This window comes from Ornithodoros turicata, chromosome 1 (genome assembly GCF_037126465.1).
Source record: "Ornithodoros turicata isolate Travis chromosome 1, ASM3712646v1, whole genome shotgun sequence".
NCBI classification, from domain to species: domain Eukaryota; kingdom Metazoa; phylum Arthropoda; class Arachnida; order Ixodida; family Argasidae; genus Ornithodoros; species Ornithodoros turicata.
This window is the reverse complement of record NC_088201.1, coordinates 234,174,994-234,299,870: the sequence shown is the minus strand read 5'-3', so window position 1 is coordinate 234,299,870 and position 124,877 is coordinate 234,174,994. Positions and strand designations below refer to the sequence as shown.

At 45.1% G+C, this 124,877-nt stretch overlaps 2 protein-coding genes across 4 annotated transcripts; one reads left to right on the top strand and one right to left on the bottom strand.

Moving 5' to 3' along the window:
• Nucleotides 1-13,877: 13,877 nt before the first annotated feature.
• LOC135379101 (acidic mammalian chitinase-like) lies at nt 13,878-63,370 on the top strand. 3 transcript variants are annotated; one of them, XM_064612357.1, is made up of 8 exons: nt 13,878-13,941; nt 14,076-14,180; nt 29,922-30,048; nt 33,216-33,328; nt 44,878-45,019; nt 48,633-48,830; nt 51,106-51,228; nt 63,127-63,370. In XM_064612357.1, exons 2-8 carry the CDS (start codon nt 14,083-14,085, stop codon nt 63,313-63,315), a joined length of 990 nt encoding a protein of 329 aa, XP_064468427.1. In that variant the 5' UTR covers nt 13,878-13,941; nt 14,076-14,082; the 3' UTR covers nt 63,316-63,370. The 3 variants fall into 3 exon arrangements, with proteins under 3 accessions (XP_064468427.1, XP_064468426.1, XP_064468425.1); XM_064612355.1 differs by lacking the exons at nt 13,878-13,941; nt 14,076-14,180 and adding exons at nt 16,724-16,855; nt 20,849-21,119; XM_064612356.1 differs by lacking the exon at nt 13,878-13,941 and having other exon boundaries at nt 14,068-14,180.
• A 42,726-nt stretch (nt 63,371-106,096) lies between these two features.
• LOC135396286 (uncharacterized) lies at nt 106,097-106,723 on the bottom strand. The gene has a single exon (XM_064627295.1). The coding sequence runs from the start codon at nt 106,721-106,723 to the stop codon at nt 106,097-106,099; it is 627 nt and encodes a 208-aa protein (XP_064483365.1).
• Nucleotides 106,724-124,877: the final 18,154 nt, after the last annotated feature.

The following is a 124,877-nucleotide window of genomic DNA, read 5'->3' as shown; positions in this document are numbered from 1 at the left end:
TATGTTGTTTTTGTTCTTCCGCACTGTTTGTTCGCGGCATCTACGTGTGTGTACATGCTTGCTGGTTTTTGCTTTATGCCTTGATGACTTTAGTGTCGTATTTCCTTTTTTTTTAGTATATTTGATGTTTCTTTTGTTGTTTGCCAATCACGGTAATTACTTTTTCCGTTTGCTACAGTGTTAGTGTCGCTCAACTTCTACGTTATGCTGTACCCGTTTGGGTCTTTAACCTATTCCAAATAAATAAAAATATGATAAATAAAAACGAAACGAATCGAAACTGAGGACAAGAAGCTTCCGACGACAGGATCTGTGCATAAAATGCATGAGTGCGTAAAATGAGGAGCCTACACTACGCACATCTTAAAGGGACTATGAAACGATTTTTTTCTTCGTTTCGTTCGAAAGAAGAGATTTTTCTGAGTCTAGAACCGAAATTTTACTTTCGTCGCGCGAGCGGATTTCTCGGAAGCGAATTTAAACGGAGCGGCGAAGGGAGGACAGCTGGCGCCGCGCCGTGACGAGCTGCCGAGCGGAGACACAACGAGTAACTTGACGCGACCACGGCCGGCTCAGCAACACGTCATCGTGACGTGTTGCCGAGCCGAGGAATCCCGCCAGGAGCATGCGCCGTAGGATTCCACGTATGCGTTCATCGGGAGTGGAAATCTCCATGACAGCAGCTTTCGCGCGATCGGCAGATTTCGGCAGTGGCGGCAGCCACAGCGCGAGCTCGCGGCATTACTTGTCATTGTGCAACACCGGTGACGTAACGGGGAACCGAAGAGCGGTCCGTACAGTTACACCATCGGCAGGGAAATATGCGCGGGAGAGGAGGAACGCGGAAGAGACATTTCCAGCGCGCGCTCCTCGCAGAGTGGAGCGATTTCGTCCGGAAAAATTTGTGGCATATTAGTTTCTCTGCGGGAAGAACAGTTTCCATCGAAAAAAAGTATGGGGGTTCGGGAAATTTCATAGTCCCTTTAACACAACTTGACACTTGCACCACATTATGATTCTGTACCATAGATCGAGTAGTTACCCGAAAAATAGAACTCGTTACGAGTTAATTTACCGTGGGCAAAATGTATCTAAAGTTCATCTACCTGAAATATAACTCGCAGTTACGGGGTTATTACTCAACAAAACAGAACAAGTTACCTCGAAGTTACTTCGGACACAAAATAGCACTACACAGGAGCAGTGCTGGAGCAGCAGGAGTCACTGAAAAGGTTAGCCAGCTGTAGGACTCGAACCCACATCTTCTGGATTGCCGGTCCAGGGCTCTACCAATTGAGCTAAGCTAACACGCCTTCTCAGCGACTTCGAGGGTGTGTCATCTCAAGGGACAAGCCAGCCACTCTCTCTCACTCATCTTCCTTTCCCTCTTACATTTTTGCTCGCTCACACACACATTCATACGACGGGATCGACGCAGGCGGCAACTGATGAACATGAAAGAACTGATGTTCTGAGGCTGGAACAACATAGAAGGGACAAATACAGCAAAAATGTAAGGGTGAAAGGAGGATGAGTGAGAGAGAGTGGCTGGTTTGTCCATTCAGATGACGCACCCTTAGAAGTCGTTGAGAAGGCGTGTTAGCTTAGCTCAATTGGTAGAGCCCTGGACCGGCAATCCAGAAGATGTGGCTTCGAGTCCTACAGCTGGCTAACCTTTTCAGTGACTTTCATCTTTCATCGCTTGCTTAAGTTACTTTGACAAAGTTACCTGAAAAAAGAAACGAGTTCCTCTCAAAGTTATCACGGCGCAAAAGTACCAAGTTAAGTTACAACTTACCAAAAAATGGAACTTAGTCAGTTACAGTAACGATCGAGTTACCTCTAACTCTGTTCCTACCGATATAGCGTCTTCGCTGTCACACAGTACCATGCTGCAGAGTTTCTGTTACCATGTTGTTACCAAAGGCCACAAAGCAGAGGGAACACACGGAACGTGCAGCATGTAATGCGAATATTGCCCTCGCAGGTCCCCACTGCTGACCGTTTCCGCTAAACGCCGCGTGGTGGCAGTACGATAGGTCCTCCTCGTGAATACTGCTAGAAGGAAACAACAACAACTTTATTTGACTTTGGAGAGTGGGGAGGTTCATCGCCAGAGGCTATACTCTACCCCATTACTGTTGGGGATGTGAGGAATAAAATAAGGAGCCCCTTCACAATAACGAGCGAAGTCCGATGGTGTCCAGAAATGTCAAAAGAGCTTTGAGCGCTGATCGTTGCTGGGCTGGATTGGTCCAGGGACCAAGCAATTTCGATAGGAAGAAGGGGCGAGAGTCCAGCTGACGAAGAGACTCGGAGAGTGCGGTTCGGGAAGGTTGGTAGTGAGGGCAATGAAGAAGGATGTGCTCCAGATCCTCAGGAGCACCACAGAGGCAGCAGGTGGGAGAGTCAACTTGTCTCAAGCGGTAACGCCACCGAGCTCTAAAGGCCACATCGAGGCACATTCGGTGGATTAATGCAGCACCTTGACGAGCGGTGTTTCGTGGCATGTGGAAAGCGAGCGTTGGATCAACTCTGCTCAACATAGAGGGGGGGGGGAGAATGTCGGTTGTTCATTGGCGGGAAGCCAGGTGTGTCACTAGGCGTCGCAGAATGGAACGGCGGTCTCCTCTCAGCAGAACAATACCGGTCCGTTTCCGGCACACTTCTCCTATTTTATCTGCAATAACTACGAAAGTTACGCGTCTTGCGATTTTTCCTGTTGAAGTATTCGACGAGACCTTAGACAAAAAAAAGATATTCATTAAAATTTAATGGTTTGATTTTCCACACACACAAAAAAAAAGATAGCGAAATAGGAGGGAAATTGCGAAACTTCCGGCCAGCACCGGCAGCAGCAACAACTTGCTGTGTAGCAGCATGGTTTCCTCTATATGCAAACGAAAACCGCACATTTCTAGGTGCTTTCTATGAAGCGCAGCTGCCGTTCAAGCCAGGCAGGGTTTTTGCCAGCGCTGCGAGCTTTTACTCGTGCCTAGCGACCGCCGCATTGAGATCTGGAAAGAAACGTTTCATGGTATGTCTTTTTGTGAACTATTACGTACTGCTAAAAAAAATCGTAAAAATACGCGATTGTTTTCAGAGGTCCGAGCAGGGCCGTTGGATCTTTTCGCGTGGTTCGCGTAGTTTGTACATTTGTTTATTCATTTTGTATAGCATTATTTTGTTCTGTATTTTTGTACTGATATCGTATATATGTACACTGTAACCGTTTTCAAACCTGTAAAGGTGTGATAACGACGCCTTTTTTTGTGTGCAATTTTGGTGATCTCATAATGGAGCACGGTTTAGCACTAATTTTTCTTTACACGAATGTTGTGTGTCCTCAAAAAAATTCAGTCTTGCAACGTCTCAACATTGTTGAACAATGTTACCGGTAGCAATGCACATATGCATTAGCACGAATACACTGTAAACTTTTTCACACCTTTAAAGGTGTGCGCCATGCACGTTAAACCTGATTGACTAACATTGTATCTCCAGGATGATATTTTACAAAATTCAGAAATCATTACAAGAGATCAGGCGTCAGTGCAAATATTGCTTTCAAAATGTTGTGGATATCGTAGATACGTGCTAATGCATATACAGGGTGTTCAAAATTAAGCTTTCACTAGCACTTTATAAATAGGCGAGCGAAAGAAAACTGGCTGCTATTTTTCTCTTCCTTGAGTAAGAAGTAGGTGCAGCATAATTAGCAGCACCTGTTTCTTACACAAGTAGCGTAAAGTTATCATCCGGTTTCCTGTCATCGCTGTGTTTGCGTAGCGCTCGTGAAAGCTTAATTTTTGAACACCCTGTATGCATCGCTGGTGTAAAATCGGGCACGTGCAAGCGTCTACAATACTCTTCAACAATGTTGAAACTCTCAAAAGACTTCAATTTTTGAAGGACAGACAAAATGGAGGAGTGAAGAAAACTAGTGCTAAACCGTATACTCCATTATGATATTAGCAGAATTACACGGGAAAGGGCGTGCACCTTGCACATTGCCACACCTTTTAAGGTGGGAAAACTGTTACAGTGATATACACGACATTCAAGGCATAATGAAAGCAAGATTTGCACTGACACTTGATCTTTTCTAATGCTTTCCGAATTTTGTAAACTGTCATCTTGAAGATGCAATGTTACGCAACCAGGTTGAATGTGCATAACGTACACCTTTAAAGGTGTGAAAATGTTTACAGTGATATACCACGTTCACGTGCAGAATATGTATATTGTCACGAAGCGAAATGGGTCGGCGAGTCGTCGAATAAACAGCGAACGGTTTATTAGACTACTTGGTAGTAAAACGCAAGAGTGATAGCTCTCTGAACACAACTGAGTCCAAAGAATGAATGCTCCAGCTTGGAGCGCACAAGCATTTAAGCGTCGCGCCGAAAAGTCTCGAAACAGCACGTGCGTTTGCCAGAGAGCAGGCGATGTGCCTGGAAGCTTCTTGCCTTCTTCTTCAGCCTGCGCCGGGATGAGATGTACCGTTTCGTGCCTGCCCTGGAAGTTTCGCGATGATGATTCGTGGCAATATTTCTAATCACGTACGTGCACCCCTGCTACATACATATGCGTCCCCACTTCGTATTTGCTCTGGACACATGCATATTCACCGGTTTTAGCTTCGGGCTTAAAATGATTAGTTTGTACAGGCGTTGCTCGTCAGGGTCTCATGCTTCGGTGATTTAGTTTTGTACGTTGAAGCTGACTTTCGTCCAGTTCAAAAAAATCCGATGACGCTGCACTCGACGGCTGCACATGAAACTGTTCGATCTCTTATTTCAATGGAACGTCAAAAAAAAAAAAAAACATTGTCTGATATTCTATAAAAACCGCTGCATACCACAACACAATGGAAAGCATTCAATTGCGATGGATGTTTTGATTGTGGAAACAGAGCACTGCACAGACAGACAGAAGAAAGTTGCACAGCAAACGGCAGGTTTACTGCGGAAATGTGTTTGCGCGCTGTCTCATATCGATCACGGTCCCGGAATCCCGGGATTGATAATTTGTTAATGTGATTTGTTGCGGCATGATTCAAAAATGCTGTCCACGTAATGTACCTTGGCGCGTTTGTGTCTGATTTTATCCTCACAAATACATATTCTGTTTTCCATGTCTCTTTACCTTTATACGACGTACGGAAGACCCTTTGTCTTCCCTGTGGGTTCTCCACCTTGTATGATTTCAGTCAACTACTGTCTGGGACACGGTTAGCTAAAATCGCCTGTCGGTACCTCGCCGCCTCATTACCTGGGTCGTGCTTGAAAGTGTTGTGCCAATATTGTATTTGAAGGTGGATTACGCGCAGCACGTGTTTATTACTTGAAAGAAATAGTCTTGCAACACCTGGAGATTTGAGATGAGATAAAACCACGGAGTGCTGATTTTAGACAATTTTAGACAGTACTTAATATTGTATATTTTCAATAAAATTCAATTCAATCCTCTCCCGAAATCTCCAGTTGACAAAAGAAAGAAAAAAAACACCCTGTGATCCCCAACAATGTATTTACAAGAAGATACGAAAGCAGAAAAATAGGCGATGTCAAGTTGCCGGTGGTGAGTAAATCAAAGAGTGATATTAAACGGTAGGAGCAACATATTTATTTGCACATGGTAACGGAGACTTTCGTGCACGAGACTGCACTTCTTCAGGTTACCAGGTTCAGGTAACCTGAAGAAGTGCAATCTCGTTCACGAAAGTCTCCGTTACCATGTGTAAATATAAATAAGTTGCTCCTACCGTTTTATATCACTCTTTAATGTATTTACAACCTCAAGAAGCGTAATAATAATAATAATAATAATAATAATAATAATAATAATATTAATAATAATAATAATAATAATTTATTTATAATGGCGCCTACAAACAGCGTGCGCCTGCACAGCAGTGCACCTTCATACATTATACCAAGCTGAGGTTATGGAGCACCTCCTGTCTATAAAGTGGCTAAAACTGGGATGAAATAAATAAATCAATCAATCTATGCAATATGAGACACGTCTCATACTTTAGTTACTGCGGCAACCTGATCTCAAACACGTGCTGTTTGCACACAAATAATGGGAGCAAAATGAAACAATGTTGTCTAGACGTGGTCTGCGGCGCGACGTTGTCTCGTCTGTCATTCCTTTGTCCATTACGGTGAAAACACGTCTAGAAGTTCGGATTGCGAGACCAAGCTCGCCTGGCATCAAATTACTTCATCAACTTCGGTTTGCGCACATGGTGTCGAGCGCGATTACCATCAAAACTATTGGACACTTAATTGGAGAGGATACGATGATGGAGACTCAGACAAGCTGGTAGTCCAACTTTTTACACCTAAAACTTTTTCTTATTAAACTTTTTTACACCTATGTTAGTGTCAGAGGGGGGTATTTTGCAATATACACCCAGATCACACTCATATTACACTCCTTCGATGCTGATCCTCTCGTAGATAGCTGTGAATTGGGTGCACATCTACGTTGGCGTGTTAAGGCTGTACCAAGGGTGTAATAAGGGTGCAATGGCTTAAGTGTGTTTTGCCTTATTGTAAAATGATTAACATCGTCATGGAATATGAATGGCGTGTACACCGAGTCTTAATTTTCCCCCGTTCCAAAACAAGTAAGAAACACAAACGTTATTTTGATGGTGAATTGATGCACCGAACAATTCCTCATCCACTGTTTTCTTGTGTGCATAGTCAAATTTATCTGCACTCTTAAAAATGAACTTCACCACATAGCACGCTCCTAGCCAACCATCATCCCGAATGACAACGTTCTCACCCCTGATTTGTTGAAAACCGGAGGCGGAGCCTATTTTGTGGCGATTATGCACGGCACAGAATAGGCTCCGCCTCCCGTTTTCAACAAATCAGGGGCGAGAACGTTGTCATTCGGGATGATGATTGGCTAGGAGCGTGCTATGTGGCGAAGTTCATTTTTAAGAGTGTGCGTGGGGCAGCAGCGTGTCTGTTTTTTTTTTTTTTTCAAAATTGCACGCGCACCATAACAACTCAAGGAATGCCCCCCAACTTCAGCTCCGGTGCGGCAATATGTTTTCCAATGTCACGTGGCCAAACGTGACGTCACTGCAGGAGCCTCGTTGGACGTGGAAATAAACTCAACTAAATCGCACGGGGGCCCAAAACCGAGTCGTGTCCCAAGAAAAGGGTAAGCTAAGAGTGATGTGCAAGGGACTGTGCTAAACAGGTCAAGCGGAGTTTAATTCGTTAGTTGCCTTTTTTTTTTTTTATCGGAGCGGCTCTCTATCGACCTTGCTCTCGCTGCTATGCTGTAATTATGTATTACTTAAAAGCGTAGTGTCAAACTGTTAGGAGTAAATATGGGCTTATTAGAAACGGGACTTTCCTGCGGTCTCGTTTCTACACTCTTAAAAATGAACTTCACCCCATAGTACGCTCCTAGCCAACCATCATCCCGAATGACAACGTTCTCGCCCTTGATTTGTTGAAAACGGGAGGAGGAGCCTATTTTGTGCCATTATACACGGCACAAAATAGGCTCCTCCTCCCGTTTTCAACAAATCAGGGGCGATAACGTTGTCATTCGGGATGATGGTTGGCTAGGAGCGTGCTATGTGGTGAGGTTCATGTTTAAGAGTGTACACTGATAAAACAGAACTTCACCGCAAAGGACGCTTCTAGCCAACCACCCTACCGAATCATATCATTCTGTATCATGATTCGTTCAAATCAGGGGGAGGAGCCTATCTGGGACAAGCGTAATATGTCTCAGATAGGCGCCTCCTCCCATTTTCAGCAAATAAGGACACAGAATGATATCATTCGGAATGAAGGTTGGCTAGGAGTATGCCATGTGGTGAAGTGATGTTTTAAGAGTGTAACAAACATTAGTTGCTCCTCACTATATTTCGTTTCCAGTTCCCTCATCGTGGGCTTTTCTATAGTGCTTTTTTTTTCGCTTTCCGACGTATTATTGCTTACTTAGTTGATTAGGTTGTTAATTGTTAGGCAGACAATGAGTCAATCATGGAACGCGAATGCACTGCGGCAACTGCTACTCAACCGACCTCGGTGGCTCAGTTGGTAGCGTGTTCCCCTTCTGATCCCGAGATCGCGGGTTCGAACCCGGCTGAGGACGCCAGCAACTTGGTGGCAGGGTACAAGTTGCTTAGACACGCCGTCTTCCGCGAGGGACGTTAAATACGGGGTGCCGTGTGATGATGAGCTTTCATCGCACGTTAAAGAATCCTCAGGTGGGCAAAAGCAATCCACAGACCAACCGCTGTGGCGTCGCTCATGAACTCAGTTGTCTCGCGACGTAAACACCCAATTAACAAAAAATAAAAATAAAAATTAAAAAAAAATCTAGCTACTCACTAGACCTCGTACCCGAGAAAAGTCATCGTGAAGAACCTGGTGAAGAGACATGGTGTAGAACGCCACCGTTTCTCTAAGCTGTATTCCATTCCGGACATCACGTGACGCTTCATGCCACTAAAGGTGTTGCGACGTGTAATCTCATGTTGTCGGAGATAAACGTAAGAAACAGCGCTTCGCCCCGATGTGAACCTGCATTGAAGGTTTCACAGCGAAGGGGGCAATTCAAAAACGCAACACGCAATATAGAAACGGAGAAAAGGCTGGTTCACACTGTCACGTTTACGCTTACGGGCTACGGGTTGCGCTTACGTAGTACCCGTCTCGTTGCCGGCTACGTTTCTCCATCGTTCACATTACTGCGTTTCGGCGCTCCGTTCCTCCAATGAGGAGCGGCCTCCTAGAGCGCCATCCTTCCGAAGAAAAGCGAAATAGAGCCAGAGAGCAACATGGCGTCCAGCGCCTCGGTTCCGGCCGCTTTGGATGCTAGACGATGCTCTTAACTGCGTTGCTGTTTACATGTCATGTGACCGTGAACTGGGCGCTAGTTGCTCAAGTCATCTCACCATTCCTTTTGATACACCACGAGCACAGAGGACGAAGAGCATGGTTACGAAGGCTTCTTCGTAGCCGCGAAACCTACGGGGAATACCATCATCTTGTGCGAGAGATGCGGCTCTACGATGGCGCGACGCACTTTAATGTATTTCAGGATGACAAAGGAAAGGTTAGGCTCAGTATGCTCTTCACTAGATTTGTAGGCCGCAGTACGCACTGTGCGTGCCTTACAATTTATGTACTATACGCGCCTCGTAGGTTTCACTTCCTGACTATCACTGGTGGAGCCACGTATCAAGCGGATGGACACCTCATTCCGAAAGGCCACCCCGCAGCGGAGAGGCTAGCAATCACATTGAGGTACATTGAGTCTATTACTGACTGCCTCTGGCACCCTACTGCAACATGCTACTGCATTTCTTTAGGTACCTTGCTCACGGCTCCTCTCAGCAGATATGCTAAGCGAGTTACAGAATCGGGAAATCCACAGCCTGTGGAGTCATCCGTGGAACCTGCGAGGCTATCTGGCATGTTCTTGAGCCTATATACCTCCCGGTGTGTATTTTGTAGTGTGATATTTTGTAAATGTTCTTGAGAACCCTGTGCTAGCAGCATAGCGCCATTCTGTGAGTAGCATAAGTGTTCGAAGCTGTCACATGTTATTTTATTTTATTTTATGATGATTATTATTACTATTTTCTATTTCAGTGCCCTACTTTGTCTACGTGGGAAAGAGTAGCGGAAGACTTCGAGGTGCTCTGGTACATTGGAGCGCTTGATGGCAAGTATGTGGCCATTCAGAGGCTGCCAAATGGAGGTTCAGAGTTCTTCAATTACAAAGGTTACTACAGCATCGTCCTTCTTGCCCGTTGTGATGCAATATATCGATTCCTTAACGTTCTCATTGAGGAACAAGGCCGAGGAAGTGATAACGGCATTTTTAGGAAATTTTTCGGAATTTGGATTCCAGCTGGCAAACGGAAGCCTTGATGTCCCTCGACCAAAAAATCTTCCAGGTTGTTCAGTGGCACTTCCACATGTAGTCGTCGCAGATGAGGCTTCCCATTGCTGCCAAATCTCATGCAGCCCTACCCTGGGAAACAGCTACCCTTGAAGAAGGCCGCCTTCAACTACAGGCTCTCACGAGCAAGGAGGATTATTGAGAACAGTTTTGGAATCCTAGCAAGCAGATGGCGCATCTACTGTCAGCCCATAACGGCAAGCCTCCCTACACTGAGGGCCATAGTGATGAGCACCGTATGCCTCTATATTTACCTCCGCACCGAGGACGAAACAGAGTCTACACAGGAGCGACAGTATTGCCCTGCTGGGTATACTGACATAGAAAACTCGGCTGGCAAAGTTGTGCCTTGCAACTGGCGGACATGTGTTTCATCCAGTGATGCAATCAGGGACGCATCGTCTCTCAGCAGTAATATGTACTCTGCAAATGCTTGTAATGTGAGGAATGCGTACGCAAACTACTTCTGCTCAGTTGGGGAGGAAGAGGGACAGCACGACATCCTACGACGTGGATGCCTGCCAGAAAAATGAACTGTAGGAAGACACTGAGGGTCCGAAGTTGGGGAAGTCGGTACATGACAAGTTCACACCGCCGCAGCCACGAACACAGACAAAAAGGCACACACAAAACAGGACGAACTGCAACTCACGACTACTTTACTGTTGAATACACATACACTCTTAAATACCAGAGTAGGTACCCGTTTTCCTATGTATCCGACCTATTTTTTGATATAGTACAATTCCTCCTGTATGAGGGCGATAGAGGGAGCGCTGACACATTTTTCCCCTTTTGGCAGGTGTATCAATACTAGGTTACGTGAGCACGCGACGTTGTTGAAAGGGAAGCCACCGTCGGGGCACTTGGCATTCCATTGTGATAGATGTGGATGCTCGCCTGCCTTTGATAAAACTTCAATAGAAATTAATCTCCGATCACAGCAGGATCGGGAGATATATGAAGCATTTTTGATTGAGGAAAAAGGGGAAAAATGTGTCAGCGCTCCCTCTATTGCCCTCATACAGGAGGAATTGTACTATCTCAAAAAATAGGTCGGATACATAGGGAAACGGGTACCTACTCTGGTATTTAAGAGTGTATGTGTATTCAACAGTAAAGTAGTCGTGAGTTGCAGTGCGTCCTGTTTTGTGTGTGCCTTTTTGTCTGTGTCCGTGGCTGCGGCGGTGTGAACTTGTAGGAAGACATACACACTGTGTTCCAAATTTGTGTGTCAGTAATGAGAGGTGTGTACAGAACTCGGAACATCACTACTTGGCTTCACACCAGTATTGTTACTAATGGTATCATTTCTGTCAGACTACAGTAAACAGTGCACGTACATGTGTAAATGAAGGCATCATTTTTCAACAAATTATGGAAGAGAAGAACATCATTTAGTCTGTGTCTTCACCATACATGACATCAAACAGCACTTGCTGAATACGCATTTGAGCTTCGTGCTGCTTCTTCTCCGACAAGCTCACCAGTTTTTCCATAAGTAAAAAAAGAGTGTTACTGTCGGAGAAGTCGATGTGGGGCTGCTGGCATGCACTAGATTCTGCCATTCTTTTTTTTTTTTTTTTTTTTTTGTGGCTGACACGAGTACATCCTGAAGGGCCGCAACGGTCTGTTCAGGTCTCCTTCTCTTTGGAGGCCTCGCAGAACCCACCGTTGGAGTTTCTCCCCGGGATTCCTGTTCTTGTAGAACCTCGAAGGTAGCCGAGGGTGTGAACGGTGACCCCAAACTTTCCTGGAAGTGAATGTTTTAATCAAAAAGCTGACAACAAATACAAGGCATAGAACATAGTGAATGAGGATAGAGTTCACCGAGGTATGTAACTAGAACAAAAAAACGAAATAAAGAAACTCAGAAAATCATGAGTTAAACAACTTTGCCTTTTTATTTTTATTTTTACTGATATGAGGAAGAGGAAAATTAAAATTTTCATCTATTGCAGAATGCTCTATGAATCCAGCATGCAACTTGGCCATTCCAATTCGAAAAAGATGACATTTGCAAACACATCCTAAAATGCTTCATATGGGAGAATGTGATAAGGGTACCCTCAAAATGTGAAAGATAACTACTATCATACTCTGGGAAACAACTTAGCAATGTTCTGGCACCCTGACCTATACAAACAATATTTCCAAATTTTCAAAGCATAAAAAATATAATATATCCAGCAAAGCCAGAGATGTGACATCTCCAGATCTCCAATGTACACATTCAAAATGATGCAATGATGGGCTTACAGAACTAGATTGTGCCACTGGTGAGGGTGACGACAATTCTGTTCCCGGCACACTTGCAGGGGTTCCTGTGCCATCACGCACAAGGCTGAGCAGCAAGGCTGAATATATGGAATCGTTAAGTATTGCGCCCTGCTCCAAACACTGATGCTTACCTTGTGGATCTGTTTGTACTAACGTGTCATTTATACTGTGCTCCTCAATTATGTCACTGCGTATGTCAGGCAGTACTCTTGGAGGGGCTGGCAGGGAGCTGGCGCAGTTCGTTGGAGGCTGATGGGGAATGGTGCCCTGCGTTTTTCTTGACAGCACTGTCCTGCTCAATGAACCAATAAGCAAAGTGTGTCACCACCGGACCAGACTTTCATAAGTGAAATAAGAAATACCGTGTCCTAATGAAGGGTGACAAAAAGCTCAAAGGTTTCATGAACGGCCATTCTGGCCTGTTAGATCGGTCGGACCCGCTGGGTTGCTTGGTGGCCCGTAGCTCCCGGGCATAGCGGTCTCTGAGGTTCTGCCACGCCCGTTGACATTCTTCAACTGGAGGGAAGTAAATAAGTACAATGTAAGCAAGTAAATGTAATAAGCACTTGTTCCATTGATTCCTACTACGCATCGTCGACAGTGCAACATACAACTCGCCACGCCGGACAGATTCATTGTGAAAATCTCACCTGACAGACCCACTGCTATGCTGATTGTCATCCATGAGTTTTCTTTTTTTGTGGCATCCCTGTAGTCGCTTCTTTTGCTATTGTATAGCCAGGGAAACTTCTCAACTTGGAGAATAAGCGCTTCTAAAACATCCACACTTTGCGCCATCTTTGCAAGGAGACGCGCGAAACAAAACGCATGCGCGGCATCCGAAGTTTTCTGCCATCCTATTGGCCAGTGCGCTTACGGTTACGGTGCTCGCGGGAGAAAAGATGAAGTTGCCTCAACTCCTTGCGGAAACGATCTTACGGGCGCCGTCTCTTCGTCGTCATGGCAACCCCCACCGTAAGCGCCCGTAACCCGTAGCCGCAAGCGTAAACGTGACAGTGTGAACCAGCCTGAAATGGGCACCGCGGCTACCGAAGCTCACGCGTCTCTGACGTCACAGACCTCACGTGCACGACAAATCACGTGCTTACCGCTGCCAATGGGAATGGACGCAATCTTGAGGTCTATGACGTGTACACTTTGCCCGTAACTGGGATCGCGGGATAGTATCTCGCGAAGTACTCACGAAAGAACGAAGTCACTGAAGAGGTTAGCGAGCTGTAGGACCCGAACCCACATCTCCTGGACTACCGGTCCACAAAATTAGTTTACAAATTGACCTAAGCTAAGCTAAGCAAGGTGGATTGACAGTTGTGAGACCACCATGTCCCAAAGACGTCTCTTGCGGGGACGACGCACTGCGGTACCGCGCCTAGTTGCCTGTACCTGGCTCCTCGCAAACTATGGAGCCCGCAAATTTAACCACTTGTACAGTACGCTGCTAAAAGCTGTGCCTAAGAAGTTTCCTGATGAAGGGTTTCCAGCATGTGTGTGTGTGTGTGCGTGCAAACCGGGACTGGAATTACCAGGTGATGGCGTATGAGACAGTAGTCATTGTCCTCGTTCTGCGAATCATAGTAAAGCAGTCCGTAATGAAGACATGTGGCCTGGCTTTTTCAGAACACCTTGCTCTTCGTACATCGCAGTGCATTAATTTGCAAAATGCGGGAGCGCTATAGGCAGGTAATATATAATTGCTTCATTTATTATTTTTGTATGATTGCATCACGTGGTTGCAACATAAGCATCGAGGTTACTGCAGACGCGCCGCCTCCTTCAAGACAAACTCGATTACCTCCTATGTTTTTTGTTTTCAGTGACGTCATGATCGAAATTATATGTTCTCATGTACTGGAGTATGCAGCGTACACGTCGCTACACCAGAGCTGGGCAGTCATTTCGCCATTACAGAGAGTGCATAGGTAAGTACATACTATGTCTTGTGACCTTTGTTCTCGATGCGCCATTAAAACATCCAGAACGTCCGTCGCGATATGGACGATCTTGTAAACTTTTCACTAACACTGTTCATAAGTTCCAATCAGTAGTTCAAAGGCAAACTACGGGGCAATCCGTAGCTACTATAATGACTGTGTAAATAAGCTCCATGCATTCTTCTGGAGTGATAAATAAAGTTGGTTTGGCGGTCGGTGACTCGGTAGTTGACAAAAGAGCTGCGAAGCTCAAAACGAAACCGAAACTTCTGAACGTTTCCTCCCTTACCTCCTGTACCCTGCGTGACGTCACCGGTAGTCTCGTGCGGGCCACCGGCTATTTTCCGGGCACGCGCTATGTAACTTCATCGTGCCACATGGATGACCAGTCATCCGCTTCCTCGATGACGTTCTAAAATATTCGCGACCGGTAAAAGCAAAGCATACAGAAAGCCGTACACGAGGAATACCTGTGAGGTGAAACCCAGTGTTGCTGGACAGCTTTTCCATGGAGGAGCGTCTAATCACTCGAAGGAAAATACTCAAGAGATAAACTGATGTTCTGAGGGTGGAACAACATAGAAGGGACAGATACAAACAAAGTCTCAAATTGCCTAAGAAATCAACGATGAAAGATGAAAGTCACTGAAAAGGTTAGCCAGCTGTAGGGATCGAACCCACATCTTCTGGATTGCCGGCCCAGGGCTCTACCAATTGAGCTAAACTAGCACGCCCCTTCATCGTTGATTTCTTAGGCAATTTGAGGCTTTGTTTGTATCTGTCCCTTCTATGTTGTTCCAGCCTCAGAACATCAGTTTATCTCTTGTTCAACAGGTGCCGCTTGCGTCGATTTCCGTCGTATGAATGTGTGTATGAGTGAGCAAAAACGTAAGAGAGAAAGGAGGGTGAGTGAGAGTGAGTGGCTGGTTTGTCGTCCCTTCAGATGACGCACCCCGAAAGTCGCAGGAGAGGCGTGTTAGCTTAGCTCAATTGGTAGAACCCTGGACCGGCAATCCAGAAGATGTGCGTTCGATCCCTACAGCTGGCTAACCTTTTCAGTACACTTTCATCATTCATCGTGGGAAAATACTCATTTTCTAATTGTCTGCGCCACATGGGGACGAGAAATTGTATTCACTGAACTGGTACGGATTGATGTTGCACTTTTACCTAAACACGTTTTGAGTGCGGAGTCTCCCTATAAAAGACTGCCTGTCGTCCACTAAAACATCCGTATCGAATGACATGAACTCAGCTGGCTGGATGACGACCGAACACCAGAAAGCAAAAATATTCCAGAAGCCAGGAGAAGTCATGATCAGAAAACAACGAAAGTGCACACCGGCTTGACGCAACAAATAACAATTTTAATGCAGACGTTTCGTCTTCCATGCGGGGGACATCATCAGTGAAAGCAAAATGAGAGGCGACCGCAACCAGCAGATTACTTAACCAGGTCGGCGAACACTTCGGGGAGGGGGCCGCGATTGGTATTACACACTGAAGGTTCGCTTTCACTGATGATGTCCCCCGAAACGTCTGCATTAAAATTGTTATTTGTTGCGTCAAGCCGGTGTGCAATTTCGTTGTTTTCTGAACACCAGAAAGGAAAGAAAACGACCTGCTAAGTGAAAGTTTTTTTTCGTACTTTTTCATTGCATTATTTCACAGTTGAGTGGCACTTGTAAGAAAATGCCAAGCAACATTTTAGCAGAGAGCGATGGATGACCGCAGCCTGAAACAACGTGAAACCTGCAGTAACCATATGTTAAGAGAGGTCAGAACAGGAACACAGCACCACAGCAAGTTGGCTGAAAAGTCGCATTACAACAACGATTCGGGCTGTTCAAGGGAAACTAAGGCTGCGTTCCAATACCCCGGTTAGTCGACTGCCTAGCGGTCTAACCGGAAGTGCCGCCATGTTGAGTCTCGTTCGAAATCTCGCCAAGTCCGCTATTCAGTCGGCTACCGCCTAGTGCGCATCGATACAGTCTAGTTATACGCCTGACCATCTGACAGCCGGGATGGCTGACAGCGGGAAACGCTAGTACCTGCTGCGCTTGCGCCGTACGCATTTCTTGCGTGAGCAACGAGATGGCGCCACAGGCGCCTCGGCTAGGCAAGCCTGTTCCAATAGTGACAAGCAAAGGGGTCTACTCAGCTGCCTAGTCAGGCGGCTTCGCGGCCGCGAGGTATTGGAACGCAGCCTAAGTTTGCTGATGTCAACGAATTGTCAACCTTCCTCGATAATCTCGGTGATGTATTTCCGCAGCGAGAACGTACAGCGCGAACAAAAGTGCAAGAGAAACGTGTTTTTTTTTCTCTCTTTACCGGGGTAGTTACACGAATAATTGTGCCAGGACGCCACAGGACATGGATCCTTATTGTGAAGGGGCTCATTATGTCGTTCCCCGCGTCACCACCAGCAATGGGGTAGAGTATCGCCCCCCTGGCGATGAAACTCCCGTGTCATCATCCCGTAATAAAGTTGTTGTTGTTGTTTGTTGCGCGTGTGTTTTACACGCATAAAAGTTTAGTCCGACACGGTACAGGATACTTCGTCGTATACTTCAGCACCGACAGGATGGAGATGAGCAAGGACGTCCGACACCTGCCAATTATGACCACTTTGTTTGTTCTCTTTTTGGGAACTATGGGAACTGGTGAGTATTACGTACTATTTAGCACTATTTCGCGCATATTTGCAAGGAACCAGCGTGTTATCTTCTGCAGGACGCTTTTGCTCATGTTTATCTTGGAGGCAGCTACCAAAATAGTATGACTTTATCCAGTAACCTGAAGTCATATTTCTCTTTACTGTTAATTAAAGTCGACAAGCAGGGTTTTCTGCCATTTCTTACCTACCTTGCATTGAAAGCAATCCCCCATTGCTGGCACCCTAAAAACACATACATACACAACAAGAGAGCGTCACTTTTTGTGTTTGCTGCGCCGTACTTTCTCATAACCTTTTGGTGGACCACAAACTGATCCTAGAGCTACACTCTAACTTACATTATTCGTGGGAACACAATAAGTCCAGGAAATGAAGCACTCTTTGAAATAAAACTTTAATACACACGAGCTTCCTTGCAGAACCTGCACTTCATCAGGTGAAGATGCAAATAAACGTACAGCTGCACGTTTATTTGTATATTCACCTGAGAGATTGCCGTTCTCGGACAATATTGTAGTGTCCAGGAAGTTGATTAAGCGACTTGAGAGCTGCGGCTACGAGTGCGGCTCTTGGGCGCTCGTTCCTGCGTAGAGCGGTGCCGCCGTTGTAACCGGCAGAGCGAACGAGGAGCCAAGCGACGGATCGCATTATCCACAAAGGGCCGCCATCCAGTGTATTGCATCATAGACGAAAGCGTGTCTGGCGGACGGAATGCATTCTGGACAGGGAAGGGTAACGGTAATGGTAACGGAAACAGAAACGGTATATTACCGAAATCGGAGATCGTAACGATAACGGAAACGGAAACGCATACCGCGGTCCTCCCTTACCGGAAACGGAAACGAATTTATCGTCCGGTATTGAATTCGGATAATGGCTATTCCTGTTGTGCGATGACATTTGAGTGAATTTTCATTTTTTGTTTTTGTTTTGATGTTTCCATTCCCTGTAATGCTCTAATACTACACGAGAGCATGGAAAGAAAGCTCAATATTGGACCTCGAGGGTGCATACGTCGCTTAGCTCGTCCCAGTCCTCATAACTCCATGACACCAACACATGACTATGCTCCATCATAGCACGAGGTTGACAGCCTACGATTTTTAGTTACTTGTTTCGTACTTTTTTTTTTCATTTCACCGTGGCCATGGCAGTATTATTTACTACTGAGAGCGTCCGCTTATGAATGCGACATTGGATGATGTTTACGCCCATTGTTGAGTTACTGGACTCCGAGTGACTGAAGACATGTTCCTCCATTTTTTTTTTTATCTTGCAAGATGTGTGCATCCCAACGACGTAAAATTACTTGTGTAGTGTGTACTAGAGTCACTAAATAAGCTACGCTTCAGAGTATCGACACTGAGCCGCCATGTTGTTTCGGATGACCTCCAGCGCCATCCATTTAGCGCTCTTCGAAGTATTGTCTTCTTCCACTGCAGAACTTCACCTTCTTCTATTTCTACTGCCAAAATAGAGGTGGGGCTGGAGGTCATCCGAAACAACATGGCGGCTCAGTGTCGATACTCTGAAGCGTAGCTTATTTAGTGACTCTAGTGTGTACGCGTGACACCGAAGCAGCACTTGGGCAAAACAGGGTGCTGATCGAGCCGGACGGGCTGTCCTCCCGCAGCTCTGTAACAACCGTTCCATTACCGGAAACAGTAACGGAAACGTAACTGAAACGAAATTGAAAGGCCGGTATCAGAAACGGATAACGGAAACGAAAATGGAAACGGTAACCAAAATACGTCCGTTATCCTTCCCTGATTCTGGACGGGTCATGGTCACACGTCACAGCCAATGTCACCATACACGTGACCTAAAGATGGCCGCGCCCGTGATCGGCGGCCAAACCGTTTGTAAACAAAGGGTTCGCTCCTTCTGTGCGCCGTTTTAGACGTTTTTTTTTTTGCTCCCGGTAAATATTTTTATCCGATAATCCCGCAGTAAAACGCTTAATTTTGTTCACGAGGGCTCGTAGTGTTGATTTCTTCCAAACATTCGATAACAACCACGTGTTAGGACACACTAACCCTGTGTACAGGGTGGGCGCCATAAAAGGTCAGTCACATTTTCGCGGGTGACACCATATCTACTTGAGACACAGGCTTGTTATACCACACAGTAGATAATTTGTGCCAGAGTAATGTACGCAAAAATCGTGGTTGCTATGCACTTCGTAAGAAAAATGAATACGACCACGCAAACTTTCGTCTCCGTTCATTTCCTATGCGCTATACCGATGGATTGTGACGAAAGTTTTCGTGGTCGTATTTATTTCGTTACACAGTGCTTGGTAACCACAATTTTTTTTTCGTAGGTTTGTCTGACAAACTATTTACTCTGAGGCTTCGGAAGTCTGTGAGTCAACGAGGTATCGGTCACGGAAGTATCGCGTCATGCACCAAAATGTGACTGACCTTTTTTAGCTCCCACCGTGTACATCAACTAAGGAGAAGTGGGACACCATATAGTTTACGCTCGTTAAAAATACGTTAACGTCTTGATTGTATGCTAACGGCACTATTGGCAATCGCTAAAACGACATGCAAAGTCGCATGACCTCAAAATGACGTAGCGTAGGACGTGTGACCACGACAAATGGGTTGCGAAGTGTCGTTTTGCGAGAAGCACCCGCATGAGGGTAGTTACAACGATGGCGAGTTTGTGTCACCCGTGTGACATTACTGGAGACTGTGAGGGGAAAGGAGAGGGAAACGTACTGCGAGAGTGAAGATAGTGCGAGGGGGAAAACGAAGAAGGAGGGTAGCTGCAATGCATCTGGTTGCAGTTCGGTGAGCTTGGCTCCAATCTTGTGACATGGCGGCCGCCGAAAAAAAAAAGGAAAGGTCGTGTACTTCTATGCCAACAGTCATTCGCAGAAGTTAGAATACGTGACGCAGAGTGTCGCTAGAGACATATCCGGCCCAGAGCCGTATATTAAAAGGGAGTCTGGCCATTGGGAGGAGTCACAAAAAGAGGCTCGACCTGTCAATCACAGTTTCGGTCCTCTGATTGGTTTCCTTTTTATCGAGAGGGTCGCCATGACACCTTACTGCCACCCAAAATGGCGACGAAAACAAACGCAGAGAAGCGGGGATTTCGTGACAAAAAAATTTCACAGACTACTCTGATTTCACGCCGCAAATGTACATCCTCATATACGTTTCTCGGAAATCAGTTTCAACTTACGCTCATCCGCCGATATCTAACTGAAAATAATACGTTTTGTCGCCGGTGTTAGGCCTAGTGAACACTGCGATCATAATGAAATCATAACAAAAACGGCAGTGTGCTGTACAATCTTATATTTAATAGCTGGATTTCATGGATATAAACATTCTTGCCTCTTATATTCCAACTATTCATGTAGATTTGTTTAAAAATCATACCGACAGCAGAATGTGTCCCAGCAGGTGGTTCTGCCGGCAGCGGTACAACGACGGAAGCAGACGACAATTCCCAACGTGCCTTACGCTGCCTAGGTGGCGCTCATCAAATTTGCACCAACATTCCACTACTTTTGCAGATTGCGAGAGGTATCCATTTCAATCCCATCCAATCCACTTGCCACCCAAAATGGCGCTGCCCATGTTGGATATGGGGACAAATAGTGAGGATAGGTTGATTGATAGCGCCCCATATTTCAAGACTTCATTGGTCGGGAAGCTGAAAAAGTGGGTGGAGCTTCAGGTATAGGCATGACCCATTAATGGCCAGACTCCCTTTTAATGTACGGCTCTGATCCGGCCTGTACATCACCAACGTGGACAGCGACTTCACGAACTGGGATAGGAGCGTTACCCAAAGAAAGTAATATATGTGGAATATAAATAAAAACACTGGCGTTGAACTGAACGTCGACAGGTGCGCTCGAATTTCATGTTATCGACTATCATTATGCCCCAGTGATTTTTTTTAGCGATACCGAAAGAGACGTTACTGGCGCATTTTAAAACTTTGTTTTCCCACACAGGGTTCAAGCGTGTGTGCTACTATGCCCCTAAGCACCATATCACTGTGGACCTGAAAGCATTGGATCTTACCCTTTGCACCCATATCATATACGGATTCGCACATGTCTCGATAAATTACACACTGGTCCCGAAGAATAGAACCATAGATCCAGAGAGGTACACGAACTTCACTACTTATCTTGAGGAACAGGCCCCGAACGTTACAAGACTGCTCTGTGTGAGTGAAGGCAACTTCAGTGTAATGACAGGAAACAGCACTCATAGACACACGTAAGTCTTCATTTGCAAACAACTACTCGTTTCGTATTAATTAATTGCACCATCGTTTAAACATTTCATGGTTCGGTATCCCGAGACAAAATGAATACTGTTTCGTTTAGAAATTAGCCTTTGGAATCCCGCAGTTTATGGTAGAATACTTTCGTCTTGTTTCCATCAATAAATTACGTGCCGTATGACTATAGGTCATCGGTCTTAACATTCTCTCAAGAACGAGCAGCCATACGATGAGGACGGGAGGAAGTGTACACCACGACTGCTAACTTACAACTGATAGATTTATTATGTGACAAGAGAGGTTTCAGTATGGCAACGCAACGGAAAGAAAACATCGCATCAGATGAATGTAGTGGTCGAAAAAGTGTGGTATTCAGTTCGTCCTAGGCTTTCAAGTACCTAATGTGTCCCTCCGTCAATCTGCACGAAGGAATGCTTACGCATGACTCAATGACTCGTGTATGTCCCTAACGGCAGACTTGTACGTATTTGCAGTATTGTATTTAAAATACTGTATTTTAAATACAATTTGTGGTATTTTGGTACTTTACTCAATACTTTTTGTTTTATGCATTTCTACTCCATTTAAGATACATCTTGTGGTATTTTCTACTCAATACTTTAATTACATATATTCGATCTCCCTCTCAAACTTTCTGTGTCTCGATCAGTGGAAATTTCATGAGCTCCTCGGACCTGACCTGGGCATTGGCCCGTCTTGGAAGTCTCCATTTAGAGGTCTTGCCCGGTGTGTACTAATCCATGGCGAGTGAGGGTTCTATTATGTGTGCCATGACGCGGTGACTCCGAATTCTGGCCTCGCAGAGCAGGAACCTGCTAGAAGTTTGCTCTGTTCTGGGTCACATATACCTACTGGAGTTATGTGGTATCTCTTTGTCATTTTTTTGGGACTTGTGTTTAGATGACTCCTATCACACAGGGACGGCTTGTTTAGTGCGCGTTGTTTAGATGATTCATGTCACATAGCGGCGACCATTTTGAAATGGAATTGCTCCTGCGCGCAAATAAAGTGTACGCTTTGAACGCGAGACTGCCTTCATTGTATTTCAAATACTTTTTGAAATGTTTCGTACTCGATCTAAATTACTTGAATTTTCATGCATTTATACTCTATCTTAATTACATTCTAACGTTGGTATTTATGATCTTATCTTAAATACATTTTTGAGTATCTTGTGCATGTCTGCCCGGGCTAACGTAAGTCTTTCTTCCCAAGCCGTGTCACTAAGTGCTACCTGACTACATAATATCGCGTATAGATACAGGCAAACCTATCTAAGACCTTCATAGTGTAGAAGCCCGAACGTGAGCAAACAATTGACGCCTTGTCGCACCCATGGGCGAAGATGTGACGGCGACAGGTGTAGCGTTCACGCGGAAAGCATGGTTCACACTAGTGCGTTTTCATGCGTGCGTACGGCTGCGTGCTGTGGTTACCGTGGCAACAGGCGCGAACGAGACCTTACGCAGTCGAACGCAAGGAGTTCGTCTGAGCTCAACTTTTTCCAACGCACGCTTCAACCCGCAAGGAGTGAACCAATCACGAAGCCGCGTTCTGGACATGCGCGCTTCTATCCCGCTGATGTTCTCTGTTTCAACATGGCTGCCGTAAACATGGATGTCTGTGTGGAGCGAGTGGAGAATCCACAAAAAGATACGCATGGCTTGCGCGACACAACATTTCGGACACACGAGCTCATCTGCATCGAGGTGGAGAAGCGCCCGTGGCTCTATGACAACTCTCGGAGTGATCATAAAGATACAATCAAGCGCGATAACTCTTGGGAGTCCATCGGTCGTGCGTTGTCAATGCCAGGTAAGTAGGCTTCTGCTTTGTTTTGTGTGTGCGTGTGTGTTTATACAATACAATTTTGCTTGTTATTCCTTGCAGCGTGCGACTGTCAGAAATTATGGAGAGGGATCCGTGACCGGTACGCCCGGGAACTGAGAGCCTCGGAAGCCAAGCGAAGCGGCATGGGCGCAGGGTAGGTTTACCAATCGAGTTGGCCACTGTTTAGGAGCCTCGAATTTTTAAAAGAAGTTATCAGACCGCGCAGGTAAGGAATCAATCAATGCATTGTGCAGCTGGGCAATGTTGTATATGTACGGTATGTATCGTGTATATCACATGCGTTGCGGAAGGGCATATACGTTGCGAAAAGAATTCGAAAGCAGAAGTGGACAACATATTTGTTGCTGTGGTTAAAACTGCAAACGGGCAAAGTGATCTTATACAGCTACCGTTATCCTTTCCTTTCTGTTGAGTTATTGGCTTGCTGTATTACGGAGACAAGAATTGCTCAATCCATGCTGTGTAAAGTATTTTCATTTACCTTACTGCTCATGCGTTATTATGCAACTGCCATAATAAAACGTGGACATTGCCATGGCATTACACATCAGAAACAAGTGAGCACAACGAAATTAAAGATTAATCTCATATCATCTGAATTCAAAACCCTCAATTCTGCTCCCCAAATGCACTAGCATGATATTACTATGCTCACAGGTAATTAATCCACCTTATTCTGCTTTCAGGACCAAGAAGCTCCCTGCTCCTTGTTCCTCCACATCAGCTGTGTCCAGGCAGCAACCACCGCCTGCTCCTCACCCAAATGGGGAAGTTGTGCATACACCGTCAAGAGACAATGAAGTGTCTAGTGAGTATACGTAATGCATAGGAAAGTTATGATGGCCATGCCATGCCAGTCAGCAGCAAAGGCTAATGCTGTTACTGTCGACAACAGTGTAATTTGTCACCTGTCTTTCATCTACATTAATTTCATTTGGTTTTGAATAGGAATAATAAGCTGCCGTGTTGGTGGTAACCTTTCCCTCCCCCTTCTTTATGCCATTAAATATATCCGCCCCAATACTTTCAAATTCATTTGTTTTGAAAATGATCATAGCACTTGGAAATAAATGAAGATATATTTCGGTCTGATGCTATGTGGGCAGGAAGGTCATTCCAGTTTGATACCATCAGCTGCTGTGGTGAGTAGAGGAATTTTTTGGTTCGCGTAGGTAGAGCAAGTACTTTGTACTGGTGATCAAGTCGTGGAAATAACTTGTGAGGGGGTTGGCAGTAACTGGGGTGGGGAAGGGGGTGACGATAATATAACTTATGAAAGAACGCCAGGCCTGATACCTTTCGTCTGGTAATGAAATCGTCGTCTGCATACAACCTGATTGTTGATTGAACAGAGTCAGGTAAATCGTTGACGTACATCAAAAACAGGATAGGACCCAATACAGAGCCTTGAGGGACTCCGGACTTCTTACTTCTCTACTTATTTCATAAGTAACAAAAATAGTGCATTCACATCATCTGAATTATTGTGTGTCCCTTTTTCTCAAAGGAAAGCTTATGCATATGCCATGAAAGCTGTGCTTGTCATAGCAAGCACATAATGCGCTGTAATTGCAGGGCTGTTGCTCTCTTGTGTGGAGAGCCACACGGACAGCAACATTGAAGAGGAGGGCAGCACGCCTGAGGCTTGTTCAAGCCAGGTATGTAGACCGCTATTGTAGTATTACAGTGTTGTAAGGTGCGTCAAGTTATTTCAGACACCTTTTGTGTAGCTTAAAGCCCCAGGACAGATTTTGTCTTCCGAACGTACAAAATATTTGGGAAAGGCGAACCAGTGACAAAACCAAAAGAACAAGAAAATGAGCTGTCTGGACCAGCCAGCTTTGCGTACATTTAATCGTAGCAGTCAAATGTAATTAACCTGTGGAAAGCATGAGCAAACATTCTGCCTTTCATTTGGTATTTTTACCACATGGTAGCTAGTCACTCGGTGAGAGTTCACTTATGATGGCAGTTGTACCAGTTGACCACAAGGAGAACTGCTCAATCTATCAGTAATAAGCAAGGGAAAAGCCTGGAGTTGGGATTCATGGATACCTTGAACAAAACACAATTATAAGCTCAATGTCAAATAATATGCCTTGTCTTTCAGTATGTTGAATAAATACTGCAGTCTTTAGACACGCAACGACATGCCTACGATAATGTGTTGCCTAGAGAGGGGTATGGTAGCGATGGCATAGTATTTACGTTTCTTTTATTTGGTAGGGGTATTGCGTTACTTCTTCAAGTTTGTAATGACGCTAGTGTTGCCCTACTTTTTGTGGAGTAGCGGCTAGCGGTATCGCGTTACTATGTTTTGGTAGTACCACACTGCAGCAAATTAATACTGTATTCTCAGATCCTAACTACAGCAGCAACAATACAATGAGGGATGGTGGAATGAAGTGTGAAGTGTGGTGAACTAAAGCCTACATTACATAGCTAAGTAGCTTTGTATTTAACGTCTTCACACTTATTGGTCACAGGACAGTATGGATGGCCCCTTTCTGCCATCTGAGACGTTTTCTCAGCTATGCAGCCAAGAGCTGCAAAGCTTGGAGATGACACCCCCAGCCGCAAGACCAGCACCGAAGAAAAGGAAAGCATCTGAGGAAAGCCTCGCTTCGATATTGACACAGGCAACGGAAAATATGCAACTTGGGGGACGGTGCACCAGACCTCATTTGGACATGGATGACGAAGAAACTTTATTTTTATTAAGTCTTCGGAACAGACTACGGTCCTTGGAAGTGAAAAAAAAAAGCGTCTAGCATACATGCAAATGCAGAATGTCTTGTTCAATCTTGAATTTGATGAATGAGCGAATTAAATCATTTATGTTGCTTCACTTGTTCATAGCCAGTTGCAGTCTCAGTCAACACGTGAGCCCCTCAGCTCCACTCTATACTGCCATGACAGTTCACCAGATGCAGAGCAGAAAGTGTGTCATATACTGTGTCATATACTGTGTGTCATATACAGTCAGATACTGTGCAAGTGTGTCACGGACCTCTTTTGCAGATCTCGAATGCATATTGGACCCGACTCTCTGCATGTCCCTCAATGCATCACCACTAGTCACACACTGTCGCCATTGTCCCATGTGCACGCTGCCAGACACATCTTCATAGTCTGAATACCCTGGAGGGCAGTACACATGCCTTCCTTCTGTTTCATCACAGGTCCTTAGATAGTTGTGCAGACAGACAGTGGCATACACCATAGCATTCACTGTCTCGAGGGAGGCATTGATGGGCTGTCGGTAAATTCTCCAGCGGCTCGAGAGAATCCCGAAAGCATTTTCAATAGTCCTTCTTGCTCTGGAAAGTCTGTAATTGAACACTTTGCAAGTGAGTGGTAAGTGTCTCCCAGGGTAATGGCCGCATTAGGTTCTTCATTAGCGGGAATGCCTCATCGCCTAGTAGGACACAAGGCATGCTTACAGATGTTCCCGAAAGGCACTGTGGGTCAGGCAGTTTCTCACAGTCGTTCAACAGATCACATATATAGCTGTTGCGGAAGATGCCTCCATCACTTCTCGACCCACACTCTCCCACATCAACCATAGTGAATTTGTATGTTGCGTCACAGGTTGCAAGAAGAACAATGCTGTGTGTGCCTTTGTAGTTATAGTACACAGAGCCACATTTTGCAGGGGCTTCGATTACTACATGTTTGCCATCCATTGCGCCAAAACAATTTCGAAAGTTCCACAAAGCCCAGAAATATTCTGTTATCTTTGTGAGAACGTCCTTGGATGGTGTCTGTAATTGAAGGTGCTTGATGTAATGCTACTGATAAATGGGGTACAATTTTAAATAATAGTAGCGTAATTGTAACATACTGGCAGGTAGATAGGTTGCAGGGCAGTCATGATAGCTTCACGGGTCTCCCGGATGACAATGCTGGCTGTGGACCTCCCGATACGGTAGTTCGTTGCGCATAACCTTTGCGACGATCCGTGTGCCAGGTATCTTTAACAATCATTGTACAATATAACATTAGGCTGAATGAAATGTGCAGTGATGGCCACTAACTACTTCTACAGTAGTTTAACTATAACTACTAACTACTTTGTGATTGAGTAGTTTAACTAGTAGTTCAACTACTTTTCAGGGGAGTAGTTAAAACTAGTTTTTTAACTACTGCAATGTAGTTTAACTACATCTATAACTACTTAACGTTGTCCACGAACACCAATCCCTTGTAGTGTTCTTGGAGAGCTAAATATGAATCACAAGCAATAATAAACTTTGGCTCAAGCCATTGCTACGATCGTCAAATACAAAGCTTGCGGCGGGATTCTTTCTGTGCCTACGCGATAAACTAAGTTGCAGAATTATTTCACAGCAAATGAGGCTTCACTAGACAAGCATTAAAAGTGAAGATTTAGTACACATGCACGACACAATTGCTCTGCACCTCCGTTCTCATCAAACAAGTAGCTCAAGGTAAAAGTCGGAAGCACAATCGTGCCGTAAAGCTTGCGGCAAAATCGGAAGTAGTTGGCGCCTTCAGTAACCTAACTACTGTAGTTAACTACTTAAAATAGTAGTTTAACTAGTAGTTGCCACTACATTTCTGCAAGTAGTTGATAACTACTTTTTAACTACAATCAGGTAGTTTAACTAGTAGTTTAACTACATGTAGTTAACTACTGGCCATCACTGGAAATGTGTACAAGACAAAATACGTATGAATACACATACTGATGCACGTAGAATAATATGAACAACTCATGCTCACCTCAGTGTTAAACAGAGTCTTTCAGCCGGCGATATTGATTGCCGGAACGATGTATTCTGTCTCTCGATCACAGGACCAACGAGTGACAGCAAGTGGTCGAACCGCGAACGAAAACCAGCCTATAAGTATCGTATCCAACGAAACGCGAGTCCGAAAAGAAATGTGTGCGCGCTAATAACCATACCTCTCTTTGGACATCCGGAAATAGTCAAAGAAGTCTTGACCGTCACCTTGGCGCATGTCTCGCACGAGGTGGTGAAATTCACCAAACTGATGCCGCGGCACCAGCAGATCTCTGACCCAGACCCGTTTTCGTCCGCGCTGCTCCAAAAGCAATGCTGCCGAGGCAAACTGTGCAACGAGTGCCCAGTCAACTACATCGGCATGTTCTAAATATGCCGTGACACATTCAAGAGCCTTGTTTGATAGGCTTTCATTGGAGTCCTCGCTTTCTGTCACACCGCACTGGAGGAGGAGGAGGAGGGAGGAGGAGTGTCGTTGGGAGGAAACCAGAGAGGTCTGCCTGCCTGATTAGGCGGCATGTTTCTCGGGAAGGGAAAGGTGGTGGAGAGGAGGAGAGGAAAGGGTGAAGTGGAAGACCAAGCGGAATCCGCTCGGGGGGAGGATAGCTGCGTCCATGGGCCGACTTCAGGGGAACTGTGCCAGCATACGCCTATTACACATCTGAGGGAAACCCAGGAAAAACCCCAGACGGCACAGCCGGCCCGCGGATTCGAACCACGGACCTCCCAGTCTCCAAGCGCACGCGTTACCGCTGCGCCACCGGAGCTGGTGTCACATCGCACTGAGACGCGGCTCCCAAGCATTCCGCCATTTTTGCTTGTCACAAACGGATGTGACGCAAGGCGCTCATTGGCCAACGCTTTCTGTGCCCCCGCATGTATGTGAACAGTCTAGCGGAATGGTCTGTACGTACGTGTACTCACGCAGCCGTACGTACGCATTGAAACGCAATAGTGTGAACCCTGCTGAACAGTTCGCGGTGTTGCGCGCGTGCGGGCCCTACGTCGATCCGAAACGACAGCCTGCCGCAAACGTCACAAACATGTCCAAAGTCGTTATTCATGAAAAGTATCTTGAAACTCCGCGTTGGCCCCTGCAAACTCCGACGGACGCTCCTTCGTCTCAGGTACACACGCCTGTGTTCGTTTATAGTCACTTGACCACGGGTTCGTGTTCGCGTACTTGTTCGTCCTCCCGCCTTCGTCTCTTGGCCTCGGCTTCGCGTTCCCTAACTTGTCGGATCTTCTCGGCGGCGTCGCATCGCAACCGCTGAGGTTTCCTCACTGTTGGGCCACGCTGTCCTCGTGCAGCCAAAGCGCGTTGGGCAGCTTGTTGGATCGATGTGCGACGCCTGCGACGCCTGGAGTGCCGAACCCTGAAGTGAACACCCTGTCTGTGGACGACGTACGCACTCTCCGTGACCGCAACATAGCGTGTGAATGACACACTGGCGGCGCTCGCACACCGCTCTATCTTTTTTATTTGCTCTCCGATTTGCTGCTGCGACAGCGAATGGCGCTTCGAATAAAATGTTACGGACCACGAGGCCGTGGCCTTGGCAAACGCCCCGTCCGTCATACAGCTATCGATGTGAAAGAGACAACACGAAAACGACAACTCAACAGGTTTTGTTTGTTAGTGATTTGCATGTGAGTGGGGGGGGGGGGATATATATTTATCTGCATGTGTCTTTGCCCACGCTTACGTTTTTTTCACTATGGACCAGCTGAATGTTTCTTCCTTAGGTGATCGCGAGATTACTGAAAACAACATCATTTTAGTACGAGTATTGTTGTAGACACCAAGCACCCCACACTCTAAAAACAGAGCTTCCCCGCATAGCACGCTGTGCGCCAACCGCTGTCAGGAATGATAGGGTTATCGCTTCCAATTCGAGAAGAGAAGGGGGCGTACGCCTTTTTGTGGCAATTTGGGTATATGGTAATTGCCACAAAAAGGCGTACGCCTCCCTCTCACCCCGAATCAGAAGCAATAACCCTATCGTTCGCGACAATGATTGGCGTACTACGTGTTGTGTGGTGAAGTTCTGTTTTTAGAGTGCCGTTACCTCGTCGATGAAAAATTATCTACCCGTTTTTCTCATTCTAAAGTGCATATTTTTGTAAGCGTGTTCTACCTTGTCTTATCTGCAGCTTCATCAAATCGGCTTTGGAGCAGTTGGAAAAGTGGAAATTCCATGGTCTCGACGTTGACTGGGAGTTTCCCAACAAATATAACAAGCACAAAGAGGACAAACCTCATTTCCAGACCTTTCTGCAGGTAAGAGATTTTCCTATGTTGACGAGAGATAAAAGAAAACACGGAATCGCAGAACCGCAGACCACGTCAATGCAGCTACCCAGACACAACGTCAACGTGGAACTCTTTTCTGCAACTCTTTTGTGAGATGCCGCAAGGTTCCGTCGAAGCAGCAGCGAGAAAACGTGGCGTCCCGAGCATTGTCACCTGTAATCCCGGTTGAAAATACGAGATAGGTCACTGATGAGCTGCCCAAACCAGTTGAAAATGTCCTTGCGTTGAAGCTAGTTACTTTCAGTTCCATACTGCATGAAAGCTGTAGTTGGCGTGCTTTCTGTGTTGTGGCTCGACGACTGCTGAGCTAGGTTTCCAATTTCAATTTGATTTCAGTTTCAATTTCTGTAGGTACAGAAATTTGGTTCGTGTACAAAAGGCAAAGCATGACACGGTACAGGAAAATCTACAAGATGTAAATCTACACACAATCATTATAAAAGGTTATTTACTTTTGAGTTACGAATGCACATTATATCACACGCACAAACTCGTTTCACCGTTCCCATTTCATTTCATTTATTCAACCCTTAAAGGCCCGAGGGCATTACATAAGGGGGGGGGGGGGTGCATAGGCAAAGCAAAACACAGTACTGCTAATTACAATGTTCATGCTCAAACATTGCACATGATTGCCTACATGCGTGTAGCAAGAGGCTTAGCTACTGCGTAGACCTTCACAATGCTTGGAAGATAATACAGCCGTTCCCAATGCGTTTCTACCCTCCTAAACCAAGCAGCACGTCAATATTGGTCCAATATTGAACCCATATGAGCTGCAAAGATTGCCAATATTGGTCCAATATGGGCTCCCCATATTGGCAAGCCCATTTGGCGCCAGCATTGCCAATATTTCTGTGATAATGTCGAGGGGGAGTCCGTGTAATAATAAAGCATTATCCGGTTTAATATCCACCACTGATATTACTTCTCTCTTCTTTTTGCTTCTTCATTTCTGCAGATCTCATCGATCCACGTTGGATACATTTACAAAAAAATAAAAAAAAACTGCATCACCCCAAAACCCGTGCTACGCCCGTCCAAGCAGTCCCACGGAACCGCCAATTAGAGCCCTGCGCGGAAGAGATTTTTGGTATCCGCGTCCGACCCGCATCCGCGCACACGTTGTCCGCAACCGATCCGCACCGCAGCATACACAACAGTTTACAACCGCAACCGATCCGCTCAGCAAAAGTCACCATCCGCATCCGATCCGCAAAATCCGCACCTTTCGAAGGACGCGTAAAGACCGCCGGAAGCATATGTTGGTATAATTTCGGATGCATCCATGCTATCACGAAAGGACTCACAAAGACAAGCAAAGGTAAACCTTTCAACAAACGCGATATGGAGAGACTTCTGGAACGCGTGGAACGCTACCTCGTCGGTGCTCGCATGGTTCGAGACGCCAGAATGCCTCCTCTCCCGTCTTGGCCGTGCACGGTCAAAGGTGAACCCGAGCATGCGCTCGCTGTCGGCGCGCAATACAAATAAATTGCTCGAGGAAAAATCACAGCGCGAGGTATAACCGCATCCGACCCGCTACCGATCCGACGCCTTCGTAACCTCGTCCGAGCCGCATCCGACCTCGCCCCATCCGCATCCGATCCGCACACCGCAGAAAGTTCTAAATTTACATCCGAATCCGCAAGTATCTTGCGGATATCCTGGGATATCCGCTTCCATCCGCGGACAGTGCAAGGCTCTACTGCTAATACGAAACGTCTCTCAGAAGCCCATAGACAAGGGTTCTTAGTTTTCGGGTTTTATGATTTTTCAAATTCGGGAGGGGAAAATCGGGTACTATTTACACACGAGAATTCGGGAAGAAATCGTGCACTATGATTTCTGTTTGACATGTTACTGGGGAGTTTTCGGGTGTTCATTGGGATCGCAATACACTATAAACCAAAATTTTCCAACTCGCTCTGAGAGTACCAAGGAGCGAAGCACTTTCGTGACAGTGACAGACATACGCCAGAGCAACTCACACTGCTTGTACACTCTAAGAAAAAAAGGAGTACTTTTACTCCGTTTAGGAAGTAATTGCATTGCCACAAAAAATAGTCCCTTTCGGGAGTAACTGCACGGGAGTGAATGAATGTCACGGAGTGAAGACCGCATTTCACGCGCTGTTGTAAGAGTCCCAGGTACATAATTGGTGCGCATGCATGGAAATACTTCGAAGCAAACCATCCACCGTGATATATCGAGTGATATAAAATCTTGCGCCATACTAGGGCACAATTTGCGAAGAAAGATGCGCTAACTGTTTCTTACTCCGTGTGGCTGGAAAATTTCTACGTTTTCTGAGTTATACAGCCTTATGTCGTTCAAATTAACCAAGGGCACATATTTACGTACACTGTTGCATTCAGGAGACCATTCGCGAAGTTTAGTGACAATTTGCAGTCCTGGGGAATAAATGTCGGGACTAAATGTTGGGTTAGGGGAGTAAAATGGGGAGTAATTGCAGACTAGGGGTGTAGAAGCTGTAATTACTCTCCATTTTACTCCTTTTTTTCTTAGAGTGTAGTAACTTGGAAGCACCCAGCTTTACAAAAGAGCCATTCGTCTCTATCAAACATTGCGTTTTTCAAACTTCACCAAAGGAATGCAATTATCGCCAAGCCATTCCAGAAGTGGGAACTGACCATACCTTTTCATTACGGAAAATTGAAAGGAATGGAATTATAGCAAATCTCAATTCCTCGGAATGGAATGGAATGGGTGATCCCATTCCCTAAATCCTGGTCGCTACCGTACACTTGTTGTAGGCACTTCAATGACTGAGTTTCGTTTCTGACACCTTCACACTATTCACCGAACAAGAAAGGGAAGTGTTCAGAAATTGGATGGTGTCGCTGAATCAGCGAATGGAAAGAGTGGCACCAACGAGCTCATGCCATACTGAAGATTCTGAATGAACGCAGCGATTTTGCCGTTATCGCTGCAACTGACGTTACATTCGTTGTATGTGGTTTCCAAAAAAGTTCCTGACACTTTTTTTTTCTTCCGACTGTGGTCATGATGGCGAACCTCCTTGCTTTACTAAATAACAAACTACCGACGATGTAAAAATTCTAACAGGCATCTCTACACGTCACTCAGCCTTATACGCATTTTCTTTGCAGGAACTGTATGACCAGTTGCACCCCAAAAATATGACGCTGACCATCGCTATACCAGGGTGGTCCTCCTATATAGAAAACGGCTTTGACGCAAGAATGGTGGCCAATATATCGAAGTAAGTATACAATAAAGCTGACGACAAAGGATGCACCTTAGTCACAGATTTTGATGAGAAATTTCTTCCCGGTATAACACTTGGGTTATGTCATTGAACACTAACCTGTGCAAACGCATGTCGCACTAATCATCAGTGATGGCCAGTAGTTAACTACATGTAGTTAAACTATAAACTAGCTGATTGTAGTTAAAAAGTAGTTATCAAGTACTTGCAGAAATGTAGTGTAACTACTAGTTAAACTACTATTTCGAGTAGTTAACTGCAGTAGTTAGGTTACTGAAAGCGCCAACTACTTCCGATTTTGCCGCAAGCTTTACGGCACGATTGTGCTTCCGACTTTTACCTTGAGCTAGTTGTTTGATGAGAACTGAGGCGCAGAGCAATTGTGTCGTGCATGTGTACTAAATCTTCACTTTTAATGCTTGTCTAGTAAAAGTCTCATTTGCTGTGAAATAATTCTGCAACTTAGTTTATCGCGTAGGCACACAAAGAATCTCTCCGCAAGCTTTGTATTTGACGATCGTAGCAGTGGCTTGAGCGAAAGTTCATCATTGCTAGTGATTCATATTTAGGTGTCCAAGAACACTACAAGGGATTGGTGTTGATGGACAGCGTTACGTAGTTATAGATGTAGATAAACTACGTTGCAGTAGTTAAAGAAGTAGTTTAACTACTCCCCTGAAAAGTAGTTGAACTACTAGTTAAACTACTGTAGAAGTAGTTAGTGGCCATCACTGCAGATTTCTGACGACAAATTTCTTCCCGGTATAACACTTGGCTAATGTCGTTGAACCCTAACCTGTGTAAACACATGTCGCACTAATCATACGCTAAACACTTATTCTCTATATAATATCATACCTGATACTGTAAATTCATATACATATTAGGGCGTTCGTATAACTAACAACCTCCCCTGGGACCTTCACATTAGTCGTGTATACTCGAAAGCTAACCAGATGCTACACTATACGTCAAAAAGGGGGAACACACACACAAAAAAAGAAACACTGTCAAGGAGCCCGCGAAGAGGGAATCACACACGTAACATGAAAAGCGGTTAGGAGCAACTAAGATTTATTTGAACAAGAACATTCGTGCAAGAGACTGCACTTCTTCAGGTTACAAAACTAAGTGCGACACAAGTATATATACAACCCAAGAGAACAGATACAATAAAACAGGTTTCCAGAACCAAGTAAACAGAAAACAACTAATACAATGCATCACGTGAGCAACGGTCACATAAGAATCAGGAAAGAGAAAGTGTACGGGTAAATGAGACATTCGGAGAATTGGGGTTCAAAAGATTTGGTGGTGAAAAAACGGGGGCACAGGTGGATGTCTAGCCGCGTACGTGGAGAACACAGCTTTTGTTGAACTGCGTGGGAAGGTCCGAGTGACCTTATGGGCTGAAGGGAAAATGGAGCTAAGAATGCTAAGAACAGAAGGTGAATGAAGTAGCTTAGATGGGTTGACCTCCCCACGCAGTTCAACAAAAGCTGTGTTCTCCACGTACGTGGCTAGACATCCACCTGTGCCCCCGTTTCGTCACCACCAAATCTTTTGAACCCCAATTCTCAGAATGTCTCATTTACCCGTACACTTTCTCTTTCCCGATTCTTATGTGACCGTTGCTCACGTGATGCATTGTATTACTGTCTGGCTGTTTTCTGTTTACTTGGTTCTGGAAACCTGTTTTATTGTATCTGTTCTCTTGGGTTGTATATATACTTGTGTCGCACTTAGTTTTGTAACCTGAAGAAGTGCAGTCTCTTGCACGAAAGTTCTTGTTCAAATAAACCTTAGTTGCTCCTAACCGTTTTTCATGTTACGTGTCAGATGCTACACTCTAAGAAAAAAAGGTAGAATTTCCTACCCCAAGTTGCAGCAAAACAGTACTTCTACCATTTCGTGCCAATCAACACGCGACTTCTCTCCGGCGGGTATAAGCGACGGCATCCCTTTCCCTTTTTTCTCTCTCTCACGTTTGCTCTAAGAGAAAATGGTAGAATTTCCTACCAAAGCTGGTAGAACGACAGAGTCTACTCTGTAGTTTGTTTCTACTCTGCAGTTATACCCAAAAGGTAAAACTGGTTGGAGTAGAAACGTGGTTGCAATGCAGCTCTACCGAAATGGGTAGAAAATCATACTTTTTTTTTCAGAGTATAGGATTTAACAAACGTAACTAAAAGCACCTCTCGAACTAAAGCTTCACCTGTACAGCACACTGTAGTTCACTGTAAAATTGAATATGCGGCGTCGGGTACGGACCCTTATCTTCAGTCGGAAGTTTGAATCGGTACAGAACAGGGTTGCTCGCTTAATTTTTTCAGACACTTCACGTCATTCCAGCGTCAGCGATCTGAAATCTCTCGCGCCTCTCTACTAGCTCTTTATCTACGCGGTAAAATCTCTCGTCTGTTACAAATTCATAAAATCGATTATAATGACACTCGTCCCAGGTATAGACCACGTGACTGTTTGCAAACAAGATATGCCATCTGCGCATGCCCTGGGTTGATGTGGGCAAAACACACTGAACGCAGCCGTGCAAATGCTTTCGGCAAGTGCGACATCGGCTGTGTTGCACTCCTTCACCGCTCTCGACTGTCTCTTTCCATAATACCCGAAATGATTTCGAGCTCTCAAGGAATGAGACAAGTCTTCCTCCAAGACGAAGTTGTTTACGAACGGTATACCACATGACGATCGCCTTTGCGCTGCACAGCTAAGCCACAAAACATGCCGACGATCACAATCGCACTGTAGTTTATCGAATAGTTTCGCCGAGCCAGTTCACTGCTCATATACAGTGCGTGCGCACAAGTCACTGGAAGCACACAATTACTTCACCTTAGGCGAGCTGTTTGATCGGGGCGTTTCTGAAAACAGCGCTCATTTGCTACCGTGCACCCAATCATGTTAAGCATGGTTCACACTAGTGCGTTCTGCTGCGTGCGGATGTGGGCGGGCGCTGGTCACCGTGGCAACAGGTACGTGCGCGACGTCCCGCAGCAGAACGCAAGAAGTTCGCCCGAGCCCAACTTTTTTCCGGCGCATGCAGCAGCCCGCAAGCGGAGAACGAATCGCGAGGCCGCCTTCAGAGCGTGCGCAGTAGGTTTCTCTCTGTGGGACTGTTTTCAAAATGGCGGCCACCGGAGTGGAAATCCAGCTCGGCGCTCATTGGCTTACGGTTTGGTGACGCACGCATTCGGACGCAGGTATGTGAACAGCGGAACGGATTGCTTACAACGCACGCATGCGCTCGCGGGCGCCCGCACGCAGCAGAACGCCCTAGTGTGAACCATGCTCAAGACTATCGTGAGGAAATCTCACGAAGGCGATGTTTAGGGAATCTTTCCGTTTAACTGACCAAAACGATTCCAACACGCAAAAACGATCCACAATCAAACGACTGCTTCGTTCCGCGTTGCGCGGAAAAGCCACCACCCGAAGCAACCACCCTTTCCCCATCACCCTTTCCCCATCGAGTTGTGTGGTCGAAGGATACACGGCTTCGCGGCATGCCCACTTTACATGAAGACGATCACTCCAGTCACTCGAACTGATTGCTGTTTTTTGTTCGCACAAAGCAGGCGACCTGCTGCCTGCAGCGCCGCCACAAGCCGTGACGTCACGCGCGGAAATAGGTCTGTTCTCTTTGCCCCACCCTCCCCTCCCCATATATCTACAGGGTTAGTCCAGCAAACGTTACACATTTCGATCGCGTCGTAAAAATAGAAGACGAGGCTTATCCAACGCCAAACTTTGCAGACTGGTTGCCATATGTCTGAAGTTTTGTTGGTATTTTTTGTGAGCATTATGGACCTGTAGAAGAAAAATTAAAAATCAAGGAAAATTTCACTCTATGCATTATCTATGGTCTATCTCACTCAAAAGCCGCCATTTTCTGCTGTGTGCGCTTGATTTTCATCTCACCACACACAGGCGGCACCAGCATACATAACGAGACTGGAACAAGAGGATCGGTGCATAACGTCAGAATCAGCATGTCACATCGTTGTAGGCAGCGCCACCTGTGTGAAGTGATGTGAACGTGAAGCCGACACAAGAAATAATGGCGGTGTTTGCGTGGGATATAGGCCATTGAAAATGCATGGGGCGAGATTTTGCTTTATTTTTAATTTTCTTTCAACATGATCGTAGCACTTACAAAAAAAATCGAATGAAACTTGAGATAAATGTCTATCAGTCTTGCAAAGTTTGGGATGGGGCCAAACCTAGTCTTCTATTTTTACAGTGCGATCGAAACGTGTAACGTTTGCTAGAATAACCCTGTGGGTACTTTGACCACCCTGAGAAAGTCCTGATTCGTTTTATCCGAACTAATCACTTCCAGAAGCCATATCGTTCCCCAAAAGAGCTAGCTACTGGAATCACTTACGCCGGACCATCGCACTGGTCCGGGTCTCAACGACGTTTCGTCGTTTACTGCGGGACGCGTTTGATGTGTAACTTTTTATTTGCTTCATTGTTATTCCCACTCGCCTCTGTAATTCCATGTGACTCGAGAGTAAATAAAGTAAGAAACGAAGAAAGAAAGCTATATCAGTAATACGGGGAGCGTACCTGGGTAAATTATTTCTAAAATATAATTAAATTACATCACTCATTACTCCATCTAGAATTTAATTAAATTACGTTACTCATTACTGCAACTGAAATGTAATGAAATTACATAACAATTACTACGAGAAAGTAAAGACATTACAAGGTCATTACTGCGAGTTTCATCGTAACGATATTGAGGACGTAGAAATTCGTTGTCAGACAACACTGCGTTGTAAAAACGAGACATATTTTATTCTGTGCCGATTGAGTGCGTCACCGTTCATAGATGGCGTTGGAATTCTTTTAACTCGTCAGTCGGCAGCTCTCTTTCTGCAAAGTGCCAACACAAAACACAGAGTCGATTCTTTTGTAAAAAATAACGAGTAATGCCATTAAAATTACTGCCAAAATGTAACTAAATTGCATTACATATTACATGATATAAAAAGTAATGCATTACATTACAAATTACCAGAAAGAGTAATTTATTACTGTAATTTCATCACAGTAACGACATTACTACCCAGGTATGACGGCGAAACAGCGCAACTGATTGCGAACGATAGTTGTGCATTCAGTCTCAACAGTTCATTCAGATTCCACGCAGTTTGGAAGCTTCGAACCAGCTTCATGGCCGAGCGGATTAAGGCGTCCCGCTGATTGGTGGTAGCCAAGGTCATGCTGAAGAGTAAGAGGTGGTGGGTTCGAATCCTACCACCGTTGTCTATGGTGCTCCCTGAGTTTTGCAAATACGTACTTTCCAGATGCACATCGGCACGGTTCCCCACGAAGTCGGTCCAGGATGCACACTTACATCCCTGACCCGCACTGCTTCCTGCCGTCCGCTCTCCAGCTGTAAACTGTCTGTACGCCGCTCATAGACACAGTTGCTTCGCGGCGCTAACACACACTAGAAACGTACGCACCGCATACGTTTAAACCCTTCTCCACGCATCGGGGGGAATACGTTTATTGAGAAAAAGAAAGGAAAAGGTCAGCCAGACGAAGGTCGGCTCGCTATTCCAAACAAAAAAAGGAAAAGGAGGGAAGAAGGAAAGAAAAGGGGCGAAAAGAAAAGGAAAGGAAGGAAAGAAAAGGGGAAGAAAAAAGGAGACAATGGGAAGAAAAGGAAAAGAATAAAAGAAAAGGGGAAGAAAAGAAAGGAAAATAAGAAAAAAAAGAAAAGGGGACGAAAGACGGAGAAAAGGAAGGAAAATGAGAACGGGGGAGTAAAGAAAAGGGAAGAAAAGGAAAAGAAGAAAAAAAAAGGGGAAGAAAGAAGTAGACAAGGGGAAGGAAAGGAAAAGAAAAGAAAAGGGGAAGAAAGAAGGAGAAAAGAGGAAGGAAAGGGTAGGAAAACAAGAAAAGAAAAGGGAAGGAGAAGGAGAACGAGGGGAGTAAAGAAAAGGGGTGAAAAGGAAAAGAATAAAATAAAAGGGGAAGAAAGACGGAGAAAAGGAAGGAAAATGAGAACAGGGGGAGTAAAGAAAAGGGAAGAAAAGGAAAGGAAAATAAGAAAAGAAAAGGGGAAGAAAGAAGGAGAAAAGAGGAAGGAAAGGATAGGAAAACAAGAAAAGAAAAGGGAAGGAGAAGGAGAACGGGGGGAGTAAAGAAAAGGGAAGGAAAGGAGAAGGAGAAAAGAAAAGGGAAGAAAGAAGGAGAAAAGGGGAAGAAAAGGAAAGGAAAATAAGAAAAGAAAATGGGAAGAAAGAAGGAGAAAAGAGGAAGGAAAGGAAAACAAGAAAAGAAAAGGGAAGGAGAAGGAGAACAGGGGGAGTAGAGAAAAGGGAAGAAAAGGAAACGGAAGAGAAAGGAGAACAGGGGGAGTAAAGAAAATGGGAAGAAAAGGAAACGAAGAAAAGAAAAGCGAAACGCTTTGGAATTCGTAATGGCACACACCGCGAATGAGTCGAAAGATTTCGTAGATAGATAGCGATGTTCTGAGGCTGCCACACAGAAGGAAGGTCATCGACAAGCAACGGACATGACACTGACTTGCGCAGTGACGTTGACAGTGTTAGCATGATTGCTTTAGCGTTATCCTTTGCACCGTCATACCATCGTCGCGCCATCATACAATTCTCAGCACTTTTGTATGCACGGTCCAAATCTTGCCACTGACAGTACTCGGACAAAAAAGCGTGGGCAGCAGTACTTGTACGTATCGCCGTTACAAGTAACGCCGTTACATTAATCGATACTTTTTTCGGTATCGGAAAAGTATTTCCGCTACAAATTGATGGTGACGCGATCTCTGTGTCGTTACCGATACCGATACTTTTTAGTGCCCCACCCCCTTTCTTCACCGACCATATTCCTCACTCTTATTCGTTGTCAGTGGTCCGCCTAGCCCTCGTCAAGAAGCTTGTGGACACGCCTGCGTGCTCCGTATCCGGAATTATGGAGTTATACCAAACACGTGTTCACCGTTCTTCTTTGAAACTGAAGGAAATAGACAAGCTGTGTTCAACGAAAGAATTGAGGTCAACGGACAGAGCTCAAGACTTTGACAGTGCGCCCTGGATTCCGCTGCTAAGCTGCCGTGTCACGCTGAGTCACGCTCACATATACTGTGGCATTGTTAACTTCGGATAGCATTCCTTGGTCATTGGACTTCATGGTATGTGTGGCCCTGACACTAACGTAATTATCACACTGAGTCACGCTCACATATACTGTGGCATTGTTAACTTCGGATATGATTCCTTGGTCATTGGACTTCATGGTATGTGTGGCCCTGACACTAACGTAATTGTCACACTGGCCTCTATCGGCTGCGGGAGAGACCACTGCTTGCAAGGATGGCTGAAGATAATTTCAAGAACCAGCTATTCATAGAAGTCAAGCATAACGTTTTCGAGCTACATATGAAATAAGCTGTCTTTCCACTGCAAAACTGTTCACGAAAGCGATATTTCTATGTTGCATCATCTCCGTATTTCAAACAAAAGTATCGCCCAAAGTATCGAGTTGCTTTTTTTTATTGACGTAGCGGTACTAAGTTACTTTAAAAAATAAGTATGGATATCGATATTTCGATACTCTTCACTCAAGTAACGCGTATCGGTATCGCGATACCATATTTCGGTAACGGGTACAACACTGGTGAGCAGCAGCGTGACCACGCACTCACTACCAGCATGCGGACGTTGCAGTTACTCGGCGGCAAAACAAAGGCTGATCAGTTGATAAGTAAAATTTCAAAAAATATGGGCAAATTGAATTCGGCACTCGACCAACTCTGCAACTTCAAAAAGAAAAGTACAAATAAAATCCAAAAACAGAGAGAACGGAAACGCGTCATAACACACGCACCCACTAAAACGTATAGTTTAACGTAACGGCCGTAAAACGGCGCACAATTATACACAAACACGTGCGCAACATCAACGCAAAAGCATTATAGCGGATTATACTTCGGTAGTCCAATGTGAATTCTGATCTGACACAAAAGCGTAAACATCGACATACTGCCATAGAAATGGGTCATTACGTATGTATAGTGTCCTTCGTTTTCGTGTTAAACCCGATTTTTTCCCCCGAACATGTTTTCAAAAATTTTGGCAAAACGCGATATCCACACCAAACCCTTGCTGTCCTTTAACTTGTCGTTCTAGGTGAACTGTCGGAAAAGTGAATCATAATATCAGCAAAGAGACCTACACTCTAAATCTTTTCACACCTTTAAAGGTGTAATAACGTGCATGGCGCACGCCTTTTTAGGTGTAATTTTGGTAACATCGTAATGGAGCACGGTTTCGCACAAATTTTCTTTGCTCCAGTGTTGGCTGTCCTCCAAAAATTCAGTCTTGCAACATCTCAACATTGTTCAACAGTATTGTTGACACTTGCGCGTGCTCGATTATCGATAGCGATGCATATATGCATTAGCTCGTACCGACGATATCCAAGACATAATGAAAGCAAGATCTGCACTGACACTTGATCTTTAGTAATGGTTTCCGAATTTTATAAAATATCATCCTGAAGATGCAATGTTACGCAACCAGGTTGAATGTGCATAGCGCACACCTTTAAAGGTGTGAAAAAGTTTACAGTGTAGTTGTGGCGAGCCATTTGTCATCCCTTTATAATCCACTCCCGCATGAAAAAAAAAAGACTAGCTTTTGTGGAGCACAGACAAGTGTTTTAATGCCGCGGGCAATCACCTCCCACAGTTCCGAGCGGAAATATAAATATTATTGTTTCTCGTACCGGTGTCACAGCTGTGGCTTGTTTCATAAGCCTTTCGTTTCAACCGAAAATTCACCGATGACATATCAAAACAGAGATCATAGCGCCGGATTTCTCACCGAGGTAATTCTCGTAAATTGTACCCGATTCCCCCCCCCCCTCTCCCGAATTAAAAAAAAAAAAACTTAAGCAGCCGGAAACGAAGAAACCTACGTATGTACTGCAGTGAATCAAAGAGTGATATTAAACGGTAGGAACAACTGATTTATTTACACATGGTAAACAAGACTTTCGTGCACGAGACTGCACTTCTTCAGGTTACAAAAATGTAAACATGGTACAGGCACATATATACAGTTGAAGGGGGAGTTCTGGCATGAGAGGGTAACAGGTTGATGGAAAGGATGCAAACACAGATAAAAATCAAAAGAACATAAATACAAAAGCAGGGGTATCAGAAAGTTTCGCTTCTGATACCCCTGCTTTTGTATTTATGTTCTTTTGATTTTTATCTGTGTTTGCATCCTTTCCATCAACCTGTTACCCTCTCATGCCAGAACTCCCCCTTCAACCGTATATATGTGCCTGTACCATGTTTATATTTTTGTAACCTGAAGAAGTGCAGACTCGTGCACGAAAGTCTTGTTTACCATGTGTAAATAAATAAGTTGTTCCTACCGTTTAATATCACTCTTTGATTTACTCACCACCGGCAACTTGACATCGCCTATTTTTTCTGCCTTCGTAAAAAATGCTAGTTGAGAGTTAGCAGTCGTCCTGTCTTCCTTCTTTGTCCGCGTCTTTGTGCTGCTTTATCACGATGAAAAACAGAGAGAACGGAAACGCGTCATAACACACGCGCCCAACTAAAACGCATATTTTAACGTAACGGCCGCAAAACGGCGCACAATTATTATACAAACACGTGCGCAACATCAACGCAAAAGCATTATAGCGGATTATACTTAGGTAGTCCAATGTGAATTCTGATCTGACACAAAAGCGTAAACATCGACATACTGCCATATAAAATAGGTCATTACGTATGTATAGTGAACCCTGGTTATTATGACCATGGTCGTTCCCGAAAATTTTGGTCATAATGCGGAATTGTCATATTAACGGGAGGGATTTGCAGAGGCTTCACTGCATTGTTCCCCGGGAGTATGGTCGTATAGCGTGTATGTCAGATTATCGGGGGTCATATTAACGAGGGTTCACTGTATAGTGTTCTTCGTTTTCGTCTTTAACCAGATTTTTTCCCCCGAACATGTTTTCAAGAATTTTGGCAAAACACGATATCCACACCAAACCCTCGATGTCCTTTAACGTGTCGTTCTAGGTGAACTGTCGGAAAAGTGAATTATAATATCAGCAAAGAGAAATACACTCTAAATCTTTTCACACCTTTAAAGGTGTAATAACGTGCATGGCGCACGCCTTTTTAGGTGTAATTTTGGTAACATCATAATGGAGCACGGTTTCGCACAAATTTTCTTTGTTCGAGTGTTGGCTCTCCTCCAAAAATTCAGTCTTGCAACATCTCAACATTGTTCAACAGTATTGTAGACACTTGCGCGTGCTCGATTATCGATAGCGATGCATATATGCATTAGCTCGTACCGCCGATATCCAAGACGTAATGAAAGCAAGATTTGCACTGACACTTGATCTTTAGTAAGGCTTTCCGAATTTTGTAAAATATCATCCTGAAGATGCAATGTTACGCAACCAGGCAGGTTTAATGTGCATAGCGCACACCTTTAAAGGTGTGAAAAAGTTTACAGTGTAGTTGTGGCAAGCTATTTGTCATCCTTTTATAAGCCACTCCCGCATAAAAAAAAAGAAAAGAAAGACGAGCTTTTGTGGAGCTCAGACAAGTGTTTTAATACTGCGGGCAATCACCTCCCACAGTTCCGAGCGGAAATATAAATATTATTGTTTCTCGTACCGGTGTCACAGCTGTGGCTTGTTTCATAAGCCTTTCGTTTCACCCGAAAATTCCCCGATGACATATTAAACAGAGATCGTAGCGCCCGATTTGTCACCGAGGTAATTCTCGTAAATTGTACCCGATTCCCCCCCCCCCTCCCGAATAAAAAAAATAAAAAAACATAAACAGCCGGAAACGAAGAAACCTACGTATGTACTGCAGTGAATCAAAGAGTGATATTAAACGGTAGGAACAACTTATTTATTTACACATGGTAAACAAGACTTTCGTGCACGAGACTGCACTTCTTCAGGTTACAAAAATGTAAACATGGTACAGGCACATATATACAGTTGAAGGGGGAGTTCTGGCATGAGAGGGTAACAGGTTGATGGAAAGGATGCAAACAACCGATAAAAATCACAAGAACATAAATACAAAAGCAGGGATTCTGCGCTTCTGATACCCCTGCTTTTGTATTTATGTTCTTGTGATTTTTATCTGTTGTTTGCATCCTTTCCATCAACCTGTTACCCTCTCATGCCAGAACTCCCCCTTCAACTGTATATATGTGCCTGTACCATGTTTACATTTTTGTAACCTGAAGAAGTGCAGTCTCGTGCACGAAAGTCTTGTTTACCATGTGTAAATAAATAAGTTGTTCCTACCGTTTAATATCACTCTTTGATTTACTCACCACCGGCAACTTGACATCGCCTATTTTTTCTGCCTTCGTATCTTCATGTACTGCAGTGGTTATACGCGTTCAGGCCATGGTGGTGATATAGAGTTCACCACGCACTGCTTGTCTGCTCACGTATAAACAGACCCATGTTACTTACAGATTGATCAGCTTCGCAAACTTGATGAGCTACGACTATAACGTCTTCAATAACAGGAGTCGCCCGTTCACTGGTCCCAACAGCCCTCTTAACGAGACGAGCACGTTCAAGAATCCATACTCCAGGGAGGAGACCAGATATTTGGTACTGTGTTATATTCTTTCCATTTCGTAGCATAATGTCACCGTGTGTACAGGCTGATACCGAGGAGGAGGAGGAGTGTCGTTGGGAGGAACCGAGAGGTCTGCCTGCCTGATTAGGCGGCATGTTTCTCGGGAAGGGAAAGGTGGTGGAGAGGAGGAGAGGAAAGGGTGAAGTGGAAGACCTCTCCGCTCTCCGGAAGACCGCTCGGGGGGAGGATAGCTGCGTCCATGGGCCGACTTCAGGGGAACTGTGCCGGAATACGCCTATTACACAACTGAGGGAAACCCAGGAAAAACCCCAGACGGCACAGCCGGCCCGCGGATTCGAACCGCGGACCTCCCAGTCTCCAAGCGCACGCGTTACCGCTGCGCCACCGGAGCTGGTCGGGGGTCTGACACCCATCGCGTAAATCAGCGGAATATGATGACCTTCGTCTTTTCGGTGGAGTATGGCCGGTTATCCAGGCGGGTCAGCGACGACACAAGGGTAGGGTGTATCCCGTTTGAAACCGATAAAAATAACCTTTCACAAATAAACGCGTAAGCAGCCCCACTGTTAGAAATAAATCTCCCACAATATACGCTTAAAGGGACAGTCCGTGAAAACGGGAAGTTGATTTTTGCCAACTGCCACGGAGGCTTACATGCTCTGTGGAAAGTTTCAGCTCACGAAATGGCGTGGTTTTCGAGAGATCGAATAAAAACAGCTCCTCTGAAGACATCCGGTTTCGTTTTTCTCCCTCCCATACTCCTTGCCCCAAGGATCCTCTATGCACGTCAGCCGTCACATCAGCGTGACGTCCGCCAGGCACAAAGTGGAGCGGAGGACTGCGCCGTTGCTGGGAATGCAGAAAGGTGTTTTTTCTATGAGTGTACTGAACCGAAGGCTGCGTCGTGATACCTGTGTTTACATTGACGCTACTCTGCATTTTACGCTGCGTAACGTGTGACTGCTACTCAAAATCATCATAATGGGCAAATGCTAGCACGCAACAACCAACTATCACGCGAACAGGCATGCGCAGGTCACGTGCGGCATTGCTCTTACGCACGTCACGTGAGAGCTCGCTGCGGCCTTTACTCGGGACCAACTGCGGCATAGAAAAAAATCGATTATAAATCGCGCGATACGATTTCTTCTGAAATATTTTGCACAGTTGTTGTGAGGAGTAGTAGAAATCATAAGGCGGTGTTTCCCAGACCTATGTTTTCGACCGGACTGTCAATTAAAGAACCAACGCAAAAAATAATCGCTGTAATATCCCCGTGTAAGTAAAGACGGTTAAGTATATAACGTTAAAAATAAATCGTTTCAGAATCCCCCCCCCCCCCGTTTGCTCCACGGTTGCTACAATCCCGTAGTATGGCCGCGATTGAAATGGACATCCCGCTTAGAGAAATAATCCCGCTTAGGATTAAGTATTATTAGTAAGATTTATTAGCGTAACCCCCTTACGCCTGCACTGCCCAAAGTAAGACGAACTGCAAACAAGGAATTTAACTAACCTCACAGGGCCAAACTGGGTGTATCCCGTTTGAAACCATTAAAAATAATCTTTCAAAAATAAGCGCGTAAGTACCCACTGTTAAAAATATATCTCCCAGAATATACGCTTAAAAATAAACGCACAAAAATAATCGGCGAAATATCCCCGTTTAAATATGAACGCTAAGGAATCCACGGTTAAGAATATATCGTCAAAAATAAATCGTTTCAGAATCCCCCCAAATCCACCCTACAGTTGCTAGAGTCATGTGGTATGGCCCAAATCAAGGTGAACTGCAAGCCAGGGGCTTAACCTATCCTCACAGGACCAAACTAGCCTAAACTATCCCAAACTAACTGAAACCAAACTAAACTAACTTAACATAACATGATATAACCCGGCGTAAATTTCAATCAGTCCGCCTCCGTGCTGGATGGTGAGGAGATTTTGAAACAGTTTATTTTTGATGGTGGATTATTAAACGGTGATCTCTAAGCGGGGATAGTAAGCGGTTTATTTTACGAGATATATTTTTAACCGTGTATTTTTTAAGCGGATTATTCTTGAATGTTTTAATCTTAAACGTTTATTCTTAATGGTGGATATCGGTGACCCCCCGCCAAACTAGCCTACGCTATCCCAAACTAACCGCAACTTAAACAAAACGAACCTAACATAACCTGATCTAATCCCACGCAGAATGCTATCAATCCGCCTCAGTGCTGGATGATGAAAGGATTTTGAAACAGTTTTTTTTTTTCATGGTAGATCCTTAAGCGTTGATCTCTAGAGGGGATATTAACCTGTTTATTTTTGGGGATTTATTTTCAACAGTGTATTTTTTAGGCAGTTTATTCTTGAATGTTTTATTCTTAAGCGGTTCATTCTTAATGGGGGATTTCGGGTACCCCAAGGGTACAACGTTGTGCACTGTACCTCGGGCAGTCTTGGAGTATATGATTCACGTCCTCAGCTACGTCACACAGACCGCAGTTGGGGGACGGGACCACGCCGAGCTTAAACAAAAGTCGTCCACCGAAAATGTTATTGGGTGCTGGCCAGCAAATCAGCTCATACCTGCACTCTAAGAAAAAAAAAGGAGTAGAACGGGGAGTAATTGCAGCTTCTACTCCCCTAGTCTGCAAGTAATCCCCATTTCAGTCCCCTAACCCGACATTTAGTCCCGACATTTACTCCCCGGGACTGCAAATTGTGATCAAACTTCGCGAATGGCGCCCTTGGTCAATTTGAACGACATAAGGCTGTATAACTCAGACGACGTAGCAATTTTCCAGCCACACAAAGTAAGAAACAGTTAGAGCATCTTTCTTCGCAAATTGTGCCGTACATGTATGGCGCAAGATTTCATATCACTCCATATATCACGGTTGAGGGTTTGGTTCAAGGTATTTTTATGCATGCACACGAATTATGTACCTGGGACCGTTAGAATAGAGCGTCAAACGCAGTCTCCACTCTGTGACATTCATTTACTCCCGAAAAGGGACTATTTTTTTTGTCACAACGCATTTAGTCCCCAAAATGAGTAAAAGTACTCCTTTTTTCTTAGAGTGCGCCATGCGCGCCCTCGTGCAATTTCTCGTCTCGAAGGACCTCTTGACCACATTGTGACGCTCTTTGCTTTTAGTGCATTGAGATTTCGCACGTGGACTCTTCTGCACTATTGCTTTTGGTGCCAAGTTGGGTGGTGATTTTTTTTTATCCATTCCCTTTCCATTCCGTTTCAAATTGTATAGCGTGGTTTTTTGTGTGGTTTCCCTCTCTTTTCTCAATAACGCGTCCTGGAGTTCCCGAGTCCCGAGAAGCTCGAGCCTAACATTTCCATTTTTTTTTCCTTTTAAAAATCAATCAACCAATCTTCGTCTTTTGGACGTTGATGGCGTGGGAGATATATCGTTGGATCCAGGTCACTCCTTTTGGCGATTTTGTCGCCAAGAAGAATGGGAAAGAAAGTCGCCTGACCAACTATCTCGACACTACTGATCGAAGGGGATCCAATGAAGGACTACTTTCCAATCACTGGTAGACTTAGGAAAAACAATAGTTTTAACTTTAACACCTCCTTGTTTTTTGGTTATGACTCTGAACGCACCGCGTATTTTACAGATATGGTCTGCCCGAAACTGGTCGAAGGCTCTGAACCTGACAAAAGAGAAAATCGTCGTTGGGATTTCGTTCTTTGGAAGAAGATTCAGGCTTAGGAACGTGGGGAAACACAGATTTCATGCGCCCGCGGTGCCGCTTGAGACAGAAGACCAGGTGCGCAAGAAAGTCCGGGTGGACGCGAAAGTCAGCTACAACTGGGTAAGAATCTTTCCACTTCCACTCAGGCAATCATAGAGACACACTGCAAAGCGATGTCGCGTGATATTTATTTCGCCTAGTCCTGACTGGTGTTTGGGATTTGGGATATCTCAACTCCCCCAAATCCCGGGATCCCAGCTATTGTTCACGTCCCGAAATGCAAATGATTTCGTGAAAAAAAAATTTAAAGAAAAGCCCTGCGATTTCGAGACTTCAGATCAATAAGAAAAGTTACTGTTGTGGAAGTTCTGACGCAGAACGTTGGAGCAATTTGCGAGTTGCTTCGTTTTTGTCAGTAGTGGCAACGACCAGTGATTGCCAGTTTGTTTAGTAAATAGCAGTGATGGCCACTAACTACTTCTACAGTAGTTTAACTATAACTACTAACTACTTCGCGATGGAGTAGTTTAACTAGTAGTTGAACTACTTTTCAGGAGAGGTAGTTAAAACTACTTCTTTAACTACTGCAATGTATTTTAACTACATCTATAACTACTTATTAACGTTGTCCATCAACACCAATTCCATTCTATAGTGTTCTCGGACACCTAAATATGAACCACAAGCAGTGATAAAAGCGAATATATAGTACGCATGCACGGCACAATCGCACCTCCGTTCTCATCAAACAAGTAGCTCAAGGTAAAAGTCGGAAGCACAGTCGTGCCGTAAAGCTTGCGGCAAAATCGGAAGTAGTTGGCGCCTGCAGTAACCTAACTACTGTAGTTAACTACTCGAAATAGTAGTTTAACTAGTAGTTGTCACTACTTTTCTGCAAGTAGTTGATAACTACTTTTTAATTACAATCAGGTAGTTTAACTAGTAGTTTAACTACATGTAGTTAACTACTAGCCATCACTGGTAAATAGAAGAAGCATAGTTCTTACACGCTAATGGTGACCTGGAAGTGGCAAGCGTGACTAACATTCCTGGAAACCATGTCCGTATTAGCTGTTCACAGAAATCACGTACCTATATATGTGTATTTTGAATAAACGTTGTCTCCCTGTATCCATGTGTATCGCTGGAGTCCTCAAAATAGACTTTAGAACGTAGAGGGATTAAGTCTTGTCACGGTCTCGATGCTCTTAGTTTTTTTTTAATGAAAAAAGAAAGAAAGAAGGAAAACAACAAGAACAAAAAAAGGGCGAGAGGGGGGGGCGGTACGGACAACTGAAAGGGAAACGTAACTGAAACGAAAGGGCAACAAGGGTGGTAACCGAAACAGAAACAAATGAGGGCCAGGTAACGGAGGTGGTAACGGAAACGAACAAAATTCCATTAGCTTTCCCTGCAGTCGGAAATGATTGCAGATAACTTGGAACCCGTAGACATGAGCCGGTAGACAAAAAGTGCAGCTCGCTTTTCAGAAAATCAATCATCAGAATGATATGGGACCGTTTTGAGCTTGATTTTAAAGGGACTATGAAATTTCCCGAACCCCCATACTTTTTTTCGATGGAAACTGTTCTTCCCGCAGAGAAACTAATCTGCCACAATTTTTTCCGGACGAAATCGCTCCACTCTGCGAGGAGAGCGCGCTGGAAATGTCTCTTCCGCGTTCCTCCTCTCCCGCGCATATTTCCCTGTCGATGGTGTAACTGTACGGACCGCACTTCGCTTCCCCGTTACGTCACCGGTGTTGCACAATGGCAAGTAATGCCGCGAGCTCGCGCTGTGGCTGCCGCCACTGCCGAAATCTGCCGATCGCGCGAAAGCTGCTGTCATGGAGATTTCCACTCCCGATGAACGCATACGCGGGATCCTACGGCGCATGCTCCTGGAGGGATTCCTCGGCTCGGCAACACGTCACGATGACGTGTTGCTGAGCCGGCCGTGGTCGCGTCAAGTTGCCCGTTGTGTCTCCGCTCAGCAGCTCGCCACGGCGCGGCGCTAGCTGTCCTCCCTTCGCCGCTCCGTTTAAATTCGCTCCCGAGAAATCCGCTCGCGCGACGAAGGTAAAATTTCGGTTCTAGACTCAGAAAAATGTCTTCTTTCGAACGAAACGAAGAAAGAAATCGTTTCATAGTCCCTTTAAAGTTTTCTTTTTTATAGTATGCGGAGACGTTCCGTCACTGCTCGCAGACGACGGTGGTTCATCATCTCTATGGCTACGACCGCTGAAAGCTCGTTTGTGATTGGCTACCGCCGTTGAAAACACGATCCTGATTGGCTGACTATTAGTTGTTACGTCACGTCGACGAGTAAACAAGGCTTTCTCCACCTAGGTGGTGTTGGCAGTGTGTACTACCCTGGGCTGTTTTGCATCTTGCAGACGTGCCATTTCCTTATGAGGCCTGGAACTCAAAAGAGATGGGACAACGTCAGCCACACACCCTATGCATTCAACAGGCATACCTGGGTCTCCTACGACGACGAACACAGTGTTGCTGACAAGGTAAGCCTTCTATTTGGTGTTGTAGCTGTTGTTGATATTGCAGCAACAACACCATCTATATGGCTCGGAAGAGGAACTAGGGCACAGGGAGGTAGCACGTACTGGATAATTTATGGTTCCGAGAAATAGCAACACGTGACTCATGTTTCACGCGATCAATTTTCGCGTGAAGGACGCTAAAGGGAGACTCCGGGACAATCCGAAACTGTTACAATGGCTGTGTAAATGAGTTCGATACATTCTTGCGAAATGGGAAAGAAAGTGTGTTTGACAGTCGGGAACTCGTTGGTTGCAAAAAGGAAAGAAAAAAAAAGGAAAAAGCTCAAAACCAAACCGAAACTCCTAATGGCTCCCTCTCACACCTGGGTAAATTACTTCTAAAATGTAGTTAAATTACATTACTCATTACTCCAGTTAAAATTTAATTCAATTACATCACTCATTATTGCAATGGAAATGTAATGATACTACAATTACTACGAAAAAAGCAATGACATTACAAAGTGATTACTGCGAGCTTAATCGTAATAGTATTAATCACTTTGGAAATTTATTGTTAGACAACACAGTACACTCTCATTGTCGTCCGCTTTTTAACGTTACTCTGAAAATGGCGTGACCGGTAATTCAGAAGTGACATATCAATTTCCTTAGGGTGACACCCAGTTTATAAGTTATACGCAGGTGACTAACTTCAAAATCAAAGGGACGGCTCGGTCAGGGGCGCAGCGTTGCCGCCGTGCTATTGTGTCCCCTTAATATAGCAGCAATTTTGATGTCACCTCTACAACGAAAGCTCGCGTCGCACGTGATCCGCACCACCCTTTCCCCCTTCGTCTTCTTGTCAAGGCACGCGTTTGTCGTTATGCGAAGTCGTGTGGTGCCCGTCTCCATGAACAGCATTTGAAAAAAATGTCGGTAACCGTGTATTCACACGAGCGACATCCTCAAGGAATATTCTAGTGGAAGAAAAAGCGAAAACAGTGCTCACACTGCCGAAGTTCCGTTCCGTGTTATGTTGAGCATTCACACGGTGCGGAATATCGGAGGCACGGTGGCGTACTGCGCATTTAGCAGATAGCAGACGACACTTAAGCGCGGACCCCATAACAAGCGACAAGCGACGCGCTGCAGAATTTGTCGCTGTCGCGTCTGGTCATGGCGCGACTTCCTGGTCCATTTGAGCAGCGACATTTCGTCGCCGAGAAATGAGTTTTTTCGAGAAGCAATGCTTATTTTATTCTAGCTAAGTTGTAAATTACCATAAATATACCAAAAATAGTATTTCATTGATCAAAACGAGGAGAACTTGTAATAAAGGTGCTATGTAATATTCGCCGTAACGCAGTGGCGCTGCGGTTGAAGTTCCCAACGCCCCGCCCACTTCTTCGTCTGCTACTTTTGTTGGTTGCCCTCTCCACCATTTCCCTTGTCCACGCGTTCAGTTCTTGTTTCACGCCGCCAAATCTAGCTGGTTTTGTCAAACAACAGGCAACGAACTCAGCGACATGCTACAAATATCTACTGGGAGTAGATGCAGAAATATTCAGCCGCGACAAAGCTTTTTTGACGCTCGTGTGGCGGCAGTGACGTCGATTTTGTCGCTTCTCGCATGTATCTGCCGCGTGTCGCTTGTTATGGGATTCGGGCTTTAGCAGACGACACCGTCAGCGTGTTTTCCTGTCGTCTGCTACGGAATATCTTGTGGCTGTGTAGCAGGATATTCCCCACGGTTAGCAGTGTATACGCGAAGACACAACGTTGAGCGCTCGCGTTCACGTGACATCAGAAAGCTATGACGCTTTTCGCATGTTCCGCTTCTGGGGGAATATGTCGCTCGTGTGAATACACGGTAAGTTGGCTGTTTCGCGCATCAGTAAACCTCTACCCGACAAACGTCATCATGACGTTGGTAGACAGACCGAAACCAAAACAGATCGGAAAGGGAGAGCTGGGTTCCACGAATGAGCAATTGTTCGCTGACAGAAAAGTAGGACCGAAGGTCGCGTTCTTTTCAGAGATCATCGTAATCCCCTCAAGACCGTGGCTTTCAGGCGCGACCTTGTTCGCCACTAGCTTTGAACCTAGTAGTAGTAGTAGTGGCACCTAATCCCTTTTGATACAGGGCAGGCTTCCGAAAGAAAAAAGAAAGAAACGGAGTCCACAGGCGCACAGGAAAGTAGAAGAGAGAAAGGAGAAAGGGAAAGGGAAAACAATAACAAATAGTCACTCTCCTTTGCCGATACGTCACTTCAACTTGTGTTCGCTGCTGCCTGTTTAAGTCGCTCCCACTTCACTAGGCGGCACTGTATCCTCTTGACCGTGTCGTGTGGCTGCGGCGCACTGGTTTCGGTTTGTTGGTGGTACAGCTTGTCCTCGATGTTCTCGGTATCTGTCGGCTCCATTTCTAGTGGGATTTCTTTTAGCCTGTGGCACTCGAGAAGGATATGTTGGAGGGTCTCTGTTGCTTTGCCGCAGAGCTGACATGTGGGGTCTATATTCCCAAATATTTCATTTTTTTCTGACATTTGTAAGCAAACACCCGGTGCGGGCCTGAAAGAGGAGGGCGCTTCGCCTATCTCCTTTGTGGTCTCCACAGGGCTCAGGTTGCAGTTTGTTTTTCATGTAATGTTGTAGACTCTGCTTCTTCCGTGCTTTCTTTGTCCAGTCGCCTATTTCGATTTTGTTTATTTCTGTGGTTGTAATCTTCGTCCACTCTCTTTCGTTGCGTGCTGTTTGCCGTTTCGTTCCGCCACTGTACTTTTTGTCGTATTGGTTGATTTTAGCTATCCATCTAGACTTTAGACCGCAATAGCGAATGTGTTGGAAAACCTTCTTTACCAATGCTGATTCTGGTAGGTGGATAAGGCGCCCTAGGTAATGAGTTTTGGATCCCGCATCGCGCGCTGCGAACGTTGACCACGCCATTTCCCCTTGGATTGCTGCATTTGCGGTTGCGAACTTTTCAACTCTACCAAACTCGTGGCGCTGTCGAACATTATGACGTCATTTGTTTACAAACAGGTATAGGTCTATTGGCAAACAGTTTTTACCTAGAAGTTTATCCTCTGTTCTAGCAATTACAGCAGCGCGCTCACAGCTATCAGGTGATCATTACTCGTTATGCGTTGATAAGAAAGACATCGCCGCATGTCTGTTTCAGGCAGGTCCCCCAAACTCACCTCGGAAAAGCGTGCAACGAAGAAGGCCGCCACTAGATACCCCACTGTTGCCGTTCCGGATCACTTCAGCGCGCTAAGTTTAGCGGCAAAATGTTTTTGTTGTTTCTGCGAATGAATCTAGTCTTTATATGTCCAAATAAAACGCGTATAACAACTTTCTCTGTCGTGTTTCACTTTTTGGTCCCGTTTTTAAACGTGTTGAGCGACCGGAAGGATCTAGTGCACGGCTGCGTGCATCACATAGCGTACCTGTCGTACCAGGCGCCGCAGGCGCTGCAGTCGTCCATTTCTCTCGGTGACTTGGCCTGGCTTGGATTGTGCTTCAACTGGATCTTTAGCGCGCTACAGTCCACGCAAGCCAACGTCTGGTAACAATGGGGTATCTAAGAGCGGCCTCCGGCATTGCACGCATCGGGATAGCAACAAATACATGGGAAAATGGCGACCTTGGGGGACCTGGTTTCAGGCGCCCACGCCATGCCGGTGACAAACAAATCACGGCATTCGCCGTGGCATGTGCAGTGCCGACTTTCCATGTCCTGGCTACTTTGTGGGCGTTGATGAAGCCGGCAACGCCAAAATGACATTGCGTTGCTAGTGATACAATGAGTTTTGACTATATCACCCTCTAAATGTAGGAGCTCGCAAAAGGTCTGTGGCTGTGATTGTAACCCATTTCAGTTCATACATCCAAGTTTGGTGTAGTTTTCACAATTTTATGAGATGTGTATCACTTCATAATATATTCTTGAATCAACTTAATATTGTGCCTTTTCTTATTGTTGTCGCAATAAATGAGGGGGGCTAATGCTGACAGCACTGTGTGTAGCGGAATTCTTCACAAAAAATGTCCTGGCAGAACAATTCGACACCAGTGACCGCAGACCAGGGAAGTCTCCTTTTGGTAATCTCCCCACGTTTATGTGGGCTGATGGATACGCGTGTGTTAGTGCTCACTATTTGTGTATGAAATTTTTTTTCAAAATTAGGAGATTTGTGTGAGAGGGCCATTGGTCGGGCGCATCACTTAAAGGTACTGTAAAGCAGTAGACAAGCATGATATGCCGGTGATGTGACTAGAGACTTTGTTGCTCCTAAATACCATATGCGGAACCATACGACCGACAACGCGCTATAAATATTTTTAATTTGCCATGAAAGATGCGGCGTAGTGGAGCGGTGCGACGCCTGGTGTCAAACAACCCCCTGTACAGCGGGCAACACTGAAAATTGGTATTACACACTATGACATCCGAACTTCGTTATTTTAGTAACCATATTATTAGTTTTCCTGTTTACCTATGCATTCTAAAACCCCTGTTAACAGTTTAACCTGTTAACCCTTTTTTTGCGAAGTAACCCAGTGCTGGCCGCTGTTCGATGGGGGCTCTCCCTACTTCTCTGCTGCGCCTGCGCGCTCCTTTTGTTCGCGGCCGCTTTCGAACGGACAAACTCTCTCTGTGAACCTCTGTGAACAAACAAGTCCCGACGCTGTCTGGCGTCTTGAACGTCTGACACATTTTTTTCAACGGCTCAGCATTTCATCTCAGTTCGCTTATCCGTTTATCCTCAGATGTGGATCGTTGTGTGGATTGCAGGAGCGGATTTTATGGTGGATTGTGGTGGATTGGTATGTCAGGCCCAGTGTTATACGCATGCAATGTGGTTGCCGCCGTATGTGTCAGAAGTGCGGATTCATTTCGAATACCTAGTACAGTGTTGCCCGTAATCTCTAATTGTAATTTTCTAATTAACTACACCGTCGATTGGAATGGAACTTGCACAGTTTTTGTCGTGGTGGCTTGGACTATCGAATAGTCGGCTAAATGACATTTGATCGGTGCTGCTTTACAGTACCTTTGAAAACATGCGCAGCGACATTCTCTCTATTCATACTTTTTTAGAGATACGTCGAAAAGGGAAAAAAGAGAGAAACACTGTCAAAGAGCCCGCGAAGAGGGAATCACACAGAGACGAAGAATGTTAACCACGCCCACTTCTCTTTGTCATGGTTAACACATTCTAACACAATCGCCAAAGAATCATTAAGAATATCCATAGATGATATTACTGCTTATTGTTTTAATACCTATTATTTATGTACTACTACCTTAATGAACGTACTATCTGGCAACCTTCGTGTATCAAAGTTTTCACGAGTTCCCAGTTTAAAGCGTGCATCTTTGTACTAATGAGCTGTACACGCTGACCATCCATTGGCCGATGTGACAAGTGAACTTACCAACAAGGTAATGATTGAGGAAATGGTTACCGGTGCCAAATTGTTCGGCAGTCGGATCCGTTTTGTTTTTTTCTCGAAACACATACTCTACGCCTCTCGCCTGAGATAATCCTTTTGTACAGCTTATATCCAAAATCTGTATACACCTCCCGTTACACTCCACAACAACACTGAGTCTCGTCCCCAAGCACAATCACAGCCATATCGGCAGTGCTTGGAAAATATTAATTAAACAGGATTCCTGGACCTTGCCAGCTCAAAGGTCATGTTTAAATAATATTCGCCAAGCGCCGCAAAGGTGGCTCTGATAGTCCCTGGAGACGAGACTCAGTGTTAGTGTGGAGTGTAACGGGAGCTGTACAGATTTTGGATAAGCAATATAGAAATATTATCTCACAGGGTAGAAACAGCCTGCTAAAATAAAGGCTACAAAAATGAGAAAGCAGGAAAGGTATATTTTAGAGGAAAGAGTCCCCTTAATATAAAGGTAATTTTGATAGTTTTAGTGGTGATCATGTAGCCTTCCTTCAGAAGAAACAAAAGGTAACAGTTAGCACTTCTAAATAGAGATAATTTTTGGACATGTTTTTCGCCTTCAAATAAAGGGGACGTCATTGAGAGTGTACGTTGTAAAAACAAGATATATTTTATTCTGTGCCGATCAGTGCGTGCCGCGTCACCCGTTGTCTGTCAATTAGTGAGCTACGTACTACACCACTTGTCTTTATATGCATGTGCTGATTGCGTCACCGTTCATAGTGGGCGTTGGAATTCTTTTAACTCGCCGGTCGGCAACTCACTTTCTGCCAAAGGCCAACACAGAACATACACTCGATTTTTTTTGTAAAAAGTAATGAGTAATGTCATTAAAAATTACTGCCCAAAAGTAATGCATTGCATTACAAATTAGAAAAAGAAACCCAGAAAAAGTAATTCATTACTGTAATGTCATTGCAGTAATAACATTAATACCCAGGTATGCTCCCTCTCCTACCTCCTCTGCCATGCGTGACGTCATCGATAGTCTCGTGTGGGGCACCGGCTGTTTTCTGGGCACGCGCTTCATAACTGCTTCATGTCACGTGGGTTACCAGTCATCTGCTTCTTCGATTTCGTTCTAAAATATTCGCCAGCGGTAAAAAACAAGAAAACCGTTCATGAGGAATACCTGATGAAGGATGGAAAAGGTTAGGCAGCTGTAGGACTCGAACCCACATCTTCTGGATTTCCGGTCCCGGGCTCTACCAATTGAGCTAAGCTAACATAGCTCCCCAGCGACTTCGAAGGCCGCGTCATCGGAAGGGACAAACCAACCACTCTCTCTCTGACTCATTCCCCGTTCGCTTTTACATTTTTTCTCACTCATACACACATTCATGCGACGCGATCGACGCTGTGTGAGGCTTGAGAAATGTGAGGCTTTGTTTCTCTTCGTCCTTTCTATATCTGTTCCAGCCTCAGAGCATCAATTGTCTCACGAGGAATACCGGTGAGGTGAAGTCCAGTGTTGCTTGACTGCTATTCCTTGGAGGGAAAATATTCCCTCTTCTAATTATCTGTGCCACTTGGGGATGAGAAAATGAGAGGTGTAGTGCGTAGCATTATACCTCCTTAGCGGTATATTTTATGCATCTCAAGCTTATTACGCTTTCTTGGATCACATGAGTTATTTCTCGTAAGCGTTACTTTTGTTCCACAACTCCCTGTTTTTACCGCATCTCAATCAAACCCAGTAAGCCTCGCACACAACTAGCTACGGCGATAAGAACGAGACCCATATATACAGGGTGCCCACGCTAAGTGTGAACGGATTTTTTAAATATATATCAATCACTTTTTCCGAGATGAAATCAATTGCAATATAGCATATGCTGAAGGGCACTCCCTAGGGGGGCATTAACAGACTCCTGAGGCAATGTCTTAATTAACTTTCAATAATTACCTTTTTAATTATAAACGCTACGAAGTTGCTTCAATGAGAACATCTGATTTCTTCGGTCACCAGATACCAAAACCGTTTTCAGAACAAAAATCTGTTCGGTAGATCGTCCGCAAAAAATTCGTGAAGGAACGCCATTTTTTTCTTTATTTGGTTTATTGCGCATCTTCAAAGAAGCGGCTTTCCTTTACCCCCAGTGTGAGAGAGTGAAAGAGCACAGTGCCGCCTCATGCGTCGAAGATTAGCTTTAACTTGCGGAAACAAAACAAAAACACAAATCTATCGGGTGACTCTATCGCGACTGCCCTTATCTTGGGCTGCATTTTCTGTTTTCTTTTAATCTTTTTCCAGGACGCAAGAGGCGATGGTGTGCTCTTTCATCCTCTCGTATTGGGGCGAAGGAAAGACGCGTCTCTAGAGATGCGTAATGAATAAAATAAAGAAAAAATGGCGTTCCTTCACGAATTTTGTGCGGACGATCTATCGAACGGATTTTTGTTCTGAAAACGGTTTTGGTATCTGGTGACCGAAGAGATCAGATGTTCTCATTGGAGCAACTTCGTAGCTTTTATAATTAAAAAGTTAGTTATTGAAAGTTAATTAAGACGTTGCCTTAGGAGTCTGTTAATGCCCCCTAGGGAGTGCCCTTCAGCATATGCTATATTGCAATTGATTTCATCTCGAAAAAAGTGATTAATATATATTTTTAAAAAATCTGTTCACACTTAGCGTGGATACCCTGTATGTTACAACAACAACACAAAAAAAAAGAAAAAAGAAAGTCTACATGCTGTACAGGAGGTGATGTCCCTGTACATGAGTCCTGATCGGCGATGATGAAATGTCCCAGTGGGCAGGTGGTCCTGTCCTGTCCTGTCCTCACGCTAGGACGGTACCAGTAGAACTGTCGTTCCAGCGCCGTAACTCGAGGCAGCAGGGGCGCCTCTTTATCGTCTTCCACGAGCCGCCACAATGCTATAGTTAATCAGAAGCGTGTGCATCGTACAACAGAGTTACTGCTGAACTTTAATATTACAAGTACCTACATATTATGAGTATCCAGTAAGTATCCAGTATCCAATATAAGTAAGTAAACAGGCTACTTGTTGGAGGGGGGGGGGCGACAGCTGGCTGCTTTTTTCGCGCGTGGATTGCGCCCGCGTTGAATGGAATATGGCAAAAATCGCATATATTTAAGATTAGTCATCATTGAGAACCGTTCTCTACCGAAAATTTCATTTTTGTTTAGAAATATCTTCATGGTCCCTTTAAAATGAAGAAGTAAAAGGAGAAAAGAGGAAAGGATGAATATAATTATTCAAAAGAAGAAGAATACTTGGACTCGTCCGCACACAAACTCATATTCACAAGGCATGTGCGTGAAGAGGAGAGGAATGCATGTGCAGGTTACTCACCGCGTAACAGGAAATGTGGGTGCATTTGGAATGTGGCGGAGAGCCGATAATAATAATAATACGATCTATTACTCCACAATGATCAGTTTTCATCTACTGGGTTAGTCTAGCAAACGTTACACATTTTGATAGCGTCGTAAAAATAGAAGACTGTGTTTATCCAACACCAAACTTTGCAGACCGGTAGCCATTTGTCTGAAGTTTTGTTGGAATTTTTTGCGAGCATTATGACGTTGTGGAAGAAAAATTAAAAATCAAGCAAAATTTCACTGTACGCATTTTCTATGGCCTATCTCACTCAAAGGCCGCCATTTTCTGCTGTATGCGCTTCATTTTAATTTCACCACAGACAGGTGGCATCAGCATACAGAACAAGACTGGAACAAGAGGATTGGTGCATAACGTCAGGATCGGCATGTCACATCGTTGTAGGCAGCGCTACCTGTGTGAAGTGATGTGAATGTGAAGCAGACACAAGGAAAAATGGCGGAGCTTATGGGATAGGCCATTGAAAATGCATGGGATGAGATTTTGATTTATTTTTAATTTTCTTTCTGCATGACCATAGTGCTTACAAAAAATTCCAATGAAACTTCAGATAAACGGCTATCAGTCGGCAAAGTTTGGGATGGGCCAAACCTAGTCTTCTATTTTTACAGTGCGATAGAAATGTGTAACGTTTGCTAGAATAACCCTGTAGTATATCACTGACCACTCATGACAACCTCTACTTGGTTGTGTAGCTGGGGAAACTAGGTTTCGCAAACCAAATGAAAGACAAGTTCTGCTTTCCAATGATTAAAGTGAGGTTGCAAAACGCGCAGTGGTTTTCTATATTTACACTCGTGATGTATGCTACAATTGGTAATCTGCATTCCAACGGCGAAATGGCGGTACGTAGATATAAAAGCTGATAAATGCGGGTAATTATTTTCGCTGAAAGCGCACACACATTTGTCGCACTGTGCCAAAATAGGCTGACAATTCTGAAGGGTGACCACAAATTATAACGAGGACTGGAAGGTCACTTCCAAGTGTGCTTCTTCTGAAGAACCAGTTGTATTTCAAAGAAATATCTGATGAATTAAAGTTACCAGTGATCGCCACGAACTACTTCTACAGTAGTTTCACTATAACTACTAACTATTTCGCGATGGCATAGTTTAACTAGTTGTTCAACTACTTTTCAGGGGAGGTAGTTAAAACTACTTCTTTAAGTACTGCAATGTATTTTAACTACACCTCTAACTACTTAACATTGTCCATCAACACCAATCCCATTCTATAGTGTTCTTGGACACCTAAATATGAATCACAAGCAGTGCTAAAAGTGAAGATTTAGTACACATGCACGACACAATTGTTCTGCACCTCCGTTCTCATCAAGCAACTAGGTCAAGGTAAAAGTCGGAAGCACAATTGTGCAGTAAAGCTTGCGGCAAAATCGGAAGTAGTTGGCGCCTGCAGTAACCTAACTACTGTAGTAAACTACTCGAAATAGTAGTTTAACTAGTAGTTGCATACTACATTTCTGCAAGTAGTTGATAACTACTTTGTAACTACAATCAGGTAGTTTAACTAGTGGTGCCATCACTGAAAGTTACACAATACCGCGCGTCCTCGTTGATACCGCCAAAGGAAGGTGCTCTTTGGCAGCATACACGAGCTGGTGATTGAGGTCCGCGTCGATACATGAAGAGGAGGAAGACGTGCCTGTGCTGACACGCGCCACTGCGCCCGCCAGCCAGTTCTACCGGCACCGTCCTAGCGTGAGGCCACGACCATCTGCCCACGGGGACATTCCATCATTGCCGGTCAGGACTCATGTACAGGGACACCACCTCCTCAACATTTGGTGACCCGAACAACGAACACCATGTTCGGCGTAATTCGGCCCAATACCATCCCGAATTTCTGCAAGCCCACCTCCAAAGCCATCTCCGAAAGTACGGTTCATCGTTCTACCGAGGAACCCCTAGGCGACGACGTCAGTCCACCGCGGCTCCACTCGTCGCAACGCCCGGCCGCGCAACACCGTGGTTGTACCCACCTTACCAATCTACCCAGCTCACGTCGCCATGGTCGCACACTCCAAGTCACGTCGCCACACGCTTCGAGATGGCACTCATCGGGCTTCCACCGGCGGCACCTTCCCGAGCATCACGCTCCTGTACCGGTCGCGGTACGCCGCTGTCGACCGCCCCCCCTCCCGCATCTGCTACGCTTGCGGTCCAAGAACCCTGCCTCCCTCGCCTTCCCACCAGACTTCCATACAAGACACTGGCAGCTCGTCCGGATGCGGTCAAGACGCCCCGGGACCAACGTTCCACCGGGGACACGCACTGAGGCCACAGTGAGTTTTACTCCCGGTCTCCCCGTGCTTCACGATGGCCCTCCCCGCAGTCTCCTTGGCGACAACACTACGAGCCCAGCGTGGTTCTGTCGCCCCTCTCTGAATTACTTCGGCCTGCGTGCCTTCACACCGCTCCTGGAACCCGCCCGGTCAGCGCTTGCCCGCACCAACTATTCTGCTGCTACTGCGCGTTCTGAACCAAGACGCCAAGCCCAGCCGTCTGTATTCCACGTGTCGCCGCTTTTTCTCCTCTTCACGTATCGACGCGCACCTCAACCGCTAGATCTACACCACTCCGCGTCTGAGGGGGGGAGTGATGTGGCGGCCCGCGGACGACGATGAAGACGTGCCTGTACTGACACGTGCCACTGCGCCTGCCAGCCAGTTCTACCGGCACCGTCCTAGCGTGAGGCCACGACCACCTGCCCGCTGCGACATTCCATCATCGCCCTGTCAGGACTCATGTAGAGGAACACCATCGTCCTCTACAACGCTATAAAATCAGCAACTTTAAATTTTTGCTAACTGCAAAATTGGAAAAAATTTATAACATGCAAAATTTTTATAAGGCGCACAACACACCACTAGCTGTGCGGACGAGTGAATTAACATGTTGTCAAGAGCAGAACGTGTAAACACTGTCCCTGTTACATTCATATTTGTGTAGTGAGCTGCGTACTACACCACTTTTCTTTATATGCATAAAGAAAACCGTGCTCTAGTTTGTTCCTACTCTTTGACGTCACTAAGTTAATATTGTTTCTTAGGTCAAATGGATTTTAAAACATGGATACGGTGGTGTCATGACATACACGCTGAACGACGACGATATGAATGGCGACTGCGACAAGGCGAATAAATCTGCAGCTGCCTCACCTGCAAGTCCTCCGAAGAAATTCCCATTGCAACGGACAGTATATGATCTGACCAAAAGTGCTTCAGTTTGCACAAGCTGAATCATTGCACGAAAGAGAGTATTAAACCACTAACTAAAAGCTCCTTCATGTCTTCCATTTGTCGTTTGGCAATTTCTATACAATTTTACAAAGTGAAGCACATACATGTGTACTATCTTCGTCTGCTACTATCTTCCTGTGCCGGTACCCATTACACACGGATGCCGGCATGCCGTCATCGATAGCATTGGAATAATGCTCTATCATTTCCTTGAGTTCCTGTATTGTGCTGACCTTAAGATCTGCTGTATGCCCTTTCTGTGACATGTCTCCATAGGGAAAGGCCGCACGGGGTCAGGTGAGTTCAACTGGCCACGTCCTGTTGCGTGGCCGTCTGCCCATTTACCACTGCGGAAACGTTCCCTTTACTGCATCAAGGGTTAGATGTGGCGCATGCCAGTGGAGGGCGCCTCTCGGGCTTATGGCTGCAGCAACCCTCTCCTGCACGCTGTGGCAGATGTGGCAAAGTATGTATAGACAGGTAGTGCAATTCCCATAGGGCCCTGCGTCTTCAGAATGACGCCACGCTAGAGACCGTCACACTGTAAACTGAAAAACACCCTTATGGGTGTAAGTCGCTTGTCCTATAATTGACTCCTCTTATTACACCGTATGGTCTGGAACACCCTTTTTAGAGGGTGTATCTCGTGTAAAACGCCCTCTTGAAAGGGTGCTTTTCCTTGAAAATGCCGTCTTTTGCACCCTTTATACACCTTTTCAGGAGGGTGTTTAACGATCTTACACCCTCTTAAAAGGGTGTTTAAAGGGTGCAAAAGAGGGCACTTTCAAAGAAAAGCGCCCTTTCCAGGGGTGATTTACACGGAATACACCCTCTAAAAAGAGTGTTCCAGACCATGTACGGTGTAAAAAGAGGTGTCAGTTATAGGACAAGCCATTTACACGCATAAGGGTGTTTTCCAGTTTACAGTGCAGCGCCATCCATCCGTTGCGCGGGCTACTACGATTGTAAATAAATGATGTCAGATATGACGTCAGCAGTATGAATAATAAGCAGTGCGTAATTGAACCTCTGTATGCAATAAGGGGATAAGTCGACTTATCCCCCTTTTTACTATTTTTGCTGAAATGACATCTACGTACCAGTATGTACCTACCAACGAAAAGTTAGGACCGTATTGCAATTTATTTCCCCCGCTACAGGAGGGTAAGAAACGGGAAATGCGTGTGTGTCAATGGGACGCACAATCAGATAAGGCCTCTTTTCAGGATTTGGGATTTTTCGACTTGTCCCGTTGTCGCATCCAAAGGTTCAAGTAGCCATGGCAAGCTTGCATTCGCGTACTTCGTTTGCGTTGTATTCCCTTCCCCCTTTTCGTGACCGAACCATACTAATCACCCATGGCAGCAATACCAGACGAAAACAGAGAAAAATAAATGATATCCGGTTTAATGACACATATCAGTTCGAAATACATAGAGTTATCACAGGTTTTGACGAAGAGTACGTGATAGCCACAAATAAACCGTAAGTTTCACTTAATCTCCATTTCTCACCTAGAGCTAAACGTACACGTAGTGGTTAGCTGTTTGTATTTCTTCAATGGTTGGTCACAATGGGCTCGTTGCAAAAAGCTCGGCATCGTTGATGCACAGCTGATTCGCTAACACTGATGCTATCATGGCCGGTCTCATCATTCTTTTTTCTTTTTTTTTTTCGCGGGGCCACCAACAGGAGATGCATTGCACTCATCGGTTGCACAGGCCCTTCTACAGGTAGCTGGAAAATATTTAGCTCCAGAAGATGAGTTCAAAAGCATTTCTATTCAAATTTGCTCACCTGTTCTTTGTTGCTGGCGCATAGGACTGACGATGCCATTAAAATGCTTCCAAAACAGCTCGGCACTACCACCAGTGGAGAAATTATCAACTGTTTTCATGCAGGAATGCCCACTGACAAGAGCACGGACAATTTCCTCACTAAAAGCTCGCGCTATGCTTGCTTCCTATGCCGTCAAAGATACCGTTGCAGATATGCGACGAAGGGCGGTAGTGGGTTTAATATTGGTCCACAGAGAATACCAACAGTTGTGCGGGATGCAAGCGTCGTCGTGTATCACACGCTATGGGGCGGCCACGAAGGGTGCGTACCAGAGCCGTATATATAGAGAGTTTGGCCATCTTTTGATCTTTTGCCGCTTCACGGGCGGAGCCTGTTTTGACGTCAGAGCCGGTGTTGCACCTCCCAAAAAGCCTGAATCCAAGCGAAATCCACTTATCAGCCAGCAGGTAGGCGCCATCTTGATGCAGTTCACCGGCTGGTCGACTTGTCCTTTTGTCGCACTCAATGTAATATATCAGGGTCGCCGGCTTATCACTCACAAGCGCCTGTGAAATGGGGGCTTTGTTATCAAACTGAAAGGATTCAAAGACGAAGGGGTCTCGAAGGACGCGGTACGCTCTTGTCCTGCCCCTCGCATCGTGACTAACGCTTGGCATCAACATGGCGTCGGCGACAGGTTGACGACTGGACAACAATAAAGCGCGAAGAGGGAGGTCGTTCAGCAATGACGTCGCATGACGCGGCTCCTCCTAATGGCCAAACTCTCTCTATAAACGGCTCTGGTGCGTACGGCCTCTGCAGATAGAGAGTGCAGGGCTCGACGCAGCGCTGCTGTAGGAGAAACGTGTGGCTCATCGAGAGGACAATCAACCAAACGCTCATTGTCTGCATAACGACAACGTGACACAGAGTGAGGGAACGCTATGCGGCTGCGATGAGACGTAACCGAGAAGACGCGAAAGTTGTGTACGTGCGCGTGCCGAACTGAACCACGTTTACATGAATGCGACAGAAGCGCATGTAATCAAGTGGAAACCGGAATGAAATTGATGCGCCACTGCTTACATGAATTCGCAACGAGTTTGGCTCGAAGCTATCGCAGTTGTCGAATTCCAATGGCAGAGTCGGAGCAAGTGGCAGACTCGGCAATGGAGCGGCTTGATCTGGCCTGGAGCAAGTCATCCGTATCCGCGACTGGAACACTTGCGCGCAACTTGGAGTTGAGCCCTTGCCAATCTCCCTCGGTGGACGGCGACCAGAGACGGAGGAAGAAGGAGAAGAAGAAGAAGAAGGTACTCATGTTCCATTATAACGCCATGTTTTGCAACATCAATGTCCTTCTAATCTCGTAACGTTGCCATTGTAATATCTGACTTATCACTTTCCTTCATGAAACATAATAGCCAACGTACGACGCGAAAGACTAGTCACGGCGAAGACGCGTTGCGAAGCGGCCATGTTGTCGAAGCAGAGACAGGAAATAGGAAGCACAAGCGACAAGTGACACGTCACATAGAGTTCCGGTTGAATCTGCCCATTTTGGCGGAGCAGTCTGGGTTGCTCCCTGGAGCGACATTAGCTCGAATGCCGCTCCGAAGCTCCCATTGGAAGACTCCAGAACTGTTCCCAATCTGCCAATCGAACAGACTTGCTCTCGGCGGAGCAACAAAACTTGCTCCGGAGGCGCCCCGAATCTGCCATTGGAATTCAACAAGTAAATCATTTTACACCTTTATTCGCTCAAAAGAGGTTTGTTCTTACAAAAACACCCTTTTCTATCCCGCACACTGAAGCAAGGGGTGCAATAAGAGCATTACTAAGGGTGTAATGTCAACATACACCACATTTGATCCAATGTCGATCATTAAGGGTGTAAAGTGAGGGGTCGAAATAAGTGTTTGCGTCCAATACACCTTTTTACACCCAACTTGAACGGGGAATATATGGCGTTAAAAATGCTGTTCTAATTGATCAAAGAAAAAGTATGCTGGTTTCACAGCTCCGTTCAACAAGTAATCACATTATAGACAACAACCTGAGTTAAAAACACAGTATTTGACAAGGATGGATGCTAGGAATTTAGCTGGTCTCTTTGATTCGTTGCAGGTGTACGTGTTAATTGCACAAACGCATTCCTGTCACCGTTACAAACGTTTTCCGCCCCACTACACTTAAGGGCTAAACGCATGGAGCGTTTTTTCGACGTTTTCAGGACGCGCGCGCGCTCGGCGTGCGTGTGACCTCTAAAAACCAGTTTTTCAACGCGCGCGGAGGGCGTACGCCGAAATCTGTCGACTACAGATATTCGCGCGCGTCTGGGCGCGTTTTCCGTGAAGTAGACAGAACCATGGCCGTCGTGCGGCAGACAAGGTGCCGTATGAGCAGCTCGCATAAATTTTTGGGACATTATCCATCACACTAAATTTACGTGAACATTTGAATGGTATCTGGAATGAAGGAACGCAGGAACCACAGGAAAGAAGAGCATCGGCACGTTCTAACAGATATTTGTGGTCGATGAATATAGCAACAGTGGCGCGCGTCACTCGCTCCGTGCACGTCCCATGCGCTTCGGGTGGTCGCCTCGCGGGCGTTTCTTCGCCGCGTGTGCAAGGCCATGGCGTACGCGCGACGTTTTGACGCTGAGAAAACGTCCAATGCGTTTCGCCCTTTAAACGTGTTGCGACACTTTCTCTGATGTGTTGAAGCGTAATAGATGTGCATCGTACTCATTATGAGAACACCGTGGAAAAAAATATTTTTTCCTCTCGCTAGATTGGTTCGGAAAATAGGCGCAGCCACAGAACAACGACCCACGGGTGACCTCACGGACCCCTCTCCCCCATTTGACTTGGGAGACGCGCTTCTTCCCTCGGTGCTCCTGTGTGACGTCACCGATGTCGCTTCTTCGGGGCCGTTTTTCCCCGTACCTGCTCACGTCATGGACCTGAAAACTTGAATATGGGATGGTGTCGGGTGATAGAATAGTTTTTCGTGTTTAGTAGGAAAGCTGGGAACCAACTGTCACAACACCTTGAACGAACGTACCCCAATAAATTGGCATTTCAGTAATGATCCATCCGATACGCCAATACAGGCTACCGAGGGTGCCTAGGTCTCTTCAAACTTCGGGAACTCATGCTTAGTGTTACGAACCTAACGAGGCGTGCCTGTGACCGCTTCGCTTGTACGATGGAACCACGCCTGGAAGTCAGCCGTGTTCAGGTTGGTGCTTGCCATTGAAGCAAGAACGTTGAACTGCACTATATGTTTCGGCATGCTGGCGCGGGAGCTTGTATTACACCAGCTATTTCAGAGGGAATATTTGCCGGAAAACAACTCCATCCGAAAAGATGTTTTCAATAGAATACTCCCCTTTTAACGGTGTTTTTGTTTTTAAACGCCCGTTATAAGAGCGTTTTATGAGGAATACACCTAAATAAAGGGTGTTTTAGAAACCACCCTTTATTCGGGTGTAAAGGAAACACCAAAGAGGTGTGTGCCACGGGACAAGCCACGGTATATAAAGGGTTGGGAATGACGTGCTGAAGACCCATGCGAATTGTCGGTCAACACCCCGGGGGGAAGAAAGGGTCCGTTCAGCTTTGTTGGAGTGCGGAGGGGATTTTCTGGATGAAGTCATCTTTGCTCCAGACAGGTTACAGAATTGCGAAGTTCACGAACAACGGGACGAAACGGGACAAACGGGAAAAAGGGGTATGCGAAATAGCCATACCCATCGCTATCACCATGAATGAGACGCCATTAACAGGGCAGCTCGTTTTGACGCTTGTCCTGGCTTCGGTAGCCAGTGCGATCCAGTTTCGCTTCTCGCCTGCGAGTGTATGGTCTTCTTCCTCGCGACTGGGAAAAGCCAACCGTCCGTCCGCCATTAAACGGGCAGACAGTGCTTCGCGAGCTGACCGCGAGGTGGGGCTTTCACATTGCATACCCCCCCCCCCCCCAATAAATTGATGCAAACTCGATAACTAGAGCTTGTCATGTCGAGATGAAACAGATACCATGGCATTGAAAGGTAGGAGATGGCACAAATAACGCTTGTATTATGGGGGCCGGTTGTGCCCAAACAGAAAGGAAGCAATAACAACAACAAAAAAAAATTGCAAAAGTGACAAATTATGATTAAAGATACGCAGCACGTTTAATGCAGGCACGCCATCCGTAAATTCTCGCCTACCGCGGTACGTCGCATTTTACACGCACAGCAGTCGCTTCAATACTAGATTTCCTCCACAAATCGCGCTGGTATCCGCACTGCAATCCTGGAAACTGCACTGGTATCCGCGGATAACAGCGGGAATACACGGATCCGCCGTAAGCTATAGTTGCAGATACACTTACCGCGCGAAGTTCCTCTAAACAGATAAATTATACTCGTGACTTATCAGCCCTTCAAATCTGGCAGGAAACGGAATTCGCGATATCTCTGCCAATCAGCGCTTCCTTCTTGAATCTACGCGAGCTGGGAAAAAAAAAAACGTCCATTTATCCTCCTTCCTCTCTCACCCTTTCCAATGTACTATAAATAGTGCGTCCGCAACGGAGGAACAGCACAGTCACTTCCATGATCGTATTTGTGAGGTTCACTAAACTAGGTTGCCATGAACGCTGTTGTAAGTGAAGGTTTTCGTTACCGGTACACTGTAAAAACAAAAATCCGTGATTTTATTCACAAGTGAGTGCTAACTCTGTTGCCTGCATATGTGCCGTAACCTACACTCTTAAAAATGATGGTGGTGGTGGTGGTGGTGATAGGGCTTGCCGTTGTCGGCCTCACGTATGTGGGCAACGTCACGACTGACGCCCTGGGGGAATGTGCGTCCTGGGCCGACTTCTAAGGGAACTGTGCCGACATATGTCTGAAAGCGTCTGAGGAAAACCCAGGAAAAACCCCAGACAGCACAGCCGGCACCGGGATTCGAACCCGGGTACCTCTTAAAAATGAACTTCACCACATAGCACGCTCCTAGCCAACCATCATCCCGAATGACAACGTTCTCGCCCTAGATTTGTTGAAAACGGGAGGAGGAGCCTATTTTGTGCCGTGCATAAGGGCACAAAATAGGCTCCTCCTCCCGTTTTCAACAAATCAGCGAGAACGTTGTCATTCGGGATGATGGTTGTCTAGGAGCGTGCTATGTGGTGAAGTTCATTTTTAAGAGTGTAGTTATAGCAAAAACAAATCGAAAATGACACTTACATTAATTCAATTCAATTCAATTTCTTGACACCCCCAAAAAAAACCCGTTAGGGGGCGTTCCATTAGAGGGATATTAAACGCTGCGATAGTGCAGTCCGGAACTGTTCACTGTGAACTCCAAAGGGATTTTTTGCGGCACATGGGTTCCGGCACATATGCCGGCAACAGAGTTATTAGCACTTGTGCAGTAAAATTACGTAAACTTTTTTTTTTTAACAGTGTAGTGCAGAACGGAGCTCCGGGATTTTTGCAGGACCTTCACCTTAGGGGGCGTTGAAGCTCCGTGCCGCGCAGAGCCGTTTATAGGGAGAGTTTGACCATTAGGAGGCGCCTAACTTGAAGCGCGTCATGCGACGCCACGGCTAAGCCACCTCCCTCGCCGTGCTCTATTGTTGTCCCGTTGTCAGCCGGTCGCCGACGCCATATTGATGCTGATCGTTGTTTACGATGCAAGGAGGGAAGACACGTGCGTACATTGTCCTTCGAAAGCCCTTCGTCCTTGAACTCTTTCAGTTTGGTAACAACCCCCCCCCCCCCTTATCAGAGGCGGCTGTGGGTCATAAGCCGGTTATTACTGTAGATTGCATTCATCGCGACAACAAAGCTGACGGACAGCATCAATATGGCGCGCATCAGACGGCTAATAAGCGGATTCTGCTTGGATTCAGTCTTTTTGGGCGGTGCAACGATGACTCTGACGTCAAAATAGGCTCCACCATGAGGCGGCAAAAGATCGAAGAATGGCCAAACTCTCCCTATAAATGGCTCTGGTGCCGCGGACGTCTCATAGTAATATCTGCTATCCACTGTCCTGCACATTCATAATGATTTTTTTTAATATTTTTGTGTTAGCACCGCGGAGCAACTGCGACTATGAGCGGCGTACAGACGTAGACAGATGGAGAGAGGACAGCAGGAAGGAATGGGGGACAGAGGGGGTTACTATGCGTCCTGGGCCGACTTCAGGGGGAACTGCGCCGACAGTCGTATGCCGGGAAAACCTCAGAGAGCACAATCGGTGCGGGGATTCGAACATGTGTCACCTCCCAGTCTCGGCGTTGGAAAGTGATCATCCTGTAGCTGGATTTGGCACATATCCTCAGTTGTCTTTCGCTTGCTTTTTTGTGTGTGTCTCTATATTGATCTCATTAGTAACGAAATAATTAATGATCTAATGAATCTAAAACCCAGCTTAAACACTTCGGCTCTCGCATTATTTCATTCTCTATCTCTAATCTACGTAAGATGCGTCTATCAGCTTTTCTTAATAATATAAAGATTTACTACTATCCGTTGAACTGAAATATATGTAATTAGTTAGTTAGTTATTTAGTAAATTAGTAAAATAAAGTTAACCTTGGAGCTTTCAGCAAGCCACCATGGGTGCTACCTGCTCCATATCAAAAGCTGTATAGCTGTTACACACTCTGAATCCAAAGCGCACGAATCACAGCGGGATCCCTCACATGCTCACGGGCACCTGAATCAACAGAGCTGGAGAACGTAACAGCACATTACACATCTACAAAATACAGTGTCAGCAGTTCACACTAAAAGCGAGTTCACACTTATTGTTCACAATACAGTTGTGAGACCAGGTCTCACTCAAGAAGGCAATCAGCAGACGGATTGCCTTCCGTTGATAGCGCGGAGGGAAAAAGGCTGTGTTTCAATACTCGGCGCAGGAGAAGCTGTCTGAGTGGACAGCTAGATAGACGCCTTATCGGCGGAGATTTGGAACAGACTTGCGGACTTGGCGCCACTGTCGCCATCTGTCATGGCCCGTAGGAACATCGATTCCGCACTTTGTTAAACGCCGCGTAATTCATTAATAAACGCTGAAATAATTCAGCTCACATGTCGATGCATTCGCCCTGCGTATCGTTACATTGTAGAACACCTGTAACCTCAGTATCATTAGTTAGCAATGATCGGCAAAAATGCCGGCACGGCTCATTTCTATTACGGCGTAGCCTTCCAAGAAATACGCGTTTCTTGTATTTTTTCTTGATGTGTTCATATCATTCGTATATGTCTCCATTTGCTCAGTGTTCCTTGCATTTCGTTGTTCTTCACGTTTTGCAAAACTTCACTCCGCCATGTATTAACCCTGCACTGTAAACTGGAAAACACCCTTATGGGTGTAAATGGCTTGTCCTATAACTGACACCTCTTTTTACACCGTACATGGTCTGGAACACCCTTTTTAGAGGGTGTATTCCGTGTAAATCACCCCTGGAAGGGCGCTTTTCTTTGAAAATGCCCTCTTTTGCACCCTTTAAACACCCTTTTAAGAGGGTGTAAGATCGCTAAACACCCTCCTAAAAAGGTGTATAAAGGGTGCAAAAGACGGCATTTTCAAGGAAAAGCACCCTTTCGAAGGGTGTTTTACACGGGATACACCCTCTAGAAAGGGTATTCCAGACCATACGGTGTGAAAAGAGGAGTCAATTATAGGACAAGCGATTTACACCCATAAGGGTGTTTTTCAGTTTACAGTGTGGGTCCTTATGGTACTACAATAAATAAATTCTGTAATATATCACTTTTTGGACTTATTGTACAATAAGTCCAAAGAAGTCCATAGATACGATTAGGTCTGACGTATGTACGTAAATACGTCAGACCTAATCGTGTCTATGTCGCAGACAAAAGGCTGCTGTCGATGACGACCACTCAGACGCATAGCTACTCTGCATCGATGCAGACTAGACGAAAGACGCCTGAATAGCGGTCTAGGCGGGAATTGGAACGAAACATAACATGGCGGCACTTCTGGTTAGACCGCCAAGTAGTCGACTCACAGGAGTATTGAAACACAGGAACAAAAAGATTCAGCTCCACTGGGCGGTCCGTCATGTGTAAAATGCCGGCAAGGAGTGACTGCCTCTCTGATCTGAAGTGGCGCCACTCCAGCAAGACGTGGCCGCGCCGTCAGCCACCTATTGAAACAAAGCACAACGGAATGCTTTATTTCCAGTGATCTGTTTCTTTGCCATCCACTGACTTGTTTTTGAATAACTGGTAAATTAGCGCCCCTGCAGATCTGCCAAAGGGGCAATGTATAGATTATAACACACGTTGTTCAAAACGTGATGCACCTATTTAATACATCATTACACATGTCATTACCCGTTGTAGTGCACTCCATATAGTATTCAGTAAGAAAACTAAGTTTGAGTATGAAAGAATTGATGTTCTGAGGCTGGAACAACATAGAAGGGACAAATACCTACAAGGCCTCAGTTTGCCTAAGAAATTAACGATGAAAGACGAAAGAATGTGTGTATGAGTGAGCAAAATGTAAGAGTGAAAGGAGGATGCGTGAGAGAGAGAGTGGCTGGTTTGTCCCTTCAGATGGCGCACCCTGGAAGTCGCTGAGAAGGCGTGTTAGCTTAACTCAAAAATAGGCGATATCAAGTTGCCGGTGGTGAGTAAATCAAAGTGTGATATTAAACGGTAGGAACAACTTATTTATTTATACATGGTAAACAAGACCTTCTTGCACGAGACTGCGCCATTTGGACTTAAGGGTCTAATGGCTTGATGGGAGCACCACAAAAGTAAAAAAATAGGAAAAAACGAATTTTTTTTTGTTTCTGTCACCTATCGCTTGCCTGTTTTATGACTAAATCTTCTTTAAAGAGTGATATTAAACTGTGGGAACAACTTATTTATTGGTACTTGTTAAACAAGAGTTTCGTTCAAAGATGAAAGTCACTGAAAAGGTTAGCCAGGTGTAGGACTCGAACCCACATCTTCTGGATTACGGGTCCAGGGCTCCACCAACTGAGCTAAGCTAACACGCCTTCTCAGCCTGGAAGTCGCTGAGAAGGCGTGTTAGTTTAGCTCAATTGGCAGAGCCCTAGACCGGAAATCCAGAAGATGTGGGTTCGAGTCCTACAGCTGGCTAACCTTTTCAGTGACTTTCATCTTTCATCGTTAAGTTTGAGTCCCTGACATGCCATAGTGCACGAGACACAAACGTTTAAAAAATAAATTCCACGTCACTTTGTGTTGTCAGGGGAGGGGAGCGTAGAGTCACTAAATAGTGAGAAAGCAGCGACATTGACGAGCAAGCCCGCCATGTTGGGTCCTCTGCGACTGCGTCGCCTAGCAACAGGAGGTCAATCCCTCGCTTCTCCTCTGAAGAACAGCGCGCAGTCGAGCCAGCTCGCAACCGAGGAAACCGGTTTTGGATGGAGGAGACTCAACATGGTTCCAAGAAGGAGAAACCACGTGACACGATCGGTCCAATCGCGGGCCCAGAAACGGTGGCTCTGGCGCGGAAAACGAATGCGATACTCTGTACCCCTATTTAGTGACTCTACGGGAGCCTTGGCAATTACGATTGGTTCTCATAAGCACGTGACCTCTCCGCCAATCCGGCACTTACGCGCCCTGCCGTCACAGCCGGATGGGTTTCGGTATTGGCGGTGGGATATTCTACATGTCTCTTACCAATTTTGTTCTGAAACTTGGAATGTGGGAGCGCGTCGACACCAATACTTTTTTTTTCTTCCTGTGTTGCTCTGACATTGCTTGAGGCCAGCTGTTACGTCGTAATAATTGGGACTACGTTAACTTTAGTATATTTTCATAAATGTGACCTGTATCGCTATGTCCCTTATGAATTTCCCATATTTATTTATGGCATGTTTCTTATTGCGAATTCGTGTGGTCATTTCCTGGCAGACTTTTTTTTTTTCAGATTTCGAGCAGCTGCGTTCGTTTGGTCAAGCAATTTGTTTTTGTTTGTTTGCAATTTGTTCGTTTGGTCGTTTGGTCGTAGCAATGTCGTGTGTTCTCGTGGCGCTCTCCGAGCGCCAGAAATTTGCCAGCAGGCACTTTCCTCCGTCCGGCCACGAAGCGCCGGGGCAGCGGATTCGCGAACTATATGCGGTGTCGTCCGCACCGTCACGGTGGCCAGGCCCATTATTGTCCGCACGTCGATGTTCACGTGGGTTAGCAGACGTCGGAACACGAAGTCGAGCGACCGTGATGCCCCTAGCGTGATCCAAGTAAATTTATACCGCTAGATTCTTGGCACTCATGTTCGGGTGGCAAAGGTCACGTGATCCCGCGCGGGCGCTGACCATGCAATTTCCAAGCGCGAGGCCGCGTCACCACGTGCTAATCATGGTCGCTCTGACGACCGGGAGGTGGAGGGTTCGAATCCTGCCACCGGCAGCGCCGTCTGGGGATTTCTCTGGGTTTTCCTGCAGACTTTCCAGGACGAATGTCGGCACAGTTCCCCGTGAAGTCTGCCCAGGGCGCACACTAACCCCACCCCTGTCCACCACTCCTTCCTGCTGTCCTCTTTCCACCCGACCACATCTGTACGCCGCTCTTAGCCACAGTTGCTTCGCGGCGATAACGTGGAATTTAAAAAAATATTTAGGAATGCGTCTGACCGTTCAGACGACACACTATGCTGCCCCAGACATTCTTCAAGGGCGCATAATAAACGATATTTCCTCCACATACACGCACAGCACAATCGCTCTCGTAAAACTATCTGCATGATTGACATGCGCAAAGTATTATTACGACCACGTTTCCCCCAGTTCACTTTGCAGTGCACTGTAAACTGAAAAACACCCTTATGTGTGTAAATCGCTTGTCCTATAATTGACTCCTCTTTTTACACCGTATGGTCTGGAACACCCTTTTTAGAGGGTGTATCCCGTGTAAAACGCCCTTTGAAAGGGTGCTTTTCCTTGAAAATGTCGTCTTTTGCACCCTTTATACATCTTTTTAGGAGGGTGTTTAACGATCTTACACCCTCCTAAAAGGATGTTTAAAGGGTGCAAAAGAGGGCATTTTCAAAGAAAAGCGCCCATTTGCAGGGGTGATTTACACGGAATACACCCTCTAAAAAGGGTGTTCCAGACCATATACGGTGTAAAAATAGGTGTCAGTTATAGGACAAGCCATTTAGACCCGTCAGGGTGTTTTCCAGTTTACAGTGTGCTGCATGCCGCCTGGCGTTTCATTATGTGGAGAGCCACTGTGTGATGTGTCTTGGAGCGGCGAACATTTGGATTATTGTACCTGTGTGCGGTGTCATATAAATAAAGGCTCACAACACAGAGCTGAACTCACGAAAAGTTGTTATTTTCAGGTGATCGTCCTCACAGCCCTTGTGGCTTACGCTGTGGCTGGTCGTGTCATTCTCAACTATGGACACCTTGACCACGGGGTCGACGGTGGTTGTGGTGAATATGGAGACGACGGAGATCTCAGACACCTGGACCACGGGGTCGACTGTGGCTCTGGTGAATATGGAGGCTATGGAGATCTCAGACACCTTGACCACGGGGTCGACTGTGGCTCTGGTGAATATGGAGGCTACGGAGATCTCAGACACCTTGACCACGGGGTCGACGGTGGTTCTGCTGGATATGGAGGCTACGGAGAGCTCGGAGCAGACGGTATTGGATTCGGACTCGGAGGCTACGGAGGTGGACCTGGTTTGGGCGACGACTACGGCCTGGGAGGCGGTGTCGAAGGAGGCTTCGGAGCCGGATATGGCGCCAATGTATGCGGTGCGCTCGTTGGCGGTGGCGTGGCAAGCGGAACACAGCTGGTCGGCGTCGTACCTACCGTTGCCACGCCACTAGCCACCGTGTCCGTGTTGAAGCAGCCTGTGGTCAAGCAACTTCACCATTATGTGAACGCGATGGCGATCGCTTGGAGCAGCCAGACGGAGCTCTAAGTCGGTGGTTGTTGGCAGATTATAGGCACCTAAGGCACTGTTGGCGGACTGGAACGCATCGAAGGCATGGAAATTAACATTTTTGAATTTCTGGCAGTTTTTGCGGAGACGAGGAAAAAACCGGAAAAAAACTTTTTTTTCAAAGTTTCCGGAGTTTTTTTTTCGGGGCTTCGCACCTCTAGTCACAACTGTGTTTCAGAACCTCAGAACTGTCGTTCTAAGCCAGGATGCTGCTCGATTTGGCGGCGTCGGTCGCGGTGGTGCGTTCGGCGGCGGCTACGGACTTGTAGGTGGACATGGCCTTAGCGGACCATATAGCTACGGCGGTGGTCATGAGAAGCGTCCTGGCTATGGCGAGCGTTGAAAGTGTTCGCAAAATACGAATTGTCAGTGACTTTGCGCATTGCGCATAACGCATTATGTGTTGGTTTGCTTTCACAAGTTCGTTTTCCAGAAAGCTTATTCCAATGCGTTTTATTTGTTCCTACATCACGTGAAAAACTTCGAAGGTGCTACTGTTAAGTGCCCCTCTGAGTTCATCAACCATCTCGCATTGTTTCAGGAAATAAAGTGTCCCATCGTCACCAACACAGTGTTGCTTTGTCTCATTGATGTAACGCCTTTTAGGAACAGCTGGAGCACCGCAAAACAACATTGCTGCCGCTCAAAGCAACAAGGTCCCATCCTCCCGAATGGATAAACATTTTTTCGCGGGGTGCACTTCTGAGAAATATACACGGGACAGTGACACCAACCCGGCATACATGCATGTCTACGACAGTACGAAGCCCTGTCGCTAACAAAAAAAAAAATACAAAAAAACGAAGGGGAAAACAACTTAGAACTGACACTGAGGAAGGGACTGCATGATGCTGATGATGTCATGAACGTCAAGTATTCCTTCCGTTTCTTCCACCTTTCTTTCTCTATACATCCGCCCCAGGTTATCCACCCAGGCATATAGGTGTCTCAATTTCAAACTTATTTGTATTGTAACTTGCACTCACACAAAATCGTCTGTGCTGCTTCAATAAAAACGCAAGCTCAAACATGCTACGTGAGAAAGTCGAGTGAACCGCTTTTATAATACGGAAGCGCAGCATGAAACCTAATTTACTGTAATTGTTTCGCGAAGGAGGGTGTTCAGACGAAGTCGCTTCTCTCGGTGTGTAATTGGAACCCCGCGGCAGAGATCTATTTCTGATCTTAATGCCAAAACAGTACAGAAGCGCTGCACAAAAGGCGTAATGGATATTGGCGTACCCAAAGGAGAGTAACGGAGGGCCCCCGTGAAGCTTCGAGGTCACCGGTGAAAATTGCGCGTTTTTTATATACAGGTCGTCATGAGTTATACTCAGGTGCCGTCGTAGTAATAGGGAGTTTTAGTTGGCCACTTCTGCTCCTCCGATAACTTTCAGACTCAGCTTTCCGCAAAGTGCGCATGCGTATACTGAGTCGGAGATCTCTATTGGCTACGAAAAATATCGGAATCCCACTCATTCAGAATTTACCGGACTTCTTTCGTGCGAGCTTTCGTGCTCCCACTCAGCTGGAGCATGCGCAAAGCGTTCACTTACAACCAGACTTGTACACGTTACTAAAAAAAAGTAATTGATTACCGTTGCCGTTACCTTGTACGAAAAAGTACTTTTTTACCGTTACAAATGACTTGCCGGAAAAAGGAATGAAGTAACGCCTTGAAAAGTAATGCGTTGCTTTGCCAATTACTTTCGATATCTGAGAAAAAGATATAAAAAAAAGATCGAAAAAAATTGATATAGAAAAAGAGATATCCACACACACAAAAAAAAGGAAACTGAGCAAAAACGAAGCGAAACGAAGCAAAAACGAAGTCAGCATTGAAGCAGAATTTATTTAATAAGAGCAGTGTTCAACTTTAGTAGCAGCTGCTTCTCGAAGTTTTCGTCCGTTAATTTTCCGCGTTTTCGCTTGCACCGAACTTGCAGAGGGCGGTTGGTTTTATCTTCTCGCGGCTGTGAATCATCCCATATATGTGTGTGTGCGTCGCCCCGAACATTGTGGATTCTTTAGTTTCCAAGTAATCGATTACTTGGTAATTGATTACCGAAAATTGTAATTGAATTACTCAAAAAATTACTGGGCCCCAAAAGTAATCGATTACGTTACAATTTACTCAAAAAAGTAATTGATTACTAGTAACGCAATTACCCGTTACCCGTTACGTACAAGTCTGCTTACAACAAACAAGATGGCTGACAACAACAGAAAGGATATCGTTCGCTCCCGGCGTGCGCTGCGAACGATTTTGATCTGCAACTTCCCGAAATCATGGCTGGGCGACAACCACGGGTATACAGTAGCGGATGTTCTGAAGGAAGGACATCGAACTGTTGACGAGGCGTTGTGTGCGGACTTCGCAGCTTGTGTGACTCCCTTCGTCTGGACGCCTAAGCCTAAGTGAAGATGTGCATTTTTTCGCGGACTGTTTTTGACCAAAAGCTGTTTCCGGCGCATAAATGCGCAGAGAAACATTTAGCAACATTCCGTGTTCCACAACCATTGATACAAATGCTTGCAACACGCGTTTCATGCGCATAATGTAACTGGATACTAGTAAACGAAGTTAAGATTTGTGCGAACAGATGGTGTTCCGCTTGATTTTCCGTATCGGTGGGTCGTTCTCGGTGTTTTTTCCGTCTGCAAACTGAAACTGCGGACAAGCGCTTTACGAATCATTCCCACCGACTCGTGAGCCGTATCTGTTTTTTGGAGATCATATCGATCGGCGTGTTATCGTCGTGGGAACTAAAACTCCCTATTATGAGCCTCTCAACAGCTGCACAGTCCGAGGCGTTCGTCTCCGGCCGAAGAGGTGAGGCGGTTGCACGCTCTCCCCCCTCCCTTGGAAACACTTTGCCTCCCCGTGGAGCAAATCCCGGGATCGCTCATGGGAATGGAGCTAAGTTGAGAGCCTCGTACCTGATGATCCACGCTAACATTAATTTAAACATTGATCGGTAATGTCATTACTAGACGGGAATCACGTCAACTAACAAATTTCGCATAAAATTGTTTTTTCTAGTTGTAATTTCATAACTGCTGCTGCTGCTGCTGACGCCAGGCTCAGTGACACAAGCCTTCGTGTTTAGGCGAGCCCGCGTACTGACGTATGACGGTTTAAAAAAAAAAAAAATCAGTGGCAATTTAGAGGTATATGCGAGAGAAAAGCGTTAGCGTTAAACGCCTTTTCCACTCCATACTTTACTTACGGGCAGACACTTCTGGTTTAAATCCATCTTATCCAACCAAATTCTAAATTACTTTCAATTACCCTTTACTTACCGACGGTAACCGGAGGATACCTGAGGTAACCTTGATTTTCATTCATTACGTTCACTTGCTTTAATTACTCTCAATTCCTCTTTAATTGACTTTAATTACCTTTCATCACATTTAGTGACCTTCCGTAATCTCTAATTTCATTTCATCTTTCTCTTAATTATAATTACGAGAAAGATGAAATGAAATTACAGATTACGGAAGGTCACTAAATGTGATGAAAGGTAATTAAATTCAATTAAAGAGGAATTGAGAGTAATTAAAGCAATTCAGTGTAGGCCCTATTAGGTTAGAGCAATACTATCTGTAAATAGAGGGAGAGTAAAGTAATCTCCTGAAACAGCTTTTCGAAATTTTGATCGCCGAGTTATGCCACGTTTGAGACGATTTTTCGCCTACTAACTTTGGAAATACTATTTGTCTGAAAGGTTCCGATGAGGTAGGCGGCTACGCCTTTACCTTCGTAGCGAAGTGTGTTGCGCACACCATCACCAATCAAGTGGTCAGCAGTTCGATTTCCGCTGTTGTCTGGTACATTTCGACAACTCCCCCAAAACATCCAACTTTCAACCATTCTTCGAGTGTCTCTAGAGTATAGTTGTATAGACTCTTAACGCTCCTAGCCGACCATCATCCCGAATGACAACGTTCTCGCCCCTGATTTGTTGAAAACGGGAGGCGGAGCTTATTTTGTGGCCATTATGCACGACACAGAATAGGCTCCGCCTCCCGTGCTATGTCGAGAAGTTCATTTTTAAGAGTGTAGTATTGCATTGTATTCTATTGTATGTAGTATAGTATTGTATAGTAGAGTGTCTCTCGCGGCATAAAGGAGGTATATCTTACGCTCCGATAAAAAAAGGGGAGAGGGGGAAAGACCATGTGGCATGACAGGCGTTGGAGCTCTCCTGAATGACGCGTGGAGGGCGCAAAAACCACATAATTTTTTTTTTTTTTTGCTTCTACACCTGCTTCAGTATATTACAAAAAGGTAAGGAAAATGCGATTTTCCCTCGTGTCAACACACTAGTTTCCTGAGTTGCTTGGCATCGCCGCAGCTTTGAAGTTAACTGTAGGACGCATATTTATACTACAAGTCGAACAACATGAGTGCAAGAGAGGCTCCGAAATTTTGAAAAGTGAATAAAAATAAACATATGAAGAGGAAAAGAACAATCCGAAACTACGCAAAGTCGCATGAACACGTGGCGTGTGGTGCATGCTACCGCAAATTTGATGACGGGAGCTATTTCGTGTTTGTATTTTTGTAGTTTCTGTTTTGCTATTTTTACGGACTAAAATAACGAAAAATCTCGATTTTTTTATACGAATCATTCGCGTATACGACGTCCTCCAACGTATAGTGTAGCACCCAAAAGCTATAATTTTGTTCGGTGTTTTGCAATTTTAACGCCGTACTTGATCGTGAGACGGTCGGCATGTTTGGACGTGCTTTTCTAACTGTAGCTTCGCCCCCCCCCCCTCATCTCCGGCCCGTACCCACCAAAACCCATAAATATCCCTAGATCATTGGAGTATATCGAAATAAGTAAACGAATAAATGACAATATATTAATAACAGTGATGTTTGTATATTTCGTCCGTCATCTTAATAACGATACAATAAATCGAATATATTATATACGTATGTATTTATAAGTGAAAGGTAAAATGATACAAAAAACAAATATATAATTAAAGCACATTGCAATTCTCACAAAAACAACGAAAACTAAAGCGTAATAATGATGCAATAAATAATTCAGAAGAAAAAAAAATACTTCGATGTGAGTAATGCAACTGCCAACGTATATATTTCGACGAGGGCGGGAGAATATATCTGGGAGTCATTTCCCTTCTCTTATTCATTAACCTCATCATTGTCATCAAAATAAAGTACTGTTGGTGTTGTATTATGATTATTATTGTTTGAATATTTACATCACACGTAATAATAGGCCGCTAAGACACAATAAAGCTAGTAAAATTGCCGCTTCTCTCTTCTTTATTTATTATTATTGTCATAATCGCCCAAAGGCCATTGCTATAATTATTGCCCATTATTATTATTATTATTATTATTATTATTGCACAAAGCCATGTTTTTACAAGTTTACATTCGATTGTTCTGATTAATCAGTGCCCTCTCTGTACCTTTGTTTGTTGACAGGCACGTCATTAGAGAGTGTCACATTTTCATGCTTGCATTTTATCGTACCTGGTGAGTTTATTCATTTGCTTTAAATGTGTTAACTTGAGTGTTCATCACTATCTGCCTGTCCCAGTCACCACTCTTTAAGGCTTACGCGGGTCACTCCCGTATTTTTTGACTGCAGAAACCTTTCAATAAATTGAATTGAATTGAATTATTACTATTAGACTATTATTTATATAACATTTCCTCCACGTACTAACAGTCCGCTCACACACAATAAAGCTTTATAATTTGCCTACGAGACCTTCTGTCCTTTTGTTATTTCCCCCCCCCCCCCCAAGACCAACCGTACTGTTCTATTTTGAACTTCTTACCTCTTTGCAAATTTAAAAGATAAAAGACGCATCTCCTTCCCGTGTGTGCGAAACGTTGCTAATTCCGGGTCGACAAAGGCGCACGGAATATGTTATCGCGGTTAGCGTTCGAAATGAGTTGAGGAAGGTGATAACCGTCTACAAGTGTAATGCAAATCGAGACCACTTTCCTTTTCTGGGGAGCGTTTTTAGGCAAACGGTACGGTCCTTCTCACCTCCTTGCCCTCTTACGGCTGTAGTCTTCGCTTGGCCGTATAAATACGGCCCAGAATCCTTGGAAGTGCACACACAACTTCCATTTCAACGGTCGAGAAGACTACTGCAAACATCATGAACGCATTCGTAAGTGAAAGGTTTCTTTTTCGGCACTTTGTCGTGGACAGGGATAGGGTGTTGGGTTCGAACCCTACCACCGGCTGTGCTGTCTGAGGTTTTTTATGGGTTTTCCGAGGACTTTCTATAGGGACGAATGTAGGCTCAGTTTCCCATGAAGTCGGCCCAGGAAGAGTACTAACTTCCCTGTTCCCCCACTCCTCCTTGTTGTACTCTCTCCATCGTTGCTCGTCTGTACGGCGTTCATAGCAACAGTTGCTTCGTGGCGCTAACACGAAATCAAAAAAAGAAGAAGAAAGAAAAGCTTGCTGAAAACCTAGAAAAACCTATAGCGCGGCCAGAACGTCATTTCGGTGTACCACGTTCTTGGGAACAGAGCTCAATCCCATAATTTTGTGATTTTTTTACCTTGTTAGATACGAATTCAATTTCCTATTCGTGTTCGGCGCATCTTTTTTCTTTTTTTTTTGTTTGGCTCAAATTTTCCGCTCATTGCTTTTTGATATCGCCGGCTAAGCATATTTGCACTTTCTTCTGTACGAGCGAAGCCGAGAGGAGAAATGTTGTTCCACACATTTTGTTTAACCCTATGTGGCCCCTTTTATAGCTCTGCTACAGGGCCCCTTTCACTATCAATCTACCTTGTATCTAGCAATAAAGGACTTGGATTAAAGGATTTGGGCGTCTTTATTGCGCCAGTATACTTTGTGTTTGCGTTTTCTTTTCTTTTTTTTTTTTTCTCCTTTACGCGAGTGTGATGTTCATTGATTTGTTTTCTATTGAAGGTACTCGCTTTGAGCGCCCTGGTGGCCTGCGTCCACGCCGGAGGCTATGGGCTTGGTTACGGTCTTGGCGGCTACGGAGGACACGGTGGATACGGTGCAGGCCTGGGAGGCTACGGAGGAGGATATGGCCTCGGTTTGGGCGTCTACGGAGGCGGGTACGGCCTCGGAGGCCTCGGCGGCGGTCTCGGTTTCGGAGGTGGTCTCGGAGGCTTCGGAGGTGGCCTCGGTTTCGGTGGCGGCCTCGGTGGTCTCGGCGGTGGCGTCGGCGTTGGCGTCGGCGGTCCACTCGTAGGCGGGTCAGTTTCCAGCGGACCACAGCTCGTCGGCGTCGGCCCAGCTGTCGCTGCACCACTCGCCACCCTGTCTGTCGTGAAGCAACCAGTGGTGAAGCAGCTACACCACACGCGCCAAGTTGTTCACCACGTTCCAGTACCCGTCACCACTGTCTCCCAGAGCGTCAGGCCTGTCGTTCTCGCCCAAGGCGGAGCCGGTTTTGGCGGTGGCTTCGGAGGCTTTGGTCTAGGCGGCGGCCTCGGCGGTTTCGGTCTTGGAGGAGGATACGGAGGATATGGTCTCGGAGGAGGATACGGAGGATATGGTCTCGGAGGAGGATATGGAGGATATGGTCTCGGAGGAGGATACGGAGGATATGGTCTCGGAGGAGGATACGGAGGATACGGTCTTGGAGGTGGCTACGGCAAGGGTTGGCATTGAGAAGATTCGCGTCACCTTGCGCTTCACCAGGGCAACATTGTATAGTCATCGACGTTAAGCTGTGGTCGGAAATCGTGGACAAGATCCGTAGTCATTGGGTAGCGTCAGCATCATGTCACGTCACGTGTCTCCAAAGATCATTTCGCATTGTTGATTCATTGTTAGATCAAACCAAAATAAATGTTTTTTTTTTTTGTACGGAAGAACGCTGTGACTTTTACAAACTACAAGCGCATGTGACATGGGTTTTTCGAGGGCGCTAACGCTAAGGGTTCGTAAATACGGCGAGTTTTGAAAGTGAGGCTTCCTGTTATGACCTCGAGGGGAGGAGGAGGAGGAGTGTCGTTGGGAGGAACCCGGGACGTCTGCCTGCCTGTTAGGCGGCATGTTTCTCGGGAAGGGAAAGGTGGTGCAGAGGAGGAGAGCAAAGGGTGAAGTGGAAGACCGAGCGGAATCCGCTCGGGGGGAGGATAGCTGCGTCCATGGGCCGACTTCAGGGGAACTGTGCCGGCATACGCCTATTACACATCTGAGGGAAACCCAGGAAAAACCCCAGACGGCACAGCCGGCCCGCGGATTCGAACCGCGGACTTCCCAGTCTCCAAGCGCACGCGTTACCGCTGCGCCACCGGAGCTGGTATTAACCACGAGGTCATAACGCGTGCGCTTGGAGACTGGGAGGTCCGCGTGGTTAAACCGTCCGGCATTATGATTATCATCGTCCCATCTCTCTCTCTTCGAATTATTTTTTATTGTCTGTTACTACTACGAAGTTTGTTAGTTCTCGCGAAACTTTGCATCGTGTTATCAAGGATAGACGTAAAACAGGGTTTAAACAGCGGTAGCTCCTGACGGGAAGGTCCCGGCAAATCGCTGTGGCTGTATCACAAAACTCTCCGCTTCTCATCCACTCTCAACCTCAACGCATTAAACTCATGTTTCTTTTTTTTTCTTTGAGTCATCTTCTTCTGTAATCTATCTCATCCTTCTTTCACCGTTTGTTAGTTACTTTATCCTTTATTTCCTAATTATTTTATTTTATTTCTTACTTGTTTTATTCTTTCATTTATTTTTCGTTTTTTTCTTTGCGGAATAACAAGCGGACGTCCCGTTTGGTTGACCTTTACCTCATTTTTTCTCCTTTGGTCTTATAAATATATCCCCCCCCCCTCTCCGCTTCTCCTCTCTTTTCCTGCTCTGTCTCCTTGTTTCCGTTGACTGTGTGTTTCGGTGATGAAAAACAAGTTAAAAGTATCGAACGCTAAAGGGCATGTCACACTGTAAAACAAAACACCGGACAACGACAAGACATCGACAAGACAAGCGCCGCGGACGCTGTCGGTGTTTCGCGTTTTGTCGGCGAGGATGTCACATTGGTGAGACAGCGCCACCAACATCACAACAAAACAAATGTTGCGGCATTGTGACATAATTTCTCGACAAAAACATCAACATAACATGTTGCCAGACGTGTTTTTGCTGTTTTGGTGGCTGACCAAATTTCTACCGGCAAACATAATGGGAATTTGCAGATTTCTGGTAATTTGGGTGTGCGTTGTCATCGACATCGGCATCGAAACACGCTTTTTATGTGAATGCATGCAAGGTTCCGCCATTTGTTGCTTTGTTTGAAATGGAGTGGACGCATGAAGTCGAACTGGAACTGATCAAAGAAGTAGAGGAACGTCCCATCATATGGAATATTGGATTGCCGATATACCACAGGCGAGGTTTAAAGGTACTGTAAAGCAGCACCGATCAAATGTCATTTAGTGTGGCTATTCGATAGTCCAAGCCACCAGGACAAAGACTGCGCAAGTTTCATTCCAATTAACGGTGCAATTAATTAGAAAATTACGATTAAAGATTACGGGCAACACTGTACTAGGTATTGGAAATGAATTCGTACTCCTGACACATACGGCGGCAACTACATTGCATGCGTATAACACTGGGCTCGACATAACAATCCACCACAATCCACCATAAAAATCCCCCCCTGTAATCCACACAACGATCCATATCTGAGGATGAACGGATAAGCGAACTGAAATGAAATGCTGAGCCGTTGAAAAAAAAAAAGTACCAGCCGTTCAAGAAGCCAGACAGCGTCGGGACTTGTTTGTTCACAGAGATTCACAGAGAGAGTTTGTTCGTTGGAAAGAGGCCGCGAACAGAAGGAGCGCGCAGGCGCAGCAGAGAAGTAGGGAGAGCCTCCATCGAGCAGCAGCCAGCGCTGGGTAACTTTGCAAAAACAGGGGTTAACATGGGTTTCAGAATGCATAGGTAAACAGGAAAACTAATAGTATGGTTACTAAAATAACGAAGTTCCGATGCAATAGTGTGTAACGCCAATTTTCAGTGTTGCCCGATGTACAGGGGGTCGTTTGACACCAGGCGTCACACCGCTCCACTGCGCCGCATCTTTCATGGCAAATTAAAAATATTTATAGCGCGTTGTCGGTCGTATGGTTCCGCATATGGTATTTAGAAGCAACAAAGTCTCTAGTCACATCACCGTCGTATCATGCTTGTCTACTACTTTACAGTACCTTTAAAAAAATCCGGATTACATTGTGTGGATAAAATTTCAAAAACCCACCTCATAAAATCCACGTGGATTAAATCCAAACTGCCCTGCCGCGGCACCTCCCAGTACCGGTGTGGAATGCCACCACCGCAGCCACTAAAGACCTGCTCCGACATATAGCAGCGCGCTAATATAGCGCTAGAAAACAGCGCGCAACAGCAGGGCTCACTATGTTATCGGCCGGTTCACACTTGCAAAGCGGCGCTAGCGCTATAATGTAGGGGAAGTGCGGTGGACGTCTGCTGTATCTCCCATCATGGAGGCTCCAGAAATCCACAGCATGCGAACGAACAAGTTTGGTCAACTGACCGAACGAAAAACTACCGGACATTTTGGATGACAGACGCGTCGATTCCATGCGGTCACCGTGCCGTGAAATTCGGAAGCCAAACAACCACACGACTTGCACGACGTTTACGCTCATGTACGCTTACGTTTCGTTTACGCTGATGACGTTTTTCTAAAGACGCAGGCTCTCAGGGTACGCGATATATCTTATGACCTTTTTTCCGTAGAATTTGTGCAGTCAAGCGCTGAAATATCCGCTTATGTTACGGTATTCCATTCTATTTTTACGTTGCACACACACTGGCGCTACATACGGCTCCTGCAGAACTTGGGATCCGAAGCGTGAATCCTTACGTAATTTTGACAGGAAGTTGCTAAGCACCCATTGAGGCTTACCGTGAACTCTTTCTTTCTTTCTTTATTGAGAATGTGGAACAGCATACATAGCTTGAAGGAATGTGCCAAAAAGCAGCGGAGGGCTGCTTGACTGGGGCATTATCCCGGGAATAACATTTGTTGTGACAGCAACGGCATATAGAAAAGAGAGAAAAAACAAAAAACAACAACACAAAAAAAGAAAAGTAGATACCTATCTGTACACATATATATAGATACATATGTATATATACAAACACAGACACATACATACACAGGAAATGAAGTGGTCATTATATCATGGCAGGCCTCGTGAAGTTACATATACACAGATATATGAATAAGTACAATTCTGGCTTTAATGCTAAATAAATACCGCGCGCAATGAAGACAGTGACTGGTATTAATATTGATGTTTTGTCTGAGATAATGGTTTAATGTGCATGGAAGCGTATAAGAAAGTGACTGATGACCATATAGTTAGTTCTGAACTTTGGAAGTTTTAGCCTGTCGCGATGACGCGATCGGGGTGGGAACCATTCAAGCGGGAGTAATGAAAGGAAGGAACTCCAATTCCATAACAGCGACATAAGCGCTGGTTTTGTGAAAGCAGACTAATGGTTTTATTAGCTGGTTCGTAAACAGCGCGATGGCCTTCTAATATGCCACAATGGTTAGAGGAAAAAAAAAGAACAGTGGAAAATTAATTAGTTAAACACATGTACCATCAAATAATACCAATGTCACAAATTTCATCATTATAAAGTCACTGCACACGGGCCAGGGGTCTCGGTGAAAGCAGGTATCTGCAATGCCAAGTGATACACTATGCGAATAAGCTATGGCGTGTCAGTTATAGATATGTTTGACAAGAGCAACTCTGTGAGAATAAGGTAGATGGGTAGAAATCCAGCGAACCGGTAGAGATGTAGGAAGGGAGTTGCCTCAGGACAGAAGCCGCCGATATTTCGAACAGAGACTGTTCTTCTGGGCACCGTCCTCATCATTGGCATGGTATTTAAAGGGTTAGGGGTGACGTGTTTAAAGGTTCATGCGAATTGTGGGTCAACAGCCCGGAGGGAAGAAAGGCCTTTAAATGCCATGCCTTTAAAGCCTTTAAAGCCTTTAAATACAATGCCGATGATGAGGGCGGTGCCCAGAAGAACAGTCTCCGTTCGAAATATCGGCGGCTTCTGTCCTGAGGCAACTCCTTTCCTGTGAGAATAAAGGTCATCGAAGTAAGTCGATCTGTCTTTGTGGAGCTCATATCGTCCCGAGTTCTAGTGCCCATACTTTTTCACCCCCCCTCCCTATACAGGGTGTTTGCTGTTACGTGTCCCTGAATTATATACAAATCTCTAGACATTGTACAAGGATACCGCTTGCTGCATTGGCCTTTGTGGCACTCTTGCCACCAGGGAAGACTGATTTTGTCGAAGTTCAACTGCAACTAACTGAATTTTTAACATTGATCTCGCTAATTTGCTAAGTCAACTTCACGTTTTTGCAACTGAAATGGAAAGCGATTGTAAGATTTATCCCGAAACATCACTCAAGGCGCCCAGCACCACAGCGGGAACACGTGAAAAAAATATGCAAAATGATGCCTATGACTTTTGCAGTAACAACAACAACTTCATTTTGGCTTTGGGTATATTGTATATATGTATGAATCTATTGGATATTTGGCTTTGGCTTTGGGCTTTGGCTTTGGATATATTGTGACATATAAGACGATGCGTCTATTACAAGCACCACAAGAACGGGCCTACCAACCGCACAGATAGACAACGCAAGGTACCATAGGTGTACTGTTCGTTATAATGCGACCGCTAGGTATACTGTTCGTTGTATAGTTAGAGAGTGACTTTTTCGGGTTAAACCCGATTCCGCCCGGTTAGCCCCCCCTCCCCCCCGAACCCACCTCCGACCAATTCTGGTTAAACCCGATTTCTTCTCGAATTCCAGTCACTACGAAATCCTCAAGTGACGTTTCCATTGAAGACCAACAAAGGTCGCCACGTAAAACACACGTAAGAATGGATCACTTACTTTCCAAGCAATACACCCAGGTCTGCCAACACTGTCTATGCCTTCGGGGATTACCGCTGGAAGGTCACGGTCACACACACAAAAAACAAAACAAAAAAACAACAACAACAAAAAAACAAAAAAAGAGAGATTATGAAAGGACTTAATAGAGAGAGAAAGGATAATAACCGATAACAGGATAATAACCCGATAATACCCGAAGGCACAATTATCGCCCGATTTCTCCCCGAATTACGAATTTAAAAATAGCGCCCGATTTTTACCCCCCCAAATTTGAGAATGGCATTTAACCCGAAAAAGTCACTCCCTAGGTATAGTTAAATGACTCCGAGTACTTATTCCCAGTCCTCCCTAGCGGAACAATACCACAACAGGCATACAGTTCTACAGCTTCAGAAAGAAAAAAAAAAAGAAAATGCTCCACGAATAACTGAGAGATTACCACAGATATACTATTCTACTGCTTCATAAATGAAAGAAAAGTGTGCCAAATATAACCGAGCAGAAATAGCTTAAAATGTAGGCGACGTCCGTTAAACTTTTTTTTCTTTCGCGTATAGCGAAGCGGGAGCCATTTGCGTGGAAAAGAAAACGACATGCACGAAGTCTAAATGGTATATAGATACCAGCCACATCCTTATCAGTGAGCCGAAAGGAAAAAAAGAAAGAAAAAGAGATAACGCGAGCGCTGTTGAACGAGGAATATCACACGGTAGATACTATCTGTCTGTTACTTTCAAGGTCGTTGACCATTTAGAACGGAGACGTTTTTTTTTCTCCCTCTCCGCTTCAATTGCCGTATATAAAACGCTAAGAGAGGGACGGGTTCCGCATTGTCTCATTGCGAACATCTCAAGGCAGTAACGCAGGAAGCCATGAACGCTTGTGTGAGTGTATAAGGGTTTTCGTATCGTTGTCGTCCTTATAACAATGAAATGTGGGACGTACCGTAATTTCACGAGTATTAGCCGCGGCTTATGCGCGATTTTTTTTTCTCATGGGCACTCTACGGCTTATCCACCGGTGCGGCTTATCAGATGAAATTTTTGTTCAGGTATTTTCCCCATACACTGATTTTAACGAAAGGGTTGACAGTGTCTCTGGAATAGCACTGCCCTGCTGATGCACGAACAGTGCCTAACAGGGATGGGTCCACATTCCAGTAGATTGCCCCCATGCAGCTTTAACGAAAGTGGTGACAGTGATTCATGCCTTCTGGAAGACCACTGACCCATCAATACATGAAAAGCGCCCAACAAGGGCACAATCCGATCTTGGTAGAACTCTAGGACTGACCTCCTCTGTTGTACACTATGCCGATCCCGGAGTATGGACCACAGGGTTTATGGCATTACTCTATGGTCTCCTTTGTCGCACACAGAAGTCGTCTCGTCTTGCCCGCGGCTTATCTGCCGGAAAATTTTCAAAACGTTCCTAGAAACGCGTCCTGCGGCTTATCTGCGGTGCGGCTTATACGCGTGAAAATACGGTATATTCCAATAGCCGACCATGAAATCTTTGCCGTTTGCACTGCTGTGTGTGTGAGCCGTGAGAAGCATCAAGATATCCAGTCTCGGGTAGTAACTAAGATACAAGCAGCTTGTAACTAGAATGTTAATTTTTGTACCAACTCGTTACTTTTCTGCAAAAGTAACTTATAACTGCAACCAGTTACCGTCTCGGTTTAAAGCAACTGGGAAATGTAACTGTAAGTACGTTACTTAGGTATCGCAATATTTTCCACGTGTCAGCTGTATAACCGAAATTTTGTCGAGGCTTCAAGTGCCCTGCCGATTTTCCAAAGCAGGAATTCCACGAACTTCGTCGTCTCATAGCAGCCCGGATAAATTTAGGCCAACTTCCATGGCGGCCTTACAGTGTCTCACAGGAAATCATCTCTTTGTAAGACCGGTACTATTACGCTTGGACAGTACAGACATTTACTACGTACAACTAGTTACATTTAAAAGGGGCAACCGTAAAAAAGTTACTATTTTTACAGGGTAACTATAGGACAGTTACTGTTCCTGCAGGGTACCCGTAAACTACAGGGTGAATTCAGCAGAGGTTACACTTTTCGATCGCGTCGTAAAAATAGAAGGTGACGACTCTGGCACTTGGAACTTTGCACACTTACAGTCCTGTGTCTCAAGTTTTATCGATATTTGTTTGAAACGGTATCATTTTGTAGAAAAAAAAGTTAGAAACCAAGCAAATGAAACCTGTACCGTCCAAGCTTTCATCTCTCTGCTTAACGTTCATGTCACCACGTATAGAGGACGCTGCCTGGAAACCCTGCATTTGGTCCATCTGGTTGTTGGTTGTTCCATAGGTTCAAGTTTTGCTCTGTCTCTAGGCGGCGCCACCTATGCGTGGTGATATGAACGTGAAGCAGAACGAAGAAAAAATGGCGGTTTGCAGGCGATGTACGCCATAGGAAATGCACGGAGTGAGAATTTGCTTTGCTTTAACGTTTGTTTTTTTCTGCAAATCGATAGCATTTAAAAAAAAGAAAAAGAAATAAGGGTAGAACTTCGTGCGAATGACTATCAGTCTGCAAGGTCTGAAGCGCCAGAAACGTTATCTTATATTTTTTACGACTCGATCAAAATCTATAACCTTTGCTAAATTCACCGTGTATAACTCGGTTGCTTTTTCTCTTCTTTTTTTTGTGTAACGTATCCATAACTGCAGCAAACGTACACTCTTAAAAATGAGGGGGGGGGGGAATCGAGGTAGCTTGCCTTTGTTGGCCGCACTCAAGTGGGCATCGTCACGACTATAGCCAAAAAAAAAAGAAAGTGGGAGAGGAGAGTTGAGGACTTCAAAGGGATGTAGAGGCAGGATGACCGATACTGATGGGACGGAAGCACACTGTAGGTGAGAGGTGCACTAGAGTGGTCTCTCCGCTAGGCCCTCTTAAAAATGAACTTCACCACATAACACGTTCCTAGCCAACCATCATCCCGAATGACAACGTTCTCGCCCCTGATTTGTTGAAAACGGGAGGCGGAGCCTATTCTGCGCCGTGCATAATAGACTCCGCCTGCCGTTATCAAAAAATATACGGCGAGAACGTTTGTCATTCGGGATGATGGTTGGCTAGGAGCGTGCTATGTGGTGAAGTTCATTTTAAAGAGTGTAGGTCTTTCGTCACTACTGTTTGCTACAGAAGTTGCGGGATTTATACAGTTGCTACACCATCAATCCAATGATCGTAGAACGTCTCGAGGACCATTAAGAAAACACCGCTTCGCTCCACGTCACCCGAATCAATGTAATGATACTGGATCGAGTGACGTGTTACATCGTGAGTGGCGGTACGCGCTGTAAGTGGTCGGAGCCGTTTATGGGGAGAGTCATGCTATTATGTGATATTTTGCCGTCCGCAGACGGGAACTCGCGGTGACGTCAGAGCCGTCATTGCTCCGCCCACTTGACCGGAATGAAAGGCGTGCCGCGGCGGTACGGGGATATTTGAGAGCGGTAGCTCCGCCCCAAAATAGCCACGTCACGCCTTCGACCAGGTCCCCCAAGGTCGCCATTTTCCCATGTATTTGTTCCTATCCCGATGCGTGCAATGCCGGAGGCCGCCCTTAGATACCCCATTGTTACCAGACGTTGGCTTGCGTGGATTGTAGCGCGCTAAAGATCCAGTTGAAGCACAATCCAAGCCAGGCCAAGTCACCGAAGGAGAAATGGACAACGGCAGCGCCTGCGGCGCCTGGTACGACAGGTACGCTATGTGATGGACGCAGCCGTGCACTAGACCCTTCCGATCGCTCAACACGTTTTAAAACGGGACCAAAAAGTGAAACACGACAGAGAAAGTTGTTGTACGGGTCTTATTTGGACATATAAAGACTAGATTCATTCGCAGAAACAACAAAAACATTTTGCCGCTAAACTTAGCGCGCTGAAGTGATCCGGAACGGCAACAGTGGGGTACCTAGTGGCGGCCTTCTTCGTTGCACGCTTTTCCGAGGTGAGTTTGGGGGACCTGCCTTCGACGTCAAATGACGTGCTTTGAAACAGGCCCCTCCCAATGGCCAAACCTTCCCAATAAACGACTGCGTAAGTGATACGCTGCCGTTTGTCCTTAGATATGAGTTTTAATTGCGAAACAGAATTTTGTCACAGATTCAGGCCGTTTGCATTCGCATCACACATTAATTAAGCTAATTTTCCTAATTGAGCTCGAAAATTAGCCAAGCAGAGATAACGCTTTTCTGGATGAATTCGGAAGCCAATGCCCATAGCACACTATTCCAGCCGAATTAACTTTTTTTTTTCAGAAGATTTGTACAAAAATTTGACAGCTGCAAAACCGTCCCCGTGCGAGGTGCGCTTGCTGATATTTACGTTTGCGGAACTTTTCGTTCCATCGAAATACCCTCCCTCCTATGCGAACAAGAACATAATCACGCCTTCCGCTCTTATCAACGTGTATACCGTCAGTCCCCAGCCACTGATAACGGCGGTCACCCCTGTAATGCCCTCGATCGGGTGTGGCTCTTTCCACTTTCTCTCGTTAAAGGCAGAGCCAGCATCTACGCAAACGTAAATTTCATGGAGCACGCCCTGCCAAGTGACAGTTTTGCGGCTCTCAAATTTTTGTACAAATCTTCTGAAAAAACCGATGATTTCGGTTGGAATAGTGTCCTATGACCATTGGCTTCCGAATTCATCAAATAAAACATTACCTTTGCTTTGCTAATTTTGCAGTTCAATTAGCAAAATTAGCTTAATTAATGTTGACGCGAATGCAAACGGCCTAAATGTAGCCTAAAACGGCTAAAAGTCTGTGTGCGTGTATTCGAAGTAGTTTCATAATTTTCTTAAGTTAAACGTATTTTTAGAAATTTAATGGCGCTTTCTCACTGGACACCCTGCATATATGTATTGACTTTTATATATATTGATATATATATATATATATATATAAAGAGAGGGGAAAAGCCATGAAAAATAAGAAAAATGACGCTAGATGTGTGTGTGTAGCGTCATTTTTCTTATTTTTTCATGGCTTTTTCCCTCTCTTTATCATTCACTGGCTTGCACTGTGGCATTGAGGAGTGCTCAGTCACCCTCCCAGGTGTATATCGCTCGCTGAGTGACCCCTGGTTTGCCAATCCCGAACGATGTGCAGCTACCCAGGGCTGACGAGTCGCAAACACGGCGAAACACGTGTCCTCTGGTGCTGTCGCATCGTTCCATGAGTAGCTGTTTCTCTGCGTGCAGCCATAGAAGCCATCTTAATCTGTAATTTTGAATTTCAAACACGTCTAGTGTCATTTACTTGTTTCTTTATTGGCTTTTTTCCGCTCATTATATATATATATTTACCACTAATATTGTATGCCTTTTTATAAGACTGTGAGTGGCGCTATTGAGAGAAGAAAAGTAAATTTGCGAAACGCACTCAGATGTAATAATTTCAATAACGCTTGCCCGGCAGTTTCATGAATTCGTACTAAATTTGTTGACCTGCTTATGTTTAATGCTTAGCTGTTCAATGAGCACGAAGCAGCCGGCTGCACTTTTCGAGACACCCCGTCAGCCTCAGTGGTGTTTCATGAGCCTTCCTGCATCCGAATGAGTCGATGAACATCCGAGTCAACGCTAACTGAAAATGGTTGTGTAGCACGGGCAAAACAGCATCGTTTTCAATCATCATTCATTATAATCACAGTTTTAATACCTGTGTGACAGCGATATCATTGGCGCTCAGGGGCCAAATTGTCGCAACAGGAATGTCCTCCAAATGTGGAAGGACCCGCAATTTGCCACGTGATATGTTTAGTGACAGCGAGTTATCGGTGCCAACTTGTTTCAAATAATATCGAAAACAGAAATGTGTGCCAAACGTACCAAGTTAAAATTTCTGAACATTACAGGCAGACTTGTGCGTATTTGGAGTATTCTATTTTAAACACAATTTGTGGTATTTTGGTACTCTACTCAATACTTTTTGTTTTGTGTATTTGTACTCTATTTAAAACACATTTTATGGTATTTTCTACTCAATACTCTAATTACATATTTTGGATCTCCCTCTCAAACTTTTTATGTCTCGTCTTTCTGTTAGCTTGCTTGTTCACTGGAAATTTCCTGAGTCCCTCGGACTTGACCCGGACATTGGCCCTTCCTGGAGGTCTCCAGTTAGAGATCTTGCCCCGTGTGTACTAATCCTTGGCGAGTGAGGGTTCTATTATGTGTGCCCTGATGCCGTGACGCTGAATTCTGACCCCGCCGAGCAGGGACATGCTAGAAGTTTGCTTTGTTCTGCGTCCCATATACTTAGTGGAGTTATGTGGTATCTCTTTGTCATCTCTTTTTGGGAATTGTGTTTAGGTGGCTCCTATCACACAGCGGCGGCTTGCGTAGTGCACGGGGTTTAGGTGATTCACGTCACATAGCGGCGACTTGCCGCATTGACCAGTGACCGGTCACTTTTCGCGTTCAAGGATAAATAGTATCTTAATTCTATTTCAAATGCTTTCTGAGGTATTTTGTTCTCTATCTTAATTACTTTAATTTTCATGTATTTATACTCTATCTTAATTACATTCTAACGTTAGTATTTATTATCTTATCTTAAATACATTTTTGAGTATCTTGTACATGTCTGATTGCAGGTGCTGGTTCTTACTGCCGTAGTGGCTAGTGCCTATGCTGGCGGGTACGGACACGACTACGGCGGTTACGGCGGTTACGGAGCTCACGAGGGATACGGTCCTGGCTACTTATCCGACTACGGAGATGGATACGGATACGGATATGGCGGAGGAGACGGCAGTCGCTTCGCCGGCACCGTCAGAGTCGCCGTCGGCGGCCCCCTACCGGGCGGCAAAGTCGTAAGCCCGCCTCGGCTGGTCGGCGTCGGTCGTCCCGTGGTCGCTCCCTTGGCAACACTCTCCGTGCTGAAACTGCCGGTGGTGAAGCAAGCTTACCACACCCGCCAGGTAGTGTATTATGCTAACCTGCCCGTAACGAATGTCGGCCAGAGTGTCAAGCCGCTGCTCCTGGGCCGAGGGGGCGGAGGGCACGCTCCTGGCGGCAGCTACGGAGTAGCGTACGTGAAGGCGTACCATTAACCGCCTTCATCGTTTCTTCTTCTGCGGGAAATAATGCCGTATAGATCACCCCATTATCATTTTTTTTTTCGATTTCATATACGCATGTGTACATTGCCATTTTTGATTTTGTTTGTTAACGTGGTTGGGATTGTATGAAAGAGACAGCGTCTCCAGCCGTGTAGGTTGGCCCGTGACGGTTGCGAAGAAGAAGGAAGAAAAGAAGAAGAAGAAGAAGAGGAAGAAGTGGGAGAAAAAGAGGAAGAAGAAGGGAGAAAGGAGAAGAAGGAAGAAGAAAGAAAAGGCAAGAAGGAAGAAGAGAATGAGGAAGACGGAACAACGGCAGTGAAGGGTGCCGGCGCCTGAAGATGAGGAGCGCAACATGGCCTCCTAAGGCTAACGCATTTAAAGGCGTCTCGAGGAACGCCCAAATATGCCGCCTCTTCTGTTTTTTCTCTTTTTTTTGCATATATTCCGACGCGCATATATTTGGTTGTTTGTATATGGAGCGATGTTATTTTGTTTTCGGTTGTATGTAGACACACACACACGTCTACACAAAGCTTGCGGGAATGCAATAAAATGCTCGATTTTCACACGCAGTCGTTTTTGAATCAATCAATCAAAATATTTTATTAGATATACCAAACACACAAAGTTAAATGTGGGACTGCTAGAGAGCAGGCCAGCGATGCCGTCCCAAATATATACGTTGTTGCAAAACACTGGTAACGTAGAATAACACGTCTTGTGGGAATAATTTAGCAGCACCTATATGTAAAAAAAGAGGGGTAAAAGCGAAAGAAGAATAGATAAATACCAAACATAGGCTCAATTATACCAAGGAACTCTAGCAAATGAGGAGAAAAAAAAAGAAGATGCTCAGCAACACTGCAAGCGTGACATACAAAGGAATTTTAATTGCTTCTTGAGTAAAAACGGGTTATTCAGCTTCCTCAATTCCACCAGCAACGAATTCCATAGCAGCAGCTTGTTGACAGCTCGCTCTACAATTTACATGTAATAATTTATTCATCGTGGTGGCGAATCATACGAAAAGCAGGAGTCTGTGGTCTCGCATTATTGGTTGTGACGCTCAGATCCACGGACAAGTGGAGCTATCTACGATAAGCGGATATACAATATATCATCTGGGCCGCGATGACGGTGCGTACAGGATACACTTGTTAATGCGAAATCTCGATTTTGTTCTCTAATTACCACTGTACTCGAATTAACGCGTGCGCGATAACCGGATATACAATATATCACTTGGGCCGCGGTAACGGTGCGTACAGCAAACCCTTGTTAATGCGAAATCTCGATTTTGTTCTCGAATTACCACTGTACTCAAATTAACGCGTGCGCGATAACCGGATATACAATATATCACTTGGGCAGCGGTAACGGTGCGTACAGCAAACCCTTGTTAATGCGAAATCTCGATTTTGTTCTCTAATTACCACTGTACTCGAATTAACACGACCTACCCCGGTCTGAAGGCATGTGTTTCGGGTAGGATTATTCGAAGAGCACTGCCAGGCCAACTCCGCTTAGTGCCAACACCACCTACACTCTTAAAAATGAGTTTCACCACACAGCACGCTCCTAGCCAACCATAATCTCGATTAATATCGCTATCTTCCCTCATTTGCTGAAAACGGGAGGCGTACGCCTTTTTTGTGACAATTATGAACAGCGTAAGTGTCACAAAATTGCCTCCGCCCCACGTTTTCAACAAATCAGGGACGAGAAGGTTGTCATTCGGAATGTTGGTTGGCTAGGAGCGTGCTATGTGGTGAAACTCGTTTTTTAAGAGTTTACACAGCGAAGGCGTCCTGCTTACTCGTCGCCCTGAGGTAACAACTAAGAGTCAGCCAATGAGGATCGTGTGTTCAATGGCCGTAGCCAATTACGACCGTGCTTTCAGCAGCCGTAGCCATGGAGACCAACCGCCGTCGTCTGCGAGTAGTGATTGGACGTCCTTGCGTACTAAACGAAAAAAAAAAAAACACCGTAAAATAAAGCGCAAAACGGTTCTATATCTTTCTGAAAAGGGCGTTGCACGTCGACCGATTTAAGTGTGCAGGTTCAAAGTTAGGCGCAATCACTTGCGAGTTCTTGAATAGACGAGTTCAGAAAATCCCAGTGCTCTTTGCGCACGCATTGCATTCTGGGCGCTTGCTGAGCGGGGGGAACGAAGAATAATCCTTCACATTTCGCTTTCGCTGACCTTGACACGTCGTGGACAATGGACCGGTAGGGGAGAAGTCGGAACAGTTTGGAGGTCTCCCGTTTCTTTCATATTAGTAAACTCCCACAGTTCAAAGCGACGCTAAGCACTCTGGGATTTTCTGAACTCGTCTATTCGCAGAACGGCAAATCGCAGCAGAAGCAGACGAATGCTGACTTTATATGTCCACGTAGCGAAGGAGGGAGAGGAGGCAACGAGCAGGCCTTCTGTGTCTGGATGGTGTTGTTAGTGCGCAGGATGTCTTAACCATTGCGCCGGACGATTAGCCCTTCTGAGCTACCTTGTGGAGAGAGTGGGGCGAATTCGTTCTTGTGGCCACGGGGGCGACATAAACCCGCCATTTTTGTACCTACCCTCAAGCGGGTGCTTTTCATAAAACCGCCATTTTGTCCTGGCCCTGTGGAGAGAGTGGGGCGTATTCATTCTTGTGGCCACGGCGGCGACATAAACGCACCATTTTTGTACCTACCCTCAAGCGGGTGCTTTTCGCAAAACCGCCATTTTGTCCTAGCCCTGTGGAGAGAGTGGGGCGTATTCATTCTTGTGGCCACGGTGGCGACATAAACGCACCATTTTTGTACCTACCCTCAAGCGGGTGCTTTTCATAAAACCGCCATTTTGTCCTAGCCCTGTGGAGAGAGTGGGGCGTATTCATTCTTGTGGCCACGGTGGCGACATAAACGCACCATTTTTGTACCTACCCTCAAGCGGGTGCTTTTCATAAAACCGCCATTTTGTCCTAGCCCTGTGGAGAGAGTGGGGCGTATTCATTCTTGTGGCCACGGTGGCGACATAAACGCACCATTTTTGTACCTACCCTCAAGCGGGTGCTTTTCATAAAACCGCCATTTTGTCCTAGCCCTGTGGAGAGAGTGGGGCGTATTCATTCTTGTGGCCACGGCGGCGACATAAACGCACCATTTTTGTACCTACCCTCAAGCGGGTGCTTTTCGCAAAACCGCCATTTTGTCCTAGCCCTGTGGAGAGAGTGGGGCGTATTCATTCTTGTGGCCACGGTGGCGACATAAGCCCGCCATTTTTGTACCTACTTTCAGGCGGGTACTTTTCGCGGAACCGCCATTTTGTCTTGGTCACACGTCATTTTGAGGCAATGGGATTTTGTTTACTTCCTTACTTCCTTACTTTGTTCCCGTCGGCATAAAGCCAGCCAATAGGTGAACGTATTTTGCGAGCGTAAACTACGCGGTGCACCTTCCGCGACATCGCATCTTTGGAACTGGAGATTATCGGATAAAAATAATTACCAGGGTAGAAAGGTGTCCAGAACGGTGCATAGAAACAGTAAAACCACTGTTTAGAAACGATTTGACCGCCGATCGCGGGCGCAGCCATCTTTAAGGTCACATGTGCGTTGACGTTTGCTGTGACGTGTGACCAGGACCTCTCCAGAATGCATTGCCTTCGCTCAGCAAGCTTTCGGCTATGGAGCAATACATTGGAAGTCACCCCCCGCGATTGTGGTAGTTAATGTATATTGAAATTGATTTCAATTTTCAACTAATCAAGGAGCAGCATCTTTCTCTCGGCATGTGATGCGGTGTAGGTTCCGTTTTCATAGTGTACGGAGTGGACGGCTTACGTCTTCTTGCTTTCTATTCTTTTTTTTTTTTACTACAGGTAAATTGAAAGCCTGATTATGTGCTCACTACCAATGTTTTCTTCTTGGAACAAATGCCTGTTTTAAGACCCGTATAGCGTCCGGGACACCACTCGTCTATTCGTAAAACCGCCATTTTTAGGAAGGCGTACGCCCCCCTCTGTCTTCGAATCAGAAGCGATAAATCTATGGAACCGGGGAATTCTCCGTGAGACTTCCGCGTTTATGAGATTCCCCCTTTTTTTCCCGATTTTTTTCCTCTCCCGCTTACTTCGTTATAACTGGGGGATATACCCTGCACCATAAAAATTATGATGGTGGTGATTGGAGTTTTTGCGCCGCATCGAGAACAAAGGTCATAATGCGCCATCACTGCGATTAAGATGAGATAAGTTTCAAATAGGTAATATGTTTAATATAAGCAGAGAAGCAATATATAAAATGCTGGTCTAAACCTACCAAAGGTTTACAATTCCAAGACCACTTAAAAAAATTAAAAACTCTACTAAAAGGTATGATAGAATGAAGAAGATGAAAGATGGAAGTCATTGAAAAGGTTAGCCATATCGCAATATCTCTCCAGAGGGGTAGGGTTTGAGAGAAGGAGTTTGTCGGCAAAATCCTCTACTATCAACGACAATGCGATTGCCCGCGTGCAATTTAATATTTAATTTGGGCTCGTGCTGTTGCGGTGTTAAACAGCCCGCTCTGGTATGTTTGTAGCAATTGTCTTTTCTTATAAATGTATTTATGAATTTGTTTGATAAGTGGTAGAAACGCAAGTCACTGTCGGGAATTACTTAAAATGGCAGATTGGAACAGTTGGTACATGATTTCGGTTTGGAAGTAGGATAAAAAATACAAAGACTGGAGAAGGCACACCACACAGCTCCAAGGCACACCAGGAGCTGTGTGGTCCAGTGATGGCCGCTAACTACTTCTACAGTAGTTTAACTATAACTACTAACTACTTCACGATTGAGAAGTTTAACTAGTAGTTCAACTACTTTTCAGGGGAGCAATTAAAACTACTTCTTTAACTACTGCAATGTAGTCTAACTAAATGCATAACTACATAATGTTGTCCATCAACACCAATACCTTGTAGTGTTCTTGGACACCTAAATATGAATCACAAGCAATGATAAACTTTGGCTCAAGCCGTTGCTGCGATCGTCAAATACAAAGCAGCTTGCGGCGGGATTACTTGTGCTTACGCGATAAACTAAGTTGCAGAATTATTTCACAGCAAATGAGGCCTCACTGGACAAGCATTAAAAGTGAAGATTTAGTACACGTACACGGCACAATTGCTGGGCACCTCCGTTCTCATCAAACAAGTAGCTCAAGGTAAAACTCGGAAGCACAATCGTGCCGTGAAGCTTGCGGCAAAATCGGAAGTAGTTCGTACCTTCAGTAACCTAACTACCGTAGTTAACTACTTAAAATAGTAGTTTAACTAGTAGTTGCCACTACATTTCTGCAAGTAGTTGATAACTACTTTTAACTACAATCTGGTTGTTTGCCTAGAAGTTTAACTACATGTAGTTAACTACTGGCCATCACTGTCTACCGCGCCCATGTAATAATCCTATCGGTCACACAAACACTCATTCTTTCGACGATAGGGGAATACCCGGAGACACCGAACGAAGAAGACAACAAAGCACAAGATCCCTGGCAAAGGCTTCTGCTACGTTGGCCAGAGGGGTCGCTATCTGAACACTCGTTTGGCTGAGCTCGACCGCAACATCAGTTCTATGGTCGCCAATTCAGAGGCTATCTAATCACCCTGTAGACTGCCGGAACTGCACCGCTGACCTCCTCTCTGCTGCTGTCTTTGGGAAAGAAGGGAATGACGCCAAAAGGTTGCTCCATATGAGCTTGACGAGATAAAATGCAGAGGAAACTGCGTCAACATCCCGTCTATCGCCCCCAACCCCCTATCCCCTCTACTGCACCTCCTTCCTCTCGCTGCTCTGCTTCTTCTTCTGTATTTTTTGCATAATTTTCTGTATCCCAGCTGTTTGTATCTTCTTTTGTTTGCTTGAAAGCTTTAGGAAATAGCAAGCCCACATCGTGGCTAACCTTTCTCTTCTCTCTTTTTTTTTTACTTTGCATTAAACATATCCCCCCTCTCTGCTGAGTTTCTTGGGTTTAAAGGCATGTGACTGAAACATTCTGCTGTGTCTGAAAACTCGTGCCATCTACTTCGTTCCGTGTCTCATGCAGGGATTTCCCTACACCCCCCCTGCATTTTTGCAACCCCCCTGAAATTTCTGAGGTGACCCCACCCAGCTCGGCCACCAACACGTTCTGGTAGAGAGTCCGGCGCAGCGAATTACATCCTGTACTGTCAAACTTGGGCTGTAGGACCACAGTCATGCAGATGATCGTACCATGCATTTGTCCAATCTGTGCGCTAGGTATTCATTGAGCTTCGTGAGACAAGGTACTAGTCTTTTTTCTTTGTCGGTCGTGTGATCATGCATCTTAATGTTGAAATACCGTTCATAATGAATCTGTACTCTAATTAGCTGTGTTCCAACGTAATAGCATGTACAAATAAAACGGGAAAGCTGCGCAGAGATGTCGCCATTGATTCACGATCTTTCCGTGTGTAAGAAAAATTCCTTAAGTGGAACCTTCATCAAGCATAACTCCCCCCCTTTTTTTTAAAGCTCGTCACCCCCCACCCCTCGCCCCAGCAGTGAATCTCTGGGGAATCACTGGTCTCATGGTAGTCCTCCATCATCGAGGTGGTGGTGGTGGTGGTGGTGGTGATGGTGAAGGATCTCGCCGTTGTCGGCCTCACATGGTTGGGCAACGTCACGACTGACGCCCTGGGGGAATGTGCGTCCTGGGCCGACTTCTAAGGGAACTGCGCCGACATATGTCTGAAAGCGTCCTAAGAAAACCCAGGAAAAAACCCGAGACAGCACAGTCGGCACCGGGATTCGAACTCGGGTACCTCCATCATCAAGATTCACCAGCTAACCTCAGCCTTATCCCTTCCCCACGTATTATTTTCATTTCCTCGTGCCATACGACATCTTCCATTTCTTCTTCTTCATTCTTCTGTTCCATCTCTTCTTGTGTTCCGCTTCACAGCAACAAATCTATTTAAATAATAATGAATGGGGAGTTTCATTGCCCCAGGGGCGATACCCCACCCAACTGCAGGCGCGGTGATGAGGTGAAATGTAATATTGAGTCGCCTGACACGTTTGAAACCATTAAAAATAATCTTTCAAAAATAAACGCGTAAGTATCCACTGTTAAAAATATATCTCCCAGAATATACGCTTAAAAATAAACGCACAAAAATAATCGCCGAAATATCCCCGTTTAAATATAAACGCTAAGGAATCCACGGTTAAGAATATATCGTTAAAAATAAATCGTTTCAGAATCCCCCCAAATCCACCCTACAGTTGCTAGAGTCATGTGGTACGGCCCAAATCAAGGTGAACTGCAAGCAAGGGGCTTAACCTAACCTCACAGGACCAAACTAGCCTAAACAATCCCAAACTAACCGAAACCAAACTAAACTAACCTAACATAACTTGATATAACCCGACGTAAATTGCAATCAGTCCGCCTCCGTGCTAGAGGGTGAGGGGATTTTGCAACAGTTTATTTTTAATGGTGGATTATTAAACGGTGATCTCTAAGCGGGGATATTAAGCGGTTTATTTTAGGAGATATATTTTTAACCGTGTATTTTTTAAGCTGATTATTCTTGAATGTTTTATTCTTAAACGTTTATTCTTAATGGTGGATTTCGGGGAGCCCCCGCCTGACAATGGGGACCGAAGTGGTACGATGTCCAAAAACTGCGCAGAAAAAGTGCTTTTAGGACAGAGCGCTGGTGAGCTTGTGAAAAACTTGCGAATACTACTCACACATGAATGCTCAATACAAGGGATAGTGTCAATATAAGTAGAGCTGAGCGCGAGTGCGGGTATGCCCGCGGGTACCCGCACATCGTCACGATTTGCGGGTAGGAATTCGCGATCGCCGCGGGTAGCGGGTAAAATGCGGGTGTACCCGCACTCCATGGCCAACTAAGTGATCCCCCTCTGCCACACGCGAGCTCAGCAGTGCCCTATGTCGTTGGCCGTATAAATCCATGTGCTAGACTTCAGCAGGCAAGTGCAGGCGGGCGAGTTGGAATATTAATGCAGACATATATGGCTCTCTGTTGAATTGCAGTTTTATCGGCATACGATTGAAGCCGTCCGAGACACGTAGCGAGCACTAAGAATTTCCATTGTTTTAAAATCGGAACAGCGGTAAAGAGGACGAGGAACAAAAGTGGTCCGCGGTAGTAATAACGCGTGGCTTAATTCCTGTTGGGGTGGGGTGGGGTGAATGGGGTGGGAAACTAATGTGATGCCTTTTTTCAGCAAGCGCACAGCGGACAGGCCACCCATCGCCATTGTTGTTCCCATGTTTCAGTGATGCCGTAATCGTCTTGTCACATTCTGTACTTTACATACCTACGGTACTTACTAAACAATAATTCATTAGTTATAGTTCCACCTCCCCCTGAGGGTCCCAATGCGGGTATGCGGGTATACAGACAGCAGTGCGGGGGCGGGTCGCCCAGATTAAATTCTTGCGGGGGCGGGTCACACACACGCGTGCACTGTGCGGGTGCGGGTACAAATGTGCTTACCCGCACGCACCTTTAAATAATAGCCCACCTTCTCCCAAGAAGCAAAAAGATTAAGTTTCAGTACGTCCTTTAATTGTTAAATACACTCTTCTAATTTGGGACACATTTCGCATCAGACAAACGCTCCACTCAACTGTAATAATTCATTTCAATCTCTCCAAAATTTAACAATCAGTGCACAGCAAGCAGGCAGCAGACATAGGCGATAAAAGACTTTCAGCATGAAACAGGTATTCAATGGCGAAATTTAGCGAGCGACAAGAGTTCGATGCTGATGGTGTATGCATTATACAGGTTGATGCAAAAATTTGTTTCGACTCAAGGCCCCGGATGTAGTGATACATTTCTCACCAGTCTTCGCTTTCGTCCTTCACTCAGTCACACAGCATTTGAATGTAACACGATTTGCATCTAGTAGAAATATCCTAGTGCCATCCCTTGCCGTATCCTCCTCCTAGACCGTAACCACCCTTGAGACCGGCGCCGCCGAAACCGCCACCGAAACCGGCACCTCCGAATCCACCGCCGATACCGGCGCCGCCGAATCCACCGCCGACACCGGCGCCGCCGAATCCACCACCGAATCCGGCACCACCGTGGTTCAGTACAACGGGCCTGATGTTCTGGGAGACAGTGGTCACTGGAACCTGGACATGCTGCACAACTTTGCGGCTGTGGTAAAGCTGCTTGACGACTGGCTGCTTGACAACGGAGAGGGTGGCAAGTGGGGCGACAACGGCTGGGCCGACGCCGACGAGTTGTGGTCCGCTGGAAACGCCGCCGCCGACGAGTGCGCCACCGATGCCGACTTGAACGCCACCGCCAAGACCTCCTCCGAGACCACCTCCTAGTCCGCCTCCGAAACCGAGGCCACCACCGAGACCACCTCCTAGTCCACCCCCGAAACCGAGGCCGCCCCCGAAACCTCCGAGACCGCCCAGGCCGCCACCATAGCCGCCGCCGTAGCCTCCGTGTCCGAGACTGTAGCCACCTCCAAGACCTCCAGCAGAGGCGCATGCCACGAGGGCGCTCAGAACAACCTGACAGGTCATTTGAGAATGTGCACGGTGTTAGTGGTGTGTCTAGTATAGTCTGATAATGGGTAAAGGAGTGCAATGCAAGATGACGATGGGATGATGCGAATAAAAAGATAAAAAAAGCTACATGTAACACTAGGTTGTCGTTATACACATTCTGGTCAAGTCTTTATACTTGAACGACTGTAAATGGAAAAGTTTATCACGACAACATAATATCTGCCTCTAATGTCGTGTCTGTCCGTCGCGTACCGTTTCTCTGTATACTTGTTCGTGCCCTCACATAACATATCATTATTTCAAGTTAACTATTATTACTAATAACGTATTGTTAGGTAACAACAACAATAATAATATCAATTGTTACATAATAACGTACGATCACAATGACGTATGGTTTCAGCCAGAAGAACAAATGTCTGTTCGAAATATCGACTGCTCTGGCTTAACACATTAATAAAAAATTAGTCTTATTAATATCACAATAATCGATTACATTTACATTAAACCTCTCGCTACGCTTAACCGATAGTTTCACAACCATGCTAATAATATCGCACTTCTCCAGATTACGTCATATCCTTCGATTGTATTAGCTTTTTATGCGTTGATTATAGTGCGTAACTATTTCACAAAATACATTAACACTTTCGTCTGTAACTCTATAAAGGTACCTGACGACTTTCTTACGTGAGGTATTGCATTTTTCCGACTCCTACAAGCATCAGATCTTCCGTTAAGAGATTTGACTCCGTCACCAGCGCTACGATACAGGCAACCTACGTTACGCTACAGCTAACGTACACGACTTACCAAAGCGTTCATCTTGTTCGTGTGTTGTTGTGCAGGCACTACAGTGAGACGTGATGAAATCTCGTGCTGTGCTTCATTTTTATACCCAAGGGGAAAGGCTGTGGGTAAAAGGGGCAGCGGGAGAGAGAAAATAATCACGTCGTCTCTAAACAGAAATCGAGCGGAAACGTAAAAGGTGAAAGCGGATTTGTGTTACGCATTTTTTTTATTACCTTGGCTAGTTGGTACGTAGTTAAAAGCGTTAAAAATGCGAAATGCCGAATAACTTATTATTTGTTATTTAAATTATTTATGAATTATTATTTAAAGAAGAGAACTGATCTTGGGGGGAATCCATGTCAGCTGTCGCGCTACCGGCCATGTTTATGTTTTAGTGGTGAATTATTTGTTTTGTTTGTTTATTTGTTTATTGTACGTTCAATGCTCTCACTTGAGGGCATTACAGAACAGAGTGGGAGTTTACAAAATACATGCGTAAGTAGTGGTAACGACACAGACAACACCCCGACAAGAGAAGACAACACGAAAAAAAAAAAGATATTGCTGATACACAGATTTGCGAGCGTTGTAGAGTAAATTAGTTTGTGGACGATGTGCTGATGAAAGATAGAAATTCAATGCAAGCTTGAAGCCTAGTCCATCTCTAGCACAGTTTCTACCATTCCATTTCAATTCCATTCCGTTCTCTCTTAAATCTGGAATGATTCCAACTCCGGAGTGGCAACTCCGCAACCCTGATTGACAGGGATTTTAGAGCTACCGCATCGGAAAAAAATAGCTGAAAATCGTGCTCTACGGAGGTCTGAGAGGATAGTGCGCGACATCTGCTCAATTCCTGAATTCTTCAGGAGTGTGTCACGGAAGTTTTCTTCTTCTTTTTTTTTGTCTATGATGATGCCTAATTTTCTGCTATGTATATATGTATGTTTATCTCGTTTCCTTGTTTCGTTGTAGTATTTTTCACGCTTACGAATTGGCGATCACAAATACTATATATCGCTTGCTGTTGCTGCATTGCATGAGAGGGATGCGTTAAACAGAATGATGCTGTTTTTTGGCCACCCCTATGTAACTCTTACACTTGCATTGCAATAAAGTTAAATTGAATTGAAAACGATGTAAAATGTAACGGTAAGGTGGTTTACAAAACGGAGCTCTCTTGTAAAAAGGATACGCTGTGGTCGCACTTCGCACTGTCTGAATAACGGAAGTCGGGAACATGCATTCGCTTCCAATAAATCCACCGATTTGCCAGAGCATTTGGGAAAACAACGACCCCCAACAACACCGATTGTCCTCTGGATGTGCGAACTCGTTGGGACGTTATTTGTACATCCATAGGATATTCGGTGTTGTTGGGAGACAGGATTGTTGATGTGATGATCAGTTGGGAGCTTCACCACCAGGAGCGATGCACTATCTGAAATGAAATATTTAGAACTACCTGAAATGGAATATTTTGAACTATCTGAAATGGAATGTTTAGAACTACCTGAAATGGAATGTTTAGAGCTACCTGAAATGGAATATTTAGAACTACCTGAAATGGAATATTTAGAACTAGGTGAAATGGAATATTTAGAACTACCTGAAATGGAATATTTAGAACTAGGTGAAATGGAATATTTAGAACTACCTGAAATGGAATATTTAGAACTAGGTGAAATGGAATATTTAGAACTACGTGAAATGGAATATTTAGAACTACCTGAAATTGAATATTTAGAACTACGTGAAATGGAATATTTAGTCGCCTCACGATCCGGACCGAGGTCCTACAGTGTCGAAAAAAAAAAAAGCATTTCACAATGTGTAAATACACCCAAACCTTCAACGACGCGGAAGTGATTATTCAAGGAAAAGGCCAGGGAGGATTGTTATACAAGGAAGCCCAGATGATCACTCAGGCTGCGAACGTGCGTTTCAGCGAACCTTCGTTGGAATTTTTAGATAGTATCAGTTTGTTTCGGCAATAAAGAAGAACAGGCTTTGGGTGGGTTGAAGGGGCTATTTCTCTTTCTCTGCCTCCCTTATTATTATTATTATTTATTTTTATCTACTTATTTATTTATTTTTGTGGGGTTTGTAAGACCTTCCGACAGGTGCCGAGACAATCCCTGGCGACTGCTGTCGGCTTCCATCGCGGAAGACGGCGAGCGCACTCTCAGAACGCAACGTTACCGCGGAACTTTACTTCAAAAGTATAACAGTATAAAATATAAAAAGTAGAAAATATATATGCCACAAAATTTTATAAGAGTCAGCTGCTGTATTGAGCTACGTTGTTCATCTACTGTACCCCTTGGTTTAATCAGCATCAGTTGTGTTTCCGCCAACCAGGAGCTTAGAAGGACTATGCTAGAAATATCAAACGATGCATGTCAACAGTACATACATACATACATACATACATTTATTTACTTTAAGGACCCTCGATGAGGGTATTACATAAAGGGGGGAGTAAGCATACAACACAGCGCAAGCGCGGCATGAGCACTAAGAAAAATGTTCAAAACACAGTGCTATAAAGGAAGGCAAGTCTCTCTCCAAGGCGATGTGAGATGGTAGGTTGTTCCAGGTGGCAACCATGAATTGATGAGGGGAGAACAGAAACTTGTTAGTACGCGCCGAAGGGGTAAAAATTTTATGAGAATGATCAAGCCTGGGAAAAAGTCTGTGAGCCCGTGGGCAGTGGATGGGATGTGGGAGGTCAGCGGCGTAGTATAACCTATGAAGAAGTGCAAGGCTGGATATCATCCTTCTGGTCCGCAAAGGATGTAGAAGGAGACGTTGCTTTATCGCCGTAACGCTAGAGAAGGTACTATAGTCGTGAGTAATGAAACGAGCGGCCCTATTTTGGACAGCTTCCAGTTTGTCAATTAAGTACGACTGAGTAGTAGTAGTGAGCACTGTTAATAGTAGTGAGCTTTACTGCATTGTACGCTGTCGTCTTTGCATACGTAAGAAATAGTAATGAGTCTAAGTCGTCAGTTTTAGTACATCGTACGTTATCGCCTTTGCGTATATGTTATACTAAAGCTCACTGGTATATCACACGTTGTCGCCTTTGCGCACGTAAGGGATAGTGTGGTGGTTTCGCGCAATGCGCAAAGCTCTGTTTATGTCTTGCGCGTACGCAGAACCACCAACGCTATCCCTTACGTACGCAAAGGCAATAGCGGACGATGAACTGAAACTCACTCATGTAGAAATACAGCATGATTAAAAAATGTTTCACCTAGGTCAAAATTCAGTGCCTGTGTCGCGTCTTTAATTGTAGTCTTTTTAACTACCTTCCCGATGCTCAGAGCCATGACGAAGTGTTGCTACCCGCATTGAGCGAATTGGCACCCAGAGGACCACGCTTAATGGCACACTCATTTAAGCGAAATCGTATTTTTAAATTGTCACCTTTTTCAAAGTTTCACGATCTTCCATTTCTTCGTCTCCCTTCTTGTGTTCCGCTCATATATATATATATATATATATATACTAATGGAACGATGCGGCAGCACCAGAGGACACGTGTTTCGCCGTGTTTGCGGCTCGTCGGCCCTGGGTAGCTGCGCATCGTTCCGAATTGGCAAACCAGGGGTCACTCAGCGAGCGATATACACCTGGGAGGGTGACTGAGCACTCCTCAATGCCACAGTGCAAGCCAGTGAATTGTAATGCAGGAAAAAAGCCATTAAAGAAACAAATAAATGATACTAGACGTGTTTGAAATTCAAACTTACAGATTAATATGGCTTCTATGGCTGCACGCAGAGAAACAGATACTAATGGAACGATGCGGCAGCACCAGAGGACACGTGTTTCGCCGTGTTTGCGGCTCGTCGGCCCTGGGTAGCTGCGCATCGTTCCGAATTGGCAAACCAGGGGTCACTCAGCGAGCGATATACACCTGGGAGGGTGACTGAGCACTCCTCAATGCCACAGTGCAAGCCAGTGAATTGTAATGCAGGAAAAAAGCCATTAAAGAAACAAATAAATGATACTAGACGTGTTTGAAATTCAAACTTACAGATTAATATGACTTCTATGGCTGCACGCATATATATATATATAAGTAAAATAATAAGACGTGGACGACAGATTACAGGAAAGTTAACAAAAACTAATTTCTTTAACGGGTAATTTAACACATAGATTATAATGTGCTATGAAACGTTTAAAAGAACGGTCAACGTTTCCACAGTAGCACTGTCTTCGTCAAGACAAAATATATATATACAGGGTGTCCCAGCTAACTGTGAACATATTTTTTAAAGATATATATAACACTTTTTCCAAGATGAAGTCAATTGCAATATAGCATATGCTGAAGGGCACTCTCTAGCAGAGCATTATGTCCAAAGGCAATGTCTCAATTAACTTTTTAATTATAAACTACGAAGTTGTCCCTATGAGAACATCTGTTCCGTTCGGTCACCTGATATCGTAGCCGTTTTCAGAACAAAAATATGTTCGATAGATTGCCCGCGAAAAATTAGTGAAGGAACGCCATTTTTTCTTTACTTTGTTCATTGGGCGCTTCTTAGAAGACGCGTATTTCGTTCATCCCCAACGGGAGAAGGGGAAGGATTACAGTGCCGCCTCATGCGTCGAAGATGAGCTTTAACTTGCGGAAGCAAAACAAAAAGAAATGTATCGGGTGACTCTATCGGAACTGGCCCTATCTTGGGTTGCATTTTATTTTTCCATTTTTATCTTTTTCCAGGACGCGAGAGGCGATAGTGTGCTCTTTCTCCCTCTCAGATATATATATATATATATATATATATATATATACTCGTGGAACGATGCGACGGCAGCAGAGGACACGTGTTACGCCGTGTTTGCGGCTCGTCAGCTCTGGCTAGCTGCGCATCGTTCGGGACTGGCAAACCAGGGATCACTCAGCGAGCGATATACACCTGGGAGGGTGACTGAGCACTCCTCAATGCCACAGTGCAGGCCAGTGAATTATAATGAAGGGGAAAAAAGCCTTTAAAAAAACAAGTAAATGACACTAGACGTATTTGAAATTAAAAATTACAGATTAAGATGGCTTCTACGGCTGCACGCAGAGGGCTTTTTTGTCGCAGCTGGTCGCGGCGAAGCGCAAAGGGGCATATTTCATTGGTGTAATTCATTGGTGTAAGGACGTAATTCATTTATGGAGTGAAAGAGCGTCCTTTTGCGCTTTGCCGTGACCAGCCGCAACAAAAATACGTAAACCGAAACCAATTAATTACTGCAACAAATGACCCGCTTCGGTGGCAGAGTTTTCTCTAAAAGGTGTCCACTGAAGGTCCCAAAAGGGGTAGTACCCATTTTAATGCCGACAGCGCCGTGCTTTGGAAGTTACGTTTTTTTACGAAACTCATTTGAATTTTTATTTAAATAATGAGCGCCTCCCGCTCATTCACGCGGTGCGTATCTGGTAGGCGGTATTGGACAGATACTTGCAAAAAAGAAAGTTATTCGATTGGTGCACCGATTCGCGAATTATTTAGCCCGGGGATTTAACTGAAACACCCAGTATATATATATATATATAGCAGGAAATATTTATATATATTTATATATTTTATATATAGCAGGAAAAATCAGAATACGACAAAGAGCTTACAGGAAAACACAAAGGGGAGTTTATTAACACATAGGGATATCCCTATACCCCTATCCCTATGTGTTAATGAACTCCACTTTGTCTTTTCCTGTAAGCTCTTTGTCGTCTTCTGATTTTTCCTGCTTATTTCATTCTCGTAGTCAACCGCTCTCCCAAGCTTCCATTCTATATATATATATATATATATATATACATACACTGAAAGAAATGTGTTCGGGCGACCGCAAAATTAAACAGGTAGTTGAAAAAAAATAGAGGCAGACAACGAAGGTGTAGGAAGTAAGAAAAGAGGGGAAAGTTAAGGCGTAGCGTCGACGTTGCGGCGGAAGCTCCGCCTTCGTCAGGACTACAAGGGGTGACAGTGACAGAAAAGCTTATAGCAGGGTATTCAACGTGAGTCCTCCCCTTTTCTCGTATACAGCTGACGAGCGAAGAGTTCGCTTGAGAACCCACTCACAGCTAGGAGCCCCTAGTAAATCATAACACAGGGCGTGTTTGCTAGGTGAGGTTATCGCGAGGGAGCTGCGGGCGTAGCAATTGCAAGTTATATTTAGGGCCTGACTTTTTAGGGTTAAACCCGTATCCGCCCGATATTTACCCCCCGAACGAAATCTGTAAAATTCGGGTTTAACCCGAATCTACCCCAAAACATCCGGGTTGCGTGGCACACTCATAAGCGTGCATTAAAAATAAAGTTTGATAACATTGCTAAACATTAGTTCCATGTTAAGACAAATTTTTATTAAACAAAAAAAATCACCCGAATTCCTGACGACAGAATATGCCGTAACGGGATTTAACCCGAATACACCCGATTTTTTAAACGAAAAATATCACCCGATATTTACCCCCCGAATTTGGCCAAAAATAAAACCCGAAAAAGTCAGGCCCTAGTTATATTTCATCTTGCAAGCTGGGCTGTTCTCGGACTTCCCGTGTTGGCTGGCCGTTGTATACACGTTGGAGTAAATATAGTTAGGCCTGTCGTTTTCGCCACAGGTTTTATGTGAGGGCATGAGATCATTAAGATGAGTAGATCACGCAGTTCAGCCACTCAGTGAAATCCCTTCACAAATAAAATGTCACAAAAATAAATGTCGCTGATACTCCTCGTCTTCCTTTCGTTCTTTCTTTGAATGTAAATTACAGGGTATACATAGCGACAGTTAAGACACTGTCTGCCACTGTAAGGGGAGTTCACATGCCAACTGGCATAGGTCCCCTCCCTCGCTTTCCTTGAAATGTAGATGTAAATGCAGAATAAATATTCTATTCTATTCTAGATATGGAATCGTCCGTCATTGGCTCGCGCGGTCGCATTACAGCTCGGACCCTAAATAAATTACGCGCGCGCATCCGTTAGACTCCTCGTTGCACATTGTTCGTGCTCAGAAATTATGTGCCGCTGACAACGTACACTTAGATGTGGTGCGTGTTTATGAAGAAAGCGTGTTAAATATTCGATGTGAGAAAACATCCCCGCGGGAACAAAGCAATCCAATGGAGATTCCACAGATATCGTGCTGGCAGATCGGAATGTCCATGGGTCGTGATGGTTATAGAATATTCGATCACTTGCAGGAGGTCCTGAGGGGATCCATGTAGTCGCATTTCTTGAATCTTGTGCGTATCCTGTAATAATTCTTACGGAATACCTCGTGGACGTGTACAGGACCTTATGTGGAACACGTATGTAACAGCAATGATTGTTTGGTTTATCTCATCTTCTAAGGGCAAATGCAAATTTTCAACCTCAAGTACACACTTTTCAACGTTTTCGGTATAAAAAATGCAGCACCTTTCAAAACATGTACAATAATCAAACTTTTTGAATCTTAAGCGTTTGTTTCCCATATCGACAACCAGAACGGTTTCTCCAAAAAGACCACTTCGAAATGCACAAGTAGCACTTCCTTCGTAAGAGAAAACAGATACCAAGTAGATTTTTCTCTGGTCTTCTGCAACTTGTAGAGTCCTGCTCGCCTCTGTGGGAAAACGAAGGGCGACGTGTCTAAGTTTAATAGGATTACGTACACAATTAACACACACGTCAGGAATTGCTTGTAGTATTGCATGGGCCACGAAGATAATCTCTGTTTCTTACTGCTATTGGTATGAGGCATCCAATAAGTCCATTTTCGCAGTGCTACACCATCGGGCATTTCTCTCTCTTTCGCAAGAAATGGTCCATGTGACAGTTCGCCTGGTACTTCAGTTACGAGAGTCCTTGACACAGTACCGGGAGATGTCCGACAGACATCTATTTCCGGATATGGACACTGGGATCTACTTCGGACGTCCATAGAAGAAAGTGCATGGGACATGATCTAGCTTCCACGTATCCGTTTATGTGCCAAAAGTTATAATAATAATAATAATAATAATAATAATAATAATAATTTTTATTAGTGCTAAAGAACGGCCGCTAAGGCCATGATGTTGGCGCACACAATACACATAACTCACAGTGGATACAATACAGACATAAACACACAAATAATTATGTACAGACATATATATAATACATATACAGTGGGATACAAACAGAGGTACATTACAAACATAACACGCATACGTACTTACACATTTACAGACAAGTATAACACGCAGTACGCGCGATGAAACATCAGCAACAAAACTACGTGACACGCATACGTACTTACATATTTACAGACAAGTATAACACGCAGTACACGCAATGAAATATCAGCAACAAAACTACAATACATAGATTACGCACAGCACATAAGTTATAAGATGGAATGAGACGATATACTGTACAAAACAAGGGAAATAATATCACGATTGAAAATTCACTGATGAAGGACAGAAATAACGTCGCGTTTAAGGGATGCGCTGGAGGCGTGGAAAATATCAAATGTTGCTGAAGTTTTCTTGGCTCACTTGACATTCCTACAAAATATTTTATCTCTACGTAACGTGAAAGTTTGAGAGAATTAATTGTTACTTTTTAGACCTGTGACGTCATGTTATGCTCCTACCGAACAACCCGGCTCTCATCTTGCAAGATTGTTGCTCTTCGCGTATTCCGAGTGTGCTTCCGAGCCACACCAATCCATCACTCGTCGAAGATCTAGCCATATTGTGCCGCGAAGACGCGAGATGATTGGGTCGCACGCGTTGTTGCTAGGAGACGAGTGCTCTCTCCAGAATATAACATCACTGCAATTTGTAGGCAAGACATGACGTCACCTGCCCCCCGCGTCATCGAAAGCAGATCTTCATAAGCTTATACAAATGCACAACATTCGCAAATAGGATTTATATTTCCCGTATAGAAACTTTCAGGTACCTTCTTTTCATGGACTAAATCAAAATAATCAAAATAACGCAAACATGGGGTAGTACATACCATACATATTTAAGGGTACTAATAACGTTACAGAAACGTGCGGTTAGGATTATAACAGGTACCAATAACCGGTCCCCGTCCAAGGTACTTTTCAATACCCTGCAGTTTCTTACCTTGGAGCGGTTAGTGGTTCAGCGATGGGCGCAAATAATGAAAAACGTAATCAGAAATAACATTCCAATTGACGTCTCCAGCCTGCAGCAACCGCGAAGACCAACTAGGATGCAAACAGATAAAAAGCTTATCATTTCAAGTGCAAATAATGTCTATGGTACCAGGACTCTTTAGCATTTGGGAGTGCGCATTTGGAACCAGTTGCCGATAGAAGTAAGAAACACCCAGCTGTTCTCAAAATCATTACAGGACTTCATTCTGTCGGAGGATCGAGTACATATATGGTAAATCCGTAATATGCCGATTGCAACCAATAGTCGCTCTATTTTACAGTGAATGTACTTTGTGGTTATATGCTGCACTTTGTGGTTATGTGCTGTACTTTACAGTGATTTTTCTAGACATTTCTGTTCTTTTTCTTTTTTGCTGTCACTGTTGCCAATGTCATTGATGAACATCTTTAGTGGACCCTTCACTAGCTTTTGCTAAGGGACCACTCAGTTTTTGTGACCTTTTAACTTGAAGAAATGACCCAATAAAATCAAAATCAAAATCAAATCAAAATCAAAATCAAGCGTCGATTTCCGAGACCGTAGTGGCACCCTGAGTTGTCTTTGAGTATTGTCACGTGCTAAACCCGCGTACACAGCGAATAAGAATCAGACAAATATACTAGTTATCATCTAAGTCGGGTCAGTGGATCTTTCTTTCTTAGCGCCAGACCTCACAACGTGTTATCCTCTCTAGCATTACACCATAACGCAACGCAATTGTGCTCCAACATTGACACATATCTGCAAACAATTAAGCGCAATTTAAAGTTATCTCCGCATTTTGCGAGCAATTCAACGATTGTTATCGCATTACTCACCGTTGCATCAGCAGGGAGAGAAAGCGATTCGTAAAGATAAATCGAGTGTTTTAAGCAGGGACGTGCGACGGACGTAGTTTCGTTACCGTTTGCATTTTTTGGTTGCTGCTGTATTCCCGTTTCTGTTCACAGTTTCTGATACCAGCCTTTCAATTTCGTTTCCATTACGTTACCATTACTGTTTCCGGTAATGGAACTGCTGCTACAGAGCTGCGGGACGAGAGCCCGTCCGGCTCTTGTCAGCACTGTTCTTCACACTTCGGTTCTGTTTGTTTCGGTTTCTACACTCATTCTAGCTGTTCTTAACGTCTACAAGCCAGCTTGAACTCCTCTGACCTCAAAGTTTTTGCCATGAATGCGGAGATGTGATCTTCACAGCACTACATCTCCGATGGCCGAACGGATGGACCGTGCGGATGAATGGATGAACCAAGCTGAGTGGTGTGCTGTCCTCCTGTCCTTGTATTTTGGTCCAAGTTCCAAACCTAAAACTGCTATCTCTCTTGTCGGCGTTTGTGCCGTAAAGTAGTTATTGAAAAAAAAAAAAAAAAAAGGTTGGTGTACTCTTTGCACGGCCCCCGTAAGTGAAAAGAGAGCCACTTACATTAAAGGGAGTTAATTAAACTGCGGAAAGCCTGGGGAAACTGGGGAACTGAAAAAAAAATGGGAAAAATGAAACTGCGAAAACCCAGTCCGGAACTGTGCATTGTGCACTCCAAACGAATTTTATGCTGCATTTAGGTTAATGTACACTTGCCTGCCATTGAGTTAGCAGTCACTCGTGGAGTCAAATTACGGAAACTTTTTTCACAGTGTACTATTTCTTCCAGGTTTACACAAGATACTCGTCCTGGAGCTGCAAGGAGAACACGGACAGACAATGGAACAGGAGTCCACCCTTTAGTTGTAACTAAAGCAGTAATGTTGTAACTGCCCGCGTCCTCGTTGCTACTTCAAGATGAGTGTACGTTACCAACCACCTCACTTCACCAGGTTACACAACAACAACAGCAACAACAAGTTCATTCCGAGATTATGGATGGGGAGTTTCATTGCCAGGGGCGATACTCTACCCCATTGCTGGTGGTGATGCTGGGAATCGAAATAGTGAGCCCCTTCACAATACGGATCGAAGTCCTATATGGTCTCAAGATAGGTGAAGAGAGCTTTGAGGCCAGAGCGTTGGTGGGCTGAATGTTGCCAGGGACCAATCAATTTCGTGAGAGAGAAGGGACGGGAGTCCAGCTCGTTGAGGGGATCCGCAGAGTGTGGTTCGAGAAGCTTGGTAGTGTGGGCAATGGAGAAGAATGTGCTCTAGATCCTCCTCCCATGCTCTAGATCCTCCTAGATGCTCCTATTTTCACAAGATAGTCGAAAAAAGTGAGCGAGTTAAGTTACCAACTAGCAGGCAAAAAAGTAACTGAGTATAGAGTGCTAAACGCTCAAACTTGAAAAGTAATTCAATATAACACTGCATACTTCAAAAAAAAATCTCGTTGGTTTCAAGATACTTACAAGTTATAACTTGTGAAATTCCTTGCTAAACAAATAGAAACAAAATACATAAAAGGACATACTCGTCGGGATACTGTCCTTTGCCCGCGATGCCTTTCTCGGAGGATGCTCTCTTCCTCCTCGCACGATGTATGCGCACTACATGACTAGCATAGCCCCTAACGAAAGCCCAGTTCAACAGATAGGTCAACAGACAGTCCAACACGTAGTTCATCATTGCTTTCCGCATGCCACGAAACACCTCCCGTCAAGATGCTGCATTAATCCACCGAATGCGACTCGATGTGGCCTTTACAGCTCAGTGGCGTTACCGCTTGAGACAAGTTGACTCTCCCACCTGCTGCCACTGTGGTGCTCTTGAGGATCTGGAGCACATTCTCCTTCATTGCCCACACTACGAATATTCCCGAACCGCACTCTCCGAGTCTCTTAGTCCGCTGGACTCTCGCCCCTTCTCCCTATCGAAATTGCTTGGTCCCTGGCCCAATCCAGCCCAGCAACGATCTGCGCTCAAAGCTGTTTTGACATTTCTGGACACCATCGGGACTTCGATCGTTACTGTGAAGGGGCTCGTTATTTTATTCCCCCCATTCCCACCAGCAATGGGGTAGAGCATCGCCTCTGGCGATGAACCTCCCTACTCTCCATCTCAAAATAAAGTTGTTGTTTTTTCTTCATTGTTTCTTTCTTCCTTCTCTCCCTCCATGAAATACAAAGCAATACAAATGGAGTACCTTAGAAGTAACTTATGAAATTAGTACAAGTTACTTACAAGAGGTACATTAAAACCTCCTTCTATGCCGTCGGACGCTTGCGGTGCAACCAAACATTGTCCTACTTAGGGAGATATCCGAGTTACAGAATCCAGCAATGTGGAACGTAACAAACGAAAGGCTCTTCGTGTAGTGTAAATTGGGTGGAGTTTATTCAACTCAGGAAGTTCTCACAATGTAGAGGAGTGTCTACATAAAATATCGGGTTATCTTAATTTGAGCTGCGTTTTGCGTAGCAAGTCTCGCGAATTTCACCTTTAATTATTTCCCGGTCTCAAGCGTCCGTTCAAGAAGCTCTCTCTCTCTCTCTGTCATCGGCGTGCAATCCGGACTCTGGGGAGGGGGCGGCAGGTCGGTGCTGTTCATACCTGGGTAAATTACTTCTAAAATGTAATGAAATTACATTACAATTACTACGGAAAAGTAATGACATTATATATATATATATATATATAGAACAAATAGGTTAATATATCAGACGGCTACGAAGTTGAATAAAAGTGAAATAATAAGACTTGGACTACAGATTACAGGAACGTTAACAAAAACTAATTTATTTAATGGGCAATTTAACACATAGATTAAAAAAAAGAATGGTCGACGTTTCGACAGTGGCACTGTCTTCGTCAGGACAAAAGAGGTACAAGGGTTGCATATTGCTTAAATAGGTTTCCTGGGTGACGTCACAATCGGTGCAAGTATGCCATGTGGCAGTTGTCTGAGTCATATTCTGGAACATTCCGCAAGGTCAAGTCCGGGTGGTGATGTCATCTTTCTTGGGGAGCCAGCTCAGGGTGAGCTGTACTGAGGCCATAGCTGAAAAGAAAACAAAGGAAAATAAAAGGAAAAAAATGGGAAAGTATATCCCATCTAGACGACCAGATTCCTTACTGTTGAAAGTACACCGGGATCTTCGTTAATGATTGATTGAAATTTGTAAATGAGGTAAGACTCGCGTTGTTCCCTGCCTCTATCGGAGCTAAAGTTTGATTGAAGAATAAAAAGGGCAACGTCATTTATTGAATGACCCGGCTGGTTGAAATGACGAGAAACAGGAAGATTTGGCTTTTTATTAACGTCCGACCGGTGGTTGTTGAACCTGATCCGAAAAGATGTTTTGGTTTGACCTACGTATTGTGCTTGACACGCGTTGCACTGAATGGCATAAATGACGTTGGATGAATTGCAGTCAAAGTCACCATGGATTTTGACGAAGAAATTAGAATTTGTGCTGTTAAGCACGTGGGCACTTCGCATTAGTTTGCATATTTGACATCTGCGGCCATTGCACGGGTGGCAGCCTGCCGTCGGACTTGTTGGTCGGTTGACTTTGGAGCTGACTAGATTATCGTGGAGGTTTTGCGAGCGCCTGTAGGTCACACGTGGCGGTTCCGGGAAGATTTGTCGCATGCGCTCTGACTGACAAAGAATACTGTGGTGGCGATTAAGTATACTGTTGATGTTGGAAACATTATTGTTGAATGTTACAACGAGGTTGACGGAACCATTGTCTGATTTGCGGTTGCGGTTTTGGAACAGAGCTTTGCGATCTGCCCTGCGGGCCTTCCTTATTGCGTCCTCAACTAAACTGGGTGGGAATTGGCGACTGATGAATGTTTGCTTGAGTTGGTTCAAATTTCTATCCAGATCACTGTCGCTGGAACAGATGCGTCTATAACGAAGTGCCTGGCTGTAGGGGATAGCAAGTTTAGTGTGCCGCGGGTGACAACTCTTGAAAGCTAGGTACTGCTGGGAGTCCGTAGGTTTGTCCCTTTTTTGTCCTGACGAAGACAGTGCCACTGTCGAAACGTCGACCATTCTTTTTTTTTAATCTATGTGTTAAATTGCCCATTAAATAAATTAGTTTTTGTTAACGTTCCTGTAATCTGTAGTCCAAGTCTTATTATTTCACTTTTATTCAACTTCGTAGCCGTCTGATATATTAACCTATTTGTTCTGTTTTCTACGATGGCTGCTGGAAGACCTGGACCGATTGTCAGGAAGTATCCATTTTATGCTCCTACAGTTGCTGTTCTTGGAGATTCTCAAGCAAAATACCTTTATCACCATTTTGATTTCAGGTCCCGATCGATGCCAACGATGTTCGTGTCCCGAAGCGGGGCAAGAATCCTGGACTTCACTGAGGAGGTCGACCAGCTGCCGCCGAGCGTTCGCGTCGTCGTCCTGCATTGTGGGACGAACGACATGCCGTGCGCTGGACCGCAGCAGGCTATCTCTCACTACCAACGACTACTAGAGAAGATACGAGCTCGAGGAGGAATCGACATGGTGGCTTGTACCCTCGTCCTTCCTCGATCATATAACCGACGACGACCCTTCATTGACAGGCGCAGGGAGTTCCAGTGTAACCCGCGGGCCTTCGAGTTCAACCGTCGATTGATCCAGCTGTGCCGGAACACCGCGGACCTCTGCTACCTGGACCACGGATTCTACCGACTACGTCCCACCCAGGTCCTGGCTGCGGACGGACTTCATCCAAACTTCGAGGGAGTTCGGATGATCAGCCGTCACCTGCAGAACCTGCTACCACGACTCGCACGACGACTGCCACCTCGTCGACCTGACTCCTCCGCCGTCCCGGACCCGGTGTGGCCAACTCCACAGGAAGCCACCATCTTGGAACAGCGACAGCGAGGACGGACACCACGACCATCAAGACAGGATTGACTAACCGCCGGTGAGCGTACTCTTTCCAACTTTGACCCTCAACCATCCCCTAGCGCCCATGCTTTCTTTAAACTTCGAAAACTAACTGATAAGTCCATACGGTATAGCTCTCATCGTGAAAGTTTGCAACTCTATAAGCAACACAACAAAATTCCAAAGGGACTTGCAATCGACCTTAAACCTACTTTCCCCCTTAAAAATGAACACCAAAATAAGTGGAACGAGATTATCAACAATGCCTCCACCGCGTTAATCGATGTGTTGTTATCCCATTGTGATGACGCTATCAGCCAATTTTCCCAGGAAGCTAAAATTATTCGCGATAAAACCGCTCTTGGTGACAACCATAACTCAGATTTAGCACGCTTCGCTGAGAACAGGGAAGAAGCCGTGCACTGCAGTAAACGCAAAAAGCTCGCCAGGGACGGAGTTAGCCAGGTTGCCCCTACTGGGCTTAAAACAACGTTTCAGGATAGTCGCCCGATAAGTATTGTCCAAATTACTAGTACGTCATCACAGGATCAGCACACCATTATTAATCAAAATCAAGACGCCGCCTCCACTGATCCCGGTAATGCCGAAAGCCCCAAGTCTCATAATGTCGTTAACTTGTCATCCCATATTCTCACAGATTCCGAAATATCTTTACTCAGCCATGGCCTCTCATATTGTCCCAGCAACAATAAATTAAATGAATATCAACTTCACATAGACTTAGATAACTTCGCTCGCCGCTTACGCCTCAAAGAATACTTTCATGACAAGCCTAAGTCAGACTCCAACCCTTTCAAACAGCCGTCCAGTTTTACACCGGACGGTAACCGTGATAAAGCCCTGGATATGTATATTCGTGCAGTCCAAAAGGATATTATTAACGCGTACGGCCATTCATCCAATCGTAAATCACAGTCCAATTTACCGCCAGGTGAACACCGTAGCCTTTCCGATCTTCAAAGACATGATGATCTGGTCATAAAAAAAGCTGACAAAGGTGGTGCAATTGTGGTAATGAACAAAACTGATTATATTAACGAGGGCATTCGGCAGTTATCTTGCACATCATTTTACAAAGTCCTCGAAGCTGACCCTACGGAACAGATCACTGCTAATGTTATCCGTAGCTTGAAAGACCTGAAAACCAGCAAAAAGATAGACACCACCCTGTACGAGTACTTACTCCCTAGAGATCCCGTGCCAGGCAGATTTTACATGCTCCCCAAAATCCATAAACCTGGGAACCCAGGGCGCCCGATAGTTTCGTGTAACGGTACAGCTACCGAAAATATTTCCAGCTTTGTAGATTATCTTCTTAAAGATATACCCCCAAAACTTCCATCCTACATTAAAGATACAAATCACTTCCTGGAAATATTAAGTCAGTGCCAACCTCCTCCCTCAAGTTTGCTGGTCACGCTAGACGTTTCTTCCCTCTATACCAACATCCCCCACGAAGATGGCATTGCTGCAGCTCAAAGGGCGTTTTTAAAATATTCGGACAACTCATACGATCTTTGTGTTCTATTCACATTCCTTAACCTTATTCTGAAAAATAACAACTTTGAATTTGATGGTAAACATTACTTGCAAGTCAGTGGCACGGCTATGGGCACTAAAAGCCGACGTTGTACAAGCGTTTTCTGGACGACATCTTTATGGTTTGGCCATATTCCGAGGACGATCTCAATATATTCATTAACAATTTTAACCAAGCACATCAGTCTATCAAATTCACCCATTCTTACTCAGCTCTAACTGTTAACTTCTTAGATGTCCAGGTAAAGTTAACGGACGGGGTCCTAACTACGGACCTGTTCCGTAAACCTACGGACTCCTAGCAGTACCTAGCTTTCAAGAGTTGTCACCCGCGGCACACTAAACTTGCTATCCCCTACAGCCAGGCACTTCGTTATAGACGCATCTGTTCCAGCGACAGTGATCTGGATAGAAATTTGAACCAACTCAAGCAAACATTCATCAGTCGCCAATTCCCACCCAGTTTAGTTGAGGACGCAATAAGGAAGGCCTGCAGGGCAGATCGCAAAGCTCTGTTCCAAAACCGCAACCGCAAATCAGACAATGGTTCCGTCAACCTCGTTGTAACATTCAACAATAATGTTTCCAACATCAACAGTATACTTAATCGCCACCACAGTATTCTTTGTCAGTCAGAGCGCATGCGACAAATCTTCCCGGAACCGCCACGTGTGACCTACAGGCGCTCGCAAAACCTCCACGATAATCTAGTCAGCTCCAAAGTCAACCGACCAACAAGTCCGACGGCAGGCTGCCACCCGTGCAATGGCCGCAGATGTCAAATATGCAAACTAATGCGAAGTGCCCACGTGCTTAACAGCACAAATTCTAATTTCTTCGTCAAAATCCATGGTGACTTTGACTGCAATTCATCC

Coding starts and splice junctions, on each gene's coding strand:
- LOC135379101 (XM_064612355.1), top strand. CDS start 16,777: ATGGAGATGAGCAAGGACGTCCGACACCTGCCAATTATGACCACTTTG. Junction 30,049..33,215: donor ATTTCCAGACCTTTCTGCAG/GTAAGAGATTTT, acceptor TTTTCTTTGCAG/GAACTGTATGACCAGTTGCA. Junction 45,020..48,632: donor GGGAGGAGACCAGATATTTG/GTACTGTGTTAT, acceptor CGTATTTTACAG/ATATGGTCTGCCCGAAACTG.
- LOC135396286 (XM_064627295.1), bottom strand. CDS start 106,723: ATGACCTGTCAGGTTGTTCTGAGCGCCCTCGTGGCATGCGCCTCTGCT.